Raw genomic sequence first — 144,179 nt, 5'->3', positions numbered from 1 at the left:
AGACTGGGTGGAAGATGATGTGGAGGACGTTGAGGTCCTAGACCCCACATGGAATGAAGGTCATGCCAGTGACTTTCATAGTTCGGAGGAAGAGGCAGTGGTCACGCCAAGCCAACAGCACAGCAAAAGCAGAGCAGCCGTCTCAAAGACAGTACGCCTGCTACTGCCCACCGCACCCAGGGACCAAGCACACCAAAGCCAGCTCCAAGGAGTTCCCTGGCATGGCAGTTCTTCACACAATGTGCTGACGACAAGACCCGAGTGGTTTGCACGCTGTGCCATCAGAGCCTGAAGCGAGGCATTAACATTCTGAACCTGAGCACAACCTGCATGACCAGGCATCTACATGCGAAACACAAGCTGCAGTGGAGTAAGCACCTTAAAAACCAAGAAAGGGCTCAGGCCCCTCCTGCTCTCTCTTCTGCTTCTGTCTTGGCCTCTTCCTCCACCTCTGGAGTAACATTGACACCTGCCGCTCAGCAAACAGAGGATGTGCCACCAACACCACCACCTCCGTCAACAAGCATCTCCACCATGTCACACGGAAGCGTTCAGCTCTCCATCTCCCAAACACTGGAGAGAAAGCGGAAGTACCCATCTACCCACCCTCGATCCCTGGCCCTGAATGCCAGCATTTCTAAACTACTGGCCTTTGTAATGCTGTCATTCCGTCTGGTGGAGATGGACTGTTTCAGACAGCTGATGGCGGTTGCTGTTCCACAGTACGTCGTTCCCAGCCGCCACTACATCTCCAGGCGAGCCATCCCTTCCCTGCACAACCAAGTGGCGGATAAAATCAAGTGTTCACTGCACAACACCATCTGTGGCATGGTCCACCTAACCACAGATACGTGGACCAGTAAGCATGGGCAGGAATGCTATATCTCCCTAACTGCACACTGGGTAAATGTAGTGGCGGCTGGGCCCCAGGCGGATAGCGGTTTGGCGCATGTCCTTCCACCACCAAGGATCACAGGGCATTATTCTTTGCCTCCTGTTGCCTCCTCCTCCTACTCAGATTCCTCCTCCTCTTCGACCAACTCCTCATCCGGTCAGCAAAAGACCTTTACCACCAACTTCAGAACAGCCAGGGGTAAACGTCAGCCACGGTTCTAAAACTGATGTGTTTGGGGGACAAACCCCACACCGCGCAGGAGCTGTGGAGGGGTATAGAAGAACAGACCGATGAGTGGTTTCTGCCAGTGAGCCTCAAGCCTGGCCTGATGGTGTGCGATAATGGGCGCAATCTCGTTGCAGCTCTGGGACTAGCCGGTTTGACGCACATCCCTTGCCTGGCGCATGTGCTGAATTTGGTGGTGCAGAAATTCATTAACAACTACCCCGACATGTCAGAGCTGCTGCATAAAGTGCGGGCCGTCTGTGCGTGCTTTCGGCATTCTCATCCTGCTGCTGCTCGCGTGTCTGCACTGCAGCGTAACTTCGGCCTTCCCACTCACCGCCTCATATGCGACATGCCCACCAGGTGGAACTCCACCTTGCATATGCTAGACAGACTGTGCGAGCAGCAGCAGGCCATAGTGGAGTTTCAGCTGCAGAACGCACGGGTCAGTCGCTCTGCAGAAAAGCACCACTTCACCACCAATGAGTGGGCCTCCATGCGAGACCTGTGTGCCATGTTGCGCTGTGGTTCGAGTACTCCACCAACATGGCCAGTGGCGATGACGCCGTTATCAGCGTTACAATACCACTTCTATGTCTCCTTGAGAAAACACTTAGGGCAATGATGGAAGAGGATGTGGCCCAGGAGGAGGAGGAAGAGGGGTAATTTCGAAGGGTTTCAGGACAGTCATTTAGAAGTGGCTCAGAGGGTGGGTTCCTGCACCAGCAGAGGCCAGGTACACATTTGGCCAGCCAGGGCACAGTTCTGGAGGACGAGGAGGAGGAGTAACCATGTTCACAGCAGGGTGGCACCCAACGCAGCTCGTAGCCTTCACTGGAGTGTGGTTGGGGGGATACGGAGGACACAGATGATACACCTCCCACAGAGGACAGCTTGTCCTTACCTCTGGGCAGCCTGGCACACATGAGCGACTACATGCTGCAGTGCCTGCGCAACAACCCCACAGTTGCCTACATTTTAACGTGTGCAGACTACTGGGTGGCCACCCTGCTGGATCCCCGTTACAAAGACAACATGCCGTCCTTAAATCCCTCACTGGAGGGCAGGGCTGGGACAAGGCCATTTGGTGCCCAGGGCGAAGATGGCAAACTGCGCCCCCCCCCCGTTTTTAAGAAAGAATCAATGTTGTTTCAAAACAAGAATATACTTAAAGCAATAGAACAAAGGACTGTGGGACTATGAACTTTGCCCCACGATAGCTCTTTTGTAGAACCCCCATAAAAACTTACAGTTACTTGACTTGGCCCTTGGGGATCTCGGACGCCACTTCAACACTTGGCCGGGGGCTCGGCGGAGCTGATGTTGTGCTTTATCCTAATGAGAAAGATTTCATAATAAGGATTTGGAGAAGGGGCAGAGGAATAGCAGAGCAGGGAGAGGCTGGTGCTGCTACTAGGGGGTCATACCATGGGGGAGTAATAAAGCCCACCATAATGCCCCCCCCAGTAGTAATAATTCTCCTTATAATATGCAAAACATACCCCTTTGTAATGCCCCCAGTTGAGCTAATGTTCCCATAATGTGCCAACATAAAATACCCCTTCTCAGTGCCCCCGTAGATGACCCCCATAGTGCTCCCCCCTTCCCCATAGTACCCACCATAATGTGTCCCAGTATAAAATGCCCCTATACAGAGCCCCCCATATAAAATATCTTCTTTTTAGCCTCAGTAGATGCCCCTAAATAATCTGCAGTAAGATGTGCCCCCATAGATGCCCCCATATCATGTGCCAGTAGCCAGAGCCTCCCCCCATATCATGTGCCAGTAGCCAGAGTGCCCCCATATCATGTGCCAGTAGCCAGAGTGCCCCCATATCATGTGCCAGTAGCCAGAGTGCCCCCATATCATGTGCCAGTAGCCAGAGTGCCCCCATATCATGTGCCAGTAGCCAGAGTGCCCCCATATCATGTGCCAGTAGCCAGAGTGCCCCCATATCATGTGCCAGTAGCCAGAGTGCCCCCATATCATGTGCCAGTAGCCAGAGTGCCCCCATATCATGTGCCAGTAGCCAGAGTGCCCCCATATCATGTGCCAGTAGCCAGAGTGCCCCCATATCATGTGCCAGTAGCCAGAGTGCCCCCATATCATGTGCCAGTAGCCAGAGTGCCCCCATATCATGTGCCAGTAGCCAGAGTGCCCCCATATCATGTGCCAGTAGCCAGAGTGCCCCCATATCATGTGCCAGTAGCCAGAGTGCCCCCATATCATGTGCCAGTAGCCAGAGTGCCCCCATATCATGTGCCAGTAGCCAGAGTGCCCCCATATCATGTGCCAGTAGCCAGAGTGCCCCCATATCATGTGCCAGTAGCCAGAGTGCCCCCATATCATGTGCCAGTAGCCAGAGTGCCCCCATATCATGTGCCAGTAGCCAGAGTTCCCCCATACCATGTGCCAGTAGCCAGAGTGCCCCCATATCATGTGCCAGTAGCCAGAGTGCCCCCATATCATGTGCCAGTAGCCAGAGTGCCCCCATATCATGTGCCAGTAGCCAGAGTGCCCCCATATCATGTGCCAGTAGCCCCCCATATTGCCAGTAGCCCCCCTTATTGCCAATAGCCCCCCTTATTGCCAATAGCCCCCCTTATGTGCCAATAGCCCCCCTTATCATGTGCCAGTAGCCCCCCTTATGTGCCAGCCCAGTAGCCCCGTAGTCCCCCCTTATCATGTGCCAGCCCAGTAGCCCCCCCTTATGTGCCAGCCCAGCCCAGTATTGTACCTATATAAATAAAAAAAATAATAAAAAAAACTTATACTTACCTCCAGCAATGTGATGCGATGCAGGCCGCCTCTTCCGTCTGTGTCCCTCGCTATACGGCAGTCAGGCGACGCGATGACGTCATCGCGCCGCCTGCACCGGCCTCTGATAGGCTGCCAGCACTAGGCCGGCAGCCTATCAGAGGAACAGGAGGGGACACACCTCTCCCTCCTCTGCCGCAGCGCAGGCATCTGTATTGCCGTCCTGAGGACGGCAATACAGATGACTATGGAGATGAGCGCTTCCGCAATGGAAGCGCTCATCTCCTGCTCTGCCCTGCCGCCGGCCGCGGCCGCCCCCACTTGTCACCAGGGCCGCGGCCTTGCGGCACTCAGGCTTGCCGGCCCACCGGGAAATTTCCCGGTATCCCGGCAGGCCAGTCCGGCCCTGCTGCGCCCCCCTCCTTGTAGCGCCCAGGGCACCCGCTCCTTCGGCCCCTGCCTTGTACCGGCCCTGCTGGAGGGTGATCGGAAGATGCGCGACTACAGGCGCAAGCTGGTAGACGCGCTCCTAAGAGCATTCCCAACTGACATCGGGGGACAAGTGGAAGCACAAGGCGAAGGCAGAGGAGGAGGAGGAAGAGGTCGTCAGCGCAGCTGGGTCACCGCCAGTACCTCAGAAGGCAGGGTTAGCATGGCCGACATGTGGAAAAGCTTTGTCACCTCACCGCAACAACCAGCACCACCAGCTGATATGGAACGTCTTAGCAGGAGGCAGCATTTGAACAACATGGTGGAACAGTGCCTGTGCACACGCCTACACTTACTGACTGATGGTTCTGCCCCATTCAACTTCTGGGTCTCCAAATTGTCCACATGGCAAGAGCTTGCCCTGTATGCCTTGGAGGTGCTGGCCTGCCCTGCAGCCAGTGTACTCTCTGAACGTGTATTTAGCACGGCAGGGGGCGTCATTACAGACAAACGCAGCCGCCTGTCGACAGCCAACGTGGACAAGCTCACGTTCATTAAAATGAACCAGGCTTGGATCCCACAAGACATGTCTGTACCTTGTGCAGAATAGACATGTATACAGGCCTTACCAAGCCATTGTTATACTACAGCGCAATTGCTCGTTGTTGTATTTTTGCTATTTCCCACTCTTTTGGGGTGTACCTTAACCCCTTAAGGATGCAGGACGTACCGGTACGCCCTAACTTTACATGAAGATTCCGGCGCCGCCGGGGTTAATGGGAACGGGATGCCGGCTGAAATCATTCAGCCGGCATCCTGTCACAACGCCAGGGGGGGTCATGTGACCCCCCCTATCGGCGATCGCCGCAAACCGCAGGTCAATTCAGACCTGCGGTTTGCTGCGCTTTCTGCAGTTTCTGATCCGCGGGGATCAGAAACTTTAGTGTCCCTCAAATATAGATTTTACACCCTCCCTGCACCCCTGCATGATTTCTTGCCGGCGGGTGGTGCATGGGGGGGAGTTGCGGGCCGGTGCGGGAGCCGGGCGTAGCGGCAGGCGGGATCGCGATCCCTCGCCCGCCTCCTCTTGAAAATTCGTTGGCGTCTAGTGGGTATACCAGGGTGTCAGCACATTGCTGACACCCTGCTATAAACGGCTGACATCTGTGCAGATGTCAGCCGTTTAACCCTTTCCATACCGCGGTCCGTACGGTATGGAAACACTAAAACATGATTTTTTTTTGTTTCAAAAATGAAATCATTGTGTAAAACTTAAATAAATAAAAAAAAAGTATACATATTAGGTATCGCTGCGTCCGTATCGACCGGCTCTATAAAAATATCACATGACCTAACCCCTCAGGTGACCACCGTAAAAAACTAAAAATAAAAACGCTGAAAAAAATGCCATTTTTTGTCATCTTACGTCACAAAAAGTGTAATAGCAAGCGATCAAAAAGTCATATGCACCTCAAAATAGTGCCAATCAAACCGTCATCTCATCCCGCAAAAAATGAGACCATACTTAAGATAATCACCCAAAAACTGAAAAAACTATGGCTCTTAGACTATGGAGACACTAAAACATTTTTTTTGTTTTAAAAATGAAATCATTGTGCAAAACTTACATATATAAACAAAAATTGTATACATATTAGGTATCGCCGCGTCCGTGACAACCTGCTCTATAAAATTACCACATGATCTAACCTGTCAGATGAATGTTGTAAATAACAAAAAAAAAAACGTGCCAAAAAATCTATTTCTTGTTACCTTGCCACACAAAAAAGTGTAATATAGAGCAACCAAAAATCATATGTACCCTAAACTAGTACCAACAAAACTGCCACCCTATCCCGTAGTTTCTAAAATGGGGTCACTTTTTTGGAGTTTCTACTCTGGGGGTGCATCAGGGGGGCTTCAAATAAGACATGGTGTCAAAAAAAACAGTCCAGCAAAATCTGCCTTCCAAAAACCATATGGCATTCCTTTCCTTCTGCACCCTGCCCCGTGCCCGTACAGTGGTTTACGACCACATATGGGGTGTTTCTGTAAACTACAGAATCAGGGCCATAAATAATGAGTTTTGTTTGGCTGTTAACCCTTGCTTTGTAACTGGAAAAAAAATATTAAAATGGAAAATCTGCCAAAAAAGTGAAATTTTGAAATTGTATCTCTATTTTCCATTAAATCTTATGCAACACCTAAAGGGTTAACAAAGTTTGTAAAATCAGTTTTGAATACCTTGCGGGGTGTAGTTTCTTAAATGGGGTCACTTTTATGGAGTTTCTACTCTAGGGGTGCATCAGGGGGGCTTCAAATGGGACATGGTATCAAAAAAACAGTCCAGCAAAATCTGGCTTCCAAAAACCATACGGCGCACCTTTCACTCTACGCCCTGCTGTGTGGCCGTACAGCAGCTTACGGACACATATGGGGTGTTTCTGTAAACTACAGAATCAGGTCCATAAATAATGAGTTTTGTTTGGCTGTTAACCCTTGCTTTGTAACTGGAAAAAAAAATGGAAAATCTGCCAAAAAAGTGAAATTTTGAAATTGTATCTCTATTTTCCATTAAATCTTGTGCAACACCTGAAGGGTTTACAAAGTTTGTAAAAATAAGTTTTGAATACCTTGAGGGGTGTAGTTTCTTAGATGGGGTCACTTTTATGGAGTTTCTACTCTAGGGGTGCATCAGGGGGGCTTCAAATGGGACATGGTGTCAAAAAACCAGTCCAGCAAAATCTGGCTTCCAAAAACCATATGGCGCACCTTTCACTCTACGCCCTGCTGTGTGGCCGTACAGAAGTTTACGGCCACATATGGGGTGTTTCTGTAAACTAAAGAATCAGGTCTATAAATAATGAGTTTTGTTTGGCTGTTAACACTTGCTTTGTAACTGGAAAAAAAATATTAAAATGGAAAATCTGCCAAAAAAGTGAAATTTTGAAATTGTATCTCTATTTTACATTAAATCTTGTGCAACACCTAAAGGGTTAACAAAGTTTGTAAAATCTGTTTTAAATACCTTGAGGGGTGTAGTTTCTTATATGGGGTCACTTTTATGGAGTTTCTACTCTAGGGGTGCATCAGGGGGGCTTCAAATGGGACATGGTGTCAAAAAAACAGTCCAGCAAAATCTGGCTTCCAAAAACCATACGGCACCTTTCCCTCTACGCCCTACTGTGTGCCCGTACAGTAGTTTACGGCCACATATTGGGTGTTTCTGTAAACGGCAGAGTCAGGGCAATAAAGATACAGTCTTGTTTGGCTGTTAACCCTTTCTTTGTTAGTGGAAAAAATGGGTTAAAATGGAAAATTAGGCAAAAAAATGAAATTCTTAAATTTTATCCCCATTTGCCAATAACTCTTGTGCAGCACCTAAAGGGTTAACAAAGTTTGTAAAATCAGTTTTGAATACCTTGAGGGGTGTAGTTTATAGAATGGGGTCATTTCTGGGTGGTTTCTATTATGTAAGCCTCGCAAAGTGACTTCAGACCTGTAGTTGTCCCTAAAAATTGGGTTTTTGTAAATATCTGAAAAATTTCAAGATTTGCTTCTAAACTTCTAAGAACTGCCTGGGTAAGTCAAAGCGTTTTAAAGTTATCAGCAATTAAAGTGACACTGGTCAGTCCTTAAGGGGTTAATTAAAAAAAAAAAAACTGTGTTGGCTACCTCGTCCTCCTCCACCGCCGCTTCCACCTACACCGCTATGTCCACCGCCTCCTCAACCTCCTATTCCATATGGACCTCCAACTCATAAATCAAGATTATTTGTTTTAATTTGTACGTATTTTATTTTATGTCATTTCACTAATTTGTCTGTTACATTTTTGGGTGGAATTCACCAATTTTTGGCTGTAATATACCACTGCTATACCTATTAGACAGGTAAACAAATGTCACTAATTTGTCTGTTACATATTCGGCTGAAATTCACTAATTTTGGGCTGTAATATACCACTGCTATACCTAGTAGACAAGTAAACAAATTTCACTAATCTGACTGTTACATTCTCGGGTGAAATTAACCAATTTTTGGCTATGATATACCACTGCTATACCTAGTAGACAGTTAAACAAATGTCACTAATTTGTCTGTTACATATTCGGGTGAAATTCAAAAATTTTTGGCTGTAATATACCACTGCTCTACCTAGTAGACAGGTAAAAACATTTCACTAATTTGTCTGTTACATATTCAGGTGAAATTCACAAATTTTTGGCTGTAATATACCACTGCTATACCTAGTAGACAGGTAAACAAATTTGACTAATCTGTCTGTTACATTCTCGGGTGAAATGAACCAATTTTTGGCTGTGATATACCCCTGCTCTACCAGTAGACAGGTTAATAAATTTCACTAATTTTTCAGTTACATTCTTGGGTGACATTTTACAATTTTGCCGTGAATAAACCTCTGCTCTGCATAGGTAACAGGGCCCAAAATTCTTAAAAATAATCTGTTCCATTGGTGGGTGACATTAACCCATTTCTGGCGATGAAAACCCCCTGCTCTGCATAGGTGACAGGGACTTAAATTTCTAAAATTCATCTTTAATTGGCCCTTTCATTCGATCCTTCTGCTTCAATAGCTTCTCCCACATTTCCACTCGATCACATTGCAGCCATTTACCTGCCTTGAATGTGGTCTCTCTTTCTCACGCTCCCTCTCCGGCGTGGAACCCTGATTCACCAATAACCGTGATCAACATGGTAGGCGCAGAAAAGAACATCGAAAGTTGATAGAGAAGATATCCAAATGGATGGTGGACATCACGGGGGCACCTCTGCATAGGTGACAGGAACATAAATTTTAAAAAATCGTCTGTTACATTGTCAGGTGACATTTTACCAATTTTGCCGGATAGAAACCCCTGCTCTGCATAGGTGACAGGGAATTAAATTTCTAAAATTCTTCTTTAATTGATGTGCACCACCTCCTTTCATTCAATGCTTAAACTTTAACAAGTTGTCCCACATTTGCGCTTCAATAGTTTGTCCCACATTTCCGCTCTATGATATTTAATTTGAAACAATTATCCTCCCTTGGATGTTGTCTCCCTTTCTCACGATCCCTCTCCGGTGTGGAACCCTGATTCGCCGATAACAGTGATCAACATGGTAGGCGCAGGAAAGAACATTGAAAGTTGATGGATGATGGACATCACGGGGGCACCTCTGCAGAGGTGACAGGGACATAAATTTAAAACATTCGTCTGTTACATTGTTAGGTGACATTTTATCAATTTTGACGGATAGAAACCCCTGCTCTGCATAGGTGACAGGGACTTCAATTTCTAAAATTCATCTTTAATTGGCCCTTTCATTCAATCCTTCTGCTTTAATAACTTGTCCCATATTTCCGCTCCATCACAGTGCAGCCATTGACCTCCCTTGGATGTGGTCTCCCTTTCTCACGTTCCCTCTCTGGCGTGGAACCCTGATTCGCCGATAACCGTGATCAACATGGTAGGCGCAGAAAAGAACATCGAAAGTTGATAGAGAAGATATCCAAATGGATTGTGAACACCACAGGGACGAGGGACATGGTGGGGCAGTATGTGTGCACACGCCTATAGGTACTGACTGATGGGTCTCCCCCCTTCAACTTCTGGGTCTCCAAATTGGGCACATGGCCTAAGCTTGCCCTTTATGCCTTGGAGGTGCTGCCCTCCCCTGCAGCCAGTGTATTGTCTGAACTTTTGTTTAGCATGACTAGATGAGGTTATCACAGGTTATATTTCCCAATGTTTTGGGCTGTACCCTAATTTAAACCAAAAAAATATTAAAACCAAAAAACAGTGTAGGCTACCTCCTCCTCCACCACCGCTTCCACCTACACCGCCACATCCACTGCCTCCTCAACCTCCTACTCCATATGGACCTCGTCCTCCTAGATCAAGATTATTATAATTTTTTATGTATTTTATGTTATTTTAATTCATTTCCCTATCCACATTTGTTTGCAGAGCACTTGCCATGCTCTTAACCACATTTTGATGCCATTTGCCCTCTAGCCCTTTCCATGACTTTTTTAGAGCCATTTTAGTGCTCAAAAGTTCAGGTCCCCATTGACTTCAATGGGGTTCGGTTTCGGGGTCAAGTTCGGGTACCGAACTCAAACTTTTTTTTTTTGTAAATTCTTTATTTTTGAAGTTTTTCAATAAAGAGATAGGCAGTAACAAACATGTACAGTTCATAAAGTACAAGCAAGGTACACAGTATTGTTGTAGAAGTTCGAATGGACAATCCCCATTCGAGTAGACAAGGAGTATTTCAAAAAATGCAAGCAAATAGTGATAAGAATTCCAATCAACCGTGCGATTATCACAAATAATATGCTATGAATGAATATTAAGTATATGGAGCAATATCACTGAGACTAGTGAGGATTGGTGAGACCATCAGCCTTGGACCTCAAAATTCAGCTGAACTGTCAGACAACAGGATAAGAAAACTGACACAAAACATAACAGACGGTAGGGTCCGAACTAGATTCTTATATCTTGGATGTATAAATATATTGAGTAATCATAGCTATATTCAAGGGTAAGCAACCTAAAATATCTTTGAATGAGATTAGTCAGGATACCTTTATCTTGTGCATGGGCGCCAAATGAGACGTCACTGGCAGAGGCGTAATCAATCCATTAATGATTGCTCTAAAGGAGGGGGGGTCTGATCCGCTAGCTGTATATACGAGAGTAAGTGGATAGACACTTGAAAGGGAGAAGGAGAGCCCCGAGCTACCCTTAGGCCCTATAAAAGTTCAACCATGGTTGACAGATTTTTAGAAAGGCCTTCCTATTGCCCCTTTCCCAGCTCACCATTTCTTCCATAAGACAAATTTGGTGAGTTTTATCCAGCCATTCTTTAATGGAAGGGGGTTCTGGGCTTTTCCATTTAGTTGGGATAATGTATTTAGCTGCAGAGATCATATGCGTGGCCAGATTTCTACCAGAAGGTCTGAAATCGTTCCGTGACAACCATAGTAGAACTAGTGCAGGAGTCAGTGAGATATGACAGCTGCAGACTTTATTGATAGTATGTTCTACCTCTGTCCAGAATTTTGAAATATTACTACAGGACCACCAGATGTGGGAAATGGAGCCACGCTCTTTCTGACATCTCCAGCACTTATCTGTGGGTGAGAGGTGGGCTCTGTGTAAGAAGTCTGGAGTTTTATACCATCTTGATAGTATTTTGAAAGAATTTTCCTGGATGCGTATACAGTACAGACCAAAAGTTTGGACACACCTTCTCATTCAAAGAGTTTTCTTTATTTTCATGACTATGAAAATTGTAGATTCACACTGAAGGCATCAAAACTATGAATTAACACATGTGGAATTATATACATAACAAACAAGTGTGAAACAACTGAAAATATGTCATATTCTAGGTTCTTCTAAGTAGCCACCTTTTGCTTTGATTACTGCTTTGCACACTCTTGGCATTCTCTTGATGAGCTTCAAGAGGTAGTCCCCTGAAATGGTTTTCACTTCACAGGTGTGCCCTGTCAGGTTTAATAAGTGGGATTTCTTGCCTTATAAATGAGGATGGGACCATCAGTTGCGTTGAGGAGAAGTCAGGTGGATACACAGCTGATAGTCCTACTGAATAGACTGTTAGAATTTGTATTATGGCAAGAAAAAAGCAGCTAAGTAAAGAAAAACGAGTGGCCATCATTACTTTAAGAAATGAAGGTCAGCCAGTCAACCGAAAAATTGGGAATACTTTGAAAGTAAGGGCTATTTGACCATGAAGGAGAGTGATGGGGTGCTGCACCAGATGACCTGGCCTCCACAGTCACCGGACCTGAACCCAATCGAGATGGTTTGGGGTGAGCTGGACTGCAGAGTGAAGGCAAAAGGGCCAACAAGTGCTAAGCATCTCTGGGAACTCCTTCAAGACTGTTGGAAGACCATTTCAGGGGACTACCTCTTGAAGCTCATCAAGAGAATGCCAAGAGTGTGCAAAGCAGTAATCAAAGCAAAAGGTGGCAACTTTGAAGAACCTAGAATATGACATATTTTCAGTTGTTTCACACTTGTTTGTTATGTATATAATTCCACATGTGTTAATTCATAGTTTTGATGCCTTCATAGTCATGAAAATAAAGAAAACTCTTTGAATGAGGTGGTGTGTCCAAACTTTTGGTCTGTACTGTGAGTGTTTTAGTATTACTCTAACTTCTTCCTTTGACAAGGAAGTCTGCAGTTCTCCCTCCCATGCTCGCAGGTAAGTTGGCTTCTCACATGAGGAGTCCAATATCAGTTGAGAATATAGTTTTGAGAGGATTTTAGGGGGGGAATTAGGTAAAAGGGTATAATTTTCAAGCCAAGTGGGATCATTCTGAGTCTTTATATAAAGATTCTTGTATTTTTTGCAACAAAGTTCGAGATCTAACTCCACTAGCACGGATCTTAAGTGACTGGGTATATGGCTTTGGACCAGTTTTAGGAATTCCGCGAGATCTGAGGTGTTAATCAGGTCAGAAATCTTAAGTTCGGACAGGTAGAACCACGCTCTATGGAAGTCACTTTTGTCTGAATTTAGGAAGTAGGGGAGGACAGACAGCGGGGCAATAGGTGATAATTTGGAAGTAGACATCAACAGGGCCTTGGTTTTTTACAGTACTGAAGCATACAGCGTGTTAGGGCACTGAGGGGGGGTTTTCCCCTTTTGGTGTGTGTGTGAACCCAGAAACGGTGACAAGCGTTGTCGCCTAGTAGGGCTTTTTCTAGATCAATATGTAGGGCCTTATTGTGGGGTCTAGCCAAATCGATCCACCTTTCCAGCTGTATAGCATGGAGATAAGACTGTAAATCGGGAAGAGACAATCCACCATTGTTAATTTTCCTAATTAGTAGAGAGTAAGCTAAACGTGTTTTTTTTTTGGACCAGAGAAAGTTACTAAATAAAATACGTACATCTGATAGGTATCTGTTTGATAGAGGGATGGGTAGGCACCTTAAAATATATAGGAACTGAGGTAGGACATAAGTAGACAGAAGGTTTTTCTTTCCTAGCCACGAGAGGTAGGGGAGTTTAATCGAAGCTAGAAAGGTTTTAATTTTGCTAAATAAAGGGGCGTAATTAAGTCTGAATAGGTGAAGGGGGTTTGCTGGAATCGTAATTCCCAGATGTTTAATAGACTCTTTTGGCCATTGGAAGGAAGTGTATGCTTTGATCTCTGAGATATGTTTCTCCGAGGCTGTTATATTAAGTATTTCAGATTTGTCATAATTGACCTTGAAATTAGAAATTTCACCAAAGTCTGAAAATATTTTGATCACCTCTGGGATATCGTCTTTAGGGTTTGTTATAAAGAGAAGCAGGTCGTCCGCAAAGGCTGCCAGTGAGTGAGTTTTCCCATTCACTTTAAGGCCCAAAATAGCCTCAGAATCTCTTTATTTGCACAGTAGCATCTCTAGGGATAGAATGAATAATGCTGGAGAGAGAGGGCAGCCCTGCCTTGTCCCATTAGAGATGGGGAAAGGAGGGGATAGAGAGCCATTAATCAGAACTCTAGCCGAGGGACGTGTATAGAGTGAGAATATGGCCGAGATAAATGAGGGCGGGAAGCCGAAATGGTGTAGCGCACTATCCATAAAAGCCCAGTTGACCCTATCAAATGCTTTTTCAGCATCAGTACCCAAGAGTGTTAAGGGGATTTTATGTTTTTTTGCGTAATAAATGGCGTGCAGGACCCTGCTAACGTTGTTTTTGCCTTCTCGATCTTTAACAAAGCCTGCTTGTTCTTCACCAATTAGCTTAGGGAGCAACTTTGCTATCCTATGGCTTAGGAGCTTGGCCCATAATTTGACATCCACGTTAAGCAGGGAGATTGGTCTATAGCTGCTACATTTAGTGGGGTCTTTTACCTCTTTAGGGATAACAGTTATGTGGTCGATTAGTGATTGTGGTGGGAGGGGGTGTCCCTTTAGAAGGAAATTACACAAATCTGCTAGTTGTGGGGCAAGAATGCTTTTACATTTTTTATAGTACACTATGGGTAGCCCATCCGGGTCTGGGCATTTTCCTGAGGGGATACTCGTCAATACTTCTAGCACTTCCTTTTCTGTAACTGGGGAAAGTAGTGTGTCTTTTTCATCTTTTCCCAAGGTCGGGACTTTAACTGTTTCCAGAAAGTTGTTAATTTTGGCGATTGTTTGGCGTGGGTCATTAGGTGTTAAATTATAGAGAGAAGAGTAAAAATTGCGAATTCTTCTGCTATTGCAGGAGTATTGGTGAGTTGAAGACCTTTATCTGATTTGATGTTGGAGATAAAAGCTTTCTCTCTTTGACCTTTAATCATCTGGGAGAGAAGCTTGGAGCCTCTATCACCATGGATATAAAATTTGTATTTAGCTGATCTAAGGGTTGTAGCTGATTTAATGTTTATTAGGTCCTTCAACTGACCTCTTAGCTTAAGAATATCATTGTAGTTAGTATCCGAGGGATTGCTTTTATTGATGTTTTCCAGGGCAGAGATTTGGGCTAAAATAGAATCTATCATAGCTGATCTTTGCTTGCGCACCCAGGATCCAAGAGAAATATGCTCCCCTCTAATAAACGCCTTATGGGCCTCCCATATCATGGTCTTATCTATAGAGGGGGTATTGTTTAGTTCAAAAAAGGTTTTAAGTTTCTCTTCTAATTTACCTCTATCTTTTTCATTTTCTAAAAGGGTTTCATGGAGTCTCCACGACCATTTCCTAGGGGCAAGACCTTTTAGCTGAAACACCAGAGAGACAGGGGCATGGTCAGAGACTGTGATCTGTCCAATAGTGGAGGATTTAAGTCTCTCCAATACATGATTGGATATGAACAAGTAGTCTAGACACTGGTAGGATCTGTGGACAGCTGAGAAAAAAGTATAGTCCCTGTCTCTAGGGTGAGCCAACCTCCAGGCATCCGATATTTGGTGAGTAGACAATGCCTTCCTCTGTTTACGAAGTTGTGCAGCGGAATATTTGGGGACACTGGAAGTGGAATCCATAGGGTAGTCGAGTACTAAATTTAAATCCCTCTCTAAAATCTTGCAGGGAACCTAGCATCTTAATTAGCCAAGGTATTTGATTGGTGTTAGGGGCATAAACATTAACTAAGGTCAATTTATGACCAAAAAGCGTACCTTTTAGGAACAAGTATCTGCTCTCAGGGTCTATGTACTGCGCTTGGGTTTGAAAAGGTACGTTGGCACCTATTCCAATGGAGACGCCTCTAGAGGCCGAAGAGTGAGTGCTGTGAAACCATTTTGTATAGTGTCTGGAAGTGAGAACCGGTATATGGTTATGTCTAAAGTGCGTCTCTTGCAAGAACAGTAGGTCTGCCCCCTCTCTCCTGAGCATTTGGAAGACCTGACTTCTCTTTTGGGGAATATTAAGCCCATTTACATTAAGTGTTATTACCTTCAAAGGATCCATAGGAAATGGGTGGTTGCAGAGCAATGGAGGAAGATACATCCCAGTGAGATAAATGTTTCTGGATACCGAACCCGTCTTGAGAAAATATATACAGAACCATAAGCACAGAATAGAGCATGTTAATACTCAAGTAAATCATAATAGAGTAGTAACTTCCTGCAAGGGGGGAAATACAGAAAGGTAAAAGGAAGAGAACCTCCTAAGGTAGGGAGGTGGATAAATTAAATTATAAAGTGGAAAAAAGAAAGTATAAGGGTTAGAGTGAGGTAGGAGTACTCTGAGTTACACAAAGCCTGAGTGAGCCCCTCAGCACCTGCTTTTTAAGACAATCCGGGAGGAGAGGGGGGAAGAAAACAAATAACAAAGGCTTGCATACCAAGGGTTATTCCACCCTCTCCTGCCAGCATCAAAGCTGTGGATTCCCACTCAATTGATAGCTGAGATGTTCTATTGATTTCATGGGCATTCCAACCAGTACAGTGAGATGAGGAGAAAACCAGAGGGACAGCCGTTAAATTAAATTAAAATAAAGTAAGGGAGACCAAGTACTTAATAACTTATACACTCCCTTAACTAAGGGAGAAAATAAAAGGACTCAGCACTCCACCATCACCCCCTTGTATACAGCAAGTCAAATCTTTAAATTAAAAGATAAAAGATAAATAAGATCTTGTAGGGACAGATAACACTTAGCATTAGAGTGTTATACATTAAAGGAGGTGACAGCTCATTCCCCCATCACATCTCGATTTAGTTGGCCTAAAATAAGGGGAAGGCGTGATAGGGTTAAGGAGGCGATGGTAGTAGTGAGAGTCACAGATGCCAACATAAAATTATGGCAGCAAAAATATGTCACAGAAGATGGACTCAATCTTATTAAACCAGGGGCTAGGACATACCGCATTACCGGCATTTTACCCCATAAAGAGGGAGATTAAGCAGAAAAATAAAATAAAAATATTAAACTGTCTTCAAGTGTCCTGAAGTTCTGCTTGGCACTTCTTTGCCTGAGGGATTTGAACTTTTTGGCGACCCGCCAGTCTTCCGTTGCAGGCAGGGTTGGCATCTTCAGCTCGCCAGCCATAGGCATCCATGAGGGGATATCCAAAGGTTCTATCTGCAGAGCGTCCCACATTTTGGTGAGTTCGTCTGGGTGCCGAATAATAACCTGTTTCCCATTAATAGTGGCACACAGACCAAATGGGAAGAGCCAGCGCAGGGGGTGCCTTCTCTCCCTTAGGAGATCCGTAAGTGGCTTTAATTGCCTCCGCTTGGCTAGGGTACTCGCTGCGAAGTCTTGAAAGAGCTGAATTTTACAACCCTCAAGTATTGTGTCCCCTTTGTGTCTAGTGGCAGTTAAGATGGCGGCTGTATCTACAAAGCTGAGTAAGCCGCATATAATATCACGCGGCGGGGCATCTGGCGGTGGTTTGGGCCTGAGGGCCCTGTGGGCTCCCTCTACGATTATTTTCTCTGCTCTTTCTTGGCCAAGTAATGCGGAAAAGATCTGACTGACCGTATCGGGAATATCATCCCTTTGTACACTTTCCGGGACGCCTCTAATGCGAACGTTCTTTCTTCGGCTCCTGTTCTCCTGGTCCTCCAGGTGCAGGAAGGCTGAATTCATCTGTTCACGGACCTCTGTAACTTTAGTTTGCAGCGCCCGGCTGTGCTTTGTCAGAGCAGCCTGAGATTCTTCTAAGGCTGCCACTCTGTATCCCGTTTGTTTGAACTCCGTTTTAATAGCTGAGAGTTCCTTCAGAACAGGTTCAAAAACCAGAGCTAGGGACTCCTTGAGGAAGGCTCTAGTGATAGGTATCGAGCCTGGTTCGCTGTGCGTCTCCGACGGAGTATAGGAACCCTCGTCATCAGAGTCCTCTGTGTAGTTCATTGCGTTGGCTGCCTCCTGCGCCATCTTGGATCTTGCAGCCAGTGAAGACAATTTCTTTTTCAGGTACTTGTCCAGGTCCGATTGTCCTTTGGCATGCTTAGGAGTCATCTGGGTCTCCTTGGACTTCTCTTTGGTAGGTTTTCCCATGGTGAAGCGAGGTGGGAACCCGTAAAATAGCTATATGTAAGTGCTGCTGTGAGGAGCTCAAGGGTCAAGCGGCCATTTCCTGACACGGCTAGCTCCGCCCCGACCCCCCCCCCCCCCCCCTCCGAACTCAAACTTTTTTGTGAAGTTCGGCCGAACCCGTCGAACCCGAACATCCAGGTGTCCGCTCAACTCTACTAGCAATTTATTCATAACTTCTAGTAGAAATAATAAATGACACGTCACCCTCACCGATCGACGGGCAGTGTAATGAAGAAGAAGCAGCTCTCATATGGAGAGCTGCCTCCTCTTCAAACAGCTGGTTGGCGGGGGTGTCGAGTGTCAGACCCCCGGGTGCAATATTGATAACATACAGTACTGGTACAATACAGATGACATACTAATAAAATATAAATGCATCCCATTGACTTCTTCATAGAATTCAATGAGAATTTTCCATCCTCAAATTAATAAAATAACTTTTACAAATATACACTCATATAAACACTAATTCTGTAAAAGAAACCTGCAGTATTTAGGTCAGTATTTTACGTTAGAATGATATCTGACCAAGATATTGTAAAACAGACCTAAGTTTTACTTCATGCACACTATTTTGTGTCTTTTTAGATTGTAAAATTCTACTAATGTCATGTGTCTTTTACAAGCATATATTTTGGGTGGCTTTTTATTCACACATTTGTTACATGGTTATGGGAAAATGAATAGAAAAAATACCATACACATAACATGTTGTGTTTTTGAATTAAAAAAAAACTAACACTTAATCCCTCTTAATCATTGTAAGAGGCTTTAAAATGGATCCTTTTGAAAAATCCTTTGGAAATATCAAATTTCCCAAAAAAAAAAAAAAAACGCACCGGAAACGCATTAAAACCGCATGCGATACTGGTGTGTTTTTTATACTATATAATTCTAAAGAAGATGATGAACCACCGTATGAAAGATTTCCTTTGTAACTCATTGCTATCATCCTTTTTTAATGTTTTAATGTTTTTAGGTAGAAATAATGTATATGGATCCCAATCCTTAAAAAGCTTGTATTCCAGACCACTTTTTCTTACACTCCTTATTCACTATAAAAGTGGATCATTTAGCAGGGGGATGTCAACCACTGAGGAAGGGGTCCTTGCCTTAAATCCCCGAAATGCGTCTGGTGTTAATCCCCCCACTAAGGACAGCAAGGATACTGCGATATTCAGGAGGACTGGACTTTTTGATAAAAATAACGAATTGCCAAAGTATTAATAAACAAAACTCCAGCGTGATTTGCAAGTAGTGTTACTTTTATTGGAATTGCGGCTTCAGCGTAACGTTTCGGCCTATTGCCAAAGTAAGCACTATTACATGGAAGAGACAAAACCATGTGCAGCAAACAATTTAACTGGCGGGAAATTCGAATTTGAAACATACAGCCCTTGAGACCGGAATCCTAAAGAGAAAAAATACACCGAGTCGAGGGCTTATCCGTCCAGTGAAAAAGACCTTCTGGTAAGACAACGCATATCCAATATAAGCGATCGCTTCTTAATCAAATACAGCGGGACGCCGCTGTGCTAACAAGCAGCTGTAACATTGTTTTTTTAAACCATTGAAATCCACAACTGCTTGGAGCTCTGGCCACTACCAAGACTGGCCGCAAATCGAATATAATATTCGGCAGTCAGCGACTTTGTGCATGCCGAAAAATTTCGTATTAACTATTCATTTGCTTATGTTATAAGAGACTGGTCACAAGCTTATTATCACCACAATATAAACGACTATTTATTTATCCATTTATACAGCACATGTGGAAAACGTATCCATTCATCATCAGTGGATAATAATATCCTTGAGTCTATTTATCCGAATATTTATACAGCACATGTGGAAATCGCATTTATTTAACCATCAGTGGAAAATAATATTCTTAAGATTATTTATTCCAATTTTTTATTCCTATATATTCGAATTCATTGTCTTATATTTATTGGGGATCTATATATTCTCTTATCTTATATTTTATCATTTTAGGTTTTACTCATTGCTGAATTCGCACTACTGACATTAATAATTTATCCTCCGCTATTTTAAGTATTTTGGAATTTTATTGTTTATTGTCAATTTATTGTATTTCACATATATTAAAGATCCCTTTACTTCTAGAGAGTGCCCCACTTCTATTTCTTTTTTAAAATGTTTGTAGTGCTTTTTAATATTTATATATTGGATTTAAGCTACAGTAACACCTGGTCGTAGCATTATCTGACTTAGCCAATCAAGAAGAGTGGTCAAGGGACAGCTGGCTTCTACAAGCTTGCATACAAGTAATTGTATCCTTTAGAGTGCAGCTGTCACTCCATATAGCCCAAGCCTTTTCATACAGGTGGAAAGCATGCACATTTGTGACTACAGACCGATAGTCAGTCAGTGAATGGTGAAAGCTGCGCATGTGCAACCACCTTTCCATTCATGGCGTTATGATCTGCGTCCAGTTCTGGAGATAGGAGCGGATCCCAGATGTGGGACCTGCACCTGTCGAACATTTATAACATATCCTGTAGATACTGTATACCATAAATGCCCAGATGGGGCAAATAATTTAAGCAACTAACACCATTGTCACTGTGTTTTATTATGTTTTCATATTATTTATTGATGATTTTAATTATCTGCAATAACAATACATTTTCATTTTTATTTTAATCTAGAGTCAGGACCTTTCGCAGGAGAAGGTTTTGCTTGCCTGCAGTTATTCAAGTTAGTTTTGACAAACAGCTTCATAAACAATCCTGGCAATCAAAAAGTAGTAAGGCTGTGGTTAATCTCCCCCATCAGTAAAGTAGACTGCTTAATTTCATGTGCCAGAAAAATAGGCCAGAAAATATATCAGTTGTTCATAAGCCAAAGGAGGTTTCTGGAAATCATGAGAATACCAGGTGTGTTTGCAAATGATATACATTGGTTTATCTAATTAGATGGTATTTCGTAAACCTTTTTCACTGAGTTTTTAGGATATGATTAGATGTTATGCTTTTAGGAAGCATACCACTACTGGTCTCTGGTATTTCCCAGCCAATTAGGCATAAATGTAAAGATAGGTTTAAGATTAAGCCCATAGATAGCCCCATGTATTATTCTGAAGTAGGTCTCCCTCCATTTTTTACATACTACATGTTTACGGATCAGGTCCCAACCCTTCAAGATCCAGAGAAGATACAAGCATGTTTGCCAATTTTTTAAAACAGGGTAGACAAAAGCACTTTCAATGATGGGTCACGTAGGACCATATATAGGGTGCATATACTGTACTATGTTGGCGATTTGGCTCACCCAGAATCTCGTCAAAGGAATAAGTGACCACTTCATTGTCTATTTGTTGTAATTGAGCTTAACAAAAAGAAGATAATTGCATATGGTGTAGGAACTGACCTGAAATATGATACTGAGAAACCAGTTCCTCAAAAGTGTGCCAGCGACTGTGCTCTTTATCCACTAACTGCAGAGGAGTGACCATCCCCTTCTTTCTCCAAATCACAAAAACACAGTTTTGAAGGACCAGGGAGAACTCAGGATATCTCCAAAAAGATAGATATTTGGAAAGTAGAAAGGCTAATTTGAATTGTTTCCTGATTTACCTCCATGTTACTATAGTATCAGGATAGATTATTTTACCGATTGAGTCAAGTGAGTGTATTTTCTATAAAAAAGAGCATTTAAACTCAATTCGATGGCTAATGTTGCTTCTATAGGAAGGCATGAATAAAATAAGGAGGAGTGGAGTCAGTCCACCACATGCCTCATTATGCAGGCTATATTGTAATCCTTGATCTTGGGAAAATTGAGACATTTAGTAAACATAAAGTTTTTGTAAAGCAATCCTTGGTTTTCAGCCTGTCCAGATGAAGAAAAGGAAGGATCAATTAAGATCTGATATGTCTTTATATTTGAGTAGAAGGGGAGTCTGGAGTTGATAAAATAGACGTGTAAAGGATACCATTTTGATTAACTGACATCGGCCAATAAGGAGGAGTTGCCACGAGTGTAGTTCCTGTTTAATCCTTTGAAAAATAGGGGAATAATTCAGCTGGTATATGCTTGATGGGAGTTTTACTATTTTCATACTTAACTAAATAATATAGAATGATATTATTGCATGTTATCACTCAGTTCCATTCAAAAAGAGTTTCGACTGGCTATTCCCAATTCTAACATTTCGATCTGCATACGGTTTATATACGATATTCAGAAAATATCCCAAAATCAGCAATGACCTGGAGGTCAATCTGGGGGTTTCTCAGAAAAAGTGAAACATCATTATGAAATAAAGTCACTTTGACGTACCTGTATACCTGCTGCTGCCTCTACAGTAAAGTGCGGTGCTACATGCTTTGTACTCCTGAGCTGATGCTTTAGATACAAGGCCTCATGCACACAACAGTATTTTGTATCTGTGTCCGATCCACATTTTTTGAGGATTGCAGATGGACCCATTCATTTCTATGGGTCTGCAAAATAAACGGACAGCACACAGATGTCACCTGTGTGCTGTCTGCATTCATGTGTCCATGCAGACAAGAATAGTCCTTTTTAGTAATGGGAGTGAGAAAAATGCAGATTGCACACAAGAAGTGTTCGTTTTGAGCTGATTTGTGCTTTGCGAACTGTACCACAGTCGTGTGCATAAGGCCTAGTGGAGCTCCCCATACATATCAGACTGTTTGCGGTGGGTTCTTATTGCAATACACTTGTATGGGAACCGTGAAGGAGCTACTTCAAAACACAATTGTCTTCTTTCAGGGTAAGTGATCACCATAAAAGTCGATTTTTTTAAGTCAGATGTATAAATTACAAGTTGTATAGAATTTTGTCCCACAAAGCTGTATCTCTCAGCTCTTTCTGTTCTATAATATGTAGCCTGCAGATTGCACGGCATTTCATGGTGATTGGTTCTCTTTAACAGTTGTTTTTATATAGGGGGACATAAAGTTTATGATTGATGGGGATGGGAATAGATGCTGAAATACAGTGTGTGGTGTGTAGTGGTGTTTTTATTATTATTATTATTATTATTATTATTATTATTATTATTATGTATTTAATTATTTTGTCTTCTTTTCTTTAATCACCTTTTATACTTTGTGCTGCCATAAGGTTATTCAAGACCTTTGGGGGTCATTTAACTTTAATTTATTTTATTTATTGATGCATTTTTACTGATTTCTCCAGTTCAGCTCCCAGAAAGGCTGTACAAGGCTGTTCATTATCACCACAAAGGTGAAGTGAGTCCCCTGGCAGCTTATGAAGTAACCTGGCTTCCAGCAGCTGCCATCTCTGCATGGACTTCCAGTAACATCCTTGCAGAGATAAGTGTATACCACCTGGAAATTTAAAGTCACCGGGCAGGATACAAGTGGTTAAAATTATTACATTGCAAGTTTTAATTAATAATTTCCTGTAAAACTACATATCAATCTTCTCCTTCTCTATAACATGCTGAATGCAGATTGCACTGCATTTTCTGGTGACAGATTCTCTTTAAAGAGGACCTTTCACCGATTATTACACTATGAACTAACTATACAGACATGTAGAGCGGCGCCCGGGGATCTCACTGCACTTACTATTATCCCTGGGCGCCGCTCCGTTCTCCTGCTATGCCCTCCGGTATCTCCGCTCACTAAGTTATAGTATGTGCCTGTATGACCTCCCTACAACGCCTGTGCATGCTCCTGATGAGGTGGCGGATGGTCTCCTGAGGGATCTCCTCCCAGACCTGGACTAAAGCATCTGCCAACTCCTGGACAGTCTGTGGTGCAACGTGACGTTGGTGGATAGAGCGAGACGTGATGTCCCAGATGTGCTCAATTGGATTCAGGTCTGGGGAATGGGCGGGCCAGTCCATAGCATCAATGCCTTCGTCTTGCAGGAACTGCTGACACACTCCAGCCACATGAGGTCTAGCATTGTCTTGCATTAGGAGGAACCCAGGGCCAACTGCACCAGCATATGGTCTCACAAGGGGTCTGAGGATCTCATCTCGGTACCTAATGGCAGTCAGGCTACCTCTGGTGAGCACATGGAGGGCTGTGCGGCCCTCCAAAGAAATGCGACCCCACACCATTACTGACCCAATGCCAAACCGGTCATGCTGGAGGATGTTGCAGGCAGCAGAAAGTCAGGCCGGACAGGAGCGCAGCGGTGGGGGAGGACGTGCATGAAGGGGCTTGGCAGTGAAGGACAGGTGAGGAAAGGGTAAAATGTGAGTGGGGGCGGGATCGGAGAAGAGGCGCGAGTTGCTAGGGCGGCGGGGGGCGTGGCCAGAGCGGAGGCAGAGGAAGAAGGCGGAAGTGAGAGCAGTGCGGCCAGGGGACTGAAACGGACGGACTGTATCATGTCGGCTCCTGTGATGACGGTGGAGGAGATGCTGGAGAGGTTGCGGAGAGAAGCGGAGGTGCGGGGGCCTGGCTGGCTGCAGGAGCAGGTTGGTGCGTGCATAGTTTCACCTGCTCCTGTGGCTACCCCCATTGTTAGGGCTGCCCGGCCGCGGCGGAGTATTCCACCGGCGCGCTTAAGCCCTGAAGTCACCCCCCGGGCCCGGCGCCGAGTAGGGAGCCCCCCTGTGGACCCTCGGCGGCGGAGAGCGGCCGCTCAGCCTTCTGCGAGCCGCTCTCGCCGTGGGAGGAATCCCAATACACGGCGGGGCCCTGAGAGGAGCGGGACGCCCCTTCCCCCGCTCCCTGCGGCTGTGCAACTGGATTCGGGACCAGGAACGGTGGACCGGCCCAGTCCCTCCTTCAGCGGGCGGTCCACTCGGCTTATAGATGACATCCGGGTTCCTCGGGCTGCACTGGTGGGAGACGAATACCAGCGCAGGTCCAGAGAAGATTTGAGCAGTGTGGAGGAAGGTCCCCTTGCAGTGGTGGGTGCCGCGGTCTCGTCCCGGTGTCCGTCCAGCGTGGTGCAGAGGGTCGTGCAGGTGGTCCAGGAGAAACAGCCGTCGACGTCCAGGAGCTATGACGGTGAAGTGTCCGTGCGGCGGGAGTCAGGATCTACGGCAGCGGGAGTCACAGCGCCCGTGGTACCTTGTGAGATTGCTTGGGGCTCCATGTTAGCGCAGGGTTTCCCGGTTGGTGGGGGGGGACCATGGGTGATTTTAGTAAGGGTTTGGGGCAGTTTTTGGGGGGATTGGCGGGATGGTTGTCAGGTATGGGTGCTGGCGCCGGGTCTCCGTTGCCGGGGTGGCTAGTGGTGCCGCAGTCAGGGGCAGGGACGCAGGTGGTTACGGCGGGGTCGGTGTCAGTGGAGACGCAGGCGGGGGGAGAGGAGGAGGTGCAGAGGTTGGATGATAGGGCTCGCGGTGAGGTGTACGTGTGCTTTGAGGGGCCGCTGGGGGCTCATTTGAAGCAGGAAGTGAGGGAAAAGATCTGGAAGGGTGAGTACGTGAAGATATTCTCGCTGCTCCCATTAGAAAGGTTTAACCTGGAGAGGGGTAAGAAGGATGAAGGAAAAAAGGAGGATGAGGATAAGCGTCGGCATCGATTGATCCCACGTACTTTTGCTAATTGGCTACAGGCGTTTGCCATATTAGCAAGTGTCATTGGGGAAAGGTCTCCGGAATGTTGTTCGGCGCTGTTTTGCTATCAGGACGCTATTGGGGAAGCTTATAGGGTTTATGGTGGTGTGGGTTGGCTCCGTTACGATGAGCAGTTCCGGCAGCGTAAGGCGGTGAGACCCGATATCCGGTGGGATCATAAGGATATTGGGTTGTGGTTGAGGGTGACGGCGCCTCCTAGAGCTGGGCAGTCCTTTCGGGGGGAGTCCGGGGGGTCATCCCCGGGTGCTTTGGCAGCGGCATCAGCAAAAGGGTTGTGTTTCCTTTTCAATGAAGGAAATTGCAGATTTGGGGCCAAGTGCAAATTTAAGCACGAGTGCACTGGGTGTGGGGGAGCCCATGGAGCTAACCGTTGCTTCAAAGGGGGAAGGAATAGGGGGGGTGATGGTGCTGGAAAAGGGACGGACGCCGGTGCGGGTGGAAGAGATGCAGGTGTTCCTAGATAGATATCCGGATCGGGTTGCGGCTGGTTTGTTGGGGGATGGTTTTAGGTTTGGTTTTCGTATTCCATCGGTTGTTACGGCGGGGCCTATGGTTCCTAAGAATCTTAGGTCTGCGCTTGTTCACGCGGGAGTGGTGGCGGAGAAGTTGAGGAAGGAGGTGGAGTTGGGGCGGATGGCGGGTCCATTCAAGGAGCCGCCGATTAGGGGGTTGAGGGTGTCTCCGCTAGGTGTGGTGCCGAAGAAGGAGCCGAACAAGTTTCGGCTCATTCATCACTTGTCTTATCCGAAAGGGGCGTCGGTCAATGATGGTATAGATCCTGAACTTTGTTCGGTGGTCTACACTTCCTTTGATGCGGCTGTAAAATGGGTGAGGCGGTTGGGGCGGGGGGCGTTGATGGCTAAGGTTGATGTGGAGGCGGCGTTTCGCATGCTTCCGGTGCACGTGGAGAGCATGGGTTTGTTGGGCTGTTTTTGGGATGGGGAATATTTTGTGGATAGGTGCTTGCCGATGGGGTGCTCTCTTTCGTGTGCGTATTTTGAGACCTTTAGCTCGTTTCTAGAATGAGTAGTGGTGGAAGTTTCAGGTTGTTCATCCGTTATCCATTATTTAGACGATTTTTTATGTTTGGGGGCGGCGAATTCACGGGTTTGTTCGTTGTTGCTGCATACGGTGCAGTCGGTTTTTGCGCGCTTTGGGGTACCGTTGGCGCGGGAGAAGACGTTGGGTCCGGTGACGGAATTGTGTTTTTTGGGGATTGTTATAGATACGGAGCTGATGGAGTGTAGGCTTCCCCAAAATAAGTTGGTGGATTTGCGTCAGGAGATTGATAGGGCCATTGGGAGGGAGTAGATTAGGTTGCGGGATTTGCAGTCATTGTTAGGTAAATTGAATTTTGCTTGTCAAATTATGCCAATGGGTAGAATTTTTTGTAGAAGGTTGGCCGCGGCTACGGCGGGGGTATCGGCGCCATATCATTTTATCAGGTTACGGAAGGAGTTAAAAGGGGATTTGAGGGTGTGGGCGGAGTTTTTGGGTCAGTACAATGGCAGGTCTTTGGTGATGGCGGAGTTGTGTGATAGCGTGGATTTTGAGTTATATACGGACGCGTGGGGGGGGGTGGGTTTTGGTGCCTATTGCCAGGGACAATGGTGTGCGGGCGTGTGGCCAGATTCGTGGGTAAGTCGTGGGTGGGTGAGGAACATGGCCTTGTTAGAACTTTTTCCCATTGTGATGGCGGTGGTGTTGTGGGGTGAGAAATTAGAAAACAGGAAGGTGCGCTTTCATTGTGACAATTTGGGGGTGGTGCAGGCTATCAACAGTTTGTCCGCATCTTCTCCGCCGGTGGTTAGGCTGTTACAGTTTCTGGTATTGCGATGTTTGTCGATTAACATGTGGTTGGTGGCTGAACATGTGGCTGGAGTGGCTAATTCAGTGGCGGATTCTCTTTCTCGTTTACAGTGGGAGCGGTTCCGGCTTCTTGCGCCAGAAGCGGAGGTGGAGGGTCTGGAGTGTCCGCCGTGGCTGTGGGGGATCCTGGAGGAGAAGTGATGGGGATGTTGAGGGATTCGTTGAGTCCGGGTACTTGGAGGGAGTATGGTAAGGCGTGGACGACCTGGGAAACTTGGAATGGGACTTGGGGGGCTGGTGGAGGTGATGGTGATGTGAGGTTGTTGATGTTGTTGGGGCAGTTGAAGAGCGAGGGGTGGTCGGTGTCAAAGGTGAATCATCTTATTGCGGGTGTAGCGTTTGGTTTTAAGTTGCGGGGGTTACCAGATTTGACTAAGAGTTTTTCGGTGCGGCAGGTTTTGAAGGGTTGGCGTAGGGGTGCAGGCAGGGTGCCGGACTGTCGGAGGCCGGTGTCTTTTGAGTTGTTGGTGCAAATGGGTGAGAAGTTGAGTTGTGTTTGTAGCTCCGGGTGGGAGCTGGGGCTGTTTAAGGCTGCGTTTGCTTTGGCATTTTTCGGTGCTTTCTGCTTGGGGGAGTTGGTGTGTGACAGTGTTAGTAGAGCGGGGGGGCTTAGGAGTGAGGATGTCGAGTTAGCGGGAGATAGGTTGCATGTCCGGATTCGCAGGTCAAAGACGGATCAGGAGGGTAGGGGGCAGCGTTTTACGTTGTTTTCAGTTCCAGGGTGTAGGATGTGCCCAGTCCGGTGTGTAGGGTCTTATGGTGCGGGTCTGCAGAGTAACGAGGTTCCGTTTCTGAGGCATGAGGATGGTTCCTTTTTGTCGAGGTTTCAGTTTCTGGCGGTCTTTAAAAAATGTTTAAAGGTTTTGGGTGTGCCGGTCAAGGATTATTCTGGTCATTCGTTCAGAATTGGGGCAGCAACTGAGGCAGCCAGGTTGGGCGCCAGTGAGGAGGTGATAAGGAGGATTGGGCGTTGGGAGTCGGTACGTTTTAAATCGTATGTGCGGCCTGCATTGTTGTAGAGGTACGGTGGTTGGTAGGTTGGTGTTAATTTTGTTCTTTTGTGTTCACAGGTCGGACGACGGCGGCTTTGGTGTGGATTTTGGGGCACTCCTATGTGTTCTGGGGTGCGATCAGAGTGGATGTGAGGCCGAGCGCGCGACAGTTGGGTATTAGTCCGGAGTTGGCTACGGTTAGGTGGTTAGGCGTGAGAGGTATGTTGTGGGACGGAGTGTTGCGGGAGGTGCATCATTTTGTTCGGTTGGATCGGCCCCCGGATGTGTTGGTCTTGCATGTGGGGGGGAATGATTTGGGCAAGCGTCCTTTTAGGGAATTGGTTCGTGACGTTAAGTTTGTCTTGCTCAGGATCTGGGCGTTGTTTCCGGGGGTGATCACAGTCTGGTCGGACATTGTTCCGCGTAAGGCGTGGAGGGGTGCGAGGTCAGTGGAGAGCCTTAATAAGGCTCGGATCAAGGTAAATAGAGCAGTGGGCCGGTTTATGGCGAGGAATGGTGGTGTTGTGGTGCGGCATGAGGTATTGGAGAAGGGTGAGGGTGCATTTTGGAGAGCAGATGGAGTGCACCTGAATGCGGTGGGAATGGATTTGTGGTCTCTGGGGCTCCAGAGTGGTGTTGAAATAGCTCTGCGTATGTGGAGGGACGCGCAGGGTTGAGGGGGTCAAGCTGCGCGTTCTTGGAGGCGGGGGAGGTCCTTGAAGTGGAGGAATATGGTGGTACCTGAGGATGGGAGGGCCCCGCGGGAGGGGCTGGACTCTCATTGAGGAGCTGGTAGGAACTAATTACGCGTCCATCAGTTGCTGCCTCCGAGCTGGGTTCAACAGCTGGGGGCAAGATGGAGACGCAGGTGTTCCAGCGTTTATGAAGTTATTGGGGCTTCTAGGACCTCCCTCGTCATTGGTTAACTTATGTTATATATTTTGTATTTATTCAATAAACGGCTTCTGTGGCCGATTAAATCCAAGCAGTGGTGTGGTGTGTTTATTTCTATGGGTTAGGGTGAGGGGTTGGGGGTAAGGTGATGGTTAAGCTAGTGGGACTGAACAAATAGCCAATGCCCTCTTCATGTTCTCCACGGCGTCTCCAGACTCTGTCACGTCTGTCACATGTGCTCAGTGTGAACCTGCTTTCATCTGTGAAGAGCACAGGGCGCCAGTGGCGAATTTGCCAATCTTGGTGTTTTCTGGCAAATGCCAAACGTCCTGCACGGTGTTGGGCTGTAAGCACAACCCCCACCTGTGGACGTCGGGCCCTCATATCACCCTCATGGAGTCTGTTTCTGACCGTTTGAGCAGACACATGCACATTTGTGGCCTGCTGCAGGTCATTTTGCAGGGCTCTGGCAGTGCTCCTCCTGTTCCTCCTTGCACAAAGGCGGAGGTAGCGGTCCTGCTGCTGGGTTGTTGCCCTCCTACGGCCTCCTCCACGTCTCCTGATGTACTGGCCTGTCTCCTGGTAGCGCCTCCATGCTCTGGACACTACGCTGACAGACACAGCAAACCTTCTTGCCACAGCTCGAATTGATGTGCCATCCTGGATAAGCTGCACTACCTGAGCCACTTGTGTGGGTTGTAGACTCCGTCTCATGCTACCACTAGAGTGAAAGCACCGCCAGCATTCAAAAGTGACCAAAACATCAGCCAGGAAGCATAGGAACTGAGAAGTGGTCAGGTCACCACCTGCAGAACCACTCCTTTATTGGGGGTGTCTTGCTAATTGCCTATAATTTCCACCTGTTGTCTATCCCATTTGCACAATAGCATGTGAAATTGATTGTGTTGCTTCCTAAGTGGACAGTTTGATTTCACAGAAGTGTGATTGACTTGGAGTTACATTGTGTTGTTTAAGTGTTCCCTTTATTTTTTTGAGCAGTGTACATAAAACAGGCCTGAATAATGCATATAACGGAAAATACATTGTTAGATTACACAAGATGGCAATACATATGCACCTGACATGTTGTAGCAGGGTGACATACTCCAGGATGTTACAGCTGCAGCATTCTGACTGTGTGAACTGACACTTGTGATTGTGTGTTCTGTGCTTTTGGTACTCCTGGTTCTGGTGGGGTTAACTTTCCCTGGTCTGGGCCTGGGTGTGTCTTAACAGGTGCCCTCGTTATTGCAGCTATATCTATCTGTGAGCTGTAGGGCTTGTAGTCAGTCTGCCTTGGGCCTTGCTGGGTGTAGTACCTTGCTGCTCATCCAGGGGGTCAGCCTGTCTGGTGCCTTGCTGGGTGTAGCCCCTTGCTGCTGACCCAGGGGGTTTTGCCATCTGCCCTACTGTGTGGTGTCGCCTGGTAAAGTGATGTTGTTGTTTTTATTGTCTTGTCTGATCTTCTGTACCTGTTCTGTGTTGGTGTTTTTGTATCCTTGTCCATGCCTTGCCTGATCTTCTGTACCTGTTCTGTGTCTTGTGTCTTGGTCCACTCTGTTCCATGTTTAGCCTAGCAGTGCTCTAACTGCATCTGTTAGCTTGGCATTGCTAAACTGTCTGTTCTATGTCCAGCCTTGCAGTGCCTACTGCTTCTGTTCCTATCCCGTGTATATCCTGCCTTTGTAAGATGGCTCCTGGGTTCTCCGGAGGGAGGATTTTAGTCTGTGTGCAGCTCTGCCTGTGACCGCCATGCTTTCATTCCGCATGGGGTCCAGGCGTCTGCTTGTGTGCTGGTTCCCGTTTGTCTTGTAATCTGATCCATGTCATGAGTTTGGTTGGGTTCCAGTTCTGTTGTCTGTTCCACTGGTGTAATAAAGTATTCTTGTGGTCCCTGGTCTGAATCTTGCCTGTGTCCTGTTTACCTTGGGCCCCTGGAACGTGACACAGACAAGCAGGCTGAAGTGTAATACACTTACAGCCAATGCATTACAATACCGATGTATTGTAATGCATTGTACAGGGGATCAGACCCCCAAAAGTGGAAGTCGCAGAGTGGGACAAAAAAAAAAAGTTTTACATAATAAAAAAAAGTTTCAAGTAAAAAAAAAAAAAAGCGTCCTTTTCCCAAAATTTATAAAAAAAATAAAAAGGAGACATATTATGATCCATCCCGTCAGGTGAACGGCGTAAAAAAATAAATAAATAAAAACAGTGCCATTTCTGGTCATCTTGCCTCACAAAAAGTGTAATAACAAACGATCGAAAAGGCGTATGTTGCCCAAAATGGTACCAATCAAACCTTAATCTCATCCCGCAAAAAAATTAGCCCCTACCTAAGATAATCGACCAAAAAAAAAATGGCTCTCAGAAAATGGCAATACAAAAACAAGCTTTTATTCTGTTCAAAAATGCTTTTACTTTGTAAAACGTAACAAAAATAAAAAATAGACACATTGGGTATCGCCGCGTCCTTAACAACCTGCTCTATAAAATATCACATGATATGCCCCCACAGGTGAATGCTGCAAAAAAAAACTATGCTAAAACACCTTGCCTAACAAAAAGTTTAATACCAAGCGATCAAAATGTCTTATATACCCCAAAATTGTACCAATCAAACCGTCACCTCATCCCATCAAAAAATTAGCCCCCACATAAGACGATCACTCAAAAAATAAAAACCTATGGCACCCCGTAAACCAATCCATCAAAATCTGCACTGCAAAAGCCATATGGCGCTCCTTCCCTTCTCAGTTATGCCATGTGCCCCCACAGTAGTTTACCACTACATATGGGGTATTGACGTTTTCAGGAGAAAATGGGTAATACATTATGGGGTGATTTTTCTCCTGTTACCCCTTGTGAAAATGAAAAATTTGGGGCTAAAGCAACATTTTATTGGAAGAAATGAATATTTTCATTTTCACAGCCAAGTGTTTCCAAATTACGTAAAACGCTTTGGGGGTCAAAGTGCTCAGTACTCCCCTTAATATATTCTTTAAGGGGTGTAGTTTGAAAAATGGGGTCACTTTTTGAGAGTTTTCACTGTAGGAGTATGTCAAGGTCTCTTCAAATACAAAATGGTGCCTGAAAACCATTCTACCAAAATCTGCCTCCAAAATCCATATGGCGTTCCTTTCCTTCTGACCACTGCCATGTGCCCACACCACCACACATGGGGTATTTCTGTAAACTGCAGAATCAGAGTAATGTATATTGAAATTTATTTTGCTGTCAACCCTTGCTGTGTTGCAATAAAAAATGTATTAAAAAATCTACCAAAAAAATAAAATTTTTACATTTCACCTCCATTTTCCTTTAATTCTTGTGGAACACTTCAAGGGTTGTAACATCAGTTTTGAATAATTTAATGGGTGTAGTTTAAAATTGAGGTCATTTATGGGTGGTTTCCATTATATAAGCCACCCAAAATCACTTCATAACTGAATTGGTGCTTAAAAAAAATGGTTTTGGAAATTTTGCTGATAATTAAAAATATTGCTTCGAAAATTCTAAGCCTTCTAACTTCCTAAAAAAATAAAATGACATTTAAAAAATTATGCCAACATAAAGCAGACATATGGGGAATGTTGATTGATAACTATTTTATGAGCTATTACTATCTGGTTTAAAAGTAGAGAAATTCAAATTTAGAAAATTGTGACTTTTTCAAAATTTGGGGTAAATTTGGAATTCTTTTATAAATAAAGGTGAAATGTATCGACTCAAATTTACCACTGTCATAAAGTACAATGTGTAACAAGAAAAACAATCTCAGAATGGCTTGGATAAGTAAAAGTGTTCCAAAGTTATTAGCACATAAAGTGACATACAGTATGTCAGATTTGCAAAAATCGGCCTGGGATTTCAGGTGAAAAGTGGCTCAGTAGTGAAGGGGTTAAAATAGCCACTGTTGTTTCAACAAACTTTGCATACATCAGTTGCACAGGTGAATGTAATAAACTTTGTAATATATATTATCAGAGAAAAATGCTTATTTCTCCCTCCCCCACCTAAACTAATATTCTCTGCTCAGTCCGTCTTGAAAGACAAGACGACTGTCAGCTCACTGAAGGATCAGATTACATGCTGCTCATAGAAAACTATAGAGAGGGGAGAGGAGAAGTGAGCAAAAACTGATTATTTAAAGAGACAGACACACATTCTGCCTATACAAGTCTATGGAGAGGGGAAGAAGAATGCTGCTAGAGGGAGAAAAAGGCTTTTTTTTTTTGATAAGATAGTTTATTTTATTCACATATATCTATTTATGCAAAGTTTGTTGAAACGACAGTGGCAATTTTAATATATTTTTAAAACAATTTAATTGTACTTTGAAAAAAGTATCGACCTTTAAACATTTCCATTTTGTGCATATACATTTTTTACCCATATTAGGCATAACCCCAAGTCTTTGTGTGGAGGTTCATAACCTTTTCACTTAATATTATAAAGCAAACATACAACTTCAGTTTCACATGATTTACTATTTTGATTTAGAATCATTCCATATAAAAGTATGTGATATATACTTGCTTTGAGGGTCAGTTTATATAGTTATTGGCATCTAGGCATATAAGAAGCAAGACTGGTATTAGTAGTAATGTTATTGTAACTACCTTATTGTTCGTCCAGAATAGTCCTTTAATTGGTGATCCGATATGGCATTCACTGTGGGTGGGTTGCAGTAGTGTTCTTCTAATGATGCTGTTCGTTTAAATTGCGGCGTCCTGCTGGCTCACCTACCAGCAGCAGCGCGGCCCCGGCCGGAAGCACGCGCAGCGCGAGGGAGCTTGTTGGTCTGTTGCCCGGGAAACCGCTTGCGGTGACATGACCGTTCAGAGTACAGGGGCCTCCGTAGGACAAAAAGCTACCTACGCGTTTCGGAGCCTATCGGGCTCCTTCGTCAGGGTTAGTCTTATTGGTTGTACCTAGGAGGTTTAAATAGCTCCTCAGGTTCCCATAGCAACAAGCAAACATCGGTGTTACTAGAATGGGGATGTCAGTATGTTTGCATATGGTAAACATTTTCGGTGCAATTTGTTTCAGCTGGTTTATTTATTTAGCTGTTTGATTGTTTGTTAGGTGTTTGTGAATAAGATAAGATTATAGTGGGTGAATTAGGATGAAAAGAAGGGGGTGGGGCTGTGATATCCTGGATTTTCTGAATGTCCATTGGGCATAATAAGTACATTATTTAATTACTATTTGTTATTTATTATTGGAATGCAAATAGTTCTATTTCTTGGTCTAGTCCTATTGGGGCCAGACTATTGCATCTAAATATCCATTTACTTTCTGTTCTTGACATGGCTTTGATGTAGTCACCTCCCCTCTTATCTTCCTTGACTCTTTCTATGCCCCCAAAAATGGATCTCGAAAATTTTACTTGATGGGATTCTGTATAATGGCGTGACAGTGGGTGAGTCTCAGATTTTTTATTTATGTTGTTGATGTGTTCCCTTATTCTAACCCTAAGTTCTCTTTTAGTTCGTCCCACATATATTTTGTTGCACGGGCACTTAATATAGTATGGCAGGTAATGTAATCCTTTATCCTTTATTATATATTTGCCTTGTTTAGTTTCTATTTCGAGTGTGGGTTTTACATGGTACCTCAGGGTTTTGCAGTTACTGCATAGTCTGCAAGGGTAAAAACCCTTTTTAGTACATACTTTGGAGTCCGCTTTGTCTTTCTTGATGGAAGGGGCCACCAAATTAGCCAAGTTTGGGGCTTTTTTAAAAATGAATGTGGGGTTATTGGGGATTTTGTTACCAATGATCTTGTCATATTTTAAAATGTCCCAATGTTTATATATAATTCTTTTGAAGTTGTTCACCCCTGCGCTATAAGTGGTAAGGATAGGGACTTTGATGACATTTTGGTCCTCAGGGTCATTTATGTTTGGTATTTTATCCTTTAATAGGGTGTTCCGATCCAAGTCTTTTACTGCTCCAATGATTGGGATAAGTGATTCTGATTTATAGCCTTTTTCTGTGAATTTAGCATTTAATATTTCGGCCTCCTCTTGATAGTGGGTGTTGGTGGTACAATTTCTCCGTGCACATATGTATTGACCGTAGGGAATGTTATTTAGCCAAATGGGCAAGTGGCAACTGTCCAGGGGAATGAATCCATTAGTATCTGTAGGTTTGTGGTATGTTTTAGTGTATAGTTTTCCATTCTCAATGAATATATTTAGGTCGAGGAAAGTGATGTGTTCTTTATCATAAAATGGCGTAAATTGCAGGTAAAATTCATTTTTATTTAGGTCGGTTAAAAAACTGTCAAGGGATATGTTGTCCCCTTGCCAAATAAATACAATATCGTCAAAATCAGAGAATCACCCACTGTCACGCCATTATACAGAATCCCATCAAGGAAAACTTTCGGGATCCATTTTTGGGGGCATAGAAAGAGTCAAGGAAGATAAGAGGGGAGGTGACTACATCAAAGCCATGTCAAGAACAGAAAGTAAATGGATATTTAGATGCAATAGTCTGGCCCCAAAAGGACTAGACCAAGAAATAGAACTATTTGCATTCCAATAATAAATAACAAATAGTAATTAAATAATGTACTTATTATGCCCAATGGACATTCAGAAAATCCAGGATATCACAGCCCCACCCCCTTCTTTTCATCCTAATTCACCCACTATAATCTTATCTTATTCACAAACACCTAACAAACAATCGAACAGCTAAATAAATAAACCAGCTGAAACAAATTGCACCGAAAATGTTTGCCATATGCAAAGATACTGACAACCCCATTCTAGTAACACCGATGTTTGCTTGTTGCCATGGGAACCGGAGGAGCTATTTAAACCTCCTAGGTACAACCAATAAGACTAACCCTGACGAAGGAGCCCGATAGGCTCCGAAACGCATAGGTGGCTTTTTGTCCTACGGAGGCCCCTGTACTCTGAACGGTGATGTCACCGCAAGCGGTTTCCCGGGCAACAGACCAACAAGCTCCCTCGCGCTGCGCGTGCTTCCGGCCGGGGCCGCGCTGCTGCTGGTAGGTGAGCCAGCAGGACGCCGCAATTTAAACGAACAGCATCATTAGAAGAACACTACTGCAACCCACCCACAGTGAATGCCATATCGGATCACCAATTAAAGGACTATTCTGGACGAACAATAAGGTAGTTACAATAACATTACTACTAATACCAGTCTTGCTTCTTATATGCCTAGATGCCAATAACTATATAAACTGACCCTCAAAGCACTGACTTTCAGAGCCAGCCGCTAAGTTACTCAGGCTGGCACTGACTGATATTGCCAAATTTAAGGATTAGTTTTTCTGACTGTGTACTCCAGCGCTTTCTGTCCCATATCACCCTCGGGTGATATATCACACATTTTTATACCTATCTAAGGAGAACAATAGCTCCTTGTTAGACAGCAAGCAGCGGGATCTTCCTATAAGGGTAGATCTACACATTCAAACAAAAGGAGCGCAGGGGGGGGCCTTTTACTCTCTCTCAACCCCATATAAAAGTAGTATAATACCTCATAAAAGTCAGTAATGAAAAAATAAAGGTCTCTACAAGGTAAGGTGCTGCATGTTTTGAGCAGGATCAAACTTCAACATAATCCATGATAAGGTTGTTGTTTTTTTATAACCATATAACAGAAAAAAAAAACTAACTAATTTGCAAATGAACATTTGAAGTTAAGTGAGCTTGGGAACTGTAGATGGGATTCTTCTCACACAAGGTTTCCTAGATGGATACATTATAGCAAAACCTCAGCTGCCATTGTAGAGATGGATTTGAGAGGAGGAGTAGCTCACTATTCTAGAGGTCACAAAATACTTAAAGACCACTTGTCAGCAGAATCATCCCTATTGATCCTGCTGATCACAATTATACATGTCTTGTGAAAATCAGTTGCTAGGCTTGGTCTAACTCTTCGGCGAACCTCAGCTTCTCAGCTTTCAAGTGCCAACCATGTCTCTCAGTGCACTGAAGCCCTCATTTGGTAAAGAATTAAAGGTTTTCTCAGGAATATCTTCACTCTGCATTACTTCCTTTATTTATTATGTTCCTTTCTGACAGATCTGTTAGTGGATCTACAAGTTGTGTAAGATTGCACTGCCTGTAGATCACAGGAGTGTAGTGAGCATTTGTTGCATACCATACACTTGCTTTCCCACTCTCTTCTCTTATCTCTTATGGTGTGTCTGTTTTCTGCTCCCCCTTTCAGGGGCAAACTGAGGACTTACAAGTAGTGATGGCCAGTTCGCAGTGTTCGCCGACGAACACATGCGATCTGCCATCTTTATTCCCAAGTCCGGCGATGCAGAGGTAAGTCCTTACCTGTGCCTGCGCCACGAGCCGCTCTGAAACACATGCGGTCACCTGGAGCAGGCAGTTCTAAGAACAGCCCGATGAAGGCTGTTCTCGGAACTGCCTGCTCCCGGTGACCGCATGTGTTTCAGAGCGTCTCGCGGCACAGGCACAGGTAAGGACTTACCTCTGCATCACCGGGCTTGGGAATAAAGATGGCAGATCGCATGTGTTCATCAGCAAACACTGCGAACTGGCCATCACTGCTTACAAGGGCCTTGAAAAAAAAAATGGCCCCCATGTAGATGGGTCCAAATTAAAAGAAGTTGGGGCAACGCAAGTCGTCATGGCCAACACAAATAGATGGGGTCAACAATACCATGGTACAGTAAAAAATACCGTCTCAGCTGTACCAGATACTACATTGCAGTACAATATGCCTCCCTAGCAGCTGTCCCTCTGTGGTATCATCAATCCCTGCCATGCTCTGTCCTCCTCCTCCTCCTCCAATTGTATTTAACCACTTCACATCCGGGCCATTTCCCCCTTCCTGACAGAGCCTAATTTTGCAAATCTGACGTCACGTTATGTGGTAATAACTTTGGAACTCTTTTACTTATCCAAGCCATTCTGAGATTGTTTTCTGAGATATTCTGAGATAGTTACGGACACAATGATATCAAATATGTCTACTTTTTTGTTTGTTTCAGTATTACATAATAAAGCATTTTTGAAAAAAAATATGTTTTTTTGTCTCCATTTTCTGAACACGATATTTTTTTTTTTTTTCTGCCAATCGTCTGGTGCAGGGGCTCATTTTTTGCAGGAAGAGTTGACGTTTTTATTGGTACCATTTTTGGGTACAATTTAGAGGGCCAGGTGACCAAAAAATTTGTTGTTTTAGCACAGTTTTTATTTATTTATTTTTACAGCGTTCACCTGAGGGGTTAGGTCATGTGACATTTTTATAGAGCAGATCGTTACGGATATGGAAATACCTAATATGTATACTTTTTCTTATTTATTTAAGTTTTACACAATAATAGCATTTTTGAACCAAAAAAAAATAATGTTTTGGCGTCTCCATAGTTTGAGAGCCAGAGCTTTTTTATTTTTTGACCGATTGTCTTGGTTAGCTTCTCATTTTTTGCAGGATGAGGTGATGGTTTGATTGCTACTATTTTGGGGGGCATACACCTTTTTGATCGCTTGGTGTTGCACTTTATGTGATGTTAGGTGATAAAAAAAGTTTTTGGGCAGTGTTTTCATTTTATTTTTTTATGGTGTTCACCTGAGGGGGTTAGGTCATGGGATATTTTTATAGAGATGGTTTGTACGGATGCGGCGATACCAAATATGTCTACTTTTTTTTATTTATTTCATTTTAACACAATAATAGCAGTTTTGAAGAAAAAAAACATATTTTAGTGTCTCCATTGTCTGAGAGTCATAGTTTTTTTTATTTTTTGACCGACTGTCTTAGGCAAGATCTAATTTTTTTGCAGGATGGGGTGACTGTTTGATTGGTACTATTTTGGAGGGCATACGCCTTTTTGATTGCTTGGTGTTGCAATTTTTGTGATGTAAGATGCCAAAAAATAGCTTTTTTGGCACTGTTTTTGATTTTCATTTTTTTACAGTGTTCATCTGAGGGATTAGGTCATGTGATATTTTTATAGGGCTGGTTGTTACGGACATGGCGATTCCTAATATGTATACTTTTTTTTATTTATTTCCCTTTAACACAATCATAGCGTTTTTTAAACAAAAAAAATATGTTTTAATGTCTCCATGTTCTGAGTGCTATAGTTTTGTAGGGGATAATTTTTTTCAGGATGAGGTGACAGTTTTATCGGTACCATTTTGTGGAATATATGCCTTTTTGATCACTTGGAGTTGCACTTATTGTGATGTAAGGTGACAAAAATTGCTTTTTTTGACACAGTTTTAAAAAATGTTATGGTGTTTATCGGACAGGGTGGATCATGTGATATTTTTATAGAGCCAGTCGTTACGGATGCGGCAATATTAAATATGTCTAATTTATTTTTTCTGTTTTTAAAAAAAAAATGGAATTATTTAATTGGGGATTTTTTTTTTTTACATGTGAAACCTTTTTTTTTTTTTTAACACTTTATTGTTTTATTTTTTTAAATTTTTTATTTTACACTTTGCGTCCCCCATAAGGTCATACAAGACCTCTAGGGGACATTTACCTTCACTTTTTTTTTCACCATTGATTTCTCCTTTAACTGGGGCTGACATAGTAGGCCCAGTTGCAGGGGAAATACAGCCCCCAGAGAGGCTGTACAGCAGAATACAATGCTGTATAGCCTCAGTGCAGAGTTGATCGAGGTCTGTAGAAGACCCGACAGCTCCTGCACTCTCCTGGATCTCACATGACCACCGGGCCGGGACAGGAAGCGCTTCCGCTCGGCAGCTGCATGATTAGCTTGTAGCTGCCATCTCTGAATGGACTTTCCAGAATGTTCATTCAGAGATAAACATCCACACATAGGACATTTATATCCTATGGGTGGATGTGAAGTGGTTAATTAAGATATGGAGCAGGGAGCTTAGGAGATAAGATGTGGGTCACAGCACCAAGCTAGTCCTACCTTCATGCTGCCTAGCGGTCCCCTAGAGGTGACTACTATAGGGCCCCCAGGAGTTAGCTCCCCAAGTGGCTAAGGAAAGACGAAAAAAAAAAAAAATATGCCAAGTCAAGTTCCAAGTCGCTATCTCCAGTGCAGGCCAGATGCCTTTTCCAGTCTTCAGCCTAAGATGCCCATGTCCCTTCTCCATTTGTACACTGCCTCATATAGTGGGCTGTGTACCACCCAAGACAGTGATACAGTTGAATTGAGGTGGTAGAGCTGCATCTGCTGGCCGGGCAAATAAGTACTTGATGCTCCCAGTGTTAATGATAAGCATGAGAACATTACATATCCAGCCAGCAGCAGTGAGGAGGACTTTGGCAGTCCCCTGGGCATTGGCCCACCAGGAAATGTCCCTATTGGGTCTAGGGCTAATCCACCAATGCTTATTTTCCTTTCACAATGATATGACTGTACTAGATTTTTAATTTATAGACAAAGGCAAAGATGTTAGTTTTATTTTACATAAAAGCTATGAGTGATCCTACAGTATAATGAAGAGTACTAGTGCCCATATAGTACAGAATTATATCAACAGACTATAGAATAATATGTGATCTTACTGAAAAATGTTAATGATATTTTCTTCTTTCCAGAAAGAAGGAAAGCAAATGAAAACCAGAGACTTGGTTCTTCCCGGAAGCTTGTATCCAGGGACAAATATTCTACCACCACTCACATTCCTTTTGGCTCACATAAAATCTTAATTTCTTTATCTTTTAATCAAATAAACAATAACAGAATGATACTTATTTGCAAAGTGAGTGAAAAAAAGCAAACAGGTGAAAAACTCTTGGCTGGAACTACTCATATTAGGGGTTTACATAGCAACCATTTACCATGGGCCTCTGAAAGCTCAATTCAATGTAAAGTGATAGAATATATAATTTTTCAATTGGATTGAAAATGGTAAATAAGTACAATCAAACCAAATGTTAAAGGGGTTTTCCAAGATTCAAATATTGAGGACCTTTCCTCAGGATAGGTAATCAAAATCAGATTGGCGGGGGTCAGCCCCATTTACTTGAACGGGAGTGAGTTGTGTAGGACACGGTCTCCTCAAACAGTGGATCAGTGGGGGCCATGGGTGTTGGACCCCCACCTATCTCATATTGATCGCCTTTCCTGAGGATAGGTCATCAAAATCTGAATCTCAAAAACCCCTTTAATTGAAAAAAAAGTATATAAATAGATACAAAGTTAAAAAGGATCTAATGTAATTCTCCAAAAAATATACAATATAAAATATTGGATTCCAGCTTTCATTTTTCATAGGCCATTTAGAAATAAAAGCAGTGACCTGATGAACAACTGGAAACATAGAATGTGTCGGCAGATAAGAACCATTTGGCCCATCTAGTCTGCCTAATATACTGAATACTATGGATAGCCCCTTGCCCTATCTTATATGAAGGATGGCCTTATGCCCTTCCCATGCATGCTTAAACTCCTTTACTTTATTTCCAGCTACCACTTCTGCAGGAAGGCTATTCCATGCATCCACTACTCTCTAAGTAGAGTAATACTTCCTGATATTACTTTTAAACCTTTGCCCCTCTAATTTAAAACTATGTCCTCTTGTAGCAGTTTTTCTTCTTTTAAATATTCTCTCCTCTTTTACCTTGTTGATTCCCTTTATGTATTTAAAAGTTTCTATAATATCCCCTCTATCTTGTCTTTCTTCCAAGCTATACATGTTAAGGTCCTTTAATTTTTTCTGGCAAGTTTTATCCTGCAATCCATGTACTAGTTTAGTAGCTCTTCTCTGAACTCTCTCCAAAGTATCAATATACTTCTGGAGATATGGTCTCCAGTACTGCGCATAATACTCCAAATAAGGTCTCACTAGTGCTCTGTAGAGCGGCATGAGCACCTCCCTCTTTCTACTGGTAATGCCTCTCCCTATACATCCAAGCATTCTGCTAGCATTTCCTGCTGCTTTATGACATTGTCTGCCTACCTTTTAAGTCTTCTGAAATAATGACCCCTAAATCCCTTTCCTCAGATATTGAGGTTAGGACTGTATCACTGATTTTATATTCTGCTCTTGGGTTTTTATACCCCAGGTGCATTATCTTGCACTTATCAACATTAAATTTTAGTTGCCAGATTTTTGACCATTCCTCTAGTTTTCCTAAATCCTTTTCCATTTGGGGTATCCCACCAGGAACATCAACCCTGTTACAAATCTTTGTGTCATCAGCAAAAAAGACACACCTTACCATCGAGGCCTTCTGCAATTTCGCTGATAAAGATATTAAACAATATGGGTCCCAGAACAGATCCCTGAGGTACCCCACTGGTAACAAGACCATGGTCTGAATATACACCATTGACTACAACCCTCTGTTGTCTGTCCCTCAGCCACTGCCTAATCAATTCAACAATATGGGAGTCCAAGCACAATGACTGCAATTTATTGATAAGCCTTCTATGTGGGACAGTATCAAAAGCCTTACTAAAGTCTAGATAAGCGATGTCTACTGCACCTCCGCCATCTATTATTTTAGTCACCCAATCAAAAAAATCAATAAGATTAGTTTGACATGATCTCCCTGAAGTAAACCCACGCTGTTTTTCATCTTTCAATCCATGGGATTTTAGATGTTCCACAATCCTCTCCTTTAAGTATGGTTTTCATTAATTTCCCCACTATTGATGTCAGGCTTACTGGCCTATAGTTGCCCGATTCCTCCCTACTACCTTTCTTGTTAATGGGCACAACATTTGCTAAATTCCAATCTTCTGGGATGACTCCTGTTACCAGTGATTGGTTAAATAAATCTGTTAATGGTTTTGCTAGTTCACCGCTAAGCTCTTTTAATAGCTTTGGGTGTATCCCATCAGGCCCATGTGACTTATTTGTATTAATTTTAGAAGGCTTAGAACCTCTTCCTCTGTAAAGACACATGCATCAAAAGATGCATTAGTCTTCCTTAGTAACTGAGGTCCTTTGCCTTCATTTTCCTTTGTAAAAACTGAACAGAAGTATTTATTGAGGCAGTCATCTAGTTCTTTATCTTCTTCCATATACCTTCCTTCTTTTGTTTTTAATTTGGTAATTCCTTGTTTTAGTTTCCTTTTTTCATTTATGTATCTGAAGAATGTCTTATCGCCTTTTTTCACTGACTGAGCTAATTTCTCTTCTGCCTGTGCTTTAGAAGCTCTTATAACTTGTTTGACCTCTCTCTGCCTAATCTTATAAATTTGCCTGTCATCCTTTTTTTTTATAATTTTTTTTATAATTACTAAAAGCTATCTTTTTGTTTTTAATGATTTTGGCCACTTTTGCTGAATACCACAGTGGTCTCTTCATGTTTTTGCTTTTACTGACAAGCCTAATGCAATTATCTGTTGCCTTCAATAGTGCCACTTTTAAGTAGTCCCATTTCTCCTGGACTCCATTGAAACTGTTCCAATCTGATAGGGACTCGTATACCACTAATCTAATTTTAGAAAAGTCCGTTTTTCTAAAATCTAAAACTTTTGTTTTTGTGTGGTGTGACTCAGTCACTGTACTTATAGTAAACTACACTGACCGGTGATCAGCAGATCCCAAGCTTTCCCCTACATAAATATCAGATACCAAATTCCCATTTGTGAATACTAAATCTAAAATGGCCTCCTTCCGGGTTGGCTCCTCAACTACTTGCTGTAGAGATAATCCTAGTAGGGAATTTAGAATATCTGTACTCCTGGCAGAACTAGCTATTTTGGTTTTCCAGTTTACATCAGGAAGATTAAAGTCTCCCATAATGATAACTTCCCCTTTTAATGTCATTTTAGCTATTTCCTCAACTAGTAGATCATCTAATTCTTTGACTTGGCTAGGTGGTCTATATATCACACCTACACGAGTTACCTTACTATTATCAAGCTGCAACGTAACCCAAACTGACTCTAAATTGGTCTCGCTAACTTGTATCAAATTAGATTTTATGCTATCTTTCACATACAGGGCCACCCCTCCCCCTTTCTTGCCTTCTCTGTCTTTCCTATATAGAGAGAACCCTGGTATTGTTATATCCCAGTCATTACTCCCATTGAACCATGTCTCAGTAACAGCCACTAAATCTATATTCTGAGATGCCATTATTGACTCAAGTTCCTTGATCTTATTCCCTAAACTGCGAGCATTTGTAGATAAGACTCTGAGCTTGTCATTTCTTAACCTATGTGCTACTGGCAGGGGTGGACTGACCGGTCGGGCACTTCGGAAATGGTCCGAGGGACCGGCCGGGATGGGGGCCCGCCCCAGAATAACATAACACCGGGCCCCGCTCACTGTAATAGTAATATTCCTATGTGAACAACTTGAAATCCCCTGCGACCCTCTACCTCTCCCTCTCTGTACTCACAAACTCAGTAGCATAGAGGCAGCAGCAAGCAGTGTAATAGGAGCCGACAGTGGAGGCTAGCCCCGCCCCTCCCCACCCTCCAACCAATCAGAGGCAACCAGCAGTCCAGCACTGACTCACAGCACAGGGGGAGTCGCAGGGACTCAGAGAATCGTCTGAGTTTATTAGTTAAAAGAATCTAATGAATCAGAGACCGTGTCACCGAGTCCCTGCCAGGCTTCCTGCTCTGCGGCTCCCTGTCTCCTGACAAGTCCGTCCGGGGGGGTGGTATAGTATTGCATGTAGCAGAGCTGTGTGTGTACAGTGTGCTTGCAGCAATGTAGCAGAGCTGTGTGTGTACAGGGTGCTTGCAGCAATGTAGCAGTGCTGTGTGTGTACAGGGTGCTTGCAGCAATGTAGCAGAGCTGTGTGTGTACAGGGTGCTTGCAGCAATGTAGCAGAGCTGTGTGTGTACAGGGTGCTTGCAGCAATGTAGCAGAGCAGGAAGCCTGGCAGGGACTCGGTGACAGGATTATTTTAACTTAAAGAATCAAATGAGTCTCTGACTCATTTGATTCTTTTAACTAATAAACTCTTAGACCATTATCTAACTCTCTGCAATAACTATACAGTGTAATTACATCAGTCTGCTCCACTGCAGCAGAGCTGTGTTTGCCAGGAGTCCCTCCAGACCTTCGGTTCACTTGAGAGCCGACTCAGCAAGTGAACCGAAGATTCGATGAGCTGAGCATGCGCATTGATCTTCAGTTCACTTGCTTCTGTCGGCTCAGGAAGTGAACCGAAGATCCGATTCATGAAAAAGATTCGAACTTCCCATCTCTAAAACTCAGTAGCAGGCCGGGCGGCAGCGCAACTCACTGACGTCACGCGCCTGCTCCGCCTACTTCATTCATAAAGTGGGAGGAGCAGGCGCATGACGTCAGTGAGTTGCGCTGCCGCCCGGCCTGCTACTGAGTTTGTGAGTACAGAGAGGGAGAGGATCGCAGAGGATTTCAAGTTGTTCACATCGGAATATTAGTATTACAGTGAGCGGGGCCCGGTGTAATAGAATACAGTGACTGCACCGGGCCCTGCTGCCATTACAACACCAGATGCCGGTGTTCCGTTTACTTGACAGTATTATGTCTATATCGTGGGAGATAGTTTTGCATTACGTCTAGCTTGAACTGCTGACTAATATAAATTTTTTAATCCTTATTTCATTTCCTTAAAACTATTTTCCACGATATAGACATAATACTGTCAATTAAACGTCACAGAGGTGCTGAAGAGGTCTAGATATTTGCATTTCGTTAACCTTTATTTTTGTTTGCATTTTGTTAACCTCTACTGCGCCTGCGCCAAGTCGTCTTTTTCACGCATGCGCAGTGTATTGGGGATCATTCACTCACAGAGACACTGTTATGGGGGATCTGTGGATGACACTGTATATGCTGCTATATATGTGTCATCCACAGATCCCCCATAACAGTGTGTTATCCACAGATCCCCCCATAACAGTGCCATCCACAGATCCCCCCCATAACAGTGCCATCCACAGATCCCCCCATAACAGTGTGTCATCCACAGAGCCCCCATAACAGTGTGTCATCCACAGAGCCCCCGTAACAGTGTGTCATCCACAGAGCCCCCATAACAGTGTGTCATCCACAGAGCCCCCATAACACCTTTTGGTTCAAAATATTTTTTTATTTGGCTATTCCCCACCCCTCTTGTAATTGTTCCGCTACTTGTGGGCTGCGCGGGAATGAGTTGAGTCACTTCGGTGGCCAATCCCGTCCTGCAGCGCGTGATCCCGCAAGACCCGCCGCTGTAGGTCACGGGTCTCGCGGGATCACGCGCCGCAGGATGGGATTGCGCACCGAAGTGACTGAACTCATGCCCATGTAGCCCGCAAGTATCGGATCAGTGGAAAAAGTACAAGGTGGGTGGGGGGATGATCTGTGGGGTTGCCCAGACGGCTAGGCCCTTCACAGTAGTTATTAACCCCTTTCAGCAGTCCCCCATTCACTGAAGGGGAGACTGCTGAAAGGGATTAATAACTACTGTGAAGGGCCTCCCCCCCTTTCACAGTAGGTATGCCCAGATATGTGCCCCCTTCACAGTAGTTATGCCCACACGTCTTCTAACAGAGGCTCACTAATGGAAGCTGAGATTAGATCACCCCATACGAAAGCATTGAATCAATGCTTTCCTATGGGGAAAAATTTGACCCTGGAGGTCATCATGCAGGGTGTGAGGACGTCCAGCGTCAGATACCGGACCAAAGGTCTGTTTTAATCCAGGAAGCCCTCAGGTGGCTGCCAGCGACTAGAGGCCGACTTATTGCTGGAACGTAAACAATGCAGTTTCTCTATAACATTGCAGTTCGATTTGCAAAAGGGACACTGTACCCAGACCACTTCAATGAGCTGAAGTGGTCTGGGTGCCTTTTGTGTCACTTTAACTTTGAAATCTTATTAAAGATTGTGTAGGGTGTGGCTGGAGGTGGGGCATGGAGGCAGGACAAGGTTGGGGCTTGCAGCAGAACATGGGTGGGGCCTGTAAGGGGGCCCTTGATTTATTTTGCCCGGGGGCCCTGAGGGTTCTCAGTCCGCTACTGGCATTTTCTGGCATTGTTCCGGGGGGCAGTCGGACTGCTGGATTATCACTCTTTTTCCCCCCATTCCTAGTTTAAATGCTCCTTAGCAAATACTTTTATCTGTTCACTGAGGACATTCGTTCCCTTGAGAGAAAGATGCAAACCATCTTTCTTGTACAGTTCTTTTCCATTTCAACGAGAGCGAACATGAGACACAAAGCCAAACCCTTGGTTCAGACACCATTCACCAAGCCATACATTGAATTTCTTAATGAGCATCTTCCTGTCATGCTGAAGGTTATGCACAGGCAAAACTGCAGAGAATAAACAGTTGATGCAACCTCCCGTATATCATTTCCAAGTGTGTGAAAAGCTTCCTTCACCTTTGAAACCTCATTGCAAGCCAGATCATTTGTCCCAAGATGGACAATAACATCCACCTCCCTTTCCACTCCTTTGCAACGGTTTTGATAAATTTCCCTCCAATAGGCCAAAAAATAATTTTTAAGTAATAGTGTGTTAAAAGAAAATTAATCAGATGAAAATGTGCCATGTTTATTAAAGATTTGCACCAGTTGTAAACTTTGGACAACAGATTTTTTAAAAAGCTGCATCAAAGGAGTGATGCTTGACAACCCAAGATAGTTGTACCAAATGTATTATTGACTGGCACAATTTTTGGTGCAAAATAATTGCATATACAAATAAATATATCTAGTGTTTTAAATTTTAATAAAATTCCCTGAATTTACACTAAATTAAACTTTTCTTGTTCCAGTGCATACAAACGCTGTCCTTTAGGTCCTCAGCAACATGTAAAGCATCCCTCAAATCAACTAAAGTCAGAGTGTTGGTATGCATCCATTGATTTCCTTACTACCATAGATGTCTACAAGACCTCATGCAGACTGGAAAATAATGAAATATTTCTTCCCTTGATTAGTGTTTCTTTATAAAAACTGCATGTGCAGTGACCCAGTAAATCCCAAAGTAGTTGTGTATAAACAGCATATAGTTAACTGGAATTCTTAGTTCAGTTGCCAGGGTGATGAGCTGGACCCCCCCCCGGTTAGTGGAGAGTCTTTGCTGAGCAGGCCTAAAGGAAGGAAATCTGTGTTTGAGCTGCAGAAAACTAGGCCTAGTCCAGGGAACCTTTATTCCTGAGACTGAAGGCTGCCAGAAAGCAACTGAACCGAGAGAAGAACTTCTGAGAAATAGAGAAAATACATTTGCAGATGGTTGAAAACCACTTAAAAGCCATGCTTCGACAGACAACATGGTAAATACTCATTAACAGCAATAGACGTTACTCCTTGTGGAAAGGGTTAATTGCCTCCAACACCCAGAGCAAAGGCACTCCAACACCAATAGGAAGGAGCCCCCAGAAGTACAGGGTGTGCCTCGAGGTAAGTAATGGAGCACCCTCCACACACTGCACGCACTTCGCCGTGTGCGCTAGAGGGAGAAGGATTAACTACTGTGAGGACCTTCACCACCCTCATTGCCACTGCCACTGCTCCCATCCTCTCCAGCAACAGCCACAATGCCCTCCCTGATATATTATTGTGGAATTAAAGCACGATAAGGGTCCATTCACACGTCCGCAATTTGGGTCCTGATCCGTTCCTCAATTTTGCGGAACTGGTGCGGACCTATTCATTTTCAATGGGGTCAGAATAAATGTGCTGTCCGCATCCGCACTTCCGGATCCGCAATTCCGTTCCCGAAAAAAATAGAACATGTCCTATTCTTGTCCGCAACTGGGGACAAGAAAAGGCATTTTCTTTTATAGTGCTGGCGATGTGCGGTCCCCGAAAGGCGGAAAGCACCTTGCCGGTGTCCGTGTTTTGCGGATCCGCAATTTGTGGACTGCAAAACACCTACGGACGTCTGAATGAACCCTTAAAGGGGTATACCGGTTTTGTAATTTTCAGCATCAATTGACAGGAAACAATACATTATCACATGCTAATAGTGATCGTTTATGTGTAATGTGTTGTTTTCCTGCAATCCATCATGGTCATGTGACATCACATCTACATCTGAGGTGTGGCAGGGCTTGTAAGGCTCTACGCTACCGACTAAACATCATCAGTGACCTTGGCTCTCGGGGTAGTGATCTGCTCATTTTCCTGGACCCTTTTCTAGCAGAGCTTCAAGCAGACTCGCATCCAGAGCTGCTATCAGAAATATCAGGGCTCCATACAGGCAAACTGTGTCAACCATACCCCACCCCCCACACAAATTTTTATTTGTGCTGCTTGCCAATCACCATAAATGTGTTCACAATATTGTATGGGTTATTATAATTACAGGGATACCCAATACTGTTTAGTGATAATTAATTTTAAAAAAAACTGTAATGCTATTGGGCATTAAAAAAAAATCCATCTTTATAGCAGAGTTTTTTTTATACAGGTGTGGGTAAGGTAGCTGTTTACTGTATACAAGGTCTGGGGTTCAAATGTCACCGAACTATAGAATTGCTACTTCCCAGCTTTTTTCTTTTTTGGTAAAAGTTATATTTTCTGCAATATATTTTCACAAAAACAACAAAAACTATTAAAGTTTTTATAACATACTTAGTATGAATTAACACAAGACAGTATTTGGTATCCCTGTAATCATCATAAGCTTTACAATATAGTGAATAGATTATTTATAGCAATTGGTAAATGGCACAATTTTTTTCCCTTCATTTCAGTAATATACCATGTAATGTTAGGCCTGAGAAGAATAAAGTTTTTTAAGCACAGAACATTGAGCCCTTCAAGCAGAGCAGGTCTGTAGTGTTCTGGTAACTCTTCTGTCTGCCATACAAATCCTGATGAAGTAACCCTGTTAAATAATTTCTTTAGTAAAAGTCTATGTGCTGGAAAAGGGACCCTCCCCCAACCCATATCTACATACAACCTTCCCCCCTCCTTCCATGTGACAGGTACTAATTGCCCCATATTAAGGGAATAAACCCTTCTCAAATACAAATAAGGCAGGCAGAATAAATCCCTGGATCAATGTCCCATCTCCAGAAATCTTATACCGATAACATGCAATATTTTAGCTTTCAGGGCTCCTAAATCAACCTCCTTATGCAGACAGTTCCATTGCCTCAGTGCTCTTACAGTAAAAATTCCTCATCTATGTCAATGGTGAAGCCACTTTCTCTCTTTCTCTCTCTTGTCATGGTTACAGGCCTAAGTATAAAAGATCAACAGCAAAATCTCTGTACTGTCCATTCATTTATGTGTAGATTGTAAGTGTACATCCCCTAAGCAGTCTTTTTTCAATCTGTTAACCCACCTGAGCTTCTTTATATACACAGGCACCCAAAATTGTACACAATATTCCATGCGTTGCCTGACTAGTGATAGAGGCAAAACTATGTCCCTGTGTAGTGTACGGGGACTGTAATGCCCGTCACTACAAAAGGGTCACTTGGTGTGCTGTCGTCCCCCCTTGTTTATGGGGAAGTTGGTATATGTCATCTTTATAAAATGTCATGTAATGTAATGCTATGTATTTCCCTGTTACTGTAAAACTTGCATGTACAGGCCTGCTAGGGGTGTCATTCCAGCTCTTAGTCACTAGAGGGAGCTATGGAGCCCTAGTTTATATAAGGCCCAGTCAGGGAAAGGAAGGTCGAGTCTAGAGTCTAGAGTCTAGAGTCTACAGTCTAGAGTTGTAGTTGGAGACTAGACCATGTCAGAGACAAGTCCAGGCCTGAAGCCTGCGGACCAGGAGAGGGTATTGCAGTCCCTGTAACCGGGTTCCAGATCCAAGGAGAAGGTTCCCCTCCTGAATTTATATATGCAGAAGCAGGAAGACCACTGTTAAACAGCCTGGGAGTGCAGAAGTTTCTAGAGTCAGAGGAAGCTGAGAGAGAGACAGAGGCAAAATCCAGAGAAGCAAGAGGTACTCAAGACATCAGAGGAGGTACTTGATAAAGATAAAACCAAGGATATACGCCAGAGCTAGGGTATTGGGCCTTGGAGAAGATTTTCTATGTTCCAGGATCAGTCAGGAATAGAGTGCAAACCGCCTGTACTGCAAGTCCTGTGTTTAACACTCTGAAGTCACCTTGCTATGTCTATATTGCCTGCATCAAATGTACTGCAACAAACTGTCTGCAAAGGAACTGCGTTTCCAGCTGTGCCCATGTATGATGACTACTAAAGTTTGAGTTCTGCTTTAACATCACGTGGTTCCTCAGTTATTCCTGCTATCAGCAAACGGCGTGCCACCGTTTAATTGGCACTGGCGTCACGAACATTTCCTATCATCCCCTGCCCTTGCAGAGAGTCAGCCGTCTCAGGTTAGTGTCTATTGCACTACAACACCCAGGAACACTATTAAACACAACTTGAGTACGCTGCACCTCTCTTTTGGCGTCACGAACAGGATACGCACGCTTTCTAGTGCAAGAAGCGTGAACTTTGTGCCTTATACAGTTGCCCTGTGACCAAAGTGACAAATTGCCTGTTTTATTAAAGTGGACTTTTTGGACTGAGAAACATACCCAAAGTGTACCAAAAAACCTCCAAAAAGCGCTGTGCAGTGTTGCGCTATCAAGAGGAAGAAAATCGCCACATCGGAGTGTGGTTTTGTGGACTTTTCATCATCCTGCTTGCTGTCAGTGAATAGACAGCGTTTCTCCCCAAAGATAGCCGCTGAGGCTGCTGAAATAGCTGCTGCGTCATCTTCATCCCGAAAAGGCGGGAAAAATTGGCGCCTTTCTGAGGAAATAGCGGGAAGGAGTTCAAGGTCAGGCGCCACTGCTTATCTGGACATTTGCATGTCGGCCAGCATGGACTCCGCCTTCCCCATACTGGAATACTTGGGGGGCGGCCTCCCAGTGCAATGGGAGGATCTGGCTGATCTTATTGGCGCCACCCTGTCGCTCTCCAGAGAAGGATCGAGCATGTTGGAGAGTGAGCACCGCTTTGCTGCAACGTCCGCGCCTGAAATACCAAAAATGAATGATATTGGTGTAGAGCCAGAAGAGGCTCCACCGGCCTACTCTCCGGGACCGGAGAAACCCGCCTGCCCGCCACGGGAGAAAGAACCAGAGCCCTGCTATGGCTCTTGGAGAGACTTCTTTCAGCCCTCTTTCAAGTGGTCCTCACTAATGGCAGAGATCCGGGAGGCCGCTATAAAGCGGAATACAAAGACTAAAATCTATTATGAGGAACTGACCAAGACTATCCATGAACGACACACCAACACCCAACCCCGCCTGGAAAGGAGAAAGGGGTTGGTGGTGTCCTTTGACAAAGCCCGTGGCTACGGGTTCATACAAGATTACCTGACTGGCAGAGACCTATATGTTAACAGAAGATCTGTCAAGAGAGACTACCTCCCTTCCTATCAGCACAGCCTCCGCGAGGGAGAGGAAGTGGAGTTCACCCCTGCCGAGAGCCTGAGAGGCCCTTATGCAACTGCTGTGACCCGTCCCAAGCGAGAACCTGAGGACTGGGAGGCAGAAGAAGACTACTCTGGCTGCGAGCGGGAACCTGAACGCTCTCCAGAGCTGGCCCATCACGCCTTCCAAGAGCGGAGCTCCTTCATTGGGCCTAACGTCTTCTGGCAGCCAACCGTGTTGGAAAAATGGGTGAGCCCCTATCCTTCCCCCGAGCTGCCTCGTCGGGAGAAGACCATACAAGATATGGAAAACTTAAAAGGACTTCGCAATACCTTTGAGAACATCCGGAGGGGTCGGAGACCCGATGCATCACCAGAACCTGCAGAGGCCGAGTCCGCGCCATCGTTGACTGTACCTGCGCCGGCGGCGCCAGCAGATGACAGCGACTCTGACACGGAGAGCATCGGTGAACAGATTGTCTGGCTGGAGGAGAAGTTGCGGGAGCTGCGCAAGATCGCGACCGCCAGGATCCAGACGCCGCCAAAGAAGGACGAGGTAAGGGTGCCTGTCACCACCCGTAAACCACCGTCTGCTAATGTTGCTCCGTCAAGGCCCCAAGGAAGACCCGTTATTCCTGTGAGTTGCTACACCGAGCCCACCGGACCGCTTGCGGCGGCGGTACCAACTGTCTTACATCCCACAATTATCATGCCGGGACCAGTACGGTCCACCGAAGGGTTTACCCCTAGGCCCATGGGGCCAATACCTATTAGGGGCCCCTTTACCTTGCAGCTGCCCCCTAACACCGTTATGTGGGCCCATCCTCCTGTAGAGGACTACTACAGGCCGTATTTGCCAGCAGAGCCGGGTAATGATGACATACCCCTGTGAATCAGCCTGCTAGGCCTTTGATTTATTTCACCAAAGAATGATGTTATTAACCCTTCCAGGACAGGAGTCCTATGTTTCCTGGTCGTTTGTTGCTGCTGCCAGTTTATCCACGGCTCAGTGGTAGGTGTTGACCACTGAAGTAATAAAGTCAACAAAACTACGTTTGTTTCCAGGACCTCCTGCCTGCTTTTGCTATCCCACGCCAAGTTGTGCCTGTTCCGTTGTTGCACCTTTTACCCTTAACCCCGTTTTCAGGTTGATCAGGGGTATTACAGCACTTGTTTTATATTCTACAATTTTATTGTGCAACTTGATACTAAGGAACCGTGCCCGGAGACAGACTCAAAAGAACCTGAGCCTCTGAGATTTTTGCTCTTTTAAAAGGAAATGTGCCCAGAGATGGACTCCACCGCATGAGAGCCTCTGTGATTTAATAGGAAAATAACCTGGGTACGGACTCATGTTTGTTCTTTGAGCCTCCAAGAACTTTTATACTGTTTTATCTATTTTGCTGTTCTATTATGGACTTATTCATTGTCATGGACTATCCTGGTTATAATGTTACGCTGTGCCAGGTCAGCGCCCCAGTTCCATTCACTATCCTGAGAAGAAGAGAACGACGCCCCTTGTCACCACCCTTCATCTTTGCCAATTGGACCTGATATGAATGTAAATGCAGATGAATGACATATATGTATGCCTGCATGTCTCTTTTTCTATTTCAGGTAGAGATTCCAGTTGGGCGAGCCCTGATGGAGTACGAGGTCGTACTCAGCTTAAAGCAGTGGGGTATGTAGTGTACGGGGACTGTAATGCCCGTCACTACAAAAGGGTCACTTGGTGTGCTGTCGTCCCCCCTTGTTTATGGGGAAGTTGGTATATGTCATCTTTATAAAATGTCATGTAATGTAATGCTATGTATTTCCCTGTTACTGTGAAACTTGCATGTACAGGCCTGCTAGGGGTGTCATTCCAGCTCTTAGTCACTAGAGGGAGCTAGGGAGCCCTAGTTTATATAAGGCCCAGTCAGGGAAAGGAAGGTCGAGTCTAGAGTCTAGAGTCTACAGTCTAGAGTTGTAGTTGGAGACTAGACCATGTCAGAGACAAGTCCAGGCCTGAAGCCTGCGGACCAGGAGAGGGTATTGCAGTCCCTGTAACCGGGTTCCAGATCCAAGGAGAAGGTTCCCCTCCTGAATTTATATATGCAGAAGCAGGAAGACCACTGTTAAACAGCCTGGGAGTGCAGAAGTTTCTAGATTCAGAGGAAGCTGAGAGAGAGACAGAGGCAAAATCCAGAGAAGCAAGAGGTACTCAAGACAACAGAGGAGGTACTTGATAAAGATAAAACCAAGGATATACGCCAGAGCTAGGGTATTGGGCCTTGGAGAAGATTTTCTATGTTCCAGGATCAGTCAGGAATAGAGTGCAAACCGCCTGTACTGCAAGTCCTGTGTTTAACACTCTGAAGTCACCTTGCTATGTCTATATTGCCTGCATCAAATGTACTGCAACAAACTGTCTGCAAAGGAACTGCGTTTCCAGCTGTGCCCATGTATGATGACTACTAAAGTTTGAGTTCTGCTTTAACATCACGTGGTTCCTCAGTTATTCCTGCTATCAGCAAACGGCGTGCCACCGTTTAATTGGCACTGGCGTCACGAACATTTCCTATCATCCCCTGCCCTTGCAGAGAGTCAGCCGTCTCAGGTTAGTGTCTATTGCACTACAACACCCAGGAACACTATTAAACACAACTTGAGTACGCTGCACCTGTCATGAGAATCTAAGCTTTCATTTTTATTTGCCTTGGCAGCAGCTGTCTGGCTCTGGTTGCTAAATTTGAGTTTACTGTCGAATAGTATCCCCAAGTCTTTTTCAGTTACAGTTTTATCATTCAGTACATACTTACAAAACAAGTTCCCTTGGCCTGGTATCATTGTAATGAAGTAGATATTTTCTCACCTGCGTTTAACCCCTTCAGGACAGTGCGATTTTTCCATCCACATAGCCATATGAGGGCTTGTTTTTTTGTCAAGTTGTACTTTCTAATGGCATAGGTAAAGATGAGCCAAAACTGACACCTCCATTGTGTTTATGAGTAAATTCTGGCCAAGACTGATATATCACATGACCCCCTTCCCATTGGAAAACCCTGTGCGGAATTCAATATGGCAGATTTCAAAATGGTGGCAGAAAACAATTTCTCTAACAAATAATGCAGCCAGTTAATACTTTCACACATTGGAAAGTACTGAAAAGTACATCAGTTAAAAAGGCATGTCCGGATTTTTGCCTCACCCTGTTTTATCCAATTACCTTGCAGAGCTTAGTATCATTTGAAACTAAAAAAGTGTGGGAGATGTGTGGCCTGTGCCAACATGGATAGGAGTCAGATCTTTTGGGATGCCACACATCAAAAGGAATACAAAATCACGTATCCTATTGACTGTGCCACGATAGGGGTGGTCTATTGGGCCATTTGCCCCTGCAACAAAATATATGTAGGAATGACCTCCCGTCAATTCAAGAGGCGCATCCGTGAACATGTGCTGTCTATTGAATCTGCTAGGGACATCACGATGCAGAATTACTTACAACTGTACCTAGGCATTTCAAGGCAGCACATGATTGCGACGGATCAGGATTGCACTTCCGGGGGATTGATCATGTGAAGATCTCCCCAAGAGGAGGTAACTGGAAGAGACTATTCGCCCAACGAGAGACACGTTGGATTTACATGTTGAAATCTATGGCCCTGTTAGGGTTAAATGATAATAATAGCTTTGCTCCGTTCTTATAGGTTCTCCCTTTATTGCTTCTATGAACCAGGATCATCTTGAACCACCAAGTAGGACTGGCTTTTTAATAGATGTATTACTTTTTAACAGCTAGTGTGTATTGTCTCCTTTTTCTGTCTAAATATTAGCCATGCTGTGATAATGTATGGTGGTTTTATATATACTCATGTGTCATATCTCTCCTTCCTTTTAGCTACCTTATAGTAATTTATTGATGCCAATCGTGCCATGCAAATTTACAGCCGGTGGGACAACAAGATCGGATGAATTATCATCACTATGCACTTGCTCTTTATGTCATACGTATTTATAAATATGAATGTGGATTAGGCAGGATGGATGAGAGTGTTATGCAGCCTTAATTATGTATCAAATGGTGGATAATAATAATTTTTACTGTCATTTTTATCGTAGTTTTTGGTTATGGTGAATGATATACTGTATATTAATCATGGAATTGAAAATTAGGGATTTTTCTGATATCATTATCCTCTGCACTTTTAGCACTGAGCACTTTAACCATTTTTCACAGCACATGATATGGGACCAATTTCTTTATCTATTTATTTACGCACTGTATGCACTCTTCTGTGATCATGATATCAGATGGTCTGTATCAAAAAATATAAATGAGTATGTAGTATATATTTTTTTAATATATGATAACTATCTACTGTAGAAATGTTTGTGTGTTGAAAAACAAAAAATAGCTAATCAATTATTGATCATCACTATTGTTTATGAGTTATGTTGTGTATTATCAATACACCTTTTATCACGTGGTGTTGCACCACGTCACTTTTCTGTCACAGGCACTGGTCACTTTATTACTTGGTTTTACAGTTAAGGGGTATATCCCCCCTTTTTGGCTGTATGAAAATGGCATCTAAAAATTCTGATTGTCATATCCTACCTTCCTGGGAGTCCACACTAGAGTACGTTGCTACATTTTAGTTGAAAGAAGAGGTGAATAAGTGTTTTGAAATATATAGAATAGGAGTTCCCTCTATTGTTTTGTTGGTAATGGCGGATCCGCTCATGTGATCCATCAGGTGACACTGTTTATCCCATGTGATGGATCACGTGATGCATTGCGTAGCCTGCCGCATCATCAAGTCATCGCGAGATCTCGAATGTATCTGGAAGCGGGAACAAGCTATCCGATGACTGATAGGCTGCTAGTATAATATTCACCAAGTGGCTGAGCCTGAGACTGAGAAGGGGGGGGGGTATATAGGAGGGAGTGATTGGCTATGTCTTCATGCCCCGTGAGGAAGCGCATAGCGAAACGATCGTTGGGCGGCACTCTCCAGGCTGGGTCAGTAACCTTGATTGTTATGATTATTGTTAGCGACAATGTATTAGGCTATGCAGATGTATGTCACCGTCCCTCACTATTAGTGTTGAGTGGTGAATTGCATTATATGGATGCATGGTTGCCACATTGAGCCTTATATGATCATGTTGCTATTATAACTGTACTAGTCCCTTATGTCTAGTCCCTTATATTATAATTGTCATACTCCAGTTCATTTCATGTTTGCTGCTATATGTATTTTATGATGATTAATGTTATATATGTATATGTGAATTGCTCAATAAATTATTAAAGTTTACAATAATTTTGGCGTGGTAGCTTTTTTTTTAGCTTAATAGGAGTTGTATCATCTGAAACTACTACAATTCTACCCTGTCACCCCTCTACAAGACCAATAATAAACATATTAAAAAGTAGAGTACCCAATACTGACATCTTAAAGGGGTTCCCTGGTTTCATAATGACATTTTCTATCAGCTCAGAGTACCTGTAAGGGATTGCCTTCTTTCAGGGGGTCACAATCACAGATTTCTTCATGGACACCAGGATTAAAGTCCAAATGACGGTTTATTTTCACCAGCCCAAACATAAACAATGCAAAATAAACACCTGCCCATCTAGGCAGTTGCTAATACAAACATCATATCCCTGACTCACCTAAAGAACACAGGGTAAGGGTCTCAGGCTCCCATCCCTTAGTCGGTCCGCTCATCAACCAACAGTCCCAGGTGGATTACACCTGGGGAACCCTCATGCTAGGAGAAAACCTCCCCTGGAATGGGGTGGATTGGAAAAGTCCCACTACCAAACCTACCTTCCCAATCCAAATAAAATCCACCCCATACAACAAATAAATTAAAATAGCTCCAGCAACTATGCTTGCTGAAGCCAGCACCATTCTGGATCTTACTTACCTCACCTAGTTGAGGAATCTGGGTGAGATATACCCCTCTTCCGGGACTTTACCATACCCTTCACTGTTCACATCACCACAGTACCCCAAACACTATTTGCCCCACAGGGGTGGATTAAGTGCATTATAAGCTTGGGGCTGTCTACCCAACTTGGGCCCCCTCGCTCAATTTTCCTCTGACATCCTCCCTTTTTTGTGTCATCTAATAGTTATTTATTTTTCTATATGAAGAGGACTAGCACCTAGGAAAAGCTCAGTCCTGTCCAAGTGAATGGGGATGAGCTGCAATACCAAGCACATCTGCTACTAAATGGACACTGGTTGATGTCCACTGGATCCAGAACAAGGTCCCTGTGGTGAGAAAAAAAAGAATAATCACATAAGGAAGGGATGGTGACTGTCCCTGTGAAATCCCCAGCAGGTACTGGCCTGTAAAACTGAGCCATTCCAATGTATAGCAGGTTAATCTAGGAGATTTCACCTAAGTGCTACCACACAGTACTGATGCCCACATTGTGGCCCCTCACAGTACTAATGCCCACCTTGTGGCCCCTCACAGTAATTAAGCCCACCTTGTGGTTCCTTCAAAATAGTTATGTCCTCCTTGTGGCCCCTCACAGCAGTTATGCCCACCATTGTTTCTGTCACAGTAGTTATGCCCACTTTTGTGCCCCCTTACTGTAGTTATGCCCAAGTATGTGCCCTTTCACAGTAGTTATGCCCAGATATGTGCCCCCTCACAGTGGTTATGCCAGTATATGTGCCCCCTCACTGTAGTTATCGACAGATATGTGCCCTCTCACAGTAGTGATGCCAGATATGTGCCCACTCACAGTAGTTATGGCCAGATATGTTCCCCCTCACAGTAGTTTTGCCAGATATGTGCCCCCTCACAGTGGTTATGGCCAGATATGAGCCCCCTCACAGTAGTTATGCCAGATATGTGCCCCTTCACAGTAGTTATGGCCAGATATGTGCCCCCTCACAGTAGTTATGCCAGATATGTGCCTCCTCACAGTGGTTATGGCCAGATATGTGCCCCCTCACAGTAGTTATGGCCAGATATGTGCCCCCTCACAGTAGTTATGCCCACATATGTGCCCCCTCACAGTAGTTATGCCAGATTAAGTGTCCCCTCACTCAAAGTAGTTAAACCAGATTAGGTGCCCCATCACAGTAGTTATTCCAGATTAGGCGTCCCCTCAGTAAAGATGCTTATTTTTGTGCCCCCTCAATCTAGTTGTTGCCCCCCTTTTTTTTCTCCAGTCTGCAGCTTTATGGGAAAAAAACACACATACCTTTTTTTTACTGATGACGTGCTCCCACACTCACATTGTGCGGCTGGCTGTACTGAAGGCCGATTCCTGGGCTTTCAGCGCTCCTCCCACAGCCAGCAGAGTGATGTGCGGCCTGCAGGTGGAGAACCGGAGCTCAGAAGAACAGTGAAGCAAGGAGAGGAGAGGGCTCCCTGCTTCACTCTGGATGGCAGTGACAAGAACTGACGGGTGAGTGAGTGAGTGTGCGCGCGCCTCCTCCCCTTGCCTCTGCGCTCCCCCTGCCTCTGCACCCCCTCTTGTCTCTGCACCCAGGGCGCATATTACACATGTTTGAAGAGGTGCTGCCAGGCAGCAGGGGGCAGACCCCCCCCTCCCCTGTATTTAACTCATTGGTGTCCAGTGCGGCCCCGCCTCCCTCCATCCCCTGTATTTAACTCATTGGTGGCCAGTGCGGCCGGCCCCCCGCCCTCCCCTGTATTTAACTCATTGGTGGCCAGTGCGGCCGGCCCCCCTCCCTCCCTCCCCTGTATTTAACTCATTGGTGGCCAGTGCAGCCGGCCCCCCCTCCCTCCCTCCCTTGTATTTAACTCATTGGTGGCCAGTGCGGCCGGCCCCCCCTCCCTCCCTCCCCTGTATTTAACTCATTGGTGGCCAGTGGGGCCAGCCCCCCTCCCTCCCTCCCTTGTATTTAACTCATTGGTGGCCAGTGCGGCCGGCCCCCTCCCTCCCCCCCTGTATTTAACTCATTGGTGGCCAGTGCAGCCGGCCCCCCCTCCCTCCCCCCCCTAATTAAAATGACCGACCCCCCATCATTGGTGGCAGGGGAGAGTTCCGATCGGAGTCCCAGTTTAATCGCTGGGACTCCGATCGGTAACCATGGCAACCAGGATGCTACTGCAGTCCTGGCTGCCATGGTTACTTAGCAATTTTAGAAGCATTATACTTACCTGCGATGTCTGTGACTGGCCGGGCGCTCCTCCTACTGGTAAGTGAAAGGTCTGTGCGGCGCATTGCTTATAGCACAGACCTTTCACTTACCAGTAGGAGGAGCGCCCGGCCAGTCACAGACATCGCAGGTAAGTATAATGCTTCTAAAATTGCTGGACAGCGACCCAAACCATACATTGAGATTTGTGAAGAAATAGTTCAATGACAATCAATTAGAGGTGCTGGATTGGCCCCCACAGTCCCAAGACCTCAACCTAATTGAACACTTGTGGGTAGAGTTGAAGAAAAAGCTGTATTCGTACCCAGTGTCGGACTGGGGTGGCTAGGGCCCACCAGTAAAATTTATTTTGGGAGCCCACCGTACAGATACATTCAAATATTACCTGCTCACACAGCAGCAAGATGCTACCAGATGATTGAATATGGGGGTTCCTGCAGCAACTTTGAAAAGGTAGGTCCTGGGGAGAAGAGGACACTGGCTAGCTTTCCTCTTCAGCTAAAAGTCATCTCAGCTATCTGTGTCTATAATAATAAACTGGGTAGTTTCTTTAATAATCTATCAAGTTTTTTATATGAACATAGGCTGGTTGAGGTGCTGTACATTGAACATATGTATGTAGTGAAGTAAATGCATTAATAAGAGAAAGAAGATGCGGCACTCACCAAGTTGCAAAAACAATTTCAGGCTTTATTTCTTCATGTGTGAACAACAGACAAGCAGGGGAGCGGAGCAAGCCATTCACTGAGGGTCGGCGGTGACGGCCGTTTCGCGCTGGACTAGCGCTTCATCGGACCGCTATGACGTCTCTGCGCACTAGACGTGCTACAAATAAGCGTCAACCATCCCCATAGTGACGGCAGGACACTCTGTGCATAGACAGAAACAAAGTAAGACCACATCAAAGAGCAGGACACATGTGTACAAGCATAACAACACATGCAGGCACTAATATAGCCAAAACAAATATGACAAATAACGAATGAGAAAATCTAGCACAAACAAGTAGTGGGAATAGAGGAATAGAGGGACAGAGTAGGCTAGCAGAATAGACTATAAGAATACCGCCATATCGTTCTTATCATTCAAACCATGCGGGCCAGTAGCTACGGTTTTTATGATCCAACCATCATTTATTCGTTATGTAGTGAAGTAAGTCTACTGTGTTATAGGCCAGTTGTGTAGGGGGTGGGAGACTAGGGGCCCACCTTGCTCAGGGGCCCACCGAGGGATTCACCTGTAATGCTGTGGGCCAGTCCGAGCCTGTTCGTACCCAAGTGAGTCGACCAATGTGCACCAACATTGGGAACACGTAAAAGAGACCTGGGAACAGATTCGAGAGCATGCCCAGAAGGATTCAGGCAGTGTTGAAAGCCAAAGGTGGATTTATAAAATACTAACAAAATAATAAAAATTAAAAAAAATTATTTTAGGAGCAAAACAGTAACAATGCAGTTACATGACAAGAATCTGCATAACTAATCATATGCTTAATAGTTGCAAGTCCAATTTATGTATGAGATAGCCACGATGATTGTCTGTAAAATGATGGTAGTCTCATGGTCGAAGCTGTAGTGAATGGTGACATATAGTGCCTGAAGGTCAAAAGTTCAAAACATTGTTACCCTTTTGCTCATCAGTGTCTATTATTACACTATGAATTGAATTGATTTTAAACAGATTTGTCACAAATTTCCCAAAATATTTTTTGTTTGGACGTATTGTGCAAAACAGTGCCCATCATTTAACATTTAAAATTCAGTACATTAGTCAGGGAAACAGGGCAGGAAGAATGAAGAAAGAGGATCACATGACCCCAATCCAGGTCCTTGCCAGCGGGCCTGCCCACAAGGTTTTAGCCTCAGCCTGACATCCAATCAGGAGGTAGTATATTGACTGGTCTATCAGGCTGTATGTTATCTGTAGAAACAGAAAAAGGGAGTGAGCACTCACAACACTCGGACCATAGGATATCAGGATCAATAGGATATTTATTAGGACCTGTTAAATCCAATAACATACATATAAAATCACTAAAAATAACTAAAAAATTAAAATAATTGGTACCAATAAATAATAAGTATACTGACAAGGGGTGGAAAAATTCAGTATTAATGCCACAATTCTTAAAACAGTTGATATCTGCAAATAATCATATATGGAGCACTTAAATTACTAAAGTCCACTCCTGGTACTTATAGTACCACAAACTAGGTCAGAAAGTGTCCAAAGGATGAAAAAAGGCCACCTATCGACCTTATGTTGCCGCAAACCGCTTCTCAAATGACCGTGTCCAAAAGGTGCCCTCAGCGGGTCACTTGCAAATAGTTTATATAGACATAATGTATTTGAAGTCCTATAGAACACTCCGTAGTTGTTTGTAGATAACAATGCGGCCGCTCAGAGCAATATATTAAAGCTACTTTGTATCCAACTCGGAAGTAAAGGTTCCTACCTGATTCCTGATATTCACTCCCGCTGTCGCGTCTCAGAGTCCTCCACGAGAGGCGAGCTGCGTCAGCTGCTTCGGCGTCTCGCGTCAGCCGTCTCGCACTGATGACGTCACACTATCGCGGGATTAGACAGGCAGGGGTAGTACCTTGATCGTAGTATCCGTAGTTGTATGCTGGAGCGGTCCTTGTAACTGCAAAGATATTTCTCCTTTTTGAATTGTTATCGAATGGCCATGCAATGGAGATCCAAAAGATTAGGTGGGCGCTTTTCTTCTTAACACCATGCTCCATATAAGATTATTTGCAGATATCAACTGTTTTAAGAATTGTGTCATTAATACTGAATTTTTCCACCCCCTGTCAGTATACTTATTATCTATTGGTACCAATTATTCTTATTTTTTAGTTATTTTTAGTGATTTTATATGTATGTTATTGGATTTAACAGGTCCTAATAAATATCCTATTGATCCTGATATCCTGTGGTCCGAGTGTTGTGAGTGCTCACTCCCTTTTTCTGTTTCTATTGACTACTTTTTTAGGTCGGGCACTCAAGTCGAGTTAGTAGCACCCGTCATAGCCACTAGGTGTGAGCCAACCACTTATCTATATTTGTATGTTATCTGTGATGCAATTATGAACCATGCTACTGATGTGACTGGATATCTTCTGCCATGTCTCTGACAGACACCAATTAGACACAACAGCCATTATAATGTTTTGAAGGGGCAGTGTAGGGATTGTTAAGAAGATATATTTAGTTAGGTAGATTGAATTACTAAGTAGAAAGTCAGGTTTTATCATTGGGGACAGGATAGGTATCAACTCGTGCGTAACAACCTGCTCTATAAAAATATCCACCCGTCTGGTCAACACCGTAATTTTTTTTTAATGAAAACTGTGCTAAAAAAAGCAATTTTTTGTCACCTTTCATCACAAAAAGTGTAAAACCAAGTGATCAAAAAGTAGTATGTACCCTAAAATAGTGCCAATCAAACCGTCATCTCACCCCGCAAAAAATGAGCCCCTACCTAAGACAATCGCCCAAAAAATAAAAAATAACTATGGCTCTCAGACTATGGAAACACTAAAACATGATTTTTTTTTGTTTCAGAATACTTCTATTGTGTTAAATGTAAAAAAAAAATTAAAAAGTATACATATTAGGTATCGCCATGTCCGTAATAACCTGCTATATAAAAACATCACATTAACTAACCCCTCAAGTGAACACCATAAAAAATGAAATAAATTCACCTTACATCACAAAAAGTGTAATACCAAACGATCGAAAAGTCATACACATCCCAAAATAATAACAATAAAACCCGCAAGAAATGAGATCCTACCTAAGACAATATCCCAAAAAAAAAAAAAATACTATGGCTCTCAGAATATTGAGACACTAAAATATGATTTTTTTTGGTTTCAAAAATGCTGTTATTGTGTAAAACTTAAATACGGTAAATAAAAAAATGTATACATATTAGGGATCACTGCGTCCGTAATAACCTGCTGTATAGAAATATCATATGACCTCAGATGAACACCTCAGATGAACACCATAAAAAAAAGTAAAAAGTGTGCAAAAAAAGCCATTTTTTGTCACCTTAGATCACAAATAGTGTAATACCAACCAATCAAAAAGTCGTATGCACTCTAAAATAGTACCAATAAAACCACCATCTCATACCGAAAAAAATGAGCCCCTACATAAGACAGTTGCCCAAAAAATATAAAAAATATGGCTTTCAGAATATGGAGACACAAAAAAAAATCATTTTTTTCAAAAATGCTTTATTATGTAAGACTGAAACAAACAACCAAAAAAAGGTAGTCATATTTGGTATCATCGCATCCATAACAACCTGCTCTATAAAAATACCACATGATCTAACCTGTCAGATGAACATTGTAAATAACAAAAAATAAAAATGGTGCCAAAACAGCTATTTTTTGTTACCTTGCCTCACAAAAAGTGTAATATAGAGCAACTAAAATCATATGTACCCTAAAATAGTACCAACAAAACTGAGACCTTATCCTGTAGTTTCCAAAATGCTTTATTTTTTTTTGGAGTTTCTACTCTAGGGGTGCATCAGGGGGTCTTCAAATGTGACATGGCAACTTAAAATTATCCCAGTGAAATCTGCCTTCCAAAAACCATATGGTATTCCTTTCCTTCTGTGCCCTGCCGTGTGCCCGTACAGCAGTTTACGACCACATATGGGGTGTTTCTGTAAACTACAGAATCAGGATAATAAATATTGAGTTTTGTTTGACTGTTAACCCTTGCATTGTTACTGGAAAAAATGGATTAAAATGGAAAATCTGCCAAAAAAATGAAATTCTGAAATGTTATCTCCATTTTTCTTTAATTCTTGTGGAACACCTAAAGGTAGTGTTGATTGAGCACCAAAGTGCTCGGGTGTTCGGGCCGAACACCTCGGGATGCTCGGGTGCTCTACCAAGCACCCGAGCACAGTGGAAGTCAATGGGAGAACCCGAACATTAAACCAGGCACAGCCTGCTCTGAAGAGGAGAGGGTGTCTGGTTCATAGGAAAAGGTCAGAAATTGATGGAAACACCACCGAAATGGTTCGGGAACAGCATGGAAAGGATGCATCTTCGACTTCCAGGTCGCTGCTGGGAACGATGTTATCCGAGTAGTATGCCACTTTTACAGACTGACAATAATATGCACAAAACCGAAGATAAATTGCTTTTAGAGGAAAAAATTTTAGGAAACATTCTTTCCTGTATATATACATGCAAGAGCTGCCAGAAATTACAAGGAAGAGGCACTCCAATACAACCTGTATTTCACATAACGGAGGGCCTCATTCACATTGTGGTACAATTGTTCAGGTAGTGGAACTCCTACACTCATAAAGCCAATGCACTAAATGAAAGGGCTGCCAAAAATTACAAGGAAATGGCACTCCAATACACCCTTTATTACACATAAAGGAGGGCATCATACACAACCTTGAAAAATTATGATTGATGGCCTGCTAGTGTGTTAGTGACCCTCAAAAACATTAGGAGCAAGGGTCTGCTGGTGACCCTCTAAAACATTACGGGGCGAGAGCCTGCTGCTGAGCTGACCATCTAAAACATTAGGGGTGAGGGTCTGCTGCAGAGCTGACTCTCTAAAACATTAGGGGTGAGTGCCTGCTGCTGATCTGAGCCTCTAAAAAATTATGGGCGAGTGCCTTCTGCTGAGCTGACCATTGAAAAAATTATGGGCGGGTACCTGCTGCTTAGCTAACCATTGAAAAAATTATGGGCGAGGGCCTGCTAGTGAGATGACCCTGTAAAACATTATGGTTGAGGGCCTGCTGGTGAGCTGACCCTCAAAAACATTATATGCGAGGGCCTGCTGGTGAGCTGACCCTCTAAAAGATTGTAGGTGAGGGCCTGCTGGTGAGCTGGCCCTCTAAAACATTATGGTTGAGGGCCTGCCGGTGAGCTGACCCTCAGAAACATTATATGCGAGGGCTTGCTGGTGATCTGACCCTCTAAAAGATTGTAGGTGAGGGCCTACTGGTGAGCTGACACTGTAAAACATTATGGTTGACGGCCTGCTGGTGAGCTGACCCTCAAAAACATTATATGCGAGGGCCTGCTGGTGAGCTCACCCTCTAAAAGATTGTAGGTGAGGACCTGCTGGTGAGCTGACCCTGTAAAACATTATGGTTGTAGGCCTGCTGGTGAGCTGACCCTCAAAAACATTATATGCGAGGGGCTGCAGGTGAGCTGACCCTCTAAAAGATTGTAGGTGAGGGCCTGCTGGTGAGCTGACCCTCTAAAACATTATATGCGAGGGCCTGCAGGTGATCTGACCCTCTAAAAGATTGTAGGTGAGGGCCTGATGGTGAGCTGACCCTCTAAAACATTATATGCGAGGGCATGCAGGTGAGCTGACCCTCTAAAAGATTGTAGGTGAGGGCCTGCTGGTGAGTTGACCCTCTAAAACATTACATGTGAGGGCCTGCAGGTGAGCTAGCCCTCTAAAAGATTGTAGGTGAGGGCCTGCTGGTGAGCTGACCCTCCAAAACATTATATGCAAGGGCCTGCAGGTGAGCTGACCCTCTACAAAATTAGGAGCGAGGGCAGACTAATAAGCATGTTGATATGATGGAAGAGGAGGAGGACGGGAAAAGGAAGGTTGAACCATATATCCTTTTTTGTGGTGGAAGGGGTGCATTGGAATACAGTGTATTCAGTATATTATAATAAAAAAAACACATTTAAAGTGCCTTTATGTTCAGCCACTTTCCTCTGGTGGAGTAGAGAAGTCAAGGGCAATCCAGGCCTTGTTCATCTTTATAAGAGTCAACCTGTCAGCATTTTCAGCTGACAGGCAGATGCACTCAGTTATTATGCCCCCAGCAGCACTAAATACCCGCTCTGACAAAACGCTGGTGGCAGGGCAGGCCAGCACCTGCAAAGGGTAGAGCGCCAGTTTGTGCCATGTGTCCAGCTTGGACACTCAATAGTTGTAAGGCACAGAGGGATCACTGAGGACGTTGACACGGTCTGCTACGTACTCCTTCACCATCTTCCAAAAATTTTCACTCCTTGTTGTTATGGGATATAATGGACACTTGCTTGTCACTTACAAAATGGTGTCTGTCCAAGAGACAACCCCCAGTATGCATTCTATGATTGAAACTATTTGCAGCAAAGACTTGAAACTGTCAGCATTTCCTCTGAGTCTATCATACATATGCCTTAAACTTATTTCCTGTTTGCATTCCTTCTTGCAAAAAGACCAATCATGTGAGCCCACTCCTCCCACTAATATGGAGGGTATATAATGTGAAGCCACCACCTAATAAGATAGAGTTATGCTTTGACCTTATATAGAGTGTCAGTGTTATTTCTCTCGCCGTGCATGCACGTATCTATCTATCTAATTTGGAGCAGTGTATCAACCTACCTGACCATTGATCAGAACCAGAACATTTTGGCGCCCGACGTGTGGGGCTCGAAGGTTGGAGATCCCTGTTCCCGTACCCACGGAGATCAGACATGGGAGGGGCGCACCAACGGACACCGGGATCGCTACTCGTGATAAGAGGTAAGAAAACAGAGTAATCTTGCCTATACTGTGTCCCTCTCACCGCCAGATCTCTGAGAAGTTCTGACAGACGTTCTTCAGTACCTCCTGCATGATGTTCTTTTGTTTTGGTTTCGTTTTGACATCTCTTCTCCCTCTCCCAGCTGCCATCTATTAGCAGTGATTGAATCCCCTTTATATCCCCTCCCATACTGCCTCACTTTGCGGTTTATACTACTTCCTGGATTGTGCTCACTGCTAGAAGTTGCTACTGCTGGTTCCTCAGATAAGTCTATCCCTTTATTTGTGTTTTCCTGTTGGCTTGATTCTAGGTGACCCTGATTCCCTCCGTATTAAGTGCAGGGAGCCGGTGGTCGTGTCCCCTCACTAGCATAGGATTTTCAGGTGTCACTCAGTCGAGGTACGTGAACATGCAACTTTCTATCATTGAGATCTTTGCATGGGCTGAGCAGTCAGGGAGAGCTCTAGGGCTTTAATAGGGCTCACCCTTTTGTTCCTTAGTTTGGCATTAGTCGGATCTTTATTTGTTACTTCTTGTTTTCTGCAACACCATCCGTGACATTATAAACCGCCAAAACCGTCTTAAGCATGAATCCGGTTTCAGCCTTGATTGACCACATGCAGGGTCTTTCACTGGAGGTAGCAGATCTCCGTAAAACTGTTTCTCAGTTTCAGGTGACCGTTTCTGCTTGTGTTCATGGAATTTGTTCTGAGCCTAAAATCTCGCTTCCGAAAACGTTCTCCGGGGGCAGTGAGAATTTTGTTTGTTTTAGAGAGGCTTGCAAACTCCATTTTCGCCTACTTCCCCATTCCTCTGGTGATGAGGAGCGGAGGGTGGGGATCATCATCTCGCTGCTCAGGGATAACGCTCAGTCCTGGGCCTTTTCGCTGCCGGTGGGGGCACGGCCCCTCCGTTCAGTGGATGAATTTTTTGTAGTCCTGGCTCAGATATATGATGATCTACTGTAGATCGTATTGCTCTGGCTGAATCTAAACTGCGTCTTTTATGCCAGGGTAAACAGTCTGCAGAGATATACTGTTCAGAATTTCGGAGATGGGCAGCTGATACTGGTTGGAATGATGTTGCACTCCGAAGTCAATTTTGCCATGGTGTTTCCGAGGGATTGAAAGATGCATTTGCCTTTCATGAGAGACCTACCTCCTTGGAGTTTGCCATGTCTCGGGCTGTTCGTATTGACAGGCGTCTTAGAGAGAGAGGAGAGATCACTCCTTCCTGTCATACTCAGTCCAAGGACAGTGGGGTGGTCTCATTCAGTGCGCAGGAGCCGCAGTCTCTCTCAATCCTCTCTGAGCAGGAGCCCATGCAGCTGGGTTTGCTTGCCTCTAACAATAGAGGATTCAGCTCTCAGAGGAGGGTTTGTTTCTGTTGTGGAGGTATAAATTATTTGGAAAATGTTTGTCCCTCTAGGAGATTCAGGGAGTTTTTTGAGGGTAATAAAGAAACAAAAAGAAAAAAGTCCTCTAAAAACGTTCCATCTGTTACTATTGGCAAGGTTGATGCGGAAATTAAAGGTTTTCCGTTTGCTTGTAGTTCCCGTTTTTTCCTACCTGCCAGGGTGGAGCTAGAGAGCAAGAATATTGTTTGTGAGATTTTTGTAGATAGTGGAGCCGCTGTCAATCTCATTGATAATCAATTTGCTATAACACATGGTTTCCAGGTATGCACTTTGGGAAAGGACATACCTGTTTTTGCTATTGATTCAACTCCACTTTCTCAAAAATCGTTAAAGGGCATAGTTCACAATATCCGTTTGATTGTGGGTGATGCTCATGTTGAGGATGTGTCATGTTTCGTCCTAAGCGGATTACCTACTCCTCTAGTGTTGGAGTTACCCAGGCTCACTAAACATAACCCCACCATTGATTGGCAAGCGAGGCAAATAAATGGTTGGAGTGACTTTTGCAGAGAGAATTGCCTCTCGACGTCTCTTTCAGAGGTTTCTACTAAGACTGTACCATCTTTTCTCTCTGAATTTTCGGATGTGTTTTCTGAGAGTAGTGTTCAGGAGCTGCCCCCTCACCGGGAGTACGATTGCCCTATTAATCTCATCCCAGGCGCCAAGCTGCCTAAATCTCGTTTATACAATCTCTCCCAACCTGAAAGGGTCGCTATGCGTACTTATATCTCTGAGAGCCTGAGAAAGGGACACATACGACCCTCGAAGTCACCTGTTGCCGCAGTTTTTTTTTTTGTTAAGAAAAAAGATGGTTCTTTAAGGCTCCATTCACACGTCCGCAATGTGTTTTGCGGATACACGGAGACACGGATCCGCAAAACACGGAAAGCGGCAATGTGTGTTCCGCATTTTGCGGACCGCACATTGCCGACATAATAGAATATGCCTGTTCTTGTCCGCAATTGCGGACAAGAATAGGACATGTTCTATTTTTTTGCGGAAACGGAAGCACGGATGCGGAAGTGCGGATCCGCAAATGTGGATGCGGACAGCACATTCCGTCCCCATAGAGAATGAATGGGTCCGCACCCTTTCCGCAAAATTGCGGAAAGGATGCGGACACATTTTGCGGACGTGTGAATGGAGCCTAAGACCTTGTCTGGATTTCAGGGAACTGAACAGTATCACAATTTGTGACCCTTATCCGCTTCCTCTGATCCCAGACCTCTTTAACCAGATTGTTGGGGCTAAAGTTTTTTCCAAGTTGGATTTGAGAGGGGCATACAACCTGGTCAGGGTCAGAGAAGGGGACGAATGGAAGACGGCCTTCAATACCCCTGAGGGCCATTTTGAGAATTTGGTTATGCCTTTTGGTTTGATGAATGCTCCAGCCGTCTTCCAACATTTTGTGAACAGCATTTTTTATCATTTAATGGGGAAATTTGTACTGGTGTATCTAGATGACATTTAGATTTTTTCTCCTGATTTCAAGACTCATAGGGACCACCTACGTCAGGTTTTGCTCATTCTGCGGGAGAATAAATTGTACGCTAAACTGGAAAAATGTGTGTTTGCAGTTCCAGAAATTCAATTTCTGGGTTTTCTTCTCTCCGCTTCTGGTTTTCGCATGGACCCTGAGAAGGTCCGCGCTGTGCTTGATTGGGAGCTTCCTGAGAATCAGAAGGCGCTGATGCGTTTTTTGGGTTTTGCCAATTATTACAGGAAGTTCATTTTGAATTATTCCTCTGTTGTTAAGCCACTCACTGATATGACTAAAAAGGGGGTAGATTTTTCCTCCTGGTCGGTAGATGCGCGTAAGGCCTTTTATAGTATCAAAGAGAGTTTTGCTTCCGCTCCCATCTTGGTACAACCTGATGTCTCTCTGCCCTTCATTGTTGAGGTGGATGCTTCTGAGGTGGGTGTGGGTGTGGGTGCGGTCTTGTCTCAGAGTCCCTCTCCTGCCAAATGGCGACCATGTGCCTTTTTCTCAAAGAAACTCTCCTCCGCAGATAGAAATTACGATGTGGGAGATAGGGAGTTGTTGGCCATCAAGTTAGCTTTTGAGGAATCGCGCCATTGACTAGAGGGAGCCAGACACCCTATTACCGTGTTTATCGACCATAAAAATCTGGCCTACTTGGAGTCAGCCAAGCGTCTGAACCCGAGACAGGCCAGATGGTCTTTGTTCTTTTCAAGGTTTAATTTTGTTGTCACGTTCCGCCCTGGGGTTAAGAATGTGAAGGCAGATGCCCTGTTGTTTTCCGGGAGGGAGGAACCTTGAAGACCCGGGTCCCATTTTGGCTGAAGGGGTGGTTGTCTCTGCTATTTATCCTGAATTGGAAGCAGAGGTTCTGGCAGCCCAGGCAGAGGCTCCTGATCTTTGTCCTCCTGGGAGGTTGTTTGTGCCTCTCGCTTTACGACATAAGGTTTTTAAGGAGCACCACGATACTGTCCTTGCTGGGCACCCGGGGGGTAGAGCCACAGTGGATCTCATTGTTCGGAGATTCTGGTGGCCGGCTCTTCGTAAGTCGGTTGAGGGTTTTGTGGCAGCCTGCGATACCTGCGCTCGTGCCAAAGTCCCTCATTCACGGCCATCAGGTCCTCTCCTCCCGTTACCCATTCCTTCCCGTCCTTGGACACATCTCTCCATGGACTTCATTACGGACCTGTCTCGTTTCTCGGGGAAGACTGTGATTCTGGTGGTGGTGGACCGTTTTAGCAAAATGGCGCATTTTATTCCTTTTCCTGGGTTGCCCAATGCTAAAACGCTGGCGCAAGCATTTGTTGATCACATTGTCAAATTGCATGGCATTCCTTCAGACATAGTCTCTGATAGGGGCACGCAGTTTGTTTCCAGATTCTGGAAGGCTTTCTGTTCTCGCTTGGGGGTTCGATTGTCATTCTCTTCTGCTTTCCACCCGCAGTCGAATGTCCAGACACAGCGCGTCAATCAGAATCTGGAGACATCTGCGCTGTTTTGTGGCGGATAATCAGGAGGATTGGTGTTCTTTTTTGTCCCTTGCTGAGTTTGCTTTCAATAACCGTTGTCAGGAGTCCTCTGATAAGTCACCATTTTTTGGTGCATATGGGTTCCATCCGCAGTTTGGGACATTCTCTGGAGAGGGGTCTTCTGGTTTACCTGATGAGGAGAGATTCTCCTCGTCCTTGTCGTCTATTTGGCAAAAGATTCAGGATAATCTAAAGAGCATGAGTGAGAGATATAAGCGTGTGGCGGATAAGAGACGTTGTGCCTGGTCCGGACCTGAATGTTGGTGATCTGGTGTGGTTGTCTACTAAGAATATCAAGTTGAAGGTTCCCTCCTGGAAGTTGGGTCCTAAGTTTATTGGGCCTTACAAAATCTTGTCCGTCATCAATCCCGTTGCCTTCCATCTTGATCTTCCTCAGACTTGGAAGATCCATAATGTTTTTCATAAGTCCCTATTAAAACCTTATGTCCAACCCACTGTACCCTCCTCTTTGCCTCCTCCTCCGATTGTGGTTGATGGTAATCTTGAATTTCAGGTCTCTAGGATTGTGGATTCTCGTATTGTGCGCGGTTCTCTCCAGTATCTTGTTCATTGGGAGGGTTATGGTCCTGAGGAGAGGATGTGGGTCCCAGTGGCGGACATTAAGGCTACTCGTCTTATCAGGGCGTTCCATAGGTCCCATCCTGAGAAGGTGGGCTCTGAGTGTCCGGAGTCCACTCGTAGAGGGAGGGGTACTGTCACCGCCAGATCTCTGAGAAGTTCTGACAGACGTTCTTCAGTACCTCCTGCATGATGTTCTTTTGTTTTGGTTTCATTTTGACATCTCTTCTCCCTCTCCCAGCTGTCATCTATTAGCAGTGATTGCCTCCCCTTTATATCCCCTCCCATACTGCCTCACTTTGCGGTTTATACTACTTCCTGGATTGTGCTCACTGCTAGAAGTTGCTACTGCTGGTTCCTCAGATAAGTCTATCCCTTTATTTGTGTTTTCCTGTTGGCTTGATTCTAGGTGACCCTGACTCCCTCCGTATTAAGTGCAGGGAGCCGGTGGTCATGTCCCCTCAATATTATAGGGTTTTCAGGTGTAACTCAGTCAAGGTACGTGGACATGCAACTTTCTATCATTGAGATCTTTGCATGGGCTGAGCAGTCAGGGAGAGCTCTAGGGCTTTAATAGGGCTCACCCTTTTGTTACTTAGTTTGGGATCAAGTCAGTCGGATCTTTATTTGTTACTTCTTGTTTTCTGCAACACCATTCGTGACAGTCCCCTGGTGTAGCCCTTGTCATCTGTCTGAGGAAGGGGTGCGGCAGCAGTTGGGGGGCCTTTGAGGGCACGCAAGTAAGAATCCCACAGTAATTGATGAGATTTTGATACATTGTGTTTTATGTGTTGTGTTGTTCCTGTGACCTGTGCCGTATGTGGGCAACAGAATCCTCCCTCCAGTGTTACGTGCCTCTTATGTTGCTCTTCACGCCCACATAGCCACATTCCTGTAGCTCCCCGGCACCTCCTAGCCACAGCTCTTCATGAGACACTGTCATATTCCCAGCCGATGCCCACGGCTGGACTGTTAACCCCCAGTAACCCAGATCCCTCCGTCCTGCCTGTAAGCCCACATGTTCAAGCACTCTATCCCATGATAAATCCTGATGGCACATTCAGTCTGCCACAGCAAGTTGTTCAAGTGATGGTCGGGAAGAAGGAGGAGGAGGATGGTGGGGATGAGAACCCAGACTTGACCGAGGAGGTGCGGCGGATACAGTATGAGTTACATGAGATAAAAGAACAGATAAAGAATGTGGCAGAACAGTCTGAATTTTAGAGATATGCAAATGAGGCCATTTTATTCAAAGCAATATCCAGGGGGCCACCTAGATATGTGTCATTCACACCAAACCAGCTGTATTCAATTGTCAGTTACCGGACCCCGAGACCCACCCCATGCTGTTTTACCGTAAATTAAATCAAATATACAAGACATATGGGTGTACGTGGTCAGAGCTACAAAGTATAGTAGAGAAAAAAACTGGAGAATACTCAGCCCTCATTCTGGATAAACTCAAAAAGCCAGAAGGCGGATATGATGACCGTACTTCGGGATCGGGGTATGACTTCATAACACGAATGGAAAAATTGGCGAAGGACAAGTTAGCTGACCAGTCATCCACGCTGCAAGACATGACTCAGGACAGGATGGAATCAGTGGAAAAATTTGTGCAGAGAGTGAAATAAAATTATAGGGACATGGGGTTCAGCGTGAACGAGCCCGTACCAATGAGGCTTCTATCACGTTCCTTTGTTGAGGGTCTGAGACTGGACATCAACAAAGCACTAACCACATGTCACCCCGAGTGGAAGGCTTTACCCATAGACATACTCAAACAAGTTGCCAAAGGACTTGAAGGGAACAACAAGAGAACAAGGGAGGCTGTAATTGCCATCATGTCATGGGAGGAGAGTGGGGACTGCCCCCCCACACGTACCTGTACCTGCTATGGGTGTGGAAAACCGGGGCATATAAAAAGGAACTGTCGCAGTCGACACCTCTGGCTCTCCTATCAGCAATGGCGGCAGCAGCAGCAGGAAAGCATGCCACCGCCCCCACCCGACAACCAATAGGACACCGGCAAGCCAGTGCCGGGAGGGGATAACACCTACCTGGCGCTTCACACCCCTCCTGCTGGTCCAGCGCCTTGAGTGACACTCGATGTAGAGGGAGAAAGATTATCATTTCTTGTAGACACTGGTGCAGCCCGCAGCGTCCTCTGTGAAACCGGCACCCTCCCATCCTGTCTCACGAACATTTAACTACCATGTTCAGGGTTAGAGGGGGTTATGCAACACAACCCAAACACAAAATCCCTTTCCATCACCTCACCACAGCTGCGCTTACCCAGCGGCATCATGACCCAGTCCGTTGTTAGCCCGACTTGTCCATTTAATCTTCTGGGGGCGGATTTCCTCCAGAAAATAAGGGCCAACATACAATTTCAGCAAGATGGAACAGTACTCCTCGGCACAACCCTGTGCCCCGAGGAAATTTGCCTCCTAATGGCCCTCAGAACAATCAGTGACGACATTGTAACTCCACCAAACAAATATGTGTTGAACACGGTATTACCACATATCCCAGAATGCCTTTGGGCTAAGGGGCCCCAAGACATAGGACACCTGAATGTCCCTCCCATCTCGGTGCTCCTAAAAGACCCTAGCGTGCTGCCTTACAAGGCCCAATACCCGCTGTCAATGCAACAGCAGGATGCCATTACGCAGCAGGTACGTGCCCTGTTGCAAAATGGAGCATTAGTGGAGACCACCGCTTCGTGTAACACGCCCCTGTACCCGGTACGGAAAAAGCCAGAGAGAAGTAAATCCCCCACATACAGGATGGCACAAGACTTGAGAGCAGTCAATGAAGCAACTGTATTAGAAACCCCTGTTGTACCTAATCCACACACCCTGCTGTCTGGAATTCCACCGGTTGCCAATACCTTCACTGTGATTGATCTGGCCAATGCTTTCTTCTCTGTTCTCTCTAAAAGAAGATTGTCGATATCTCTGCGCATTCACACATGCAGGCAAGCAATACACTTGGACTGTGATGCCTCAGGGAGCATAGAATAGCCCCTCATGCTTTAGAAAAGCCATGTCCTCTGGGCTCCAACCATGGCAGGAGGTGGAACTCCTACAATACGTGGATGACCTCCTCCTTTGTGCTTTAAGCTTTCAGGAATGTCTGTCCTGTTCAATCTCTCTCCTACAGTTCCTGTCCGAATCGGGCTGCAAAGTATCTGAAACTAAACTCCAATTGTGTTTACCCAAGGTAGTCTTTCTTGGACACTGTATTGCCCAAGGTAGTAAACACTTGATGGATTCCAGGAAAAAGGCGGTTTCAAACATACGGATACCAGACACTCCACACCACTTGCAGACCTTCTTAGGCCTCATTTCCTACTGCCAACCATGGATCCCCGATGCCTCAGTACTGATGCAGCCCCTATATAACTGTATTCCCCGGAATTAAACTTATCCGTTCCAGTTAACAAGGGAGGCTAATGAGTCCTTTGACAAATTAAAGACAGAAATTGCAACCACTCCAGCCCTTGGGATTCCTAACTACAGCCTTCCCTTCAGGCTGTATGTCATGGAACGTCAAGGTCACGCTACTGGAGTTCCTACCCAAACTCATGGTGGACGCAACAGACCGCTGGGCTACTACTCTAAGCGCCTTGACCCTGTAGCCAGAGCTGCCCCTTCCTGTGTCAGAGCTGTCCATGCTGCCAGCTCTCTTCTGGACGTCACATCTGACGTTGTGCTTGGGCACCCCCTCACTATTTTGGCTCCGCATGACATCTCTGCCATCCTCCAGCAGACACAACCCAAACACCTCACTGCACAACGCCACCTCCAGCTGCAGTGTAGTCTGCTCCTGTCAGATAATGTCACCATTCCGAAATGTCACATCCTTAACCCTGCTGCACTCCTTCCTCTTCCAAGGGGGGAGTATACTAGAGATTCAAGAGATGCTTCTGAAGATTTTATTGATCTGCATGCTGAAGAAGATCTTCAGGAAGAATAACTATGGACCTCAACTGACTCTCTTTACCAGGAACAGGATCATGATTGCACCACAAGCTGAAGTAGGGACACCACCATCGGTCCAAGACACTCCTCTGACAAACCCTCATTGGATTCTCTTTGTGGATGGCTCAAGGTACGCCGATGACAAAGGGAAATTCCATACAGGCATGGCAGTCACTAGTGAGCATGAAGGGCTGTGTGCAAGACAATTGCGCCCAGACCAGTCAGCACAGGAGGCTTAACTCATTGCCCTCACTGAAGCCTGCCTCATGGCAAAAGATTCCACCACTAATATCTACACAGATTCCAGATATGCCTTTGGAGTGGTTCATGACTTTGGACTAATATGGAAGGCACGGGATTACATCACAGCCGCAGGAACCCCAATCAAAAATGCCTCAGCAGTAGCGCCCTTATGGCAGCAGTACTCCTGCCCACTCAAGTGGCAGTGATCAAGGTAAAGGCCCATACACAAAATGACACTCCTGAGTCCAGAGAAAATGCCCTAGCTGATCAAACAGCAAAGAGAGCAGCAATGGAAGAAGAAGGAGATCAGACAGAACAGATCCTGACAGTACAAGAAGATCTGGAGCAAGAGGAAGTCACATGGGACCTACTGAAACAAATGCAGAAACAGGCCACTCCCAGGGTAAAGGAAACCTGGTTGAAAGAGTCAGCCCTTAAAGAAGAATCCGGACTCTGGACACAGGGAAAGAGAGTATGACTACCCAGAACTCTCTATCCCCTAATATCCGCAATAGCTCATGGACCCACCCACCAATCCAAAACCATCATGAAAGAGCTAATTGATAAAATATGGGTAGCCCCAGGGATCACCCCCGTCCTGGTGAGACATACTCAAGCGTGCCTCATCTGTGCAGAGTGTAATCCAGGTAGAACCGAGCCCACGCTCCGGATATGTCTCCCAATGGCCTTATATCCCTTTCAGAGGATATAAATCGACCACATCCAGATGCCAATGTGTCAAGGGTTTCAATATGTGCTGGTAGTGATAGACTTGTTCTCTAGGTGGCCAGAAGCCTACCCCTTCCGAAATCAGACAGCAACTACTACTGCTAAAAAACTGATGCAGGAGCTTGTCTGTAGGTTCGGAGTACCTGAGGTCATTGAGAGTGATTAGGGCCCAGCATTCACTGCCAGATTAACCCAAGAAGTCTGGGAAATGGTAGGGTCGCACCTGGCGTATCACACCCCGTACAGGCCCCAAAGCAGCGGAAAAGTTGAAAGATTGAACGGGGTGTTGAAGTCAAAAATGTTGAAGATGACCAGGGAGACAGGGCTCAATTGGGTTCAGTGCTTGCCTATAGCACTCTTTTCAGTTAGGCACACACCAAGGCCTCCACACAAACTGACACCATACGAGATCCTATTTGGGAGAGGGCCAAGAATGGGACAGTATTTCCCGCAACAGTTGCAAATGCATTATGAATCTGTTGCCAAATATGTGATAGCTCTGAGTAAACAATTGTCTAACATACATGCACAAGTTTTTTCTTCCATTCCAGATTCTAACTCCCTAGAAGGAAGCCACACTCTGAAACCCGGAGAGTGGGTAGTGGTCAAAAAGCATATCAGAAGCACCCTCGAACCATGATACGAGGGACCTTACCAGGTGCTCCTGACCACCCCAACTTCTGTAAAACTAGAGGGGAGACCTAACTGGATCCACGCATCACATTGCAAAAGATTACGAGTGCCAGCTCCAGATATCAAGGGAACCACCGCTGAATCTGCATGATGCCTGTTGAAACAGTTATCGCTCTGCTACTTTTTGTCTACACCTACACGGTCACATATACACACAATCTTCCAAAGACAGGAGGACAAGTGGCCATCACCCAACAAAAAGAGAAGGATGGCTACATATTGACCACTTTCTGGTTTAATTACTCCAGCACTCACGTGGCTACCTTCAAATTCGATTACTGCAGTCTGGTATTGTGCCCAATGCCAGCATGGCAATGTAGCATGTACCAAACGGGCAGCCATAGATCCACATACATCTGTGTCACTGATAACCAGTATGGGGAACAGTGTAACTCATGGGGAGCAGTTGGGTGGAACACGGGTGACCCATGGGGATACAGACCTCAGAGTGCCCGAGACAAAAAAGACAAAATGGGTAAATCCTTGCTTACCCGCATGACACTGTTTAAGAGTGGAAGAGGCCATCCAAGTGGACAGACAGGCTCCAATATACAACTTACTCTTACAATAGAAAACCCCAGCCCCAATGACGCAGGGACATACCTTATAGGCACCTGGATGGGGGTAACTGCTGGGGACATGGGCATGTTCCACCTGAAAGACCTACATAATCTCACAAAGATAGAGAAGGGTCTGTCCGAACCCTACACTACCTCCCTTAGGCAGATGACAGCCATAGCAGACCCCACCTTTGAAGATACTATGGCCGCTGAGACAGGATTTTCTGACACCAACCTGTGATTAGAAAGGATGAAGTACATACACAATAAGATGAACTGTTACATATGCGGGGGGGGGGCACGCCCACACCTAGGCACAGTGCCCTTGCATCTGCCTCCTGAGACTGAAAGCTGCTTCCTCAGCCTATACACTAACAATAGCGTGAATGACTCTGCCTGTGAAAAGTGGAATAGAAAATACCCCCTGGTAGTAAAAACCCCCAAACCAGGTGAAGGCATAACCATATACCCCGGTAACTACACCTGTTACTTCAACCCTGGCAGTCAGAGATTCTTGGGCAACTTCACAGAGGGGTACTGCTCATCCTACAGCAACCTGTTCACTGAAATACAGAATCCGAGGGTATGTTTGGGTGACAGCTATTGGATCTGTGGAGACGGAAAAATAAGAACTAGGTTAGAAGGCAATTGGTCTGATGAATGCGCCCTAGCAAAAGCCATAATGCCCCTTCACATACTAGAAGATGACCCTACAGTAAGAGGGTATACTCAAAAAACCTATTTAGGGAGGTCAAAAAGGGAGGCCCTCCCACAGGGGAGCTTTGACCCACATGACACTAGGCCGCGAATCAGGGTGAGGGTGATGGCGGGGTGTCATGAAACTGTCCCAGGCTTTGGAGAGTGTTGCCCTGCCTCTGTTGGAACTGCTGTGTTTTCTCCTCGTCTCCCCTCCTCGGTTGCCCAAGGAACTACGTACTCTGCCGCCAGCGTTGTTAGCTGGAATTTTTTGGAGCAATTTTTCCACAAGGACCTTCTGGTATTGCACCATTTTGCTTGTCCTATCCACCACAGAAATGAGAGATGAGAAGTTCTCTTTGTAGCGGGAGTCGAGAAGGGTGAACAACCAGTAATCAGTGTCCAAAATGAGTAAAACTCGTGGGTCACGGGAAAGGCAGCCTAACATAAAGTCAGCCATGTGTGCCAGAGTCCCAACAGGCAAGACTTCACTGTCGTCATTAGGAGGATGACTCTCAATCTCCTCATCCTCTTCCTCCTCTTCTGCCCATCCACGCTGAACAGATGGAATTAAACTTCCATGGGTACTACTCTCTGTAGCGGAGGCAACCGTCTCCTGCTCCTCCTCCTCCTCATCATCCAATTTGCACTGAGAAGACGAACTGAGGGTGATCTGGCTATCACCCTGTGTAATGTCTTCCCCCATTTCTACCTCTTCCACATGCAAAGCGTTGGCCTTAATTGTGAGCAGCGAGCATTTGAGTAGACACAGAAGTAGGATGTTAACGCTGATAATAGCGTTATCGCCTCTCACCATCTGTGTTGATTTCTCAAAGTTTCTTAAAAGCTCACAGAGGTCAGACATCTATGAACACTCCTCGCTTGTGAAGAGCAGAAGCTGACTGGAAAGGCGATGACCATGTTACAGCTGGTATTCCACTACTGCCCTCTGCTGCTCACAAAGCCTGGCCAACATGTGGAACGTGGAGTTCCAGCACGTGTTCACATCGCACAACAGTCGGTGAGTTGGCAATTGCAAGTGCTGCTGCAGTGTTGACAGACTAGCGGAAGCTGTCGATGACTTGCGGAAATGGGCACTCATGCGGCGCACCTTCACCAGTAGCTCAGGCAAATTGGGGTAGTTGCACATTCAGTGCTATGGCCTGTGGGTGGGTGGCCGGGTATTTGCGCTTGCGTTAAATGCCTGGGGTAAGGACATTTATACACTGTGCTGGGACACGGAAGTGGATGTGGTCGCTGATGGTGCTTGTGAAGGTCCAGGTGCAGGGCGGGAGGCATCCGGGTCTGCGCCTTCGACAGGGGATTTGCCGGTACATAACTCAGGGGAAGAGGAGGCAGTGGTGTGACCCGCAGACACTGATTGTGGACCCAAGCATTCGGCCCACCTATTATGGTGCTTTGATGCAATGTGGCGGATCATGCTGGTGGTGGTGAGGTTGATAGCATTCACGCCCCTGCTCATTTTTGTATGGCACAGGTTGCAAATTACAATTCTTTTGTTGTCCGCACTTTCCTCAAAAAAGCGCCAGACTGCGGAACACCTACCCTTTGGCAAGGGAGATTTCCGCAAGGGTGTGCTCTGGGTAACAGTTGCGGGCATGTTTGGTGTGGCCCACCTTCTCCCTTTTGCCACCCCACTGCCTCTTCCAACCTGTTGCGGTGCTGCGGATCCCTCCCCCGCTGTACTACTGTCCTTGCTCGGCTTGCCACCTTTCCAGGTTGGGTCAGTGACTTCATCGTCCACCACCTCCTCTTCCACTTCCTCACTCTGCTCATCCTCCTGACTTGTTGACCTAACAACAACCACAGTTATTGACAACTGTGTCTCATCCTCATCATCAACCTCTTGAGACTGTAATTGCCGTTGACTTATTGGCAACTGTGTCTCATCATCATCATCCACCTCATAAAACACTAATTGCCGTTCCCCACCATCATCTTCTTGTGACTGTGGATGCTCAAGAATTTGGTAATCAGGGCACAAGATCTCATGTCCCTCTTCAAGCGGGCTTGTCGAGAGGCCCAATTGAAGGAATGGTGCTGAAAAGAGCTCCTCGGAATATCCGAGTGTGGGATCACTTGTTTGGCAAGACTCTCCATGGTAGGAGGAAGGAGGATCAGAGTGAGGATTGTGTTGACCAGACTCTTGGCTACTGAGACTGGACTTGGTGGAAGACAGGGTGGTGCTTAACCGAATGGAAGCATTATCTGCTGCAATCCAACCCACCACCTGGTCACACTGGTCTGACTTCAAGAGCGTTGTCCTGCTCCGCCCTGCAAACTCGGACATAAAGCTAAGTATTGTGGATGATTGTTTTTCTTGTGCTCTGGCAGAAGGCACAGTTTCAACGCGTCCAGGGCCACGGCCTGTGCGTGCACCATCAACATTACGGACACTTCCCTGTCCCTTACTGCTCGCCTTCTTCATGTTATATATGCTTGAAAGTATGTCACACATACAGTAGCGTAGGATTTGCAAGTGTATGCGCAAAAAAAAAAAAGTATTTGGGATGTGGAAATGTTACACAGGAGAAATACCACAGATAATGTCAATGCTGTCAGCAGAGGCTAATAAAAAATTACAGGGAATGTCACAGGTATTTGGGATGTGGAAACGTTACACAGGAGAAATACCGCAGATAAAGTCGCTGATGTCAGCAGCGGCTAATATAAAATTAAAGGGAACGTCACAGGTATTTTGGATATGGAAACGTTACATAGGAAAAATACCGCAGATAATGTCACTTATGTCAGCAGCGGCTAATATAAAATTACAGGAAATGTCACAGGTATTTAGGATGATGAAACGTTACACAGGAGAAATACTGCAGATAATGTTGCTGATTTCACCAGCGGTTAATGAAAAATGTCACAGGTATTTGGGATGTGGAAACTTTACACAGGAGATGTACCCCAGGTAATGTCACTGTCCACAGCGGACACCATCTATGGAAAAAGTACACTGGATGTCACTGATATTTTTGGATGTGCACACGTTACACAGGAGATGTAGCGCAGCTAATGTCACTGTCCGCAGCGGACGCCGTCTATGGAAAAAGTACACTGGATGTCACAGATATTTTTGGGATGCGCACACGTTACACAGGAGATGTAGCGCAGATAATGTCGCTGTCTGCAGCGGCCTAACTATTGCACGCTAAAAATAGATATTGCCACCACACACAGTAGTACTTTTGGGTCTGAAAAGTTTTAGCAATTTAGCGCAGGTTGCGCTAAAAAAAAATATATATTGCTGCTGCCACACACAACAATAGACCTTAAAAGGACTTTTGGTTCTCTGACAAGTTTTTCAATTTTAAAAAACAAAATTTCACTCCCTACACTATCTTTCCCTTCTTCAGCACAGCTCTCCCTGACTAACACTGAGCCGAACACGTGTCATCGGGTGCTATATAGCACCTGATGACGCGTTCCGGCCAGCCAATCACTGTACTGCCAGTAACCAACATGGCTACGGCATTACAGTGAAGGGCAGTACTTACCTGCATGTTTATTGACTGCATAGCAGGCAACAAACGTGCGGGGAGGAGACTCGAGCATTGCGCTCGAGCACATGCGGTGTTCTGCCGAATACCGCCATGTGCCGAGCATCGAGATGCTCGAGCCGAACTGGTGTTCAGCCGACCATGCTCAATCAACACTACCTAAAGGGTTAACAAAGTTTGTAAATTCAGTTTTGAATACCTTGAGGGGGGTAGTTTATAAAAATTGGGCCATTTATGGGTGGTTTCTATTATGTAAGCCTCACAAAGTGACTTCAGACTTGAACTGGTCCTTAAAAAGTGGATGTTGGAAATTTTCTGAAAAATTTCAAGATTTGCTTCTAAACTTCTAATCCTTCTAATGTCCCAATAAAAAGAAAATGTCATTTACAAAATGATCCAAAGATGAAGTAGACATATGGGAAATGTAAAGTAATAACTATTTTAGGAGGTATCACTATCTGTTTTAAAAGCAGAGAAATTGAAATTTTGAAAATTGCAAACTTTTCAAATTTTTTTGTAAATTTGTCATTTTTTTTATAAATAAAAATGAAATATTTTGACTCAAATTTACCACTGTCATGAAGTACAATACATGACGAGAAAACAATCTCAGAATGGCTTGGGTAAGTAATAGCGTTTTAAAGTTACCCCATAAAGTGACCCATGTCAGATTTGCAAAAAATGGCCTGGTCCTTAAGGTAAAAAATGGCAAGGTCCTTAAAGAGTCAAAAGGCATCATTTTTGGATTGTTGTTTACAACAAATCACAGTTTTTTCCAATACAAGTGTGTGTTTTAATAGGACAGAATTTTGCAAAAAAAAATTTATAAATCCAATGACATAGTGTGTTTTTTTAACAGGCTGTTAACACTGTCAGTCATGCATTGTATGCAGGGAGACAGGAGACCTAAGTATGGGGGACATTTATTAATGTATTCATGCTAGTTGTCTGTGGTAAATACATTGAGAAATATGGTATTCAGAACGAGAGCATTGTTTATGAAGCACCTCTTCCATTACAGCTGGATAAAGTGGGTAGGGAGGAGGACAGCATTTTATTCCAATTTTTTTATTAAAAATGTATTTTTACTTAAAAAAAAATCATAAAGTCTTGGGTGTTGCCCTTTGCATTCCATGTTGCCCGAGGGCAAATGGCATACCCATACAGGGAAACTGGGTGAGACAGGGGTGGCCATACAAAGTTTTTCTATAAAGACCCATGAGATCTGTGGACACCCCTGCTTATACAAACCTTTCAAAGCTATAGTAAGTCATATGTTATAAGTGGAGTTTCACGTTATCACTTTAAGGCTACTTGCCACTTGCGTTGTTAATTCCGATATTGAGATCCGGCACAGGATCTCACTACCGGAATTAAATGGATCCATGTTGATTTTGCACATCAGGATGCATCCATTACGTTAAGATGCGATTGTGTGAAAACAAAACAGAAAAAAACAGATCCGTCACTAAATACATTGAAAGTCAATGGGTGACAGATCAGTTTTTTTAGGCTCCTAAAAAACGGATCTGTCACCATTGACTTACATTGTTTTCAGTGACGGATCGGTCTCTTTCCATTCAGAATGCATGAGGATTAAATGGAAAATATTTTTTCCAGTACTTAGATCCTCTGCTGGATCTCAATACTGGAAAACAGCAAGGCAAGTGAGAAAGTAGCCTTACAATATAGAAGCCGTATGAAAATAGTTGATAACAAATAGAGTAGATATAGAAATAATTTTATGCATTATAGAATATATATATATATATATATATATATATATATATTATATATATAGCATTTTATAAATTTTATATTACTATATTGTTTAATGATCATGTCTGCTCTCTCTCTGTAAAACATGGACCTTGCTGTACCATGGCTAGGATACCACTGGATAATAATGCAGTCTTTTTGGCTTGGGGGTATGTCACAAAAATATAATAATTCCCAGGATCTTAGATAGTAGGGTATTTCTAAAGTATAACATGATCAATGTTTGTGAAAAGCATAACGCATAAAACGATGGCAATCATCCTCTTTTTAGAAAGTGCTTGCTTGGATCTGATCCTGATTAGAAGAGCATAGCTACTGAATGTGGACATGTATAATTAAATAGCAGCACTGGACTTGAAAATCCTGCTCAGCACTGCTAATGGGAAAGCAGTTTTTGCACATGCCATTCAAAGCAATACTCAGAAACCTGGCTCCCACCAGCAGGATGTAGAATGAAGAAAGACGTGGAGGCAGCAGGGAGTGAATTAAATCAATTAGATCAATGTATTTACCATGAGACCTAATACATGCAGACTATTGTGTGCCTATGGTTAATATTAAGGCTGTACAATGTACTGAAAAACATGCTGTGCTCTGGCCGCAACACATAAGAATAGTGTCACATATACTGGTGCTAAGTATAGACTTCACACAGTGACAAAGTAAGGGGCTACTGGTTTTGCTTATTTCACAAAAGCTTTTCATCTCTTGGGGTCTCCCCTCATTATGTTTTGTCTGAAGTGCACCTTTAATAGTGCGGTATTATGTCTTCGCGTTGGTCTTTTTTGTGGTCCAGCTAATCCTAGAAGGCATTAAGTTGTTAGAAAGAAAGTCGAGAACAAGAAATAGATACTACTCCTGCTATGAAAAAATGTCTGCAGAACATTTTGTGTTAATTTAATGAATTCCCTTGGCAGGTAATAGACTATTCATCATGGAAATCATATTGGCATGCTCATTTTCATTTTGCTTGTATGCAGATTTGTTAACACATTCCGGGCATATTTCTACTCAGTAGAAGCAGCTGTTGATATGAAATTACTATGCTAAAAATCAAAAGTTTCCAAGTTCAACTTTCTTTACAGATTAAAAACTTTAAGGAATTACAGATGTAAAACTCTTTTTACTTGCTTTATCAGTAGGACGTTCTTCCCTATCTGTGGGTGGGCAGCAGTGCATCAAGCACCTGCATCTCCCAGGATGCATTGCAATTAGCTCTTATTCCCTTCTTTCCCAGCATAGAAAATAGTCCCTTCCTTATAGCTCCAAATGTACATATGGTATGTAATGTCCTAGCAAATTTCCTTCTGCATGATCTAGAAAGAGCTATACAGCTATATTTTTCTATGAATTTAGAATTGGGGATGAATGAAAGGTGCCTCGACCACTACGTCGATAATAGGGGTGGAGAGAGGAGAAGGGAAGCTACTAAGCATGATAATCCACCACAGAATAAAGGAGAAGGTGGACCAAATGGATAAAAAGCAGGGGGCGCTACCAGAGAGAAAAAAATAAAATGTATATTCATGTATACTGCAATAATACTTAATTTGTATGGAATAACCCTTTAACTGTTAATGGCGCCACTATAGAGTGAAGTCTAAAGTTTTGGTCTATGGAGTAGATTTATCAAACTGTTGTAAAGTAGAACTGGCTTAGTTTCCCATAGCAATCAATCCGATTTCACCTTTCATTTTCCACAGCTCCTTTTGAAAATGAAAGGTGGAATCTGACTGGTTGCTATGGGCAACTAAGCCAGTTCTACTTTACACCAGTTTAATAAATGTTCCCCTATGATTCTAGAGGCCAAAACTTCAGCAATCTCAGGCCAAACACCTTAGTAGCTCAGACTTCAGGCCCTGAACTGTTTGTCTTCTTAGTAGCTCTCTGCTCCAGGAGGCCTAATCACTGGAGTCGAAACTCCCATTCCGTGGTTAATAAAGCCAGCAACATAGGACAACATTGCAGCAGCTTCTTGATATTAAAACCAGTAAAGCCAGCAAATGCTACTATAATGTGCAGTACAGCGCTATAGTTCAAAGGATCACTGTGCATGCAAACAACTTTTTGATATGTCACAGAGACATATCAAAAGTTTTGAATGGTGGAGACCCCCACTAATCGCTAGAACGAGGAGAAAGAAGTGCTTGCATGTTGCACTCTCTGTCTTCGCTGCAGGAAACGGGCTCAATAGAAAGTGTATAGGCCCATACGGATTCCTTCCTCTGCAGTGAGCACTTTTCTTGTCTCATTCTAGGAAGTGGTAAGGTTCTCAACACTTAAACCCCCACCAATCAAAACTTTTCATAAGTTTCTATGACATTTTTTATCTACAGTCTAGCAACAGTTTTTTGAAAACTCAGTGACTCTTTAAATATTCCGATCAAACACTATAAATGCAACTAAATTTGCAGCAAACAATTGTCATTTTCTGACACACTCCCTTTATATTATTGATTACAGTATATATTGACTGGATTTGAAGCCAAATATACTGTATAACCTGTACCTGAGTGTGAGGAATATGGATTATTATTTAATGTCAGCCACGTTCTCACACCAGCCATCTGCTGTCTGATAACAGAGGGAGGAGCACCGCAGGGGGTTCTAGCTTCAAACAAGCCACTCGCTTACATATAGCACCTACTCCAGCCAGCCAGGAACCCAGCTAATGGAACAGGAAAAACCTCCCTGCAGGGGGTCTAGGCCATTCACCACTTCAATCAAATTATCAGACCTCATGGAACCAGAAATTCATAAGGAATTATGAATCGCCCGTGCATCCCATACATAAGTCAGTTAGATATTTGTGTTCCTGTGGCCAAGACGGTCAGGCTCCTGCTCTTGGTTTGGTAATAGGATGCCAGGTAGGGGAGATATACATATCTCCCCACAGAAACCAAATTACGGTACCAGGTTTGGACTCTACTTGTAGCCGGAACCCAGGCGGGTACATTGGTCCCAGAACCATCTACCTGTGAAATTCTGGTCTGGAGCTAACAAACTCTAAAGGGTTTTGTGGGTCATTAGGCTGCCTGGACCAGCAGGGAGGGGGGGACCCTTCCCAGAGGCAGAAAGGGGAGGGGCCAGCTACAGGTCAAAAGACTCACCCAAGCCAGTAGGCGTGTCTTTTATTCTGAAGGGGGGTCAAGCTGCATACGTGTTTGGAAGGGACCTGGAAACGGCTGGCATAACTGCCTCCCATGTGACTACAGACAAGCCTTACATTATTCATCACCACCCAAAGGACTCATCTATCTGGTAAACTGAGTTTTGTTCTGCTTAACCCTGTTGTACCACCCCATCTGTATTTACCACTCAGACCACTGTATATATTTTCTGTGTATATTGTGTTATGTCTAGTAAGCCCTTAAGGCAATTAAATATATAATTTAATCTTGTGCTGTTCTGGTATCTCGATCACGAATCCCCATGTCCATGTTTTGGCCTAGTTATACGCTACTGCGGGTTGGTTTCTCACCCTATATAATCCCGTTAGCGGACCGGGCTTATATCAAGCTGGTGGCAGTCTTCCCGGGCTGAGGAAGCGCTGTTTCACTGTGCAGTGAAAAGGCTCCCTTAGCTTGTTGCCTCTCTGTGCCCGTGTGGACAGGAGGAGTCTGTGAACACTGTACCAAGCTGACCTTACCGGCTCCTCAGGGACCGTGTAACGTCACACCTTGGTAAAGAGTGACTATAACGTATCTCGCTGGCTCTACATATTTGACGTCCGGCAGCAGCGAGGTGCGGTATTTGTCACACTGAGTATGTGTTCTTCAGTTAAATGACTTAATCATTGATAAATTAACTTAAAGTGATTATCCAGTTTTGAAACACTTCCCTCCTGTCTTGCCTGTGGAGGGAAGCATACTTACCTGCTCCCCGGCTCATTTGGTACACCATTTTCCAGTCCCTGCAGCATGTGACGCATTGATGTGCTGCTCGGGGGACATGTCAGCACTGTGACCAGTCATTGGATGCTGCATCACATGTGACCCCCATCCATTCTGTTAGTTAACAAGTGTGGACCAGAGCCTGGTGGACCAAAAGAGAAACTGAGTGGCAGGGAGCCTGTAAGCATCCTTCCTTCCACAGGTGTAATGCAAATGCCCAAAAATATTTTAAAGCTGGACAACTCATTTAAAAAGGGAAAAGAGAGACTAAGCACAAATGATATTTTATTGTTGGCACTTGTCCTGTAGTTTTCCGGGCTTTGGATTTAGCGGTGAACAAACAAGAATGTTGTTGTCAAGTCAGGAAACGATGAATCCTTTGAAACTGTCCATTTACAGTAAGTGATGCTCCTGATCTACTGCTGTACATTCCTAGACTAATTACAGTATGTTGACTAGGCTGTATGATTTGAAACTGACTACAGAGGACAAGGATTAGAGAGTGATTCAATGAATGTTAATAATAAATGCATATTTTTTTAACAAATAAAAATGCGCAATTAAGAATGAATCATGAGGCTGTAAACGTATTTGTAATGTACTGGATGCGTCTCACAATGATTTATCAATAAAGGAACATCCTTGCCAAAAATGATATGCTGGGTTATGCCTAGTGAAGAGCTTGCGGGGTCATATCATAGACTGCTCCAGGAATTTAAAAAACATGTATAACAGTAATAAAGGTGATAAAAAAAATACTTGTCTGTTAAATACTTTATCTGTAAGCATTGTTCATCCATGTGACCGCTGTAGCCAATTACTTGCACTTACAATCTCCTACTGCATCTGCAAGCATCACCACTTAGGACAGTGGTTGTCTGTAGTGGTCACATGGATGGAGAGACGGGCAGGGACCACCAGAGCAGCAGCACTGGATCAGTAGGATATTTAACAGAGTATTGGCAATTTTATTTTTACTTGATGACTTTTAATGCTAATAGCCAAATTAGAGATGAGCAAACCTGTCTTTTGGCAGGTTCGAGTTCGAGTTCAGGTTTTAAGTGAATTACATAATAGATTCTGTTCTCATGGAATCCATCACATAATTTAATGCCGGCATGCCGCATAATACAAGTGCATGGCCAGCCCCGAGGGTTCCGTTCTGCTGGCCATACACTTGAATTATGAAGGCATGCAAAACGGAATGTCTCTTAAGGCATTCTGTTTGGAATGCCGACATTGAATTACGTGATGGATAACGTGAGAACGGAATTTATTACGTAATTCACTTAAACCCCAAGCCTAAACCCAAACTCGAACCTGCCAAAAGGCAGGTTCGCTCAACTCTAAGCCACATTAGTTAAAATCCTGGACAAAGTTTTCAATGACCCTCAAAAGTCATAAAAAAAAACCACACCTGATACATTTTCCTGTCAATTATGTTCCTGTTGTGGGAAATACTTCTGGCCATCTTTTATCAAGTCATTTGAGATACAGATAATCATGTCTACAATCATTTGTCTTTTGCAGGTTGGCATAAGAAGTTACAAATGTTAATTTTCTTTCTCTATAGATTATCCAAAATATCATTACTCTTATTCACTGCAAATCTTGAAACTGGCAAATCAATCCTACCATAAAAACCTTGCTGTGTACTGTATATAATTAGATGAATTCTTTAAAGGGTTTCTATCACTTGGTATGACATAATTAGCTGTCAGACACTAGCGATCTGCTAGTGTCTGCTCTGGCCAACCATCCTACTATAATCGCTTGTGGGGCAGCGGTTTTGCTAAAAAACGAACTTTAATAAATATGCTAATGAGCTTCTAGGTGCTATGTGGGCGTCATTAGCACCTAGAGGCTCCGTCTACCTTCATAAACAGTCGCCGCCCAGCGCGTCCCTCCAGCCCGCCCATGTCCTGCTGAATGCGATCCTCCGTGTGACGCAGAGGACAAATTCTCGCGCATGCGCCGTGCGCGGCTGTATTCGGCCCATTTGAGATGTCTGAGCTAGCGGATGAATTCTCGCGCATGCGCCGTGCGCGGCTGTATTCGGCGCATGCGCATTGAATGTCTGCTCCCAGCTCAGACGTCTCAAATGCGCCGAATACAGCCGAGCACGGCGCATGCGCGAGAATTCGTCCGCTGCGTCACACGGAGGATCGCATTCAGCAGGACATGGGTGGGCTGGAGGAACGCGCTGGGCGGCGACTGTTTATGAAGGTAGACCGAGCCTCTAGGTGCTAATGACGCCCACATAGCACCTAGAGGCTCATTAGCATATTTATTAAAGTTCGTTTTTTAGCAAAACCGCTGCCCCACAAGCGATTATAGTAGGATGGTTTGCCAGAGCAGACACTAGCAGATCGCTAGTGTCTGACAGCTAATTATGTGATACAAAGTGATAGAAACCCTTTAAAAATCATAAAATGCAACCATCAGCTTCTTATAAACTAATGTATGCTAAATGACTGGCAACGATTCCTTTAAATTTCAATAGTCAGATTGTTAAAATTAAATAATTAAATGTTTATTGGAAGATACCACCTATAATTAAAGGAGTTTTCTTATTACAAAATACTTCTTGTGATCAGTAGGGGCCCCAGCGATCAGGCCCCTGCCAAGTAGACTCCACAGGAGAGGTGATAAGCTCTTGTAATGAGACAACCCCTTTAAAGTGTGAGGCGCATTGAAAAAATCTTAGTTGATCAAGTATGTTTTCAACTGTGCTGTGAGTCCAGGGTTTTGGACTTACAATGGAACATCTGGATGTTGACGAAAATTTATGGAGGCAAAAGCATAGACAAGGTCATCTCAGACATAGATATCAAAGTATCAAATAAAGGCCTCTGTTGAATTACAATACCCGTAATGAGCTTCATCTGAGCATATCTGATTCCTAAAAACAACTACATATTTTGGATTGGAAGAACTTGTACCAACTTTAGGATTAAATCCCATAAACAGACAGAACGGTAACAGCTGAAGTTAATAAAATATCACAAATCTATCGAAGTCAACAACATTAAGTGATCAGACTGCTTGGTTGTCAGGTTAGAAAATCAGTCTTGCCAACATGTGTTTCCACTATTCAAGATGTTTATTTGTCGAATGCGCCTGTGAGTTTATTTTATTTCTTATTACTTCCTCTACTTGAAGCCAAATCTTTTCCTCAGTTCATCGGAGCAATGAATAGGATGGATGAGTCTAAATAACATAATGCAGCAAACATGACATCTCAATAACACAGTGTAGCAAGGGTCATTACATCTGGCTGTACTGGTAATGTAGCCAGGCCAAAAATGCCACATATCCAAATAAAAATTTACATATATATTTGTGAGTTATAAACACAGGGTTATACTGCACAAAGAACTGAATAGTCTAAATAGCAATACTTATAAACAAAGGATGGTGCCTTTGCAGGTCAAAAGTACTGATGGGCACCCCTCACCCCTTTCACTGGGTCTCTAAAAAGTTGCTTGGGCTACCTATATGATATATACACATGTACACAAAATAGAATCATTAGAGTCAAAAGTTGAAGTTTATGTAAAATCAGTTAGATTATATATACACTGCCTGTCCAAAAAAAAGTCACCACCTGGATTTAACTAAGCAAATAGTTATGAGCCTCCTATTGGATAATTACTGCATGGATGATTATCTTTCAGTTGGAAACAAGTTATTTAACCACAACTGGGGCAATGAGTTGCTTCTCATTTCTTAAACAACCATGTCGAAAGACACATCTCATGGTCGTGGAAAAGATTTCAGTCTGAGAAGGGTTAAATCATTGGCATGCATCAAGCAGAGAAAACATCTAAGAAGATTGCAGAAACTACAGATGCAGCAGGGTTAGCACTCAAACTCTTAACTCAAATTTCTTAAATCATCATGTTATCTTGAAACAAAAGCCATTGAAAAGCAATTTAAGGTGTTTGCTTAGTTTAGATAACACATCTCAGAAATCTCAGAAAGCATGAGTGTTAACTCTACTACATCGGTACTAAAATTTGGTTAAGAACTGTCCAACGGATTATTAAAAACTGGAAGGATAGTGGGGACCCATCGTATTCGAGGAAGAAATGTCGGGAAAAAAATCCTGAATGATCGTGATCACTTAAACGTTTGGTGAAATCAAATCGAAGAAAAACAACAGTAGAACTAAGGGCTATGTTTAATAGTGAAAGTAAGAGCATTGCCACATGCACAATGCGAAGGGAACTCAAGGGATTGGGACTGAACAGCTGTGTAGCCATAAGAAAACCACTAATCAGTGGGGCAAACCAGAAAAAAAGGCTTCAATTTGCTAGGGAGCATAAAGATTGGACTCTGGAGCAATGGAAGAAGGTCATGTGGTCTGATGAGTCCAGATTTACCCTGTTCCAGAGTGATTGGCGCATCAGGGTAAGAAGAGAGTCAGATGAAGTGATGCACCCATCATGCCTAGTGCCTACTGTACAAGCCTGTGGGGGCAGTGTTATGATCTGGGGTTGCTGCAGTTGGTCAGGTCTAGGTTCAGCAACAGTATGTGCTCCAAGAATGAGGTCAGCTGACTACCTGAACATACTGAATGACCAGGTTATTCCATCAATGGATTTTCTCTTCCCTGATGTCATGGGCATATTCCAAGATGACAATGCCAGGATTTATCGGGCTCAAATTGTGAAAGAGCCATGGTTTAGCGAGCATGAGACATCATTTTCACACATGGATTGGCCGCCCCAGAGTCCCGACCTTAACCCCATTGAGAATCTTTGGGATGTGCTGGATAAGGCTTTGCACAGCAGTCAGACTTGCATCATCAATGCAAGATCTTGGTGAAAAATTCATGCAACACTGGATGGAAATAAATCTTGTGACATTGCAGAAGCTTATCGAAACAATGCCACAGCGAATGTGTGCCGTCTTATTTTTTTGGACAGGCAGTGTATATATATATATATATATATATATATACAGTGGGATGCGAAAGTTTGGGCAACCTTGTTAATCGTCATGATTTTCCTGTATAAATTGTTGGTTGTTACGATAAAAAATGTCAGTTAAATATATCATATAGGAGACACACACAGTGATATTTGAGAAGTGAAATGAAGTTTATTGGATTTACAGAAAGTGTGCTATAATTGTTTAAACAAAATTAGGCAGGTGCATAAATTTGGGCACTGTTGTCATTTTATTGATTCCAAAACCTTTAGAACTAATTATTGGAACTCAAATTGGCTTGGTAAGCTCAGTGACCCCTGACCTACATACACAGGTGAATCCAATTATGAGAAAGAGTATTTAAGGGGGTCAATTGTAAGTTTCCCTCCTCTTTTAATTTTCTCTGAAGAGTAGCAACATGGGGGTCTCAAAACAACTCTCAAATGACCTGAAGACAAAGATTGTTCACCATCATGGTTTAGTGGAAGGACACAGAAAGCTGTCTCAGAGATTTCAGCTGTCTGTTTCCACAGTTAGGAACATATTGAGGAAATGGAAGACCACAGGCTCAGTTCAAGTTAAGGCTCGAAGTGGCAGACCAAGAAAAATCTCAGATAGACAGAAACGACGAATGGTGAGAACAGTCAGAGTCAACCCACAGACCATCACCAAAGACCTACAACATCATCTTGCTGCAGATGGAGTCACTGTGCATAGTTCAACCATTCGGCGCACTTTACACAAGGAGATGCTGTATGCGAGAGTGATGCAGAGGAAGCCTTTTCTCCGCCCACAGCACAAAAAGTGCCGCTTGAGGTGGGCTAAAGCACATTTGGACAAGCCAGCTTCATTTTGGAATAAGGTGCTGTGGACTGATGAAACTAAAATTGAGTTATTTGGCGATAACAAGGGGCGTTATGCATGGAGGAAAAAGAACACAGCATTCCAAGAAAAACACCTGCTACCTACAGTAAAATATGGTGGTGGTTCCATCATGCTGTGGGGCTGTGTGGCCAGTGCAGGGACTGGGAATCTTGTCAAAGTTGAGGGACGCATTGATTTCATTCAGTATCAGCAGATTCTGGAGACCAATGTCCAGGAATCAGTGACAAAGCTGAAGCTGCGCCGGGGCTGGATCTTTCAACAAGACAACGACCCTAAACACTGCTCAAAATCCACTAAGGCATTTATGCAGAGGAACAAGTACAACGTTCTGGAATGGCCATCTCAGTCCCCAGACCTGAATATAATTGAAAATCTGTGTTGTGACTTAAAGAGAACTGTCCATGCTCGGAAGCCATCAAACCTGAATGAACTAAAGATGTTTTGTAAAGAGGAATGGTCCAAAATACCTTCAACCAGAATCCAGACTCTTATGGGAACCTACAGGAAGCGTTTAGAGGCTGTAATTTCTGAAAAAGGAGGATCTACTAAATATTGATTTCATTTCTTTATTGTGGTGCCTAAATTTATGCACCTACCTAATTTTGTTTAAACAATTATAGCACACTTTCTGTAAATCCAATAAACTTCATTTCACTTCTCAAATATCACTGTGTGTGTCTCCTATATGATATATTTAACTGACATTTTTTATTGTAACAACCAACGATTTATACAGGAAAATCATGAAGATTAACAAGGTTGCCCAAACTTTCGCATCCCACTGTATATATATAACAACACAGATAGAGCAGCAGCACAGTCAGACTGTGTGAATAGGGTGCAACTCCTCTGGGAAGGCAGGCTTCTCCTCCACTGTAAATACGTCCAAAGAACGAGGCAGCACTCCAAATTCTCGTGAGGGGGTGATGACCCAATTTATTTCCCAGGCAAAGTTTTGGCCTACTCAATGAGGCCTTTGTCAAGCAATGCAATAGTGTTAAAACTGGGTATATATACCCAAATGCCAAAAGTGCTAACAAATCACATGGTGCAATTAAGTGATAATTGAACACATGATAGATATAACGCATGATCACAAGACATCAGAAGTATTATAAATATTCTCAGTACAAAAGTGCATAAATACATTAAAAACCAAATGACTCATACTGCGAAGGGTTCATAAATACAATGAATACATAATGCTCGTATCTCATACTTATAAAAATAGATTTGTAGACCTATGTCTTAGTGCTAAAGTGCTCGTGCTGGTGACATAAGGGTTAAATAATCGTCTGCAGTTGTTAAAACTACAGCTGTATCAAATTAGAATATTGTTTAAGTTAAAATAGCTTACCATTGGTGGTTCAGTGTGACCGCATGTATCTGGCGTCCCTGCATGTGCACTGCGCAGGCGCAGGGCCAGACAACCCACCCCATCCTCCCCGGCGCGAGCGGCGAAGCTCCGAACTCCCGTCCACGTGATCAAGGACGTGATGACGGAGAACACGTCACTCGCATAAAAGGGGGAAGGAGCGGACCATGTGACTACACATCTGCCAATGCACATCAGGGGTATGTTCGGTCACCATGGCGACCAGGAACAGTTTATTTACTATACTAAGATATAGGGAGAAACAACATCAGTGGGACCATCTAGATCAACACCGCAATGAAATCAGCGGGTTGAAGGATCAATCATACTAGGCACAATGTAATAAAGAGAACTAGGGTGGCACATATTATGACGCGGCGGCAACCATCACGGTGACTACGGGACAACGATGAGCACAACTGTCAACCAACAGGCCACTATAGGGTGATCAGAAGTTCAATAACGTGCCATCCATTGTCCCAATAAACAAAATCACATCTTCAGATAACCGAGGAGGGAAGAATAGTACATTTGTCATCTACTTGTTTCAATGTCCGTGTCGCCTCCTATATGTTAGTATATTTGTTAGCACTTTTGGCATTTGGGTATATATACCCAGTTTTAACACTATTGCATTGCTTGACAAAGGCCTCATTGAGTAGGCCGAAACGTTGCCCGGGAAATAAATTGGGTCATCACCCCTCACGAGAATTTGGAGTGCTGCCTCGTTCTTTGGACGTATATATAGCAACTTCTTCCAACAATCCAACAACAGTTTATATACAGCAACTTCTTCCAACAATCCAACAACAGTTTGGTGAAGAACAATGCATTTTACAGCATGATGGAGCACCGTGCCATAAGGCAAAAGTGATAACTAAGTGGTTTGGGGACCAAAACGTTGACATTTTGGGTCCATGGCCTGGAAACTCCCCAGATCTTAATCCCATTGAGAACTTGTGGTCAATCCTCAAGAGGCGGGTGGACAAACAAAAACCCACTAATTCTGACAAACTCCAAGAAGTGATTATGAAAGTATGGGTTGCTATCAGTCAGGAATTGGCACAGAAGTTGATTGAGAGCATGCCCAGTCGAATTGCAGAGGTCCTGAAAAAGAAGAGCCAACACTGCAAATACTGAATCTTTGCATAAATGTCATGTAATTGTCGATAAAAGCCTTTGAAACGTATGAAGTGCATGTAATTATATTTCACTACATCACAGAAACAACTGAAACAAAGATCTAAAAGCAGTTTAGCAGCAAACTTTGTGAAAACTAATATTTTTGTCATTCTCAAAACTTTTGGCCACGACTGTACATAAAGATACAGACACTACAAATAACATAGAGGACACCACCACACACAGCTGCCTCCGTTCCTGTCCTCCCTGGATGCTAAGCAATGTGGCTAATAATGTGTATGTATATAAAGTATATCCAGAGTCCACCAATATACCATCTACTGGATCTACTCTTCTACCCAGTACCTGACCATTAGTACATGTACATATAGAGACTAATGCATAAACAGCATATATAATCTACACGTAATACAATCGCAGACTACAAATATCTATATGTACACATATAAAGTCTACTGGGATATTATACTTATAAACATACACACATAAGTAGACATATAACTTAGCTTGATCCTGAAGTGTTGTTGGTCCAAGGGGCTGGCAGAAAGAGAGAGCGAGACTCCCAAGTTTTATGTCACCTATATGTTCCTGTGTCCCAGCCCCCACCATGGACTCCACTCTGTGATCACCTAAATACCTTCCCAATCTGTTGGCCAAGAAAATGCTGTCCAACTGCTTTTACAATGTGCCCTTCCTGCCTTTGATATGCTAACAAGGGACACAATGACCAAATGGCTACTGGCCATACTGATATCACTGAATGGGTGAATACCACTGGATATCAATATACACTATATCCAATTATTAGGCATATTTGTGTGGTCATCAGGCTGAGGTTCTGGCTGAGAGTCATATTACCAGTTACCAGTGACGTGTTCTCCGTCATCACGTCCTTGATCACGTGGACGGGAGTTCGGAGCTTCGCAAGTTATAAGAACTTCTAAAGCGCAGGCAGAAGAAAAACTAGCTCAGTCTATGAAAAAAGGGGATAAGACATTCTTCAGATATATAAATGAAAAAAGGAAATTAAAACAAGGAATAACTAAATTAAAAACAAAGGACGGAAGGTATGTAGAAGAGAATAAAGGGCTAGCCGACTGCCTTAATGAATACTTCTGTTCAGTTTTTACAAAAGAAAAAGGAGAAGGACCTCCACTAGAAAGAATGACTAATAAATCGTTTGATGCATGTATCTTTACAGAGGAAGATGTTCTAAGTTTGCTGTCTAAGGTGAAGACAAATAAGTCACAGGGGCCTGATGAGATACACCCAAAATTATTAAAAGAGCTTAGTGGTGAGCTGGCAAAACCGTTAACAGATTTATTTAACCAATCATTAGTAACAGGAGTCGTCCCGGAAGATTGGAAATTGGCTAATGTCGTGCCCATTCACAAGAAAGGTAGTAGGGAGGAATCGAGCAACTATAGTCCAGTGAGTCTGACATCAATAGTAGGCAAATTAATGGAAACCCTATTAAAGGATAGGATTGTGGAACATCTAAAATCCCATGGATTGCAAGATGAAAAACAACATGGGTTTACTTCAGGGAGATCATGTCAAACAAATCTTATAGATTTTTTTGACTGGGTGACTAAAATAATAGACGGTGGAGGTGCAGTAGACATCGCATATCTAGATTTTAGTAAGGCTTTTGACACTGTCCCACATAGAAGACTTATCAATAAACTGCAGTCATTGAGCATGGACTCCCATATTGTTGAGTGGATTAGGCAGTGGCTGAGTGACAGACAACAGAGGGTGGTAGTCAATGGAGAACATTCAAAACAAGGTCATGTTACCAGTGGGGTTCCACAGGGATCTGTACTGGGACCGATTTTGTTTAATATCTTCATAAGTGATATTGCAAAAGGCCTCGCTGGTAAGGTTTGTCTTTTTGCTGATGACACAAAGATAGGTAACAGGGTTGATGTTCCTGGAGGGAAACGCCAAATGGAAAAGGATTTAGGAAAACTAGAAGAATGGTCAGAACTCTGGAAACTGAAATTTAATGTGGATAAGTGCAAGATAATGCACCTGGGGCGTAAAAACCCAAGGGCAGAATATAGAATATTTGACACAGTCCTGACCTCAGTATCTGAGGAAAGGGATTTAGGAGTAATTATTTCAGAAGACTTAAAGGTGGGAAGACAATGTAATAGAGCAGCACGAAATGCCAGCAGAATGCTTGGATGTATAGGGAGAGGTATAAGCAGTAGAAAGAGTGGTGCTTATGCCGCTGTACAGAACACTGGTGAGACCTCACTTGGAGTATTGTGCGCAGTACTGGAGGCCATATCTCCAGAAGGATATAGATACTCTAGAGAGAGTTCAGAGAAGAGCTACTAAACTAGTACATGGATTGCAGGATAAAACTTACCAGGAAAGGTTAAAGGACCTTAATATGTATAGCTTGGAAGAAAGAAGAGACAGAGGGGATATGATAGAAACTTTTAAATACATAAAGGGAATCAACTCGGTAAAGGAAGAGAGCATATTTAAAAGAAGAAAAACTACCACAAGAGGACACAGTTTTAAATTAGAGGGGCAAAGGTTTAAAAGTAATATAAGGAAGTATTACTTTACTGAGAGAGTAGTGGATGCATGGAATAGCCTTCCTGCAGAAGTGGTAGCTGCAAATACAGTGAAGGGGTTTAAGCATGCATGGGATAGGCACAAGGCCATCCTTCATATAAGATAGGGCCGGGGGCTATCCATAGTATTCAGTATATTGGGCAGACTAGATGGGCCACATGGTTCTTATCTGCCGACACATTCTATGTTTCTATGTTTCTATATAGAACATCCCTACTGCCTCACACACACACATAATCATTTTTCATATTTTTTTTTATGTTTGTAAAAATTGTCAAGAATTTCAAGTGTTTTTGGAGGCATTTTTTATGCTGTTACCATAGTAATGTTCACTTTTTCTGGCACTTTTGAAGACTATAGAGAAGCCCATAAGAAAGGAGAAAAACACCAAAAAAGACACTGTGTAGACTTCTCTGTAATTTTCTGTAGACTATAAACTGACATGGCTCTGTGTGGCCAAAAAATAAACACCATTACAAATTCCAATGAAAACTCTGCAAACAATGTTATAAAAGCTGTGTGTGAATTGAACCCAGAGGACCACACTATTGCAATTATAAAGGAGTTGTGTTTCTTTGTAGTTTTTTTTAATCTCTCATTGGAGAACTGTGTCTAGTATTATAGCTACCTTACAGTTTATTCTCAATATTTTAAATGGGGTTCATTAGCAATATTCAAACAAATAACTAAATTAGCTCTCCTTAAAAAGGAAAAAACTATCTCATTCCAGTCAAAGCAAAAGCTTCTACAAATTAGCACCCCCTTCTTTTGGGAGCAACCTCTGATGTTGTCCTTTTGAAGGAGAGCTATTTTACATAATTTTTTCACATAGAGCATTGCCTGAAGCAAGTCTCCATATGCCATTAGATCTCTTCAATGTGAAACAGTATCCCTCGGAAATACACCCACAGCAGAACACATCTCAGTGAACAATGCTGTCCTTGGGCAAAACTCCAAGAAAACACATCCTCTTTGCTGTCATGATCATGGGATTCATAGCAACTGGATCCCATACATTGAGGGCAAAGGTTAGCAGTTTCCCATAGAAACTCAAAATGTCATTTCATATCTGCAGATCAAACAAGGGATTTGCTGATAATTAGATATCAATTTAGCAGAGAATTTAAGGGGAGATTTATCAAAATTTGTGTAAAGGAAAACTGGCTTAGTTGCCAATAGCAACCAATCAGATTTCACCTTTCTTTTTTAGAGCTCCTTTGGAAAATGAAAGGTGGAATCTGACAGGTTGCTGTGAGCAACTAAGGTAGGTTTCCTTTATACCAGTTTTGATAAATCTCCCCCTGTATTTCTACCAAATCAAATATAGTACACAACCCAAAACAAATAAATATAAATAGGAGAAACATATTAAATTTGATATGCATTTTGGATGGAGTTATATCTAAAGGAGATTATCACACAAGATTATAATTTCAAAGCTTCTCATATCTTAGTCAAGTGCATAATGGGAAAATAACTATCAAAACTACTTCCAGCAACTCATATAACCCAATAAAAATTATATACTTTAATTTCAATCCTTAAAAAATGGATACATATACAAAAAGGACGATATTAACTGAGGGTCCACTCAGATATATTGCCACACTAAGCCCCTCAAAGCATACCAGGGGATGGAGGGGAAACTGTCCCTATCGTCTCTCCCTGGTCTAATACTCAGCCCAGGGATGACCCCTAATGGTGGGGACTACCTGTCCTCGAACCTGGGCTGATCTAAACCTCACATAGCCCTGACACGGTGGTCATAAGAGGGTGGGGAGGTAAATAAATTGATGCTTAAAAGTGGGCAGATACAGAAAAACAAAAAATGACAATACCACATATAGCTACCCTAATAATATAGGGCCTATTGATGAACTGTGTATACAGCCCTCGTGCTGCTGATTACAGCCAACTAGGTACACAGTACATCCTTGTTTGTACACATAAACGTCAATAATAGCCCAACGCGTTTCCCCCACTCTGTGGGATCATCAGGGGGTCAATACATTGTGGATGCCGGATATCTATATGATGTTGTGATATCCTATGTTCAATAGATGTCCAAAAAGATAGTAAGGGGACCATTCATTGATAGCAGGGGGAGAGATTACAATTAGACGGACTAGGTAAGGCACATGTCAAGGTCGTTAGCCAATTTTGCTGGAATCCCATGTAGATATCTGTGGAGGAAAAGTACAAATGGTATAGAACCAAATATGCCCGAAGCATAGTCTCTACTAGTGTCCACAGTTAAAAGGTAGAACTCACAGTCTTAGAGCCAGCATCAAGGGTCCAGTGATTTCTTGAATGGCCTCAAACAAAATAAATTACCTAGACTGTAAAGGATAAAAATTCCTAATCACCAGTCACACTAAAGATAGTGAGGACTAGAGGGGGATACATATCCCTAGTTACAGTTAGTTGTCCGTTTGTAACGGTCGCGTACACACACACACAGGGGGGAGGGAAGTGACCACTGCGCTCCACCCTTACCCCTGGCCCTGCCTACTTGCCTCGCGGGTCCTAATGACAGGGGACAACTGGACGGCAATCCCTAGCTTGGACTAAGTGCAGGGATGACAGACAGACAAACAACAGAACGTGAACGGACCGAGTCAATACCAGGAAAGCTACAAAGTACAAATGGAGCAAGCAGAGAATTGTCAGGAGAAGCCGGGGTCATAAATACCAGGAGAGTCGTGTAGTACCAAAGGAGTCAGCAGAGGATTGTCAGGAGGAGGCCGGGGTCAGAATACCAGGAGAGCAGCAAAGTACACAAGGAGCAGGCAGAGGATCGTCAGGAATTCACCAGGAGGTAAGTACGCCAGGAAAGACAAAACCACAGGTGGAACCTAAATTAACAGGCAACCTGTGGCCAGCAGGCTGCCTGTATTTATAGTGGGGAGTGAGGGTCATGTGACGTGGCCAGCGTCACATGACCGACAGACCAACCAGTCGAGCACCGAGTGATCAGCTTGGCGCTCAAGGCAGACTTAGGAGCAGGGAGCCACCCAGCTAAAGCCGCCCTGGGAACGAGGTCAAACACAGATCCTCGCTCCCGAAGCTAAGCAGAAGGTCTGCGGCTAATGGGGGACCGAGTGCACCTTCGGAACCCCGTTACAGTACCCCCCCTTTTACGAGGGGCCACCGGACCCAAGACTTCAGGCGATGGCCTTTCAGGGTGTTCTAAATGAAAGTCTAGGAGCATGAACCTCCCTGGCAGGTACCCAAGATCTCTCTTCAGGTCCATACCCCTTCCAGTGAATCAGGTACTGCAAGGAATTACGCACCTTCGTGACATCCACTATTTTAGACACCACATACTCGACAGCATCATTAACAAGAACCGGCGGAGGCGAGGCTTTCAATGGTAGTACCGGTTCAAAATATTTTTTAAGTAGAGATTTATGAAACACATTATGAATGTGGAATGACTCGGGCAGCTCCAACCTAAATGATACCGGGTTAATCACCTCCGTGATCTTATATGGTCCAATAAAACGAGGAGCAAACTTTTTAGAATCTACCTTAAGAGAGAGATTCTTGGAGGACAACCATACCTTATCCCCAACCTGAAAATTCACCCCCCTTGAACGTCTCCTATCGGCCTTGAGTTTCTGAGAACTTTGAGCCTTTTCTAAGTTCGATTAAACCCGGGCCCAAACTGTGCACAGTTCAGAGGAGAGCCTATCCGCCTCAGGGTTAGAGGAGGAGACGGATGACCCAGAATAAAAACGGGTATGGAAACCATGGTTACAAAAGAAAGGTGAAACCCCAGCAGAAGAATTGACACGGTTATTCAAAGCAAATTCAACCAATGGAAGAAATTTCACCCATAATTGCTGGTCATCAGCAACATACAACCTCAAGAATTGTTCCACAGACTGATTAAGGCGTTCAGTCTGCCCATTACTCTCAGGGTGGTAGGCAGAGGAAAAAGACAATGAAATTTTACATTTTTGACAGAAGGCCCTCCAGAATTTGGACACAAACTGCACACCCCTGTCAGAAACAATATTTTCCGGGATACCATGCAATCGAACAATTTCTTTCACAAAAATAGACGCCAGAGTTTTGGCATTCGGGAGTTTAGACAGGGGAATGAATTGGACCATCTTGCTAAACCTATCGACCACTACCCAAACTCAGGGCTTTTTTTCTGCGTTCCGCCACCTTTTGACATCGCAGCCTGCAATGTATCAGCGGGGAGGGACTGGGAGGAGGAGCTGGGGGCCGGTACGTTCACTGTGCTCCGGCCCCGCAGCTCCAGTAGAGACTTATAAAATGTGTAATTAAATGAATAATGATTCATGCTGCCCCCTCAGTAGTATAACTTTCAATATATTGTACTCACAGGGTTACTGTTATCGTAATGCAGGCCGGCCGGGCAGCGTCACTGACTGACGTCACGTGCCTGCGCCGCCTACTTCATTCATAAAGCAGGCGGCGCAGGCACGTGATGTCAGTCAGTCACTCTGCCGCTCGTCTACCCGGCCGGCCTGCATTACGATAACAGTAGCCCTGTGAGTATAATATATTGAAAGTTATACTACTGAGGGCGCAGCATGAATCATTATTCATTTAATTACACATTTTATAACTTTACGGGAGCGGCAATGGGGGGTCTGTGGATGACACTGTTATGGGGTGGGGGTCTGTGGATGACACTGTTATGGGGTGGGGGGGTCTGTGGATGGCACTGTTATGGGGTGGGGGGGCAGTGGATGGCACTGTTATGGGGTGGAGGGGTCTGTGGATGACACTATTATGGGGTGGAGGGGGGTCTGTGGATGGCACTGTTATGGGGTGGGGGGGGTCTGTGGATGGCACTGTTATGGGGTGGGGGGGTCTGTGGATGGCACTGTTATGGGGTGGGGGGGGTCTGTGGATGGCACTGTTATAGGATGGGGGGTCTGTGGATGGCACTGGTATGGGGTGGAGGGGGGTCTGTGGATGGCCCTGTTACGGGGTGCGGGGGTTTGTGGATGGAACTGTTATGGGGTGGGGTGGTCTGTGGATGGCACTGTTATGGGGTGGGGGGTCTGTGGATGGCACTGTTATGGGGTGGGGGGGTCTGTGGATGGCACTGTTATGGGGTGGGGGGGTCTGTGGATGGCACTGTTATGGGGTGGGGGGTCTGTGGATGGCACTGTTATAGGATGGGTGGGTCTGTGGATGGCACTGTTATAATATGGGGGATCTGTGGATGCCATCCCCAGATCCTCCACCCTATAACAGTGCCATCCCCAGATCCCCCATTAACAATGCCATCCCCAGATCCCCCATTAACAGTGCCATCCCCAGATCCCCCATTAACAGTGCCATCCCCATCTGGGGGGTTTCTTTGCTGGGCTGGACTTTTATAGCCCCCACCCAAATTTTACTTGCATCCCTGTTCTCTAAAGGGGCGGTTTTAGGGGGTGGTCCTAGGGGTGGGTAGGGGGCGGTCTTAGGGGCGGGTAGGGGCGGTCCTAGGGTTGGGTAGGGGCGTGGCCAGGGGAGGGGGGGTGAGTTCCACCACCTTTTCTTTGAGAAAAAAAGCCCTGCCAAACTACAGTCTTACCCTCCGCCGGCGGTAGGTCAGTTATAAAGTCCATCGAGATATGGGACCAGGGTCTACTGGGAATGGGTAGGGGTCGTAGGTTACCAGCAGGGCGAGTCCTAGGTGTCTTGGACCTGGCACAAACCTCACAGGCTGACACGTAGGACTTGACATCCCTAGTTAGAGTGGGCCACCAATAAGATCTAGAAACCAGATCCTTAGTGCCCTCAACACCCGGATGTCCACAAAAGGCAGAATCGTGACACTCACCCAACAGCTTAAGACGAAATTGTACGAGAACAAACAACTTATCTGTTGGGGTGGATACCGGTGCCAGATGTTGTTCAGACCTAATGCGAGCCGAGATATCCTGGGTAAGAGCTGCTATGAAGATTTTTGCTGGTAGGATGGATTCAGGTGGTACCTCAGTAGGTTGAAAAGCATGGAAGCTCCGAGATAATGCGTCCGCCTTCACATTTTTACTTCCAAAACGAGTAAAAAACAGAGCCCATCTGGCTTGACGGGGATTCAACCTCTTAGCAGACTCGAGAAACATAAGGTTACACAATGCCTTGCCCCCTCCAGAAAATGCCTCCACTCCTCAAATGCCCATTTAATGGCCAGCAGCTCCCTATTCCCTATGTCGTAGTTTCTCTCCGTGGGAGAGAATTTCCTGGAGAAGAAGGCACATGGTCTCAGGTTAGTGAGGGTAGCAGGACCTTGTGAAAGGACTGCTCCTGCGCCGTCCTCGGACGCATCCACCTCCACAATAAAAGGTTTCTCCTGATTAGGCTGGATCAGAATGGGAGCGCTACTGAATGCCTTTTTTAATTTTTCAAATGAAGAAATGGCCTCAGTAGACCAATTCTCCAAATCCGCCCCTTTCTTAGTAAGGTCGGTCAACGGTTTAGCAATTACGGAAAAATTCATAATAAATCTACGATAGTAATTGGCTAAACCTAGGAACCGTTGTAAGGCCTTTAAGGATGAAGGTCTTACCCATTCCTTAAATGCTAGTACCTTACCAGGATCCATCTTGAAGGCGTGAGGAGTCAGAACATGCCCTAGAAACAGAATCTCCTGTACACCAAAGACACATTTCTCTTGCTTAGCGGATAGCTGATTCTCCCTCAACACCTCTAATATTTGTTTAACATGAGACACATGGGATTCGAAGTCTGGAGAGAATATCAAAATGTTGTCAAGATAGACAATAACAAATTTACCTAAGAACTCCCTAAGAATGTCATTCATGAAGTTTTGGAACACAGCTGGGGCATTGCTGAGTCCAAAAGGCATCACCTGATATTCAAAGTGTCCTACCGGAGTATTGAACGCCGTCTTCCATTCGTCTCCCTCCTTGATTCGGATGAGATTGTATGCCCCTTTCAGGTAAATTTTGGAAAACCAGGTTGCCCCCAGAACCTGGTTAAATAAATCCGGAATCCATGGGAGGGAGTATCTATTCTGGACAGTGATTTTATTTAATCTCCGGTAATCGATACATGGCCTAAGACCACCATCTTTTTTCTTAACGAAGAAAAACCCTGCCCCCATAGGAGAGACAGAAGGTCTAATATGCCCTTTACCAAGGCTCTCCTTAATATAATCTTCCATGGCCTTGCGTTCGGGCTTAGAAAGATTATAAATTCGCCCCTTAGGAAACTTGGCCTCCTCTACTAGCTCTATGGTACAATCATAAGGTCTATGGGGGGTAGAACCTCCGGGGTTGGTGATGAGAATACATCAGAGTATTCCCTAACAACAGTGGGTAAGGTATCAGACTTTACTGAGACCCCAGCCTGTACCACTGACAAGCACGAGTCACACCAACTCCCCACTGGACCAATCTATAGTGGGGTTATGTAGTCGGAGCCAAGGCAACCCTAGTACCACCTCAGCCGGTAGGTTCTCCAGGACTAAAAGGGAACATCTCTCTGAGTGGCACACACCCACGGTTAGAGAAATCTCTGAGGTACATGAGCTCACCGTACCACCAATAAGAGGAGTAGCATCAATAGCCATGACATAGATAGGAGTTGGTGAGGAAAACATAGGAATACCCAATCTTACAGCATACTCAGAGTCAATAAAGCTAGCCGCTGAGCCAGAATCAATAAAGGCCTTACCCGGCCATTTATCTACTCCCAGAGAAATCGTAATGGGTACCAAAAGCTTACATTTAGAAAATTCAGGGTGTACCTGGTCTTTAGGTTGCCTTGCCTTAGGAGCCTTGACAGAGAGGACCTTCTTAGGACACTGGTTGATCCAATGGTCAGGATCTCCACAGTAAAAGCATTCTCCACGTCTGCGGCGAAGATTCCCTCGGGTCATGCCAACCTGCATGGGTTCCTCGGTGGAGACCTCAGCATTGTCTCTGGGATAGGCCTCTGGCTGGACCACCATCTGGGAAGAGAACTGTTGTTCCTGTCGTCTCTCTCTAACCCGTCGGTCAAGTCGGACAACAAGGGTCATCATCTCCTCTAAGGTTTCTGGAAGTTGATAACTGACCAGAAGATCCTTTAAATTATCAGACAGACCTGACCTAAACTGACTCTTCAGGGCTGGTTCGCTCCATCCTGAGGGGACACACCACCTTCTGAATTGGGTGCAATAATCCTCCGCAGGTAGATTGCCCTGAACCAGTGCCTTTAGAGCCGTCTCGGCTACTAGAGCCCTGTCTGGTTCATCATAGAGGGTACCAAGGGCCTGAAAGAACCCCTCCACAGAAGATAAACAACTGGCGCCAGCAGGTAAAGAGAATGCCAGTCCTGGGGATCACCCTGTAGTCGGGAAATGATAATACCCACGCGTTGACTCTCGGGGCCAGAGGACACGGGGCGCAAACGGAAGTAAAGTTTGCAATTCTCCTTAAAAGAGAGAAACTTCTTCCGGTCTCCAGAAAAGGGTTCTGGGAGCTTAATCTGGGGCTCAAAATGCGGACTGGAGGCCTGAGGAGTGAAAGAACCTTGCCTTAACTCAAAAGAACTGAGTTTTTCCCCTAACTCCTGCACCATCTGCATCAGATTAGAGACATGGTCAGTCAGGGTCACCAGAGGATTCATTATACAGTGGTTATTGGGCCTGTTAATCTGTAACGGTCGCGTACACACACACAAAGGGGGGAGGGAAGTGACCACTGCGCTCCACCCTTACCCCTGGCCCTGCCTACTTGCCTCGCGAGTCCTAATGACAGGGGACAACTGGACGGCAATCCCTAGCTTGGACTAAGTGCAGGGATGACAGACAGACAAACAACAGAACGTGAACGGACCGAGTCAATACCAGGAAAGCTACAAAGTACAAATGGAGCAAGCAGAGAATTGTCAGGAGAAGCCGGGGTCATAAATACCAGGAGAGTCGTGTAGTACCAAAGGAGTCAGCAGAGGATCGTCAGGAGGAGGCCGGGGTCAGAATACCAGGAGAGCAGCAAAGTACACAAGGAGCAGGCAGAGGATCGTCAGGAATTCAGCAGGAGGTAAGTACGCCAGGAAAGACAAAACCACAGGTGGAACCTAAATTAACAGGCAACCTGTGGCCAGCAGGCTGCCTGTATTTATAGTGGGGAGTGAGGGTCATGTGACGTGGCCAGCGTCACATGACCGACAGACCAACCAGTCGAGCACCGAGTGATCAGCTCGGCGCTCAAGGCAGACTTAGGAGCAGGGAGCCACCCAGCTAGTAAAGCCGCCCTGGGAACGAGGTCAAACACAGATCCTCGCTCCCAAAGCTAAGCAGAAATTCTGCGGCTAATGGGGGACCGAGTGCACCTTTGGAACCCCGTTACACAGTCTCAGGGTTCGTTCACCCCTTTTCCTCCATAGGCCCATACATGTTTGCGTCAGGGCCCCCTTTTTATATACACACGCTCACCACTCTCAAATTTCCCACCCAGAGTCATCAAGACGTGACCGCGTCCACTTCCCGATTCCATCACTTCTGGTCTATGGATATGACCACTTCCGGCCGGTGGAACGCAAAGCAGCGCTCAGTTCCGAGCGCGCGGTTCCAGTCACATGCTTCTGGTCCATGGAACGCAGTCAAATAGTCAAACCAGGAGGGTTTGTACTTGTTCTCATTAATGTGGAGAAAGCATAGGACATTGGGCATAGCCATATCAAATACATTATTCACACGCACAGACCAGCCTCCCAGATACAAATATAGTCTATAGGTGCCCCATACATACATACATTAGTAAAGATGACTAATATAGATGATTTCTTTGTGTGTTGGACAAATCTAAAATCCTCTCAAGCAAATTGAGGGGAATAGAGAATGGAAGAGAAAAGGGCGCACAATAGGATAGTACGTATATACAAATAAAATGATATAGTGAGGATTATGAAGGCTCACCTTTTGGGGTTGTGCTTGTATTGATGAGACTTATCTACCGGAACTGCAGCCGCAGACTATACACTCACCTAAAGAATTATTAGGAACACCATACTAATACGGTGTTGGACCCCCTTTTGCCTTCAGAACTGCCTTAATTCTACGTGGCATTGATTAAACAAGGTGCTGATAGCATTCTTTAAAAATGTTGGCCCATATTGATAGGATAGCATCTTGCAGTTGATGGAGATTTGAGGGATGCACATCCAGGGCACGAAGCTCCCGTTCCACCACATCCCAAAGATGCTCTATTGGGTTGAGATCTGGTGACTGTGGGGGCCATTTTAGTACAGTGAACTCATTGTCATGTTCAAGAAACTAATTTGAAATGATTCGAGCTTTGTGACATGGTGCATTATCCTGCTGGAAGTAGCCATCAGAGGATGGATACATGTTCTCATTCTGTTTACGCCAAATTCGAACTCTACCATTTGAATGTCTCAACAGAAATCGAGACTCATCAGACCAGGCAACATTTTTCCAGTCTTCAACAGTCCAATTTTGGTGAGCTCGTGCAAATTGTAGCCTCTTTTTCTTATTTGTAGTGGAGATGAGTGGTACTCGTGGGGTCTTCTGCTGTTGTAGCCCATCCGCCTCAAGGTTGTGCGTGTTGTGGCTTCATAAATGCTTTGCTGCATACCTCGGTTGTAACGAGTGGTTATTTCAGTCAACGTGGCTCTTCTATCAGCTTGAATCAGTCGGCCCATTCTCCTCTGACCTCTAGCATCCACAAGGCATTTTTGCCCACAGGACTGCCGCATACTGAATGTTTTTCCCTTTTCACACCATTCTTTGTATACCCTAGAAATGGTTGTGCGTGAAAATCCCAGTAACTGAGCAGATTGTGAAATACTCAGACCGGCCCGTCTGGCACCAACAACCATGCCACGCTCAAAATTTCTTAAATCACCTTTCTTTCCCATTCTGACATTTAGTTTGGAGTTCAGGAGATTGTCTTGACCAGGACCACCCCTCTAAATGCATTGAAGCAACTGCCATGTGATTGGTTGACTAGATAATTGCATTAATGAGAAATAGAACATGTGCTCCTAATAATTCTTTAGGTGAGTGTATATTCTCTTGGATGGGATGTCCAGTCCCTCAAAAGGAAAAGTTGCAATAAAAGAAAGGAGGTTCTGCTTCGGCGCAAGTCCACAATGGAGACAGTCTCAATGGAATAGATTCTTCCTCTTTAATGGAAACAACGCGATTCGGGGATTAGAACTTCCCCTTCATCAGGTTTCATAATATTACAAAGAATGCAATACATAAATGGATATTTATAGGTAAAGAACAAAAAAAATGCACCTGGGGCCGCCCCCCAGGGGCGGAGCTACCTCTAGGTGTCACCTCAAGCAGCAAAAAGATCTGATCAAATCAAAACCCTATTTTGGACATGCAGTCATTTCTATAGTTCAACCATACATCATTGTATATACATTTATTAAAAACAAACATCCTAGGTGAATATAAACCTTTATCTGGGTATATACATATATCCGTCATGTGACCGCAAGGGTAGGCGGTCACATGATCGGAGCAGACCAGAAGCAGAAGCATCCTCTAGCGATCGGCCCTCTCTCATATGAAGATACAGGGGGAGAGGGAGAGAGGCCGATCGCTGCAGGCTCCTGCCTGTGGGAGGGCGCATGCTCAGTTGTATAGAGGACGCCGCCGGCCGTACGTAGTAGGGAGGTGTGTTGATGTGTGACGTCGGGACCATGTGATCGCAACCTTGCGGTCCCATGGTCCGTTGGCAAGGAAACTGGAATGCTAATCGTCCTAAGCCACAGTTATGGGGAGAGTGGACAACTAGGTATATCTGCAGATCTGTTTGGCCGAGTATACAGCTCAATATATTTATATTAGGGTGACACTTTATATATTATATACTCTGAATATATAATAAAATAATGGTGATTATAAATAAATAGATAAAAATTAGGGGTAATGTAAATGAATATAGAGGTAGTGTAAAAACATTCCTATATACAGTACAGACCAAAAGTTTGGACACACCTTCTCATTCAAAGAGTTTTCTTTATTTTCATGACTATGAAGGCATCAAAACTATGAATTAACACATGTGGAATTATATACATAACAAACAAGTGTGAAACAACTGAAAATATGTCATATTCTAGGTTCTTCAAAGTAGCCACCTTTTGCTTTGATTACTGCTTTGCACACTCTTGGCATTCTCTTGATGAGCTTCAAGAGGTAGTCCCCTGAAATGGTCTTCCAACAGTCTTGAAGGAGTTCCCAGAGATGCTTAGCACTTGTTGGCCCTTTTGCCTTCACTCTGCGGTCCAGCTCACCCCAAACCATCTCGATTGGGTTCAGGTCCGGTGACTGTGGAGGCCAGGTCATCTGGCGCAGCACCCCATCACTCTCCTTCATGGTCAAATAGCCCTTACTTTCAAAGTTTTCCCAATTTTTCAGCTGACTGACTGACCCTCATTTCTTAAAGTAATGATGGCCACTCGTTTTTCTTTACTTAGCTGCTTTTTTCTTGCCATAATACAGATTCTAACAGTCTATTCAGTAGAACTATCAGCTGTGTATCCACCTGACTTCTCCTCAACGCCACTGATGGTCCCAACCCCATTTATAAGGCAAGAAATCCCACTTATTAAACCTGACAGGGCACACCTGTGAAGTGAAAACCATTTCAGGGGACTACCTCTTGAAGCTCATCAAGAGAATGCCAAGAGTGTGCAAAGCAGTAATCAAAGCAAAAGGTGACTACTTTGAAGAACCTAGAATATGACATATTTTCAGTTGTTTCACACTTGTTTGTTATGTATATAATTCCACATGTGTTAATTCATAGTTTTGATGCCTTCAGTGTGAATCTACAATGTTCATAGTCATGAAAATAAAAAAAACTCTTTGAATGAGAAGGTGTGTCCAAACTTTTGGTCTGTACTGTACATATCTAAATATAAATATATATATATAACACTATTTCAGTAAAAGTTGATATAAAAGTTGCTCAATGCTGGATAAGGATATTAGATAAAAATAATATAAAAATTTAAGTATTTAGAATATTAATGAATTGGTAATATGTCTAGTTCTGGTAATTTTTTTTATATATACTAACAAGTGATAGTTGGTAAAGGCAGGATTAAATATAAAGTATAAAAAAATAAATAAAGAATAAAATATTTGTTGGTTTATTATTTTATTTTTATATTTATTTTGTTTATTTTTATTTTTGTTATTTATGTTTTTATAATTCATTTTTTTTTATTGTTATTATTATGGGGGAAGTCCTGTCCCCTGTTCTCCTGCGGGCATTTAATCATATCTCCGGAGCCAACCCCTTTCCTCGCCAAACCCTTAGTGCCCACATCACGGTGATCCCTAAGCCAGGAAAGGACCCCTCCCTATGTACCAGCTATCGCCCGATATCCCTGCTTAATGTAGATTTGAAAGTTTATGCAAAGCTGCTGGCCCTGAGGCTGCATCCGCATATTCCCAGCTGCATTCACAGAGAACAAGTCGGATTCGTCCCTGGCAGGGAAGCGCGCGACAATACCCTGAAGTCGATTGCATTATATACGAGGCGAGACAATCCGCAACACAGCTGTGTCTTCTCTCAGTCGATGCAGAGAAGGCATTCGATAAGGTGAAATGGCAGTTTCTCTCTAGAACATTAGAACACATAGGACTGAGATCTAAGATGATAGGTAGGATTATGGCACTGTATACCTCCGCCGCGGCCCAAGTACGAGTCAACGGAATGCTCTCCAGCCCCTTCTGCAGCACGCCAGACCTGCAGGGTGTTGCGAAGTGAGGTCACAGTTATGGGCAATCGAGGGTTACTCACTGTTCATAGGAGACCCTGGGCAGGCATGAGACAGTGAAGGAGAGGCTGACACAAAGTTCCTCTGGGGCACACTGTGTACGTAGAGACCAGGCCTGATGGTGGATGAGGTGCCCTGGATGTTGCAGGTGTTTTGAGTGCCTGAGGCAAGGTCCCTTTAAGAATCGTGACGCCAGTGCCTGTAACGGTGGCACACCGATTTATAGTTGTAGTAATTGAGGTACACAGATGGTATGGTGAACCAGACTTTGCTTTACTTGGAACAACAGTTCAACTTTGTACAGTAAGCTGATAATACAGTGCCTTGCATCAAGTGTTTCACAAGCAGGCTTACATCAACAATGGCAGGTATATTCCTTGCAAGATACTCAGAGGATAAACGACCCTTCTCAGACCAGGCTGCACTAATTCACAGATATTCTGGCTGGCTGTATCCCAAGGCCCGTATGCCTAAATGCTGGCTTTTATCCTTGGCAAATAATCTTCCTCCCATATTTATCCTTGCACTAACTTTATAGTTCTTCTGCCCATCAGCTTACTTGTCTTAGCTGGATACACTGGCCCTGCTTGGCTTGAGGGTACTGCAGGTTTCTCCCAGGAGGCAAATTCTCCTCTACTGGGGTGACATCTTCTGAGCTAAGCTTAGACTCAGGAACTTCAGGCTGACTAGGTTGCACTTCTAGCCACCTGGACTACACTAACTCTCCCCTGTCTGGGCCTACCTATATATACTAAGTGCTCTCTAGCTCCCTCTAATGTCTAGGAGGCTGAAATACACCCTAACAGGCCTGACACCCAGATAACACAGGGAAATGAACATTAAACATCACATTAATGAAATAGACATGTTAACCCTTGTGTAGTGCCCACCCTTACTAGTGGGACACTACATACACCCATGCTATGATGTTGCCCGTCCTCGGCGCAACATAAAGGGTCCGCCCAGCTGGAAACTGCAGCCTGAAAGACAAAATGGAGAACAAGCATATACAGTAATCACCACGTTAGCAGCATAAATATACCAAACAGTTCCACTGGAAAGTGCGGTGAAAAGGGGCGTCATTCTCTTCTCTCAGGATAATATAAGGGAACAGGGGGCGCTGACCTGGTACAGCGGATCAGGGATAACCAGGATAGTCCATAGAAAATGCAAATATCACATAAGTCCTTGGAGGCTCAAGGAACAAAATGAGTCCGTACCCGAGGCTTGTAGAGGGTTAAACAGGGGTTTCCCGTGAGGGGCTACCTGGGCCCATAATGTAGTCTCCAAATCTCACAGGTGGGTGCCCCTTGGTAGACCGCGTGGACCTTCTTACTGGCGGAGATTCCTCCTGACTTGGTTCAGGAGGGTTGGAGGAGTCCACGAGTTCTGGAGCCCTTTCAGGTACACTCTGGGACAGGTCATTCTGAGGTGGAGAAATAGCAGGAGCTGAAGTGGGTTCATCCTGGGACGGAGTATCAGGTTCTCAACAGCCTGCATAGGATCTGCAGGTTGGGCTGGCAACTCAGGCTCAGGAGACTCCGGCTCAATGTCCTCTGCTGCAGGTTCTCCTTCCATGCAGGGCTTTAAACGATTTCTATGTACAACTTGGGAGCCTTTACCTTCTCTGGAGATTTGATAAATGTGAGCCTCGGCATTAGGGATGGCAGAAATGACATAGGGAATTCTTTCCCACTTACTGTCCAATTTACTGGTTCGATGGTTGTTCTTCAACCATACCATGTCTCCTAGAGCTAGAGGTCCTGCATGAGCAGCCAGGTCATAGTCATTTTGTTGTCGTTCTCGGGCATTCTCCATGCGCTCCTGAACAATCTCCTTAGCATTGAGGAGACGTCTTTGATGTTCCACCACCCAGTCAGTCTTTGGTAGTGGATTGATAACATCAGGCACTTGTATATCCAGGGAATGGTCAGCAGGTAACCTCCCTTGGCGGCCAAACATTAGATAAAAAGGTGTGTATCCGGTGGAGCAGTGAATTGTGTTGTTATAGGTATACATGAGTTGTGGCAGCAGAGTAGGCCAATCACCCCTTGTCTCAGGGGGTACTGCCCTCAGCATTTCAATGAGAGTTTGATTCATCTTTTCACAGAGTCCGTTACCTTGCGGATGATAGGCGGTAGTCCGGACTTTCTGGCAATTATGCAGCAGGCACATCTCTTGGAACAGCTGTGATTCAAACGCAGACCCTTGGTCAGTGAGGATCCTCTCTGGGCAGCCGTAGGGCAGGAGGAAATGATTCCAGAACACCTCCGCTGTAGTCTTAGCTGTCAGGTCTTTCACAGGCACTGCTACGACAAACTTAGTGAAGTGATCAATAATGGTCATTGCATAAGTATACCCTGAACGACTCGGTTCCAACTTCACATGATCAATAGCAACAAGTTCTAAAGGAGTTTTACTTACGATAGGATGGAGAGGCGCCCTCTGGTCATGGCGTTCACTCCGCCCCACGGCACAAGCAGTGCATTCCCGGCACCATTTCTCAATATCTTCTCTCAGCCCGATCCAATAGAACCTCCTGCGAATGGTGGCCTCGGTCTTCTGCATGCCGAAGTGTCCGGACTGTTTGTGATACATTTCTAACAACAGGCTGGCATCTCGATGTGGTATGAGGATCTGATATATTCTATCACAGGACACTGGATCCAGGCTCCTTCTTAGCAACAGGCCTTTTTGAAGGAAGAGTTGGTGGCGGTGTCACCACAGTCTTATTAGTTCTGGGTCTCCACTCTTCCTGCGGACTCTCTTAGGAGTTCTCCCACTGGTAAGGAAGTCGAGCAGTTCACCGAGGACTCTACTTTCGGACTGGAGCTTAATCCACCTTTCTTGGTCGCCCCTGGACTCGGGAATATCTGATGAGGAAGGATCAGCAGCGGAGTGGTTTTCAGTGCGGATATTATCCTGTCGAGCAAACTTATTGTAAAACACCGGCATTTCCACTTCTTCCCAGGCATCCTTTGGTTCATCTGGGGCTTCTGTAGTGGGGAGCCGCGACAGGGCATCAGCATTATTGTTGGAGCGGCCTGCCCGGTATTTCACAGCGAAGTCATAGTTGGCAAGGCGGGAGGCCAATCTTTGCTCCAGCACCCCTAGTTTGGCTGTGTTCAGATGCGCCAGGGGGCTGTGGCCGTGAAGTCGACAAACGGAGTGGCAGCAAGATAGTCTTTACATTTTTCACACAAAAATGTAAGGTAGGACAGCACCACTTACTTGAATACACTCAAGCGACTTTGCGGCGGTGCTCGTGGCGTCAGGTCTCGGCCTCAGAGACCCCCAATGTACCAGCAAAAAATGAAGAAGGTCACGGCACTCCAGAAGCAGATTCAATGTGTTTTAATCCACCAAGTATTCAGCAGCAACGTTTCGACAACAGTCTTTATCAAGCTACATACATTTTTGAGTCACAGCCCAAACCAAGGCAAGGAACTCCAGCTTGAAGGAACTGTAATTCTGATCGTTTTTCTCAGCTCCCCTCAGGGATCTACTGGCGTAGGCAATCACCCTCTCTTTGCTATCTTGCACTTGGGCCAACACAGCTCCCAGGCCTCTTTTACTGGCATCCGTGTAGAGGTGGAACGGCTTCTGATAATCCGGGTAACACAGGACAGGGGGTTCGGTCAGCTTCTTTTTCAGGAGCTGGAAGGCAATCTCCCGTTCTTCATTCCATTCAACAGGGATAGGAGTCTTTGGACTCTTCTTGGGATGCCCCCTTAGGAGTTCCTGGATCGGATCCGCAATTTGTGCAAAATGCGGGATGAAGCATCTATAATATCCTGCAAAGCTGAGGAAACTTCTCACCTCTTTCACGGTGGTGGGAGTAGGCCAATTCCGGACAGTAGCAAGTTTATCAGGATCAGGCTGGACTCCTTCGGCACTAACAACGTGCCTTAGATACTTTACTGCTGGTTTCAGCAGGTGACACTTGGACGACTTGATTTTGAGGCCATATTTAGTAAGGACTTGAAAGACTTCGGCCAGGTGCTTTAGATGGTCCTCATACGTCTTGGAGTAGATAATGATGTCATCTAGGTATAACAATACGGTCTCAAAGTTCCTATGGCCTAAACAACGTTCCATCAACCGTTGGAACGTCCCTGGAGAGTTACATAGTCCGAACGGCATATAATTAAATTAAAACAGGCACATAGGTGTAGTAAAAGCAGGCTTCTCTCAATCTTCTGGGGCCATGTGTACTTGTCAGTACCCGCTAGTTAAGTCCAGAGTGGAGAAATAGGCTGACGACCCCAGGGCAGTCAAGGACTCCTCAATGCGTGGCAATGGATATGCATCCTTGTGGGTGATTTGATAGATTTTTCTGTAATCCACGCAGAACCTTATACTGCCATCTTTTTTCCGAACAAGGACTAGGGGCGCATCCCAGGGACTATGACTGTCCCGGATTATATTAGAGTCTTTCATCTCTTGTATAATCTCTTTCACAGACTGATAGGTAGTAGGTGGTATGGGTCTGTGTCTCTCCTTGATAGGAGGATGAGAGCCAGTGGGTATGGTGTGTTGGATTACACTGACCTCTCCATAGTCCGTGGAGTGCTTGCTAAAGGCCTTGTGATGTTCTTTCACCAGATTCAGAACTCCCTCTATTTGCTCCTTCCGGGTGGATTCGTTCCCCACATGAAGTTCTTTCCACCAGGATGTTGTAGGGGTGCTGGCAGTGGCGCTGCTGCTCTGTGCGGTCTCGAACGCCTCCGTGGCAGGTAAACGTATCACATCCTGGAAAGACACCTGGAAAAGCTGAGCAATGGGGCATTGCTTAAAAAGAGTAACGGGGTGATCACCAAAATGTATTAAACGGACAGGCACTTTACCTTGCGACACGGTCACCAGACTCTTGGCTGTTCGTACGAAGGGATGATTCTCAATTTGGATAGGTTCCACTAGGGCTTGATAGTCCTGGCCCTGGATCCCTAACACCGCACGGCACTACAGGATGATCTGGGAATTGGGAGGCAGAATTGCCGTCCGGTTATCCCGGATCCGGACAGTACAAATTTCTCCTTTTCCGTTGGCGAACCTTTGCTGAGCACATAGCACACTGATAGTCTTTTGGATGACCCTTCTGGAAGCGGGTGAGGCCGAAGATATAGTTTGGTTCAAAGCTTCAAGCACTTCGGAGTAACAATTTTTAAAGACATTAGTCCCTAGAATTACAGGTTGTCCTCCTTTATCCCCTGCTTGTACCACAATCACGCCTTGCTGTGGTAAGGTGGCTTCTCCCACCTGAAAGGTAGGTTCCCAGTACCCATGGACTTTTACTGGCTTACCGTTGCTGGCAATGATATCTAGCCAGGGCTCTGGTGGCTGGCTGAGGAGACTTGAATCCCAGAACTTGTCAAAGGCAGGTCGTTGGATGGTGGTGACCTGAGACCCAGTATCCAGCAAGGCTTCAAAAGGTATCCCGTTAATACAGATGTTAATTTTTGGACGGGATCCTACGTATTTAGGCATCCAGCTTGGATCCTTTGGACCTACTGTTCTACCTCGGGCGGTCCTCTGCCTCTGATTCGGTATGTCCATATTTTTTACAGTAGTGACAGACAGGCATACATCTCTATATGCAGGCGGGAGCCTTGGAGGAAAAGGACCTTCATCTTCCAGTAACAATGGTCTCTCCCACTCCTCTATTTTCTTGCATACTTTCTCTAAGCTCAGAGTGAGATAGTTCACTTGCTCCATTAGTGCTGCCACTACGTCTGTTACTGGAGACTGAGTGGCTTGACTGACTCCAGCCGGCCCCACATTGACAGTCTTTGGCTGACAAGCCTGAGGCTCAGGGGAGGCTGCTGGCCCTGCGGTCGGGTTCTGGCCTAGGATACAGATGGCCAGCTCTTTAAAGTCCAAAAATGCACAATTGGGGTGTTAAGCTGACAGCATCCTCAGCTGGCCCTTTAAATGTTCAGTACTTATACCCACAATGAACTTCTCTCTAAGAGTTCTGTCCTGGTCTTCAGCTTCCTTGGGGTCCACCTGGACCACAGCCCGCAGGGTCTCTTGCAAGGACAGAGCAAAATCGCGGAGCGACTCCCCAGGCTGCTGCTTCCTGCTGAAAAATTGCATTTTAACTTCGGACACCGTTCTGGCTTCAAATGTGGTGCCGAGGCGATCAAAAATCTGCTCCAGGCTACTCTTTTCCGAACGGGGCCATGACATGACTTCCCTGCGGGCGGCCCCTTCTAACTGAGCTAGGAGGATCTCCATTTGTTGTTCAGCAGAGATAGGGTAGAGCCGGAATAAGGCCAGAATCTGGTCTCTAAAATCCTTTAATTTATGGGCTTCCCCTGAATATCGCGGAAACCAGGGGGCCCCAAAATAATACGACATGGTCAGTGGCAGCAGGATTGATGCTGCCGCGGCGGCAGGCGCCCTATAATCAGCTGCGGGCACTTCAGTAGGCACATCAGGGGCCACCTGCCCTGCTTCTTCAGGTGCGGACATAGCGCTGATAAATGGGTATGGCCCTTTAAGGAACTGCGGAGTGGACCGGAGCTAAAATTACAGATTTTTTTTTTTTTTTCAGGTCAAGTCTCTTATCGCTAGTGGGGGATCTCCTCCGGTCTCCTGGCAAGGGTCGGGGCCTCTCTGGTACAGTAATAGGAAGGGACCGTTGAATGGTAAAGTTTGTACTTACTCCGGCGGTGCTCGCTCCAAATCTTGCGAGATGAGTGGCTACGTCAGACGGGAGTCCCACACACAGCGTCGGAAGGTAGGCGCGGCCTCTTGGAGTTCCGGGATTCCAGGTAGGCAGTATCCTCTTTCCAGACAGGGCGGCGTTTTTCCTCCTTACAGGCTGGGCGATCCCTTCTCTTTGTCTTTTTCGCGCCAAACGGGCACAAGTGGCGCAGTAATAATCAAGTCAGGTTAAGCGGCCATCTTTGAGCACATCGCTGTCTATTCACTGACAGCAAGCGGTGACTTAAATAAACGGCAAACAGTCCATGCAATAAAATCTTCACACGCGATGATTACAGTTCTTTGGCCCAGCAATTTTTTCAATAAACAAGTAGGGCTTAGTCACTTTATGGGCAAATAACGGCACACAGTTTTGTAATCCACAATGGCGCAGAAATGATCGGATCCTGTTCGTGACGCCAATTTATGCAGCACGCCAGACCTGCAGGGTGTTGCGAAGGGAGGTCACGGTTATGGGCAATTGAGGGTTACTCACTGTTCATAGGAGACCCTGGGCAGGCATGCGACAGTGAAGGAGAGGCTGACACAAAGTTCCTCTGGGGCACACTCTGTACGTAGAGACCAGGCCTGATGGTGGATGAGGTGCCCTGGATGTTGCAGGTGTTTTGAGTGCCTGAGGCAAGGTCCCTTTAACAATCGTGACGCCATTGCCTGTAATGGTGGCACACCGATTTATAGTTGTAGTAATTTAGGTACACAGATGGTATGGTGAACCAGACTTTGCTTTACTTGGAACAACAGTTCAACTTTGTACAATAAGCTGATAATACAGTCCCTTGCATCAAGTGTTTCACAAGCAGGCTTACATCAACAATGGCAGGTATATTCCTTGCAAGATACTCAGAGGATAAACGACCAATGCTTCTCAGACCAGGCTGCACTAATTCACAGATATTCTGGCTGGCTGTATCCCAAGGCCCGTATGCCTAAATGCTGGCTTTTATCCTTGGCAAATAATCTTCCTCCCGTATTTATCCTTGCACTAACTTTATAGTTCTTTTGTCCATCAGCTTACTTGTCCTAGCTGGATACACTGGCCCTGCTTGGCTTGAGGGTACTGCAGGTTTCTCCCAGGAGGCAACTTATCTGCTACTGGGGTGACTTCTTCTGAGCTAAGCTTAGACTCAGGAACTTCAGGCTGACTAGGTTGCACTTCTAGCCACCTGGACTACACTAACTCTCCCCTGTCTGGGCCTACCTATATATACTAAGTGCTCTCTAGCTCCCTCTAATGTCTAGGAGGCTGAACTACACCCTAACAGGCCTGACACCCAGATAACACAGGGAAATGAACATTAAACATCACATTAATGCAATAGACATGTTAACCCTTGTGTAGTGCCCACCCTTACTAGTGGGACACTACACTTCGAGATACTAAATGGGACACGTCAGGGCTGCCCACTCTCCCCTTTCCTATACATTCTGTGTATAGAATCCCTGGCCAATGCCCTACGAGCCAACCAGTCCATCAAAGGCATACAAGTGGGACGCACCGAGCACAAGCTGTCTCTGCGGACGACCTCCTCCTGTATTTATCCTCCCCGAGTGGGTCTGCACTCGGTCCTCCGAAAATTCAAAACATTCGGTCGCCTTAGCAATTTCAAGGTGAACGTGCAAAAATCCGAAATCCTGAATGTTACTCTTCCACAGCGGGAGGTCGCCCACATCAGAGACACCTTTTTGTTCCACTGGACTACCCCCGCCATTAAACACCTGGGGATCTACTTGCCTGCCAATCCATCACACCTATACAAACTCAACTATAAACCTATCATCAGCTCTATTACAACCAGTTTACAGAGGTGGTCCCCCCTCCATATCTCGTGGTTTGGGAGGATTAATGTTCTCAAGATGGACATCCTTCCTAAGCTATTATATTTGTTTCAGACGGTCCCGTGCGTCCTCCCACTAATGTTTTTTAATCAGATTTGCAAGCTAGCCTCGCAATTTATTTGGACCGGGTCCAGAGCCAGGCTTAGTTACGCCACCTTGTCTTGCCCCAAAACCTTGGGAGGAGCAGGTCTGCCTAATTTTAGCTCTTATTATAGAGCTGCAATAGCAAACTGTGTCCTAAATCTTATCCACAACCAGAAGGGGAAGCTGTGGGTGGAGATGGTCCATGAACTGGATCCTTCCCTGGCGACTGGTATTTTTTGGTTGCCACAAACACACCAGAAACAATTACTGGATCCCAATCGCCCATCCCTCCTTTATATGCTCGCTAAATCTTGGGGTAAGTTCGCGACCAAACTCAACCTGATCACAGCCTATGGCCCCTTAACGGCCCTTAACGTCTGTCCTAATTTGCCGGTGGCTTTCAGCCACCTACCATCCTTCCATGCCACTTCTTTACCCGTGATCAAGATACGAGACCTCTACGGGAACTCTGGTATACTTCCTGTGGCTGACCTATCGCACATATTACCAAGATCCCCAGAACAATGGTTTCTCTACTTCCAGCTCCGCAACTTCCTCTGTTCCCTGGCCCCCGGATCTCAGCTTTCGGCCAAATTAACTGACTTTGAGAAGCTCTGCCTAGCAGACTCCTGTCCGGGACATGCTATCTCTTTAGTGTACGGCTTGTTGGGCGCTGGGGAGGTTGGAGACGGATCACTTAAGTACCAAATCGCGGATGCTAGGTTTGCGACGGACTGGGAGAGGGAACTGAACACCATGTTATCTGATGATCAGTGGAAAAGAGCACTCCTGTACACGCACAAGTCCATCATTTCTTGTCGATTGCAGGAACTCAACTATAAGATACTCATGAGATGTTATAGAACTCCAGTGAAGGTTCACAGACTCTACCCTTCGGTCCCCGACACATGCTGCCACTGTAATGCAGTGGTGGGCACCATGCTCCATATATGGTGGGAGTGCCCAGGAGTATATACTTTATGGTCAGATGTTTTTGCCCTATACAATGCTTTACATCACCCGAATGTCACACCCTCACCATTGATCGCCTTACTGTCCATATATCCGGGGCGCCCCCAACAGATAAAAAGAGGGACACTTAGAATCTTTATTCAGGCCATGAGACAAATTATCACCCGCAGATGGCGGTCCACGGACAGCTTGCAGAGAATATCCTGGACCTCAGCCCTAGACACCCTAGTACGCATGGAGGAACTTGGGTCAGAGGCCCATAACCGAGTACAGATTTTTTTCTCGCTCTTGGGACCCATGGTTCCAATTTCGAAACTCATCCCGTTTCGCAATCTGGTTGGCTACTGGTACTATTGAGACTCACAGTTCCTGATGTGGTTCCTGGGACACTAGGTAGTAAAGAACATTCTCAGCTTCCTTACCGGCTATTCTATCCCCCCCCCCCCCCCTTATCTTGTGTGCTTGCTAGCCCTGATTCCCTACAACGGGTAAATTGAACAGCATTACATTACTCATACAGTATACGTGTTTCCTGCACCTGTCTCCCCACACCCCGCCCCCTAGTCTGTCCCCTTCCCCTCTGACTTTGTGTATTTGTACCCCCGGTTTCATACAGTTGGTAAATCGAATAACTGTGTATTTCTCATGCATTATGCTTATTCTTTTGGATTATACTTATTTCACCTATACGTGGATTAATGTGAACTTGCTGACTATTCTATTCATTTTTTCTGCCTAATAAAAAATGATTGAACCATAAAAATTGTTATTATTATTATTATAGAACGTTTTATTATTAATTTTTATATATATGTAGCGTTAGATGATTGGACTTTACAAATTAATTTCAAAAGCCTCATTAAGACCATAAGGATTGAGGCTATTTAATAAAAAAATCCAGTACATCTCTCGGCATCTGATGTACTGGATGTCTTTTTGAAGATGAATCGGGATCTGTTCTATAGGTGTTACAGAGAATCCGACTGAATTGCCCTCATGGTGTTCGGTTGCATGTCTGGATACGCTATGTTTCATAAATTTCTTTTTAATATTTGATCCATGTTTGTTAAATCTGTTACGTAGGGTCTGAATGGTACGGCCTACGTATTGTAAATGGCAAGGACACTCAAGCAGGTATATTACATAATTAGAGTTACAAGTTAAATGATGTGAAATTGAAAAGGATTCCCCAGTGGTACGGCTTTGAAAAGATGATCTCTGGTGGATGCTAGTGCAACATAAACATCTCCGGTGACTGCATTTGAAACTGCCTTGAGGGGCCCTGGTGTCCTGGTCATGGGTAGGATGAGTGATTGTTCTCAGTTTACTGGGTGCCAAAATATTTTTTAGGGTTTTTGCTCTTCTGTAAGTGAAGCGGGGAATCTCTGGAATAATTTGGCTCAATATGGGATCTCTTTTTAGAATATGCCAGTGTTTCTCCATGGCAGCTTTAATGGCCTTGTGATTCTGATTGTATGTTGTTATAAAGTTATAACAATAGGAACTGGTGTCGATATTTCCCTTTTCTTTCTGTGCTGGAGCTAAACATTCTGATTGAGTAAGTCCAGCTGCTTTTTGTCTGGCGCCCATGATGATATTTCTTGGGTACCACTTTTGATTAAACCTGGATGTAAGGGTATCACATTGTAGTGTAAAATCTGTATCCAGTGTGCAGTTTCGCCGAAGGCGTTTGAATTGACTAAATGGAACGTTTGATTTCCATTTCCTATAGTGTGAACTACTGAATTCAAGATAGCTATTGCTATCTACCTTTTTAAAAAAGGTTAAAAAATTTCCTTATTTTGAATAAAGATCTCTAGATCCAAAAAGTCAAATTTTTTAGGGTCATACGTCCCTATGAGTGATATACCCCAATTATTTGTATTCAGATGAGAAATAAAATTTTCTATTGTTACCTGATCACCATCCCAGATAAAAATAAGATCATCAATATATCTTTTTAAAAAAAAATTATTATCCGACCAGAATTTTGTTTGATATATAAAAGTTTCTTCAAATGCTCCTATGAACAGGTTAGCATAACTCGGCGCGAAACGCGTCCCCATCGCGGTCCCCCATATCCGTATCCAGTGTGCAGTTTCGCCGGAGGCGTTTGAATTGACTAAATGGAACATTTGATTTCCATTTCCTATAGTGTGAACTACTGAAATCAAGATAGCTATTGCTATCTACCTTTTTAAAAAAGGTGCGGGTCTTAATTTCCTTATTTTGAATAATTAACAATTTTTTTAGGGTCATACGTCCCTATGAGTGATATACCTCAATTATTTGTATTCAGGTGAGAAATAAAATTTTCTATTGTTACCTGATCACCATCCCAGATAAAAATAAGATCATCAATATATATTTTTAAAAAAATTATATTATCCGACCAGAATTTTGTTTGATATATAAAAGTTTCTTCAAATGCTTCCATGAACAGGTTAGCATAACTCGGCGGGAAACGCGTCCCCATCGCGGTCCCCCTTATTTGTTTATAGATTTGATCTTGAAATGTGAAAACGTTATGTGTGAGGATGAATTCCATCCCTTAAGTTATAAACGATCTCTGCTGTATAGGCATTTCTTGGTCATTATTCAGAAAAGTGGCTGCACATTTCAGTCCCAAGTCATGGGATATATTAGTGTAGAGTGCTTACACATCTAGAATGAGCAGGAGATACCGTAGCTATCTTTCCATTGGATATTTTTTGGTGATGTTATCAGGGACGTAGAATCTCTCAAATATGATTTTAGGTTTAAGACATATTTTTGAAGGTGTATATCAATATAATGGGAGAGATTCCTAGTGATAGAGGAAACCCCAGAGATGATGGGTCTACAGGGAGGATTTTTTAAATTTTTATGAATTTTGGGGAGATGGTAAAAGGTAGCAAGAGTTGCCTCTTTGACGAGGATATATTCTTTCTCTTTTTTATTTAGGACGGTTTCTGCTGACTTAGTTTTCCAAAATCTTCTCTATCCTGTATTGATGGGTCATTTTGAAGGGTTGAATACCCATGTATCTTTTACCATCTACCCAATATTCATAAAGATTTAAAAAATCCCCCCGGTAGACCCATCATCTCTGGGATTTCCTCTCTCACTAGGAATCTCTCCCATTATATTGATATACACCTTCAAAAATATGTCTTAAACCTAAAATCATATTTGAGAGATTCTACGTCCCTGATAACATCACTAAAACATATCTAATAGAAAGATAGCTATCTCCTGCTCACTCTAGATGTGTCAGCACTCTACACTAATATATCCCATGACTTGGGATAGAAATGTGCATCCACTTTTCAGAAAAATGACCAAGAAATGCCTATACAGCAGAGATCGTTTATCACTAAAGGGATGGAATTCATACTCACACATAACGTCTTCACATTTCAAGATAAAATCTATAAACAGATAAGAGGGACCACGATGAGGACGCATTTCGCGGCGAGTTATGCTAACCTGTTTATGGGAGCATTTGAAGAAACTTTTATATATCAAATAAAATTCTGGTCAGATAATATAATTTTTTAAAAAAGATATATTGATGATCTTATTTTTATCTGGGATGGTGATCAGGTAACAATAGAACATTTTTCTTTCTAACCTGAATACAAATAATTGGGGTATATCACTCATATGACCCTAAAAAAATTTACTTTTTGGATCTAGAGATCTTTATTCAAAATAAGGAAATTAAGACCCGCACCTTTTTTAAAAAGGAAGATAGCAAAAGCTATCTTGATTACAGTAGTTCACACTATAGGAAATGGAAATCAAACGTTCCATTTAGGCTACTTTCACACTAGCGTTCGGAGCGGATCCGTCTGATGTTTCATCAGACGGATCCGTTCCTATAATGCAGACGTTTGCATCCGTTCAGAACGGATCCGTCTGCATTATAACTTAGAAAATTTTCTAAGTCTGAAAGTAGCCTGAGCGGATCCGTTCAGACTTTACATTGGAAGTCAATGGGGAACGGATCCGCTTGAAGATTGAGCCATATGGTGTCATCTTCAAGCGGATCCGTCCCCATTGACTTCCATTATAAGTCTGGACGGATCCGCTCGCCTACGCACGGCCAGGCGGACACCCGAACGCTGCAAGCAGCGTTCAGGTGTCCGCTCACTGAGCGGAGCGGAGGCTGAGCGCTGGCAGGAGGATGCATTCTCAGTGGATCCGCCTCCACTGAGAATGCATTGGGCCCGGACGGCTGCGTTCAGGACCGCTCGTGAGCCCCTTCAAAACGGAGCTCACGAGCGGACACCTGAACGCAGGTGTGAAAGTAGCCTTAGTCAATTCAAACGCCTCCGGCGAAACTGCACACTGGATACAGATTTTACGCTACAATATGATACCCTTACATCCAGGTTTAATCAAAAGTGGTACCCAAGAAATATCATCATGGGCGCCAGACAAAAAGCAGCTGGACTTACTCAATCAGAATGTTTAGCTCCAGCACAGAAAGAAAAGGGAAATATCGACACCAGTTCCTATTGTTATAATTTTATAACAACATACAATCAGAATCACAAGGCCATTAAAGCTGCCATGGAGAAACACTGGCATATTCTAAAAAGACATCCTATATTGAGCCAAATTATTCCAGAGATTCCCTGCTTCACTTACAGAAGAGCAAAAACCCTAAAAAATATTTTGGCACCCAGTAAACTGAGATCAATCACTCATCCTACCCACGACCAGGACACCAGGGCCCCTCAAGGCAGTTTCAAATGCGGTCACCGGAGATGTTTATGTTGCACTAGCATCCACCAGAGATCATCTTTTCAAAGCCGTACCACTGGGGAATCCTTTTCAATTTCACATCATCTAACTTGTAACTCTAATTATGTAATATACCTGCTTGAGTGTCCTTGCCATTTACAATACGTAGGCCGTACCATTCAGACCCTACGTAACAGATTTAACAAACATGGATCAATTATTAAAAATAAATTTATGAAACATAGCGTATCCAGACATGCAACCGAACACCATGAGGGCAATTCAGTTGGATTCTCTGTAACACCTATAGAACAGATCGCGATTCATCTTCAAAAAGACATCCAGTACATCAGACGCCGAGAGATGTACTGGATTTTTTAATTAAATAGCCTCAATCCTTATAGTCTTAATGAGGCTTTTGAAATAAATTTGTAATGTCCAATCATCTAATGCTACATATATATAAAAATTTATAATAAAACGTTCTATAATAATAATAATAACAATTTAAAAAAAAAAAAATTATAAAAACATAACAGCCCAGGAGGAGGTTAGCATAAGTGGGGGCACAGGTGCTCCCCATTGCCGTCCCCCTGAGCTGGTGGTAGAATTGTGCATTAAAAAGAAAAGAGTTGTGGGTCAGGGTAAATTCTAGTAACTGCAGGATAAAGATGTTGTGTGCCACATATTGTGTACCTCTTGTCCTTAGAAAATATTTAACGGCTATAAGTCCATAGTGGTGGGGAATAGAGCTGTAAAGTGACTCTACGTCGATACTAGCTAACAAACAGTCAGGTTCCATGTTCAGGGTATCTATCTTGTTCAGGAAGTCCATTGTGTCCCTCGTGTATGCTGGTAGGGACACAACACAATGAACTGTATGAGCACCTGGTCCAGATATATGCTGCAATTTTGTGTGAAAGAATTAACCCCCGACACAATCGGACGGCCTTTTAGTGGTGTTGTGCCTTTGTGTATCTTGGGGAGCCCGTAAAATGTCGCTATGCAGGGATGTACGGGAAGGAGAAACTCATACTCAGAGGTACTGATCACCTTTTTATTCAGACCCTCCAATAATATCGCTTTCAGATCTTCCAGAAAGGACGAAGTAGGGTTTGATACTAATATCCTATACCCATCCTTGTCTTTAAGAAGGTCCATGCACATATGTAGATAGACATCATGATCAAGAATGACGAGGTTACCGCCTTTATCGGACGGTTTGATGATAATGGAATCATCTTTCTCCAATGATCTCAATGCCTGCATTTCTGCAAGGGAGAGGTTAAAGGTCTTAGGGTCAACCCTGCCTAGTTGATCTAGGTCAGAGGTAACCATTTGGAGAAAAATGTCCACACATTCATAATTTGAGGGAGGTGGCATCCTTTTACTTTTAGGTTTTAATGCAGTGAAAGGACCCTGCCCTGGATTACGACCACTTTCCTCCCCTAGTTCCGTCAGAGTCTGAAGGTCTTTGAAGTCTCCTTCATCCAGTCCAAGGCTCTCACAAGTCTGTCTATTGGAGTTCCTGAAAAATTTGTGCCATTTTAGTCTTCGGCAGAAGAGATGGAGGTCCTTAGTCCAGGTAAAGAGGCAAAAATTAGTGGTGAGTACAAACGAAAGTCCCCTCTTAAGGAACCCAATCTCCACCGCACTAAGAGTACGGGAAGTCAAGTTAATAATTTGTAGATCATTTATTGCCCCTTGTCCTTTTTTGCCTCGATCCCGCAGTTGGTAGGGGATGGATGGAGACGAAGATGAGGAGGCATTGGCATAACCAGTTCCACGTGCCATCCCCCCTCTTCCTCCACCCCCGTCTCTTTGCCATCTCCCCCCCCCGTCTCCTAGATCCAAAAGAACCTCTTTTAGATACGCTCCCGTATGGCCTAGGGTAGGAGTCTGTATCCGAGGAATCAACGTCTGAAGTCGAGATCTCGGGTCCAGCAACAGCAGTTTCTTGTAGCTGACTGTATGCTCGATTCTCTCTAAACTCACTAAGGTCACGGACAAACTGCCTATGTTTCCACTCCTTTATTAAGCTCTGAAACTTTTCAATGGAAGTCTGGAAAGATGTCTCACGTCTGGCAAAGTCCGGGTCGTCTCTGAGTTTGAGGGTTAAGCCTATCTGTGTTTGTAATTTAATGGAGGTTTTTTCAAACATCTTCCCATCTCGTAACCAATGTGGGGGAGGAAATCCTAGCCGCGGGTCTAACCCATAAGCGAAGTCCCCTAGGACTATCTTGTGTTCCAAGTAGGGATGAGCGAACCCGAACTGTATAGTTCGGGTTCGTACCGAATTTTGGGGTGTCTGTGACACTGACCCGAACCCGAACATTTTCGTAAAAGTCCGGGTTCGGGTTCGGTGTTCGGCGCTTTCTTGGCGCTTTTTGAAAGGCTGCAAAGCAGCCAATCAACAAGCGTCAAACTACTTGCCCCAAGAGGCCATCACAGCCTTGCCTACTATTGGCATGGCTGTGATTGGCCAGTGCAGCATGTGACCCAGCCTCTATATAAGCTTGGGTCACGTAGCGCTGCACGTCACTCTGCTGATTCAAGCATAGGGAGAGTTTGCTGCTGCGACGTTAGGGCGAGATTAGGCAGATTAACTCCTTCAAAAGACTTCATTCTGTGATCAATCTCCAGCTGTGGATCATTGAAGTGCTAATATCGACTTGCTCACTTTTTTTAGGCTGCCCAGAGCGTTTTTAGATCACTTTTTTCTGGGGTGATCGGCGGCCATTTTGTGGCTTGTGGTGCGCCAGCACAAGCTACCACTAAGTGCTTTTAACCATCAATAGTGTGGTTATTTTTTGCTATATCCTACATCAGCTGCAGGCTGAGCCTGTGTCACCGAAGTGCATTTAACCATCAACAGTCTGGTTATTTTTTGGCCATATACTACATCAGGTGCAGGCTGAGCCTGTGTCACCCAAGTGCATTTAACCATCAACAGTGTGGTTAATTTTTGGCCATATAATACATCAGGTGCAGGCTGAGCCTGTGTCACCCAAGTGCATTTAACCATCAACAGTGTGGTTAATTTTTGGCCATATACTACATCAGGTGCAGGCTGAGCCTGTGTCACCGAAGTGCATTTAACCATCAACAGTGTGGTTATTTTTTGGCCATATACTACATCAGGTGCAGTCTGAGCCTGTGTCACCCAAGTGCATTTAACCATCAACAGTGTGGTTAATTTTTGGCCATATAATACATCAGGTGCAGGCTGAGCCTGTGTCACCCAAGTGCATTTAACCATCAACAGTGTGGTTAATTTTTGGCCATATACTACATCAGGTGCAGGCTGAGCCTGTGTCACCCAAGTGCATTTAACCATCAATAGTGTGGTTATTTTTTGGCCATATACTACATCAGGGGCAGGTTGAGCCTGTCACACAGCGCAAAAAAAAAATAGGCCTCACATTTCTATTCAACCAAATCTGTACTGTTTTAGCTGGTCAAGTTATTTGTAGTGACGGTAAAAGCAAAGTTTTTGTTCTGGGTTGAAAAACTATTCCCAAATTTGCCATTCTCAAAATAAGTAGTTTATGCTATATCAGGCCTACTTGAAATCTATCCCAAAAAGGATATCTTAGATTCAAGGTGCTGATAGTGTCATTCAGAAAAACTTAACACACACGCTACCGTGCAGATACAAGTCTAATTCTGTGATTAAACGTATACCTGTCACACAGCGCAAAAAAAAATAGGTCTCACATTTCTATTCAACCAAATCTGTACTGTTTGAGCTGGTCAAGTTATTTGTAGTGACCGTAAAAGCACAGTTTTTGTTCTGGGGTGAAAAACTATTCCCAAATTTGACATTCTCAAAATAAGTAGTTTATGCTATATGAGGCCTACTTGAAATCTATCCCAAAAAGGATATCTTAGATTCAAGGTGCTGATAGTGTCATTCAGAAAAACTTAACACACACGCTACCGTGCAGATACAAGTCTAATTCTGTGATTAAACGTATACCTGTCACACAGCGCAAAAAAAAATAGGTCTCACATTTCTATTCAACCAAATCTGTACTGTTTGAGCTGGTCAAGTTATTTGTAGTGACCGTAAAAGCACAGTTTTTGTTCTGGGTTGAAAAACTATTCCCAAATTTGCCATTTTCAAAATTGTGGTGAACTGGAACAATGAGGAAAACATCTAATAATTCAAGTGCTGATAGGCTCATCCTCAATAACTTCAAACGCTACCGTGCATCTCCAAGTGTAATTCTGTCCATAAAAGGAAACCTTTCATCCAGGGCCTAAATGCTAGGCCTACAATTGATATTCAGCTAAATCTGTGGTTACTGCTGTGCCTGTATTAGTGTAATACGGTACATAAATAGGTAGCCAGATAGTGTTAGGTGCCTGTAAAAAAAGGCCTGAATTTGAATTCAATACATTGGGCCAAATAATTTTTTTCTTATTGTGGTGAACGGTAACAATGAGGAAAACATCTAGTAAGGGACGCGGACGCATGAAATGAAGGTCGTGCCACTGACTTTCATAGTTCAGAGGAAGAGGCAGTGGTGAGACCGAGCCAACAGCGTAGCAAAAGAGGGAGCAGTGGGCAAAAGCAGAACACCCGCCGCCAAGAGAGTTCGCCTGCTACTGGCCACCGCCACCTGGGACCGAGCACCCCAAAGGCAGCTTCAAGGAGTTCCCTGGCGTGGCAGTTCTTCAAACAATGTGGTGGTGTTAGTGGACCCTCTGGTGCTGGGAGAGGACGTGGCCGTTCTGCCACAGCCACACGTCCTAGTGAACCAACTACCTCAGGTCCCAGTAGCCAGCAGAATTTACAGCGATATTTGGTGGGGCCCAATGCCGTTCTAAGGATGGTAAGGCCTGAGCAGGTACAGGCATTAGTCAATTGGGTGGCCGACAGTGCATCCAGCACGTTCACATTATCTCCCACCCAGTCTTCTGCAGAAAGCGCACAGATGGCGCATGAAAACCAAGCCCATCAGTCTGTCACATCACCCCCATGCATATCAGGGAAACTGTCTGAGCCTCAAGTTATGCAGCAGTCTCTTATGCTGTTTGAAGACGCTGCTGCCAGGGTTTCCCAAGGGCATCCACCTAGCCCTTCCCCAGGGGTGGAGGAGATAAAATGCACTAACGCACAACCACTTATGTTTCTTGATGATGAGGACATGGGAATACCACCTCAGCACGTCTCTGATGATGACGAAACACAGGTGCCAACTGCTGCGTCTTTCTGCAGTGTGCAGACTGAACAGGAGGTCAGGGATCAAGACTGGGTGGAAGACGATGCAGGGGACGATGAGGTTCTAGACCCCACATGGAATGAAGGTCGTGCCACTGACTTTCACAGTTCGGAGGAAGAGGCAGTGGTGAGACCGAGCCAACAGCGTAGCAAAAGAGGGAGCAGTGGGCAAAATCAGAACACCCGCCGCCAAGAGACTCCGCCTGCTACTGACCGCCGCCATCTGGGACCGAGCACCCCAAAGGCAGCTTCAAGGAGTTCCCTGGCATGGCACTTCTTTAAACAATGTGCTGACGACAAGACCCGAGTGGTTTGCACGCTGTGCCATCAGAGCCTGAAGCGAGGCATTAATGTTCTGAACCTTAGCACAACCTGCATGACCAGGCACCTGCATGCAAAGCATGAACTGCAGTGGAGTAAACACCTTAAAAACAAAGAAGTCACTCAGGCTCCCCCTGCTACCTCTTCTGCTGCTGCCGCCTCGGCCTCTTCTGCTGCTGCCGCCGCATCGGCCTCTTCCTCCGCCTCTGGAGGAACGTTGGCACCTGCCGCCCAGCAAACATGGGATGTACCACCAACACCACCACCTGCGTCACCAAGCATCTCAACCATGTCACACGGCAGCGTTCAGCTCTCCATCTCACAAACATTTGAGAGAAAGCGTAAATTCCCACCTAGCCACCCTCGATCCCTGGCCCTGAATGCCAGCATTTCTAAGCTACTGGCCTATGAAATGCTGTCGTTTAGGCTGGTGGACACAGACAGCTTCAAACAGCTCATGTCGCTTGCTGTCCCACAGTATGTTGTTCCCAGCCGCCACTACTTCTCCAAGAGAGCCGTGCCTTCCCTGCACAAACAAGTGTCCGATAAAATCAAGTGTGCACTGCGCAACGCCATCTGTGGCAAGGTCCACCTAACCACAGATACGTGGACCAGTAAGCACGGCCAGGGACGCTATATCTCCCTAACTGCACACTGGGTAAATGTAGTGGCGGCTGGGCCCCAGGCGGAGAGCTGTTTGGCGCACGTCCTTCCGCCGCCAAGGATCGCAGGGCAACATTCTTTGCCTCCTGTCTCCTCCTCCTCCTACTCAGCTTCCTCCTCCTCTTCTTCCACCTGCTCATCCAGTCAGCCACACACCTTCACCACCAACTTCAGCACAGCCCGGGGTAAACGTCAGCAGGCCGTTCTGAAACTTATATGTTTGGGGGACATACCCCACACCGCACAGGAGTTGTGGCGGGGTATAGAACAACAGACCGACGAGTGGTTGCTGCCGGTGAGCCTCAAGCCCGGCCTGGTGGTGTGCGATAATGGGCGAAATCTCGTTGCAGCTCTGGGACTAGCCGGTTTGACGCACATCCCTTGCCTGGCGCATGTTCTGAATTAGGTGGTGCAGAAGTTCATTCGCAACTACCCCGACATGTCAGAGCTGCTGCATAAAGTGCGGGCCGTCTGTTCGCGCTTCCGGCGTTCACACCCTTCTGCTGCACGCCTGTCTGCGCTACAGCGTAACTTCGGCCTTCCCGCTCACCGCCTCATATGCGATGTGCCCACCAGGTGAAACTCCACCTTGCACATGCTGGACAGACTGTGCGAGCAGCAGCAGGCCATAGTGGAGTTTCAGCTGCTGCGCGCACGGGTCAGTCGCACTGCGGAACAGCACCACTTCACCACCAATGACTGGGCCTCCATGCGAGACCTGTGTGCCCTGTTGCGCTGTTTCGAGTACTCCACCAACATGGCCAGTGGCGATGATGCCGTTATCAGCGTTACAATACCACTTCTATGTCTCCTTGAGAAAACACTTAGGGCGATGATGGAAGAGGAGGTGGCCCAGGAGGAAGAGGAGGAAGAGGGGTCATTTTTAGCACTTTCAGGCCAGTCTCTTCGAAGTGACTCAGAGGGAGGTTTTTTGCAACACCAGAGGCCAGGTACAAATGTGGCCAGACAGGGCCCACTACTGGAGGACGACGAGGATGAGGAGGAGGTGGAGGATGAGCAGCTCGGGCCCATCACTGGTGCGTGGCTGGGGGGAAACACAGGACGATGACGATACGCCTCCCACAGAGGACAGCTTGTCCTTACCTCTGGGCAGCCTGGCACACATGAGCGACTACATGCTGCAGTGCCTGCGCAACGACAGCAGAGTTGCCCACATTTTAACGTGTGCGGACTACTGGGTTGCCACCCTGCTGGATCCCCGGTACAAAGACAATGTGCCCACCTTACTTCCTACACTGGAGCGTGATAGGAAGATGCGCGAGTACAAGCGCACGTTGGTAGACGCGCTTCTGAGAGCATTCCCAAATGTCACAGGGGAACCAGTGGAAGCCCAAGGTGAAGGCAGAGGAGGAGCAAGAGGTCGCCAACGCAGCTGTGTTACGGCCAGCTCCTCTGAGGGCAGGGTTAGCATGGCAGAGATGTGGAAAAGTTTTGTCACCACGCCACAGCTAACTGCACCACCACCTGATACGGAACGTATTAGCAGGAGGCAACATTTCACTAACATGGTGGAACAGTACCTGTGCACACCCCTCCACGTACTGACTGATGGTTCGGTCCCATTCAACTTCTGGGTCTCCAAATTGTCCACGTGGCCAGAGCTAGCCTTTTATGCCTTGGAGGTGCTGGCCTGCCCGGCGGCCAGCGTTTTGTCTGAACGTGTATTCAGCACGGCAGGGGGCGTCATTACAGACAAACGCAGCCGCCTGTCTACAGCCAATGTGGACAAGCTGACGTTCATAAAAATGAACCAGGCATGGATCCAACAGGACCTGTCCATCCCTTGTGCAGATTAGATATTAACTACCTCCCCTTAACAATATATTATTCTACTCCAGGGCACTTCCTCATTCAATCCTATTTTTATTTTCATTTTACCATTATATTGCGGGGCAACCCAAAGTTGAATGAACCTCTCCTCTGTCTGGGTGCCAGGGCCTAAATGTGTGACAGTGGCCTGTTCCAGTGGTGGGTGACGTGAAGCCTGATTCTCTGTTATGATATAAAGACTGATTCTGTGCTGACATAAGGCCAGATTCTCTGTTACGGGACCTCTCTCCTCTGCCTGGGTGCCTGGGCCTAAATATGTGACAGTGGCCTGTTCCAGTGGGGGGTGACGTGAAGCCTGATTCTCTGCTATGACATGAAGACTGATTCTGCGCTGACATAAGGCCAGATTCTCTGTTACGAGACCTCTCTCCTCTGTCTGGGTGCCGGGGCCTAAATGTGTGACAGTGGCCTGTTCCAGTGGTGGGTGACGTGAAGCCTGATTCTCTGCTATGACATGAAGACTGATTCTGCGCTGACATAAGGCCAGATTCTCTGTTACGGGACCTCTCTCCTCTGTCTGGGTGCCGGGGCCTAAATATGTGACAGTGGCCAGTTCCAGTGGTGGGTGACGTGAAGCCTGATTCTCTGCTATGACATGAAGACTGATTCTGCGCTGACATAAGGCCAGATTCTCCGTTACGGGACCTCTCTCCTCTGTCTGGGTGCCGGGGCCTAAATGTGTGACAGTGGCCTGTTCCAGTGGTGGGTGACGTGAAGCCTGATTCTCTGCTATGACATGAAGACTGATTCTGTGCTGACATAAGGCCAGATTCTCTGTTACGGGACCTCTCTCCTCTGCCTGGGTGCCTGGGCCTAAATATGTGACAGTGGCCTGTTCCAGTGGTGGGTGACGTGAAGCCTGATTCTCTGCTATGACATGAAGACTGATTCTGTGCTGACATAAGGCCAGATTCTCTGTTACGGGACCTCTCTCCTCTGTCTTGGTGCCGGGGCCTAAATATGTGACAGTGGCCTGTTCCATTGGTGGGTGACGTGAAGCCTGATTCTCTGCTATGACATGAAGACAGATTCTGCGCTGACATAAGGCCAGATTCTCTGTTACGGGACCTCTCTCCTCTGTCTGGGTGTCGGGGCCTAAATGTGTGACAGTGGCCAGTTCCAGTGGTGGGTGACGTGAAGCCTGATTCTCTGCTATGACATGAAGACTGATTCTGCGCTGACATAAGGCCAGATTCTCCGTTACGGGACCTCTCTCCTCTGTCTGGGTGCCGGGGCCTAAATGTGTGACAGTGGCCTGTTCCAGTGGTGGGTGACGTGAAGCCTGATTCTCTGCTATGACATGAAGACTGATTCTGTGCTGACATAAGGCCAGATTCTCTGTTACGGGACCTCTCTCCTCTGCCTGGGTGCCGGGGCCTAAATATGTGACAGTGGCCTGTTCCATTGGTGGGTGACGTGAAGCCTGATTCTCTGCTATGACATGAAGACAGATTCTGCGCTGACATAAGGCCAGATTCTCTGTTACGGGACCTCTCTCCTCTGTCTGGGTGTCGGGGCCTAAATGTGTGACAGTGGCCTGTTCCAGTGGTGGGTGACGTGAAGCCTGATTCTCTGCTATGACATGAAGACTGATTCTGTGCTGACATGAAGCCAGATTCTCTGCTATGGCATGAAGAGACTGATTCTCTGCTGACATGAAGCCAGATTCTTTGCTATGGCATGAAGAGACTGATTCTCTGCTGACGTGAAGCCAGATTCTCTGCTATGGGACCTCTGTCCAATTGATATTGGTTAATTTTTATTTTTTTAATTTTTATTTTAATTCATTTCCCTATCCACATTTGTTTGCAGGGGATTTACCTACATGTTGCTGCCTTTTGCAGCCCTCTAGCTCTTTCCTGGGCTGTTTTACAGCCTGTTTAGTGCCCAAAAGTTCGGGTCCCCATTGACTTCAATGGGGTTCGGTGTTCGCTCAACTCTAGTTCCAAGTAGCTTTCAAAGGACCTCACTTCCCACCATAATTGTATATTGTCCTTATAGTTGTTATAGAGGTCACTAAAGACTTGTTTACAGATGGCTGTGGTACCTAGTCCTGGAATATCCCTGTCTGAAAATACATCATTGATCAGCGCCTCGGTAAATATAGTCCCTGAAAGGAAACTGGCCATAACAGTAAATAAATCCTAATCCAGCAGTATGAAAAAGTCTCAAAGGGTTTGGTAAATGCAAAACTACTTCCAGCAACTCATATAACCCATTAAAAATTATATACTTCAATTTCAATCCTTAAAAAATGGACAAATATACAAAAAGGACGATATTAACTGAGGGTCCACTCAGATATATTGCCACACTAAGCACCTTAAAGCATACCAGGAGATGGAGGGGAAACTGTCCCTATTGTCTCTCCCTGGTCTAATACTCAGCCCAGGGACGGCGCCTAATGGTGGGGACTCCCTGTCAAACACAGTGAGAGAACTCAGGAGGAGGGTCTGCGAACATGTTAATGACATAGTGAAAAAGAATGTCACACCCGTGGCATCACATGTTAATAAGTGTCATGGGGGGGACCCGAAATGCCTAAGATTCTCAGTTCTTGAGTTGGTACCACCATCCCCCCGGGGGGGCAACTGGGATAGGAAGATCGTCCAGAAGGAATGTGAATGGATCCATCGGTTCCAGTCCCAGTCCCCCCTCGGGATAAACAAGAGATTGACATTCTCCTGTTTTCTCTAACTGTGACGATATAAACAACTTGTGCCCCTTTTCCTTTCCTTTTTTATCTCTGTCTGACATTGCCGGGCCCGGAATAAATTTAATATCCCGTAACTGGCCGGATGTGGGAAGCATCAGAAATTGAATATTATCATAATCAATGATTATTACCTTTTCATTTGATAATAATTACCCCCTTTACATAATTCATAGGTTGTTATGGGCGATATGATACCTTGGTGTCATATATCATCTCATCTTACAAATATATCTTAGTATTCTTTCCACCATGCCAAATCATCTATATTAGTCATCTTTACTAATACATGTATGTATGGGGCAACTATAGACTATATTTGTGTCTGGGAGGCTGGTCTGTGCATATGAATAAGGTATTCGATATGGCTATGCTCAATGTCCTATGCTTTCTCCACATTAATGAGAACAAGTACAAACCCTCCTGGTTCGATTATTTGACTGCGTTCCACTGCGTTCCATGGACCGGAAGCATGTGACCGGAACAGCGCGCTCGGAGCTGAGCGCTGCTTTGCGTTCCACAGGCCGGAAGTGGTCATATCCATAGACCGGAAGTGATGGAATCAGGAAGTGGATGCGGTCGCGTCTTGATGACTCTGGGAGGGAAATTTGAGAGTGGTGAGCATGTGTATATAAAAAGGGGGCACCTGGCGCAAACATGTATGGGCCTATGGAGGAAAAGGGGTGACCGAACCCCTAGACGGAAAACTAACTGTAAGTAGGGATATGTAACCCCCTCTAGTCCTCAATATCTTCAGTGTGACTGGTGATTAGGAATTTTTATCCTTTACAGTCTAGGTAATTTATTTTGTTTGAGGCCATTCAAGAAATCACTGGATCCTTGATGCTGGCTCTAAGACTGTGAGTTCTACCTTTTAACTGTGGACACTGGTGGAGGCTATGCATTGGGCATATTTGGTTCTAAACCATTTCTACTTTTCCTTCACAGATATCTACATGGGATTCCAGCAAAATTAGCTAACGACCTTGACATGTGCCTTAACTAGTCCGTCTGATTGTAATCTCTCCCCCTGCTATCAATGAATGGTCCCCTTACTATGTTTTTGGACATCTATTGAACATAGGATATCATAACATCATATAGATATCCGGCATCCACAATGTATTGACCCCCTGATGATCCCACAGAGTGGGGGAAACGCGTCGGGGTATTATTGATGTTTATATGCACAAACAAGGATGTACTGTGTACCTAGTTGGCTGTAATCAGCAGCACGAGGGCTGTATACACATTTCATCAATAGGCCCTATATTATTAGGGTAGCTATATGTGGTATTATCGTTTTTTGTTTTTCTGTATCTGCCCACTTTTAAGCACCAATTTATTTACCTCCCCACCCTCTTAGGACCACCGTGTCAGGGCTGTGTGAGGTTTAAATCATCCCAGGTTCGAGGACAGGGAGTCCCCACCATTAGGGGTCGTCCCTGGGCTGAGTATTAGACCAGGGAGAGACAATAGGGACAGTTTCCCCTCCATCCCCTGGTATGCTTTGAGGTGCTTAGTGTGGCAATATATCTGAGTGGACCCTCAGTTAATATCGTCCTTTTTGTATATGTATCCATTTTTTAAGGATTGAAAGTACAGGGTGGGCCATTTATATGGATACACCTTAATAAAATGGGAATGGTTGCTGATATTAACTTCCTGTTTGTGGCACATTAGTATATGTGAGGGGGGGAAACTTTTCAAGATGGGTGGTGACCATGGCGGCCATTTTGAAGTCGGCCATTTTGAATCCAACTTTTGTTTTTTCAATAGGAAGAGGGTCATGTGACACATCAAACTTATTGGGAATTTCACACGAAAAACAATGGTGTGCTTGGTTTTAACGTAACTTTATTCTTTCATGAGTTATTTACAAGTTTCTCTTTGTTTACAGCCATTGACATGTTGCCGAGGTGAACACGTGAGGAGCGGATAGAAATTGTGTTGATGTCTGGTGAACGCAGTAACTGGGTCATTGCAGCAGATTTCAATGCAAGACACCCTACGAGACCACCCATCTCCCATGCTACAGTTAGCAAACTGCTTGCTAAGTTTCGTGAAACTGGTTCAGTGTTGGATTTGCCAAAATGTGGACGCATGAAATCTGTCTCTAATGAAGAAACATCAGTGGCTGTCCTAGTTTCATTCAGCAAGAGCCCACAGCGTAGCACTCGCCGCATGTCACTGGAGAGTGGCATTAGTCGAACATCCCTTCGGCGGATATTAGCTACTCACAAATGGCACCCTTACAAACTCCAGCTACTGCAGCATCTCAACGAGGATGACCCAGATCGGCGCACTGAATTTGCAGAATGGGCAAAACAAAAATTGGAACAGGACCCTCAGTTTACGCAGAAGATTTTGTTTAGTGATGAGGCAAACTTTTATGTGAATGGTGAAGTTAAAAAACAAAACCACCGCTATTGGTCTGACACTAACCCACATTGGATAGATCCCTCCAAGACTGTTGGAACAAAAAAATTGATGGTATGGTGTGGTATATGGGGTACAAAGATAGTGGGCCATTCTTCATCAATGGAAAACTCAAGGCCACTGGATATGCGAAATTGCTACATGATGATGTGTTTCCCTCTTTATGCACTGAAGCTGGCACGTTCCCTGAGTTTTTCCAGCAAGATGGTGCACCACCACATTATGGGTGTCAGGTCCGAGCATTCCTAGATGAACAGTTTCCTGGAAAGTGGATTGGTCGTCGTGGGCCAGTTGAATGGCCCCCAAGGTCTCCCGATCTGACCCCCTTAGACTTTTATCTTTGGGGTCATCTGAAGGCAATTGTCTATGCTGTGAAGATACGAGATGTGCAGCACCTGAAACTACGGATACTGGAAGCCTGTGCTAGCATTTCTCCTGCGGTGTTGCTATCAGTGTGTGAAGAGTGGGAGAAGAGGGTTGCATTGACAATCCAACACAATGAGAAGCACATTGAACACATTTTATAAGTGGTCAGAAACTTGTAAATAACTCATGAAATAATACATTTACGTTAAAACCAAGCACACCATTGTTTTTCTTGTGAAATTCCCAATAAGATTGATGTGTCACATGACCCTCTTCCTATTGAAAAAAAAAAAGTTGGACTCAAAATGGCCAACTTCGAATTGGCCGCCATGGTCACCACCCATCTTGAAAAGTTTCCCCCCTCACATATACTAATGTACCACAAACAGGAAATTAATATCACCAACCATTCCCATTTTATTAAGGTGTATCCATATAAATGGCCCAAAACCAAACCCTTTGAGACTTTTTGATACCTAACTGCTGGTTTAGAAAATAACTATCAGGCTAGGTCTACACTGTCATAATATTTCTCTGAGGGCCAAACCTGACCTTGGTTGTATTTCTACCATAGAGAAACCATGTGATTTTACATGCAATTCTCTGTGTTAGACTTAGCATAGATTTGTTGCCCATCTGACATCTTTCAATAATGGTCTTTTTAATGTGCTAAAATGTTTCTCTACACATTGCTTTACTGCCTTAACTTTTTCTCCACTGAGAAATGACAAATTCAATAAAAATAAAAAATCACATATGAAATTGTTTAGTCGAGGTCTTGCTAATTCTTCAGAAAAAAAACTAAAAAATTCAGTATAGAAAATACACATACAAACATGTTGTAATAATTCGTAATTGTGAAAAAGGTGGGATGGGTTCCATTTTAAGCAGAATCGAATGTGCCTTCATGCACAAGAAAGAAGGGAAAAATAATATTCTTTCAAATTATGTCATTAGGTTCCATGCTAGTCTTCAGGCTGAGATTTGTGAGCTAACTAAGTTAGCACTGACTTCCTCATCTCGTGGACAAAAATAAGAGCTTTCTCACGCACAACTTTCCAAGAAAGAAAAAGCAAAGTGGGAGTTTTTTTTCTGGATTTCCTGGAATCATGTTAGTGTGCTCCATACTGCCATCATTCAAAATGATCATATGGTAATTATGTACATATATCAACACAATTTTAACCCATTCATTAACCATAAAAGCATAGGGGAACATTCCGAGATGAATTACTTTCAGCACTGGATAGCGTCATTATAATTAGGAACCAACACTAGGTTCTATTTTCCCTTTGGAGGACAGGTAACCTATTTTATGGCAGTTACAAATTGTCTTATCTTGTATATTGGTTTGCAATGTATTAGGCACAAGAGATATATTACTCATTAAAAACGTAGGCAAAGTATCAGAGCAGTCCACCTGGAGCTTAATATCTAATGTAATAAAACCACATTTTGCAGTCATCAAACATGACTCAAGGTCACTTTGCTTCTTACCTTTATCCATATATATCACAGCAATTCACTATATTACTTGCATGTGTTCATACTATAGAATGTAACATTTAAGTCAGTCTGCTTTACATCAATAGATCACTGGAAGATTAATTTGTCCAAAGAACACAAAAGAACAGCTTGTACTTTTATTAAAGCTGTTGACATACTTTAAGATGGAACATACAGTATCCCTGAATTTTTCTTATATGTTGCATAAAGTGTACATATCATTAGAATGTGTTTGCATCAACCAGTAGTAAAGAGAAAATCTTCTCCGCCTTCCAGTAGTTTGTTGTTCCCTTTTTCATCTTAAAGGCTCTCTGTAAATGTTCAGAAACCTCCTCAGTCCCCAAAAAATCCATCTAGTGTAAAACAGTAAATAGAAGCCAAGGAGAAAAGAGAGGCAGCTGAACTATCAGACAAAGCATTTCCATGAAGCTACAAGAGGGGAGAATGGAGGTGAAAATCGGGAGAAAGGGACAGAAGAACTTGGTTGTTGGCTGTTTTGCATCAACCAGTAGTAAAGGGAAAATCGTCTCTGCCTTCCAGTAGTTTGTTGTTCCCTTTTTCATCTTAAAGGCTCTCTGTAAATGTTCAGAAACCTCCTCAGTCCCCAAAAAATCCATCTAGTGTAAAACAGTAAATAGAAGCCAAGGAGAAAAGAGAGGCAGCTGAACTATCAGACAAAGCATTTCCATGAAGCTACAAGAGGGGAGAATGGAGGTGAAAATCGGGAGAAAGGGACAGAAGAACTTGGTTGTTGGCTGTTTTGCATCAACCAGTAGTAAAGGGAAAATCGTCTCTGCCTACCAGTAGTTTGTTGTTCCCTTTTCCATCTTAAAGGCTCTCTGTAAATGTTCAGAAACCTCCTCAGCCCCCAAAGA

This window comes from Bufo bufo, chromosome 3 (assembly GCF_905171765.1).
Source record: "Bufo bufo chromosome 3, aBufBuf1.1, whole genome shotgun sequence".
Taxonomy (NCBI): domain Eukaryota; kingdom Metazoa; phylum Chordata; class Amphibia; order Anura; family Bufonidae; genus Bufo; species Bufo bufo.
Note: the sequence above shows the minus strand (reverse complement) of the source record.